The sequence below is a fragment of the Electrophorus electricus genome, chromosome 21 (assembly GCF_041902795.1).
Source record: "Electrophorus electricus isolate QZ-2024a chromosome 21, ASM4190279v1, whole genome shotgun sequence".
Lineage (NCBI taxonomy): Eukaryota > Metazoa > Chordata > Actinopteri > Gymnotiformes > Gymnotidae > Electrophorus > Electrophorus electricus.
The window spans coordinates 10,555,642-10,699,820 of NC_137517.1; the positions used below are offsets into that span (position 1 = coordinate 10,555,642).

Sequence of the window (144,179 nt, forward strand, 5' to 3'; positions counted from 1 at the left end):
CTAACACTCCCCTACCACCTCCTGTTTTACTCTTTTGTATCCAAGATCTCAAGCACTGGACGAGCATAAACTTCTTAAATCTCAAATCTGATAAAATGGAAATTCTACTTATTGGCCTGAAGTCCAAAATCTCAAATTTCTCCAATTTTAAATTAAATCTCAGTGTTTTAATCAGTTCCTCATCCACGGTTATGAACCTTGGTTCACTTTTTGATTCTTCTCTCTCTTTTGAACCCCACATAAAGTCACTGGTCAAAAATGCCTTTTTTCACCTCTGTAATATTGCTAGGCTTAGGCCCATGCTCTCCACACACCCTGGTTCACGCCTTCGTCACCTCCTGTCTTAACTACTGTAACTCTCTTTGTTGGCACCCCTAACAAAACAGCAGGGGAGAGAATCAGCAGTGAGAATCCTCCTTCATATAAGGCCCCATCCTTCATATAATCCCCATCACCCCTAGTCTACATCAGTTACACTGGCTCCCCATCCCTGGATTCATTCAATTCAAAATCCTCCTCCTTACATCCAAAGCTCTGCACGGGCATGCACCTCCCTACCTGGCTGAACTCCTACACTCTTACTGTCCCACACGTACACTTCAGTCCTCTGATGCAGGTCTCCTTTCCATCCCCAAGTTTAGATTGGTCTCTGTAGGAGCCAGATCCTTTAGTGTCATGGCCCCGAAATTATGGAATATTTTACCTCAATCATTCCATCTCTGCTCTTCACTTTCCTCTTTCAAGTCTCATCTTAAAACATATCTCTTTTCTCAACATTTTTCATAACTTTTCTTCCTATTCATATTTGTTAATTCATGTATTGTGTAAATTATTGTATTTTTTCTCTCTCCATCATTGTAAAGCAAACTTGAGTCTGTGAAAGGTGCTATATAAATTAAATATTATTATTATTATTATTATTATTATTATTTAGCTATACTGGTCACCTAGGTAAAACAGCATGGCATAGTAACATAGCCACCACTCCTTACTCAGCAGAAGGAGGCCTGCACCAGCATATTTCTGATCAAATTTGTATATCATTTTATTAAAATTCAAAATTATTAATGTTATTATACTGCAATGCTTATAATTTTTACATTATTAGCTCTATAATCATAGTATTTTAGTTTGTAATGTATAGCCCCAGTGCATAACCAGAACACTTATTTTTAAATGAATACATTTTATGAAAAAGCTATCCAAATATTTGGTCAGTCTAATCAGAACACATAAAATGTTTGATGTATTAGTTCTTATATAGTTTAAATATGGTAAGCTGGTAAGGAAATACATTCTCTCCTTTTTTAATACATTTTTTACATATGCACTTTTGACCACAATAACTTCTATTTGTGACTGGTGTAACACTTTCCAAAGGCCAACTATACTATTAATGTTTATACTATTTATTTAACAGAAGTGCAGAAATGTCTGTATTTAATAATATTTATATTGAATTATATTCAATAATATTATAATACCAGTATAAACAAGGTCACATCCTGTGTCTTCTATAATCTTCTATTTTGATACAGTCAAAGAGTCATTGGTCACCTAGTATTACTGTATGTGTCCAGAACACCAGACACATACTACACTAAGCTCAGAAGTTCACGTTGCACTTTTTTCACAAGTTCTGTGTTAAATTACTATTACGTAAAATAAAAATTTTAAAAAAGTAAAATAATACATTTGTGCCAAGACTATATTACTTCTGTTATGGTTCTGTTTTGAGAGCATTGCACCTCCTTGTAATAGAATATGTTCCTAATGCCAGTAAAAAAAAAAAATAAAAAAAAAATAAAAGTTTCTGGAACCTATTTTATAGCTATTGTAATTTATGCAGATTTTCATTTTAGACAAGCAATGATTTGCTTGATTATTTAAACTTGCTGTCAATAATTTATTTACTTATGAAATAATTTTTGGGTAGGAAAAATGATTAGAAAATACAGCTAGCTTTGCTCATGCAGAATGATTTTATTACAAAAATTGTTTAATACAAATAAATAGACAATAACAATTATTTGTCTATATGTATCTATCTTTAAATATTGTAATATTTATGCAATTGTGTTTTGGCAGTTTATTATTCATTCTCTTTATATAAATGTGTTTTAGAGCAGTTTCATGTTCTCATCCACAAATTAACCAAAATAAAAACACTTACACACAATGCACATAAACACAATGCTTCTTTATTTACTTTAACCACAGACTTGACTTTACAACCTGGTATTTCAAAGAGAAAATAAATGCAAATAAAGATGAGATACAAAATAAATAATCCCTTATGGAAAATAAATGTACAATAAAGACCCATTATTAGCTTCCAGTTAGCCTGGAACCAATCAATGCTCAAAGAGAGAGAGAGAGAGAAGAATGTGAGTCTTATCCACTTAAACACATATCTTCAACACTGTTCCTCTTTAGTTTCGCCAGCTCCTGGTGACCTAGTAAACGATATTGGAAAGTGACCCTATTCACAAACTTTCCGCTGGACACCATCCTCACCACAGTGTTATCACAGCCTACCTTTAGCTGAACTGATGGAGGAATATGTACACACAAACACACACACACACACACACACACACACACACACACACACACACACACACACATTAAGGGTCTGGACATGGAAAATAGAACATAATATATATAGTTAATATATATAAAATCTTAATATACAGACACAAAAAGCACCCACCTGGTCCATTGAAGGAGTAGCAGAGGTCAGCCATTGGGAACATCTTGGAGGTGTCAACCCCATTGCCCCCCAAGAGTTCCACAAAGTCCCTGGCTCCTGCACAGCCATGGATGGAGCGCTGTGATAAAGAGGATAGAGAGGTGGATAGGGAAACCACATCAGTCCCTACCCAGAGTAGAGCATCAAAGGCCAACCTGTTGGTCCACATCCATCCCTGTATAGTTCTATCGCCGCCATAATCTAACAGTTCTTACCCATCTTAATAGGGCCTCCAATAGCATCTGAGCCAACTTCTGTGAACAAGTCTGGTGATTCCTGAGCTAATGAAACACATGGCCAGTTTTGCAGTAAACTCTTAATTGGAGATGATATGAAGAGAAGAGCAGTGAATTCTCCTTCTTAACTTGATCCCTTCAATAATCAGCTTTGGTTGCCATAGGCAGATGGTCTGTAAAAGCTCTATAAGAATTGCATATGCCATAATAATATAAATTTTACAATAACCAACATATATTCCGTGATCTAATTATTTTTACACACTTTTAGGTTGTGGATGGATTACACACATCTCCATAAATAAGTAAAGATATATATAAATACGAATAAAGCTATGTAAGACTTGTACCATAGAACTGAATGGAACAGACTAAACTGAGGAAGATGTTAGATAAGTGACTATAAAAGTGTAAGGTTGGCTCAAACCCAGGTGATGACACGGACAGCCTACAGGGTGAGCAACTGCGCGCTAATGATGGTTGGCCCATGTGCAGAACAGTTAGATCTTGGATCAGGTAAAACAAAAGGAAAAACTAAACACCACGCCAAGCATGGAAAAAGGGAGAATGAAGGATGCCAAGGGAAGAAAGGCAACCCCGATGCACTGGGGAAAGCCAAACTAAAACTTCCCAAACAAAACCAGAAAATGAGGAGGAAATTTAATGGTTAAGGGAAGTCTTGGGAGAGAGACAGACTCGAGAGGGGAAAACTGGAGAGGGGAGGGGACGTGTAAAAACACTGACACCCTCACAGGGAAGAAATGAGGTGTAGCACAAGGGCTCACAGACCTCAATACCTGAAGTTACCAGCTAGGAGGTCAGCTCAAAACTTTAGCAAAGACCCACCGGTCACTGGGCTTTTATAGCTCTAGCCCAGCTGTTGGGCATCAAGCGTGATTAGTAGTGTGGTTGACTCGAGGCCTCTGTCTGGTAGCCGGAGGGGGCCTCGGCTTGGTGCCAACCCTTACAAAAAGGATCCATTAAACTATAATTATATGATGCAGTTGACCAAGGCAAACAATAACAGTGGAAAATGTGGCTAGACCTCGTCTGCTTATGTGGAAGCCTGCCATATCTCACCTTTAAGTCATTATGGTGCCCAAGACTGAGCTCCCCGATCTGGATCTCTACCGGGTAGATGATGGAGTAGCTGCAGTTCCTGTGCTGCTGGGGAATAACCATACTGAACCTGCCCTCTGGAGTCTGAGAGATCACGTTACATGCTGCCAGTTGGGAGCAAAGGAAAGGGAGAGAGAGATGTGTAAGAGAGAAAGACATTCACTAGTGCCTTTAAATGAGCACAAATCTGGCTCATGCTTCCTGATACTCAGGAATGATACTTAGGAATTATACTCCAACTCAATCACTTAGAACTGCCTGAGGAATCGCTGCACTGACTCAGCACCTAAAAGGTTAGTAAAAAAAAGTTTTTTCATTTTCCTAAATCAGAGGTTCTTCATACGATAGGTCATATGACTCCACGGGAACTTGCAGCATAGTGCAATCCTTTATTTTGGGTAACATAATGCTTTAGACTGTTTTTTTTGTTTTTGTTTTTTTTATATTTACATGAACAATCCTATCCAGAACATGTCAAAACTAAGATGAATGATGCTGATGATGTCACATTTGACGTGAACTTACGAAAGGGATTGAAGACTTTGCGGAAGGTGATGGAGAAGCTGCTGCCAGACTGGTGAAGCCGGAAAAACACCATGGCAACATTCTGAGAGGAGCGCACAACTGGATGAGCCTCTCCACTGTCGCAGTAGTCTGAGTATCGCTCGTAGAGAGGAAGGAGGTGGTCCTGTGAGCTAGGAAACTTCTCGCCCTTCATCACCCAGCCATCAAAAACCTGGAACAAGGCAAAATATGATCACTTTGGTTAAACTCAGTTTAACTTGGTTTAATTCAGTTTAATTCAGCTTTGCTAATTGATGGGAACAGTGATAATAATGATGATGATCATTATTATTATTACTCTTATTACTATTATTATTATTACTAAACAGGTATTTTTAATGAAACTTCTATTCTGCAGAGTGTGAAAATGTTTTGATTTTTTTTATTTAGCAGGAATTGCTAAGTGCATATGTGAAACAAATAGAAACCTCTGAACATTACAGAATTGGTCCATGGTGCTGTTGAAATAAGTTTGTTAAGTGAATTAGTTTGGTTTGATTAAACTGGTTTGATCTGATTTATCTTGATGCTTTACAACCGCAGTGAAACTGGAGTTGCATGAAGTGTTTGTGTGTGCATTTACTATTTCTTGAACTCTGTGCGTATTTTCTCTTGTTTGTGTGCATGTGTGTGTGTGTGTGTGTGTGTGTGTGTGTGTGTGTGTGTGTGTGTGTGTGTGTGTGTGTGTACATATATGTACTGGTACTAAAATATTCTTGTCAGTTTTACATCCTCATAATAACAACATATGGTATTTTAAAATATTTATCACCGTGTGTTTATTTTAAATACACATGTACTTCAAACTGATTAATTGTAAGATAAATTCCTTGTGTTTTGCACTGTGCATGTGCTTTTGTATGTACTTTTTATGTGTGTGTATGTGATCCATTGTCTTTAAGTATGCTCTGTATCACTGTGCACAACTTAGACCTCAGTCTCTCATCATAATCTGTCCTAGTCTCTAATAAACACACACACACAGACACACACACACACACAGAGAGAAAGAGAAATTACCAATAATTATATAAATCACCACCCAATGTCCTGGTGAGCAACATATCCCACATCTCTACTAATTATTCCCCCACACTCGATCCAGTAATATGGGATTGTAGAACATTACAAGCTGTGTGAACAGCACAAGCTGTGTGTGTGTGTGTGTGTGTGTGTGTGTGTGTGTGTGTGTGTGTGTGTGTGTGTGTGTGTGTGTGTGTGTGTGTGTGTGTGTGTGTGTGTGTGTATGCCTACCTTTATGAAATCTCCTTCTCTGCAATTGATGTTGATAGAGTCATACTCGATGCTGATGATGTCATTGGGTTCACCAATGAAAAAAACTGCACAGTTTAACTGTGGATGGTCCGCTTTAAACGTGAACTGACCCTCTGCAGCCACCATATCCAAACAACCTGGGGAAGAGAGAATGAGAATTAGATTGAAAAAGAATGAGAATTAAACATTTAAGAATAAAAATAATAACTGCCACATTACAAACTAAATGATATTGATCTATCAATAATCTAAGCATAGTATATTCTTGTATAAGCAAAGTAAAAGAAGCCAAACTGCCAAACTATGTTTACTCTGGTGATGCATATTTAAATTCACAAATTACAAGAAAACACACACATTTTAACATGGACTCCGTGAATTATATATGTTTCATCTACCCTAAAATGCATTTCAGTTAAATACTGAGTCTAAATCCTCATCCAACCTTCATTAGTGTCAACAAGTCAATTTCGGATACAGATCTCAGTGTTATGCGGACAGGATTCTGTTTCATCACTTACGTAACGGTCTCCGGTAAACGTACTCCTCCGGTAACTCTCGCTTTAATTCAGAATTTAGGAGAGCAAATAATCCTTCTGAGCTGATTTCGTTTTCCTGAAAAAGGTTATAAAGAATTCTGTGAAACTCCTCTCGTATCAAAATTGGCTTAGATAATATAAACTACGGTTCTTAAATTGAATTTTGACTTTAGTTTATGTTTTTCGTGTTTAAGATATTATGAAAAAAAATATATGATGGTGTTTAACAAACAGTCTATGTCATGAAAAATTATTTTGCACACAGTCATTTAATATCTCAGAATTTAAATTGATTAATGACAAAACTATTATAACGTAAGCTGCTTTGTGCTCTAAGATATTGTCACTTTGCGGCTTGTCCCTTGAGAACGACACTAAACTTAAGGCTTGAGCCGAGTCTGCACTGACTCCCTCACCTGTGCGTCTAGATACCGGCTCTGTCCCCGGAGCGCCGTCACACTCAAAAGGAGAAAACACAACTGAGCGCGCGAATTGCACGACATCTCCGCCCTGTCCGGATTTAGTTCAGTAAATGGAAAATACCGAGCTCTCGCTCCAACCTCGCTTTTATATCAGTACCCACCCCACCCCTCGTTTCATGGAAGAGGAGGAAAAAAATTACGGTAAAGATCAATTGATATAGCTCCAGGCACTAGGGGTCGTGACGAAGCGGAGTTACAACCCCTGCTCGAGCGCCTGTCACAAAGCCGTCTGACAGATGCCTCGCGGCTTAAAGCTCCACTAAGAACCCAACGTTGAGCCCAAATCATTCGCTTCAAACACATATTATGGCATTAGAATATATCTAAACTCTGTGTAAGGGAATTTACATATGCTCTTAATTCAAACGATACATACATTAAAAAAATTTATGTTTTCGCTGATGCAACTCATTAATGCACTCATTTTAGAGAACTATTACTATTAATATTCTCAATTACTATTAATTACTATTCTCGTCTGAATATCAGACTACTCTTTATAAGATTTTATATAGGTAGGTGCAATAACTATTTATTGTACTGTCAATGAATTGTCATTTTCTGATATAACTTATACTGGTACACAACAGACACACTTTTTCGACCCATGGTAATTTTGAAAAAAAAAAAAATTAATTACTGGGATTTCATCCCATCATTAGTATTACATTTGTGGGGGATGACCTTTCTGTATTCATTATATCTCATTAAATCCAAGCACATTTTAATTTATTTAAATCCACTGTATTTGTATACCTGTTTGTAGCTATTCAACTGATTGTGTTTGCTGCTGTTTGACCCTGAAATAATTACTAGTCATCTTCATACTTATTCGTCCACTGCACATTCATCCAAGGGTCAAGATTTAAGATTTGAGGAAACTGACATAAACTTCCAACCTTGATGGTGCGCGCGCATGCATGTGTGTGTGAGTTTGCAGTATAAGGGTGGGGAGCTGGGGTATTTGCCACCAAAGACAATCTCCTCAAATCCTCCATGCCTATATATGTGGCGTTATGAGACTGCTATTGCCATATTTTGATTACTCTAATGTTAATTTAATTGTAAACATAAAAAATACATTTAAAACACTATCAGTAATGACAGTCTAATAAGTCATATCGTTCTGTTGTCTGCTGAAGACCACATATGACATTTCCAGTCTTTCGCTCTTCCAGTCTTTCGCTCTTCCACTGTTCCACACTGAACCTCCAACATCCACAGCTTGCCTTTCCACACGAGGAGGGGCTTTAGTGTCTTTGTTTGTGCTTCAACTTTCTGCTGCATATACTTGGACTTTGCATGACTTAAGTCAGTTTTAAACATCACATCATTTGTGCTTTCTTTCTAGGAAATACTTCATAAACAAACTTATTAAACTATTAATGCTTCTGCTGGGTGGGGGATAGGAAGAAGAAAAACCCACACATTACAATGTCTCTTTGCCTCCCTTTTGTTTATTTAGCATTATATTTTAAGTCACTTCATAATGCATCATCCAACCTAACTGAACAAAATGGTTTAAACCTTCCTGTAATGTGGGCCTACAAAACTCATGTGTTTGAATATAGAAATTACACTGAAAAACAATCAATTTAAAACTTCTTCTCACTTAAACACTTTTTAAAAATAATTTCTAGATAAACTGACCTCAGCAGATGACCTTAACAGGGTTTTTGTTTTTGTTTTACTTTTTGGTGCTTTCTAGATTAGCTAACATGAACTAGGAAATGGTCAAAAACAGTCATAAAATACTGTGATATACATTGATTAACCACTTCATTTCCCCTACTAGGCTAGTCATATTTGTAAGTTGTAATCCACCACCCCTGACACTCCTATTGCACTCTGAAGTCAGCTGACTGATGTACCACCGGTATGTACCATGTATGCTTTGTCACCCCTAACTGGTTTCTTTCATAAGTGAACTGGTTTTGACCAAAGGGCAGGTTTTAGCAATATTCTTTTAATATACATGTATTTTGTAAATGCACTTGTAAATACTGTATTCAAAAATATATGATTGCAACTAATTTGGTTTTACAAATACAATATACTTACAAAAATATCACATGCCCTTTTTAAAAATAGACCATTCATTAACAAGATTGCTGGAAACAAGGTACAACTGTTCAAAGAACAAGAAAAGTTACTATCAGTCAACAAATTGCTTAAATCACATAACTGACCTAGAAAGGTATAGGTACAGCTATAGAGTTTGTGTGTTTGTCCCAAACATGTAAAATGAGCACTATGAGATGAATTAAGGTTCTTTCTTTCAGCCAGGGTCAAGAGTGTTCTATGCTAGTGTTGCCCTGCAGATCAGTAGGAACCAGTAGGGGGCAATAAGGGGAAGTCCCATGACCACTTCCTGCTCTTCTGTTTCACATCCTCTAAAAAAACAGAGAAATTCTGGATTACAGAATAATTTCATGTCACATTAAGTCAATCTTTTAGCGTATTTTGAAACACACACACACGCACTCCGGCACACACTGACAGGCCAATAGAGACAGAAAAGCAGAAAGGTTAGCTGTCACTCCCACACTCATCACCCTAAACCAGCAGGTGATATCTGCCGACCTGGGGAGTCAGCTGCCTATTGGCAGAACAAATCAAGCTGTGTCAGACAGGCTTACGGCCTGTGTGTGTATGTGTTGTGTGTGTGTGTGTGTGTGTGTGTGTGTGTGTGTGTGTGTGTGTGTGTGTGTGTGTGTGTGTGTGTGTGTGTGTGTGTGTAGCATTAACTAAACAGCACATTTTCATTTGTTTAATTTCTCCATGAGTGAATCTTTTATATGTAAGGTTCAAATAAATATGCTTAACATGTAGTCCTGGGCTGAATTGATGTGACGGGGCATGACAGGTTTTGCTGGGCTGCAGTGATGTGACAGGGCATGACAGGTTTTGCTGGGCTGCAGTGATGTGACAGGGCATGACAGGTAGTGATGTGATAGGGCATGACAGGTTTTGGTGGGCTGCAGTGAGGTGATGGGCCATGACAGGTAGTTAGGTGACGGGGTATGACTCTGCTGCCGCTGAATGATCCTACACCAGTTCTGGTTGAATTCAATTACAAATGTTCATATTTTGACCTTTAATTACCAGCCTGGCTCTGATGGGTAGTGTTCTAGTAGTCACAGTAATTTACTTTGACCTCCATTTGCAGAGTTTCCCCTGCAGCAAGCCTAAATATGAGACTAAGGGCAACAATATAAGAATAACTTGTGTAAGAGAATCTCACATCTTCACACTACCAATATGTGCAATATGTAATCTTCAGGGCGTTCAGGTCTCTGTTAGAAGGGTAACCCACTGAAGTGCTACCTCTGTCATATCTGACTCTGTCATAACATATCAATGACCAGGGCAGTGGTAGCTCAGCGGTTAAGGTACTTGACTTGTAATTGGAAAGTTGCTGGTTTAAGCCCCACAACTGCCAAGTTTCCAATGTTGGGCCCCTAAGCAAGGCCTTTTACCCTCAAGTTGTATTGTCATAACTGTAAGTTGCTTTGGATAAAAGTGGCAGCTAAATGCTGTAATGTTATGACTCAATGGGTATTTTAATAATCTGCTCTACATAATATGAGCTCCTAACTACATATGTGGTCTGAGTTTAAGATCATACTCATTATCTGTCTGTTTAAATCTAACTCCATATACAGTCTGACTGGGTTCATATATTATTATTCAGAGCTTATCATTTAAGATCCTTAAACCATTTTGAACTCTGTTGCCCCCCCCCCCCCCCCCTTCAAATCCAAAGACACAAAGATAGAATTTGGGAACTGATTAGTGACTTAATAGTGAGACAGGCATGCAGGAAAACAGAACGTAAATGGAAGAAGATTAGATGGCAAATCTATTATCAAATTTTTTAAAGAATGTTTGGTCAATTATCAGCAGTCTGTTAAGGAAGCTAGAGCAACATTTTTGTCTGACATATTTTCAGAAAATACACATCCCCAAAGTTTTGCTTAACACTTTAACTGTTGTTACTACCATTATGGAGACAATTGTTGAGACCTGTGAAGAATTTTTATTGACAAAATTGACAATATAAGGTAATTTCATCTCTGGTTCATGATCCCTCTGACTTATCAGTATGTTCAACTTTATTAAACCAATTTGATATTGTGTCACGTTCCCATTTGATTTATTTTTTCTGTGTCTTAGTACTTTATCCATAATAAACAGCTGCCTGGTAAATTATCGAGACTATTCTCCGTACTGGCTCCCAAATGGTGGAAATAATTTCCTCTGGCTGTTGGGACAGCAGAATCTCTTGTTGTCTTAAAACTGAACTGAAACTCTAGTACTTATTGTTTGGTATTGTTTTGTTATTGCACTTTCATTGTCTGATATTGGGCTTATACATGTTTTGCACTTCTAGGTATCAGCACTGATTCCGGAATTTCAACAGTATTCTAGTTCAATGGTATCTTGAACTCTAATCTACTGTACTGGCTAGGGTACATTTTATGAGTAAATGACAAAGCACTTTCATAAGTATCTCTGAATAAGAATGTCTGCTAAATGCAGTAAATATAGATGTAAATGTCAATGAGTATGTCAGGGCTTTGTTTTGGGTCCTGTTCTATTCTCTATGTATGTGTTCCCTCTTGGGTCAGTATTTCAGAAAGCTAACATTTCTTACCACTGTTATGCAGAGGATACGCAGTTCTATCTTCTGCTGAAACCTACTAGCTTGGATAGCTCTTTGCAACACCTCTTTGCCTCAGAGATATTAAATACTGGATGTACAGGAATTAAGTTAAGTGATAAGACAAATACTATTGTTTTTGGTAATGCAAAGTTGACTAAAATGATAGTGATCCAAAAGGACCATTAGCAAATAACACAGTTAGGCAAAAAATCTTAGCATCAACTTTGACTCCACCTTAAAATTTGACAGGCAGGTAAATGCAGTGGTGAGAGAGATGATTTTTTTTTTTTTTCAGCAGAGTCCTTGCAAACATTAAATGTGTTGTATCATATAAGGAGATGGTAATTCATGCTTTTATTTATTTCTTATATTCATTAGTGTAATTACTTTAGTATCTAGTACCTCTCCTCTTCTACTCTCCCTCCACTGGTTACCACAGGAATGGATATTTTAAATACAGCCTAAAAAGTTAATAAGGTGTTTGAGTCTTATTAGGATTGTGAGATCTACTGCTATGTTATGTCTTCTGTGTTCTGTTATGTTTTATTGTTTTTACTTTTAGTGGAATTTCTTGAATTTGTTTTAGAGTACTTTGGTTGACACTTAATATCTTTAAATATACTATATAAATAAAGGTGACTTGACTTGAATAGACTTATTCAGACCCACTAGCTTTAAGATCTAACTCCTTATATAGTCTGACTTGGTTTAACCACTAATTCCTTATACACTTTGACTGGGTTTAAGCTCTAACTACATATACAGTCTAACTACATTTAAGATCTTACTCCTTAAACACTCTGACTGGATTTAAGATCTACATTTAAAAGACATTTACAGCTAAGTGCTGTAATTTAACATGCTCTTATCCATCATGACTTACATATCAGTACCAACACCTTGTTCTACATGCTTAACTTGGTGAACTACAGGAGATCTAACTCCTTACACAGTCAGACTGGGTTTAAGCTCTAACTCCTTACACAGTCAGACTGGGTTTAAGCTCTAACTCCTTACACAGTCAGACTGGGTTTAAGATCAAATTCCTGGAAGAGTCTAACTGGAACCAATCAGCTGCAGCCATATGACACTGTCTTCTCTGGCTAGGGCAGAGCTGTCTTTACCGGCAACGTGTGTGTGTGTGTGTGTGTGTGTGTGTGTGTGTGTGTGTGTGTGTGTGTCTGCGTGTGTGTGTGTGTGTGTGTGTGTGTGTGTGTGTGTGTGTGTGTGTGTGTCTGTGTGTTGAGGACCTGGCTACAATCCTTCTTTCCTTCATTTCATCCCTCTGTCCTGGCTCTCCCATATCCAGTATGACGCACTTGGCATGTTTCAGGCTGTTGTGTAAATCTCTCATCTCCCACTGTGGAAGAACACACACACACACACACACACACACACACACACACACACACACACACACACACACACACACACACACACACACAATGTCCATGTTTTCTTTTCTCTGTCTCCCCCTCTATAGTTTTGGAGATTATGAAATGCCCAGTTGCTCCCATGGCCATGCGATAGACATCATTAGTGCAGAATGTGTGTAAGGGGTGTGTTTGTGCTGCACTGTGCAGCAGGGACATTAAACAGCTCAGTCAACCATGCTTTTGAGAAGAATATCATTACTTTGATACATCTCACACACTCAAGGTAGATGAGATTCCACACTACCCACTACATATCTGCTTCCATTCTGGGGGAAGTAGATGCAGGGTTGGCGCAAGAGAGACAGATAGAGAGACAGAGAAATATTCCCAATCTCTTTTCTTATTTGAGAAAGACTGTGAGGTGCTGCTAGAAGAGATCTGTTTGTCTGCTCTTTATTCCAGAAGCTGGTGAGTGTTAAATTGTGTGTCTGTATGTTTGTATGACACAAAAAGAAAAAAAGAAAAGGAGAGACTGTCTGGGATCACAGGAGCAATGATGAATTGTCTTGTTAAATGTGAGAACACAATGCATATTTTTTAAATACAGCGGGTGAATTAAGTATTGAACACGTCAACAATTTTCTAAGTAAATATATTTTTAAAGGTGCTATTGACATGAAATTCTCACCAGATGTCTGTAATAACCCATCCAGTCCACACATGCAAAGAAATCAAACCATAGATGTCCATAAATTAAGTTATGTGTAATAATAAGAAATAACAAAGGGAAAGAGTTTTGAACACTCTTACTGAAATGTATTTAATACTTCATATAAAAGCTTCAAGACGCCTCCTGTATGGAGTAACTAGTCATGTGCATTGCTCAGGTGTGATTTTGGCCCATTCTTCCACACAAACACACTTCAAATCCTGGAGGTTCCATGGGCTCCTTCTATGAACTCTGAGCTTTAGTTCCTTCCATAGATTTTCAATTGGATTCAGGTCAGGTGATTGGCTGAGTCATTCTAGCAGCTTTATTTTCTTTCTTTGAAACCAATTGAGAGTTTCCTTGGTTCTGTGTTTTACTATCACTGTTTTGCTGAAATGTCCACCCTCATTTCATCTTCATCATCCTGGTAGATGGCCGCAGATTTTTATCAAGAATGTCTCGGTACATTTGTCCATTCATCCTTCCTTCAATTATATAAAGCATGCCAGTGCTGTATGCTGAAAAACAGCCCCACACCAGGATGTTTCCACCTTCAAACTTCACTGTTATGGTGTTTTTGGGGTGATATGCAGTGCCTTTTGACCTCCAAACATGGTGGGTGTTATGGCACCCAAAAAGTTCAATTTTGGTCTCATCTCACCAGACTATATTCTCCCAGTATTTCACAGGCTTGTCTAAATGTTGTTGAGCAAACTTTAAATGTGCTTCAGCAAGCTTTTTCTTTAGCAATGGAGTCTTGCGTGGTGAGCGTGCATACAGGCCATGGAGGTTGAGTGCATTACTTATTGTTTTCTTTTAAACAATTGTACCTGCTGATTCCAGGTCTTTCTGTAGCTCTCCACAGGTGGTCCTTGGCTCTTGCACAACTCCTCAGATAATCATTTTCACTCATCTGTCTGAAATCTTGTGGGGAGCACCTGGTCGTGGTGGGTTTATGGTGAAATATTGTTCTTTCTGCTTCCAGATTATGGCCCCCACAGTGCTCACTGGAACCTTCAGTAGTTTAGAAATTCTTCTGTAACCAAACGCCATCACTATGTTTTGCAACAGTTAGGTTGTGAAGTTCTTGAGAGCGCTCACAGGTTTTACCCATCACAAGATGTTCCTTGTGTGGCACCTTGGTAATTAGACACCTTTTTATAGGCCATCAGCTGAAGCAGCTGATATTAATATGCACTAAGTGGCAGGATTGCTTTCTAATTAATGATAGATTTCAGCTGGTGTCATGACTTTCCATGGCTTTTTGCACCTCTCTTTCTTCACATGTTCAATACTTTTTCCCTGTCATTTCTCATTATTACACATAACTTAATTTATAGACATCTATGGTTTGATTTTTTTTGTATGTGTGGACTGGATGGGTTGTTACCGACATCTAGTGAGAATTTCATGTCAATAGCACCTTTAGAAATATATAATTACTTAGAAAATTGGTGACATGTTATTTCACCTGCTGTATATTGAAAATCCTTGTAATACTACCAGAGCATTCACACGAGTTCTTATCACTGAGTCTGAGAATTGTCTGTTATAGCAAAATAACAATGCAAAAGGGATGAGAAGCTGTGGTTAGTGAAAGTGTAGTAATGATGTAGAGTAGAAACACTCTTCTCTCTCTCTTTCTCTCTCTCTCTCGCTCTCTCACACACACACTTTTCTTATTTTCTTTCGCTCCAAGCAAGCTGTATGTGTGTGTCAAGTGCTGTGTGTTTGAGACAGCATATGCATATGTGTGTGTGCTATATCCAGCTGATTTCAGAGAGTCTACAAGCCAGCGTAATACTTCACACAGCACATCACGCAGTACCACACACACACACACACACACACACACACACACATACACACATACACACCTAAAGACTCCAAAACACTAGGAAGAAGACATAACCTGATACTATTCTGTCATGGTGGCAATGCTTGCTGCTGCTCTTTCGCTTTGTCTTTCTGTGCCCAGTGAATTTGGTTCTGAATAATGCTGTCATTTGCATTCACAAAGGCATTCTGCATTCTTTTAACATTTAACATTATCCTAGAGACATCATTGTCTGTAGAAAGAGCCAATAATCGTCTTTGAGTATGACCTGTTTAGAATTAGATAGGACAGATTTGAGACAAATAGGCCCCCCACCCTCTCTTTGGCAGTCATCTGGGCCAATAATACGATCAAATGCCTGGAACACCACACCAGTCCTATAGCTAAATAGCACTGTGTGTGTGTGTGTGTGTACACACTTCTCATGTACAGTAATTGTTCTTGCAGCTGAGTTGCTTCAGCAGAAGAGTTGATCAATGGTCAGACTCACACACACAGATACACATACAGATATGCGAGCACACTTGCATATACACACACATAGACACACACACACACACACACAAACTTTATTTTGTGAGTACTATGGCTATGGGTCATATCACTCATTACATGCTTCATTAAACGTGTTACAACACTTCAGTTGAGATCCACACAGCGCTGCTTATGTAAGCTTTGTGTGTCTGTGTAAGCGTAGGTGTGGATTTAGTGGTCAGTGGAACTCAGTCATGTGGAATTCACTAATGTGTGAACTCTGTATTAATGAGTGTAACGGACAGTATTTGTGATTAGATACTGTACCTGCAAACAGCTTTGTTTCTGAAATAAAGCCCAGATTATACACAGCACATTTGATTGCGTGTGAGTGTGGTCCCTTTTCTCAGCAATTATTCTAAAGTCTCTTTTATATTAATTGCAATCTATATACTGTGGCTTGTGTGTTAATGCTTTTTAGTCAGAAACTCCCACTCAATAGAACTCAGCATCCTGTAGAGAATGACGTCTTAAGCAACAAGCTACTAACAGCCTCATCGATTCCTTATTGATGAGATCAAACTCTGGAGCTGTATGCAGCCCACAGGAGCAGCAAACTCACAGCAAGAGACTCACAATGAGACTTGCCTGCAAAGGGCAGGTAGAGCTGGAGTTTAGGGTACAGACTAGTGTATGGGGTACAGACTGGTGTTTAGGTAGGCTAACAGCTGGTGTTTGGATACAGACTGGTCTTTAGGTAGGGTAACAGCTGGTGTTTGGGGTACTGACAGTTTTGCTGGGTTTTTATTTAGATCACTGCTTAGTTTTGTGCTTCAGCTCAGCTGCTTTTTAAGAAAGCAGAGCAGACAGCTTTTTGGGACACATGACTGCTGCAGTGGATCGTGAGCCTTCAGACATCTGCAGTTCAGCACACCATGCTTGAGAAGAATTCAGCTGACGTTTGCCATGCAAAATGTTCAGGGCCGGGCCTCATCAAAGGGGTGTGATAAGGCTGTGTTTCCATTCAGAGCAGCACACTGATCTAACTGGTCAGTGTGTCACTAAACACATTTAGTGTTACCTCCGCTGTCCTGAATATAAAAAGGCTTCCAAATGATTAATTCGGCAGATCATCTGATACTGAAGCCATTTATCGTCTGTGTCTCAGCGATGTATTCAGGTATTCATCAAGCATAGAAACAGCTCTGGGTTAAGGACGGACAGAGCCATATTATTCTGATGGCAGTGAAGCTTTTTACTCTATCATCCCTGCATAAGCAAAAGAAAGCAATGTGTGTGTGTGAGAGAGAGAGAGAGAAAGAGACTCATTCTGTTCTTGCTCAATTTTTGTTGGGTTTTTTTTTGTGGTTCCTGAAGCGCCGACGGCCCTGTTTGTGCCTGTCTGTGCTTGTGTGTGTATGCGCATGCGTGAGCATATATGCGCGTGTGTGTGGGGTGTGCATGAGTATGTATACGTGCATGTCTGAATCCGTGTCCTCCCCGCATCACTGAGAAAGGGCCATTGACTAATTTAGATTCTTGGTTTTAATTTCACTCCGAGTTTTGGCTCGAGCTCTCGGCTGTCCTCGGGCGAATCATCTGCTCCATGTAATTTCCCCCATGCGTTCCTGGGGGCCTCCTCTTGCCGGCTGACAAGGCCCTTGGGCCGCCTGGAGATCTGGCCGAGGCACGCCACACCTCCTGCTGCTGCCTCCAGAACATAAAGCCTTTCTCAAGTCAGCAGCCAAAGAAGCAAATCTTCTGCTGCACAACACCAGAAACAGTTCTGTGCTATATGCATTATCTGCACTAACGCATCCATGTCTGAGTTGAATGAGACAAGCCACTCACAAAGCCTCTCTCACTAACACTTCACTTTACACCCTTCTTCTGGATCCTTCTGATGAGGGTACTGCTATGAACTGAAATCCATCTGCTGGCCCAGTCAGGAAGTCTCTAGCCCGTTCACCACTGATCAGTTTCAGACTCCAGGGACCACTGTGGATTGGATTGTTATTTGGGTTCTCAAGACAGCAGCACCACCAACACTGTTTATCATCACAGTATCCCTGAAGGTTTCACAAGTGTCATTGTCACTGCTGGGTCGGTAGTGTTCTGAACGTTAATCTAGCAAAACTACCCAAAAGGATCAAGCCAATGGCAATCCTGGGAGACAGAAACAGACCAGTGACAAAGAGTTGGATGACGGCTAACACAAACTGTGCATAGCTTTCAATTGTACACCTACAAGGTTTTCAATAAATAAATACATAAACACACAGATGAAAGAGCAGCGGTGCAAGTGTTTCTATCTATTAGTGATCAGCAGAGCTAATGTCCCAGTAGCACTGATCTGCAGTGAAACTGTAGAGACAATAAAACCGAACACCCTCTAATCTGACGGCGCCTGCACAGAGGGAAATGTAAGACGCTATCGGCAGATATTGGAGATTTTATCGTGGATTGTATATTTTTCTTCGGGGGAGCTCTAACCAGTGGAGCGTCATCTTTGCCCATAGGGCTGTGAAACTCTCTTCCAAAACTCAGGATAATTTATGTGTAGTGTGTATGCGAACAAACACGTGTAATACTGTCTCTCTGTTCAGTACAGCGCCAAAAAAAAAAAATAAAAAAAATTCCACGTCTACCATTACTATTCTGTATTACTATTATCATTGATGTGCCAGAAATTACACACACAAGCATGTGTATGCATACACATACACAATCATATTAACCCGCTCCGTATGGCTACTGCTTTGATCGTGTGTAAAAGGTCATCATGCATAAATTTCTGTTCTTCAAAACACGAAAACACACGCAGCACACAAACAAGTACGTTCGCATAAACACGATCAAGGACGCACGCGTACACGCAAAGCGGTATGTATAAGCGCCGCGGTGCTGAGTCCACGTGAACGGGAATTATCGTCGGCGAATTCTGACCGGGAGAGCTCAACGGGAGGTCTTCTCCTGTTGTTTCTCGTTTTTCTCGCTACGATAAGCAAGCGTCTGCTCGCCGGGCCGAAAATACAGACTAATTGAATTCTTGAGGCATAGAGAACGGGAGGGGAAGGGACTGTAAGGGCTGGGAAGGGGGCGGGGGTAAAAGAGTGGAATCAGAAACCGTCTGGGTTTTGTTTTCATTAAGTATGTTTTTCATTGCATGTGATTAATGTGTTCGATTTTCCGTGAAAACCAAAAGCTACCTTTATTTCCACACTGTGTGTACACGCTTTCCACAGTGTAGCGCCACTTTGCGACGCTCTGTCGTACGGTACACAACGCTATACTACTGCCACTATATATATAGGGCACTTGTTTAAAAAAAAAAATCGCGTATAACGGGGAGGTTCTCCCGGAGCAGTGTGGCTGGACTATTTTCAGGTTTTTACACACACACCAAGGGTGGAGTGAGTGTATGGTAGCGAAGGACACTGCGGGTTGGTCCAAACCCTTACGAAGAGGCAGAACCAACTCCGCCTGTATCTTTAGTGCCCCCACAGTCATCAAAAAGTTTCTTTCAATTCACACACGTGTGTTACTACGTCAATTTTACACTCGTACACACTTGATTTAAATTCCAATTATACGCTAAGCCCATTTAACACAATAGTATGAGGCAGTGTCAAATTTCACACCCTGCGCTAAGCGCTCCACCACTCTCTTATTACCGCTAGTCTTCACACACTCACTGCGCGCTAGCACCTGACTCATGTGAGCACCATTAACAGCGCTAAGTCCGAAGTAGGTGCTGTCGGACAGATAGACATCTGTCACTCTGGGTCACGACTGTAGGAGCAGAGCAGTTTGAAAGAAAGAAAGTTTGCTAACGCTAAAATTACAAAACAAACAAATAAATTATTATTATTAATAATAATAATAATAATAATAATAATAATAATAATAATAATAATAATAATAATAATAATAATAATAATAATAATGTAATGGAACGTTAAGTATTAACGTTTAATCCCACACAGGCTTTAGGCTCCTCGGTGCTATTTGACTGTTTTCTTGTTGGACCGCAGGAAAAATCTATTAGACCTACGCTTACTTGCTTGAATACTCCATAGTCATCCTGCCTCCTTCTGGTGATAGACAGAATTTAAAGTATGCTGCTTTTGCATATATGTGCTCGAGTCCTACAAGGCCACAGTTTAATGTTCCCTTGGTCTAAACACGACTATCGATTAAGTTTATTATCAAGTCATTGGTAAAGTGTATTGCTTATGAGCCTGCAGAAAGCTCTAAAGCGGTCATTGTGTGGCCCTGCAGATATTGTTTCAGTAAAGTTGTTTTAGATCAACTTTAAGATTACAAGACCACTTTAAATTAGTTGGTTATTCTTCCCATTGCCAGAATCGAGATGTTGATTTAATTACTGAGCCGGAACTGGTTATATATGACAAATAGCTATTTTTGTATACGAGCCATTAATACATTCAATTTCCTTATGACCGAATTGTTAAATGCTACACTGCACATGATTTAGCTAATCGTCTAATTAAATCAGATCCACAATAATGGAGAATATTTGCATGACGATGGTGCTCTAGAATTGGATTTGAAAAAGATTGGTTTACAGATTTTTACACTGTGATTCGTGTTCACACTTAAGGTACATCGAGAAAACTACAGACCGCAGCAACATTGGTACGCGAATGCCTTTCCAAGACAAAAGAGGGCAGTATTTAGATAAATGCGTGGCTTACATTTGGAGGAAATGATGTAAAGGAAGCGATATTAGTTTCGTTTCTTTAATGAAAAATGGCGGCATCGGGCGGAGTGGAATATAAACACATCAAGTTTACTCATTGTAACTCACTTTATGATCAAACAAACTTGTACTCGGGTATGTTTCGAATGCAAGGTGATCATGCGATGTTTATCTTTGATTTACAGGTTAATCCGAAAGCTGAGACGATTTTTAATTGGAACTGTTTTGAACGACAACAGTTAGCGAAAACGGTAAGCGTCTCTGCGCCTTTTTGTAGCTTATCTTAAGATAGCTAATTAGCTAGATCGTACGACTAACAGTAGCTAGATACGACTAACAGTTATAGACAGTTATAGTTTTGCTTTATGTTGAAAGATGTCTGTTAGCTAATGTTAGCAGGCTGGCCTACACGACTCGCTGCGATAGCTACTGGTATAATTTCAGTTTTGCTCGCTAACCTAGCTTGTTAGCTACAGTTGGTATCATTTCAGTTTTTGCTAGCTAAGTAACTTAACTAGGTTAATTAACTACCCAGTGGTCGCTCTAGTGGTACTAAATTTATCTACGATTGTTGTAAACTCGAATTTCACGATTGTAACGTTAAAGTTACTACCTATGTAGTACCTGTTTACTTGGTTTGCTCAGTCAACGTCTTCAGTTAGAGATGTGGATTTCTGAAACTTGGCTTTCTGCTTATTCTGAGTTACCTCTAATTACTCATGGGTTTATTATTGATCACGAAAAACCTTCAGTGCCTTGCCATTAACTTCTCTTAAACGTCAGAACAGCCTTCTTTCAATAATTTAAAGGAATGGTTGGTGGGGTGGATATGCACCATTTTCCACTTACCCCAGTTGTATTTGACCAACCAAGACATTTTTGATATCTGACTAGGCTAGTGTAGCTAAGTATTGGAAGCCATTTCAACCAAAGCCCTTTACAGTTTGTGTTTGAGTACATTGTATTTAAAGCCTAGGTTTAATTTACAGGGTTGTCACTGTTAAAGCAGATGAGTTAATCATTCACCTGTTGTCTGTGTCAGAGGGGGTGTCCTGCAGGATGGCGAGTGGGGTGCATGAGGTCTCCAGCTCCGAGCTGGTGGCTCTGCAGACAGGAGGAAGCTCAGAGTCTGATGCCGAGCTTGTGCAGTGTGGGAGCTCCAGAGCAGAACTATCTGGCTGGAAAGAGGGCAGAGAGGACTGTGGAGCTGATCCTGAGCCAGCCATGGAGTCCAAGCCTGTGCTAGCAGCTGAGTCAGAAAACGCGCGCCGACATGAGGCAGAACGTCTACAGGAGGAGGTGGTGAGGCTTCAGCAGGAACTCCATGTGTGTTTGAGTGAACTGCAGAGAGTGCAGGCCCAGCTCAGCCACAGTGCAAGGCTTCAGAAGAACACAGAGAGCTACAACCAGGACCTTAGACAGCAGGTAACAGCGAGATCTACAACCAGTCATCTAGCCACTGAAAAATAAACACCAAAATCTCATGCCGTGCAAAGCTTGTGTGAATTGTGAGGAACAGTTGTGAAGAGATTATGGTAATGTGTTCCATAATTTGGGGGCCATGACACTGAAAGATGCTCCTAGTGGTGACAAATCAGAATTTTGGGACACATAAAAGACCTGTACCAGAGTACCTAAGTTTTCAGGCAGGGCAGTATGGGTGCAGGAGATCAGCTAAACAGGCTGGTGCTAGACCATGTGAAGACTTGTTGGTTAGCAGGAGGAGTTTAAACTGGATGTAATAATTGATGTGTGTAATATGTGGGTGTGCGACAGTGTCCTGTTTGCTGTGGGTGTAGACGGATAGGTATGTGTGTGTGTATGTGTGTATGTGTGTGTGTGTGTGTGTGTGTGTGTGTGTGTGTGTGTGTGTGTGTGTGTGTGTGTGTGCCGTGCGCTGTAGGTTGAGAAGGGCAATCATGTCTGTATGAATGTGCGTGTATGTTTTCTTCATACAGTAGCTTGAGAAGGGTAGGCGTGTGTGTATGTACTGCATAATTTAGGTGTGGAAGGGTAGTAATGTGTGTGTGTGTGTGTGTGTGTGTGTTTGTGTGCTGCATACTATAGGTTGAGAATCTAAGTGTGGAACTCCATGAGCGGAAGAAGAAAGAAAAGAACCGTGTGGAGAGAGAGACTCAGACTGAGGAGTACACCTGGAGTGAGACAGGTAGTGTCACACTGCTTTCTGCACCCCCCAGCTCCCAGTTTGCAGCTTTATTTATAACCTTGTTTATCAACTGCAGTAGCATTTAGAACACAAGTCACTAACTTTTCCATATTTCTTAATACTTGACAGATTATTATAATTACTACTATGGCAACTACTCTGAAACCACTGCCAATATAACAGCAGAAATGGAGCAGGCTGTTTCCACGGAAGCGCAGGAAACCTCAGAACTCACAGAAGTGTGTCCCATAGCTGCAGTGACCATGGCAGTCAATCTGCCCCAGGCAGAGGAAGTGACAGATGTTGACAACACAGAGGTACTGGTGGTGTGAGCACTGTGCTGTTTATTTTAAATTTCCTTTCAGATCTGATATCACTGTGTTACTAATATACAGTTCTGTGGAATGCTGTATTTTGATTGGTTAGTCAAGGCCTACAGAGATCTGTGGTTTCTGAATAACAGATTGTTGTATATGTACATGTACAATGCAGTCTGTTAATATCAGGCTACTACTGCTGATATTAGTCAGCTAGCTTCACAGTAGTTGTATGTTACATTTTCTGTCAAATTACTTATTTCTTTGGTATGTAGCAGGAAAATGTACAAGCAGCAAGTCATCATTGCTACATAAATCCATCTAAGATGGTACAAGCCACCCTTCTCTGTTTGGCATTTGGCTTTAAAACTTGACAAGTTTTAACAAGCCGTATGAAGTACTGCAAATGTGGTTAGAACCTTCTGGAACCTTCTGTATCAGGTTAACTCTCAGGTCCAAGGGGGCTGTCAAGTCATCAACGTTACCAGTCCTGATTAGGCTGTCTTAAAGCTTCATTTCCTTAAGCAGTGTAGTGTATTACATCATTTGCTTCCCAGGGACTGTATGGGACTGTACCTGGCCTAATGAAGTGTCATGTGCACTGGAGTACATTCTACCCTAGCAGTGCTTCCAGTCTAAAACACAGACAGACAGAGAGACAGGCTCACACTGTGGGCTGTGTGATCAGTGCAGCCAGAATCCAGTGCTGAATTATGCTGTTTTGAGACTGCAGAGTGCGATATTGAAGGTTCTTCCTCTGGTGATATTTCTGGAGATACTAACACATTTCCTTTGCTCTAATTTTAATGTTGTTTTAGTGCAGAGTAGCAAGAAGGTCCAAGTGTTTCACTCAAAATTGTCACATGACATGTTTGTGTGTTTGCTTTATTGGACCTGCAGAATCCTGCTATAACAGTTATACATCTGTGTTACGTGTGTGCGTGTGTGTGCGTGTGTGTGCGTGTGTGTGCGTGTGTGTGCGTGTGCGCGTGTGTGCGCGTGTGCGTGCGTGCGCGTGCGTGCGTGTGCGTGCGTGCGTGTGCGTGCGTGCGTGTGTCAGGCAGGCAATGGTGATGGTGGTTCGTCTATAGCAGACATGCTGAGGGCCACAGCAGAGGAGGCGCTTACTCAGACAGGCTTCGTGTTCGACGAGAGCTCGGGCCTGTACTACGACCATGCCACCGGCTTCTACTACGACACGGTGAGTCCATCTCCAGTCACTTCATCTGCACATTGGGGTCCTTGCAGCAAGAACAGTCATGCAGTGCTGTGCTAGGACAAGCAAAATGGCCAATTACATATGTCATGGGATTAATATAGTCAGTCCAAAGCTATAGAGGAAGTTCTGTGCAGTCGGACAGTGCATCATCCAAATGTGTGTTCTTTAGAAGTCATTGTAGTGTAGTGCTGGGCAATAAATCATTGTAGTGTCGTGCTGGGCAATAAATCGATCTCGTGTCCATAACAATGATAAGCATTTGATATTTTTTTATTCTATAAGCATAGCTGTAATAGTCAATCACACAGCAGAAATAATCATGACAACAGCCAGTTAGTTTTGGCTTGAACATGACTACACACCTATGGCTACACACCTATTTCCTACATATTGTTTGAAGTACCAGCGCTGAAGAAAGCACTGAAAAAAATCTGTGCAAACGAGCGAGTGGCACAAAAGTGAAAGTGAAATTGCAAAGATGAGGAGATTATTGACAACAAAGTTACCACAACAGTGATATGGAAGTGGATTGGATATCTGAAAAGCAATGAAGCACAGACTAAAACGGTCTGCACAGATTAAGACAGTTGCTTGAAAGAGCTCTGTTATAGGAGTTATAGTGTAGTCAGCAGAACAGAAGAGCACTACACAACAATTCACAGACCCAGATTAGGGGCTTTTAGGCCTATAGCACTATGTTTTATGGTAGTTCAATTTATTAGTTTATCTTAAAAGGAATAACCAATGCACATTAACATTTGAGTTAAAACTAACATGAGTGTCTGCTATTTTTTCTCATTTACAAACAAATGTTAAAGGAGACCTATTATGCTATTTTACTACAATAGATTTGCATGTGTGAATGTTCTTCAGTTTTCATCATACTGTATACTGTCTAACACAGTGTTAGAGCTCCTGCGTCCTTAAGCTCCCCTTCCTGACAAGCCCAGTGTGCTCTGATTGGTCAGCTCACCCTCTCTGTTCCCTCCAAGCTTGCCAGTAGGCGGGCAGTACAGCTTGTTTTACAACATTGCATCATCTTGTAGCAAAGGAAAGGTCTGGAATTCTAGTGAAGTGTTTCAGGTGTTTATTTGCAGCTTTGCACACTGTTTGCATGCACAAAAAGCTATACAACACACTAAAGAGAAGGGAAAAACCAGAACAGCATCATGGGTCCCCTTTAAAACATTCTTGGTGAAACAAACGATCGGTCGCATGTTAAGTATTAGCCAAGCATATATTAAAGAACCTGGTGGAAAAAGCAGTTATGCATGCAGCAGGTTGGATTGGAGTCAGATTTTAGCCAATAACCTCACACTCATTAATACTAGTTAGAGAACCAAGGCTGGGTAGCAGGTTAGGCAGTATAAGATAATGTGAGCTTTCATCCTTTTCTAGGTGATTTTGAACAAGCGTTGAAAATGGATCATGTTCAGTGTTTTGCACTTTTATCACCGTCTGTTGCCTTTCTACGTGGGCAGTTAAAAAGAATCAAAAATACAATTAAACAAACCTAATAGACCAGTAAAGGTGTTTTGTGTTATAACAAATAGCACTACCATTTATATCTCTATACCATTCATATCTCTCCAACTAGCTTATATAAAAACATATATGTCCCTATCAAACTTTTGTGCAGTCACACTCCTTTTCTCTACTCAAAACTTTAAATTGTCAGAAATGATCACAAATATATAAATTCATAACTTCTATGGGACAGCACAGTATCACTCCCATATTTAAAATCGACTAGATGTAACACAGTGTGATCTTAACTGGTAAAAATATGCAATAGTTTGTTCTATATGACCAGCATTTCAGAACAGCAGTTAATACAACATAAAACCTTTCACAGAACCAACAAACTCATCAGAGGTGCTCCATATGGGCTTTAACCCCAATATTACCTGCCAACATTACCCAGCCATAAGAGACAATTACATTCTCTGAGTTTTTTCATATCCATAAGTTCTGGTCTGAGGTCATGGGAAAGTCATGGAGATTTCAGGCTTCGGCCGCCCCACTGTAGCTCTACTTACCTTTATCTCTTCATTACTAGCTCCCAGCCACCTACTTTATAATACTTACTGACCGTTTACCAAAATTTTACTACTGAACCAGAAGGACAGAACTCAAATCTTAAAGAATTGGCTCACCCTTCTTATAAATCACATTTTGGACTTTTACTTAAACCACATGCTCATAATGACTGTGCAGTAGCAAGTGGGTCTGGGTTGTCCAATCAAAGAAAGGTGTAGCTTAAGGGTTTAATTTCGCCCAAGCCAGAGTACACCTGATTCCAATTTTTTAATCAGTTCTCCGTGTTGAGCTGACTTGTATCAGATGTCCAGTAACATGGTTAGATTGAAAAACCCCTAACCAGGATGGCTTTTTGTAGAGAAGCATGGACATCCTGGCTATTGAGCACAGAGCACATTGTTGTGATGCGATCCATATAAACTCCCTAGCAACCACATTACTTAAAACCATATGGACCAAACAAATAGAGGGACTACACTGATCCCGTTAAACACATCAAAACACTTAGTAAATGTCAATATATATATTGCACATGTGCATCCAAGAAATGCTTTTTGACTGGCAGTGTATCCAAACCTTTGAGGATAGCTGATGTAAGCCTATTCCTAACTCTGATTCCCGCATGGTATTGTCTGATATTCCCATATAGTTCCACCTAACTTGGAAATAAAAAAAAACAAAATCCAAAATATCTCAACTAAAAGGACCAACAAGATTTTTATTCTTGTAGTTCTGTTCACCCCAGATGCTGTAGCTAATAATAATAAACATTTCAGGGGCTTTAATGTTCCCGGGAACATAGAGTAAGTAAGATTGTGTAAAGGATGATTTAAAAAAAACAAAAACAAACTATATATAAATATGATAAAATACTCCAACAACTATCAAAACCCATTTGCCCAGTCATAATGCTGATGTTCTAATGAGCACAGGTAATTAACATCTCTTTGTCCAAGACTCCCAACATGCTGCACCACTCAAGCAGAACTGTACTTGATGGTGCAAAGTGAGATGAATAAGGATTATTCAGCCCTGTATTTACAAATATTACCAATGCTTCCAGATGATGAGAGATGGAAATCTAAAAGCAAGATGGACTTGTTTGTTTGCTTTTTTTTGCACATGTATTATGTACCCATAAGACAAAACATTAACCTTATTTGAAGTCAATCACAGAATCGTGGTTCCTTGGTGCTTATATAACTGGTGATTTAGTTATGCTGAATTTAAAGTGTCCAGTCGTGGTCCTTTCATTTGCAGAGTAGCCAACTATACTACGATGCCAGCACAGGCATGTACTACTACTATGACCCAGAGAGTGGGAAGTACCAGTTTCACTCCAGAATCGAGCTGCCAGTGGCTCAGCCAGCGCAGGCCGATGGCTTGCCAGACAAGGCTAGCAAGAAGAGGAACAAGAAGACCGTGGAGAGAGGGGCCCAGCTGGAGAGCGGGGTAAGGCACTCGCAGAGTTGAAGCTGATTGGACAAAGCACTTACCAACATATAATTTTGTTTGGATGGAGAAAAGGGTGAACTTTAATGTGATTGGATCTCGATTAGATTTTGAACTGATTTTAATTTGATTTGGGAAAATCCTAATCTCATCACGACAGGCTTTGAACTGAGCCCAGGAGTTGTAGCTTTTTCATTGCTTACCATTAGCATACTGGCAACAGCTGTGTGCTTTGACTTTTTTAAAGGGTTGAGTGAGTGGTTCCTCTTGGGAAATGATCATTATTCTCTGTTAATTTGTGATTTAAAATGGCCAAAGCTGCTGTGGCAGGTTTGAAGCAATTACACTCTGTCTCAGAGAACTGGAACATTCCCTGTATAACTCTGTTCACCAGACATCTCCCTATTCCACCTTGCAGCTCGCTCTCTCATACTTACAGGGACCTGTTTGGTTACTTGGGAACACATACCAACGATTTTGGAGATACACACACACACACACACACACACACACACACACACACACACAGACCGACCAGTCTGGTCACTCAGACATACTAAGTCTGTCACTCATGCTTGTGTTTTCTATTTGGAGGCTGATTTGTGAATTCTGGAGTGTACAGAGAGTAGTAGTGGTATTGAGTGTCATGGTTATTGGACTTGAATATTATAGCTGTAGGGCTTGAATGTAAAGTTCTACACAGCCAGCAGTAACACAGCCAGGTGATCTGATGTACAAGACACCTTACACTGAGATTACAATAGCTGAGGTTACAATAGGTCCAGGTCTCCGAGCTTAATTGCTGTTTGACTCGTTACTGTGGCTATAGGATCAGAATGCAAATATGAGCTATATCCATAGAGTTGGACCTTTTTGGATTTTGTGTTAATCTTAAAGAGTTTGACTGCTTTATTGTTGTAGGATTAGCTCTTCAACATGTTATAGTAATGGGACTTAATTGTTATGGTTGTATAATTTAAATGCTTTGAGTGTTATGGCTGTAGGATTTGAGTGTTTTGGCTTTAGAGCTTCTGTATTGTGGTTTTAGTGTTTGCGTGTTTTTTAGGATATTAGTGTTATGGTTATTGGGTTTGAGTGTTAGGGCTGTAGGATGAGTATGTTCTTGTCCTGACTGCAGAGTCAGAATTTGATCCTGTGCTGTTCTTCTTGCTGTAGGTTGAGGCTCTCACTAACTCTCTGGCAAAGCTGAAGATAGTCCAGTGTAGAAGGAGACCAACACACAGAGGTAGATTTCACCTTCATGTATTTCACTAGATTTCACATACTCCTAAAATGACTAGCTCTTATCAGCACACCAGCATGAATCCAGAGGGTAGACAGGGTCTGGAGCGGCTGAGACTCCAAACTCCAGTTCTCATTCTAGCCTCTGTTTTATGAACTCTGTGTAGTATTTTTGCATTTAATGCATAGTGAATGGCACTTTGGTAATCCGTCATTCCCAGTTACTGTAGGTAAGATAGAGCTGGATAAGAAAATCACTTTAAATGAGGCCCTTCTGAAAGTGTACGTGTGGCTAAGTTCATGACTGATAGTCACCACATGCAGGGCCAAGATAATGGTGCACTCATAGTAGGTAGATTTAAGGGCTTCATGAAGCATTTTTATAGCCTGTGTAACTTCCTAAAAAAACCCGCATAAATCACGTACAAGTTCATGTACAGTATATTTATGTAGATCAGTGATTATGCTGGTGGCTTCATCTGAAGTCAAAATGTCACTGTTGAAGCAGGGACCTTCAAATAAAGGGGTTTTTTTTTTTCTCCAGGGAGTTATTTCTTCTGCAGTCTCCCAAGCAAACTGTTCTGTTTCTTGTTCTCCACACATTTCAACACATGCGTCCACTGTCCGGGAGTGCATCTCAAGAATGCAGATCGTGGTGCAAGCATGATGAAATCTGACATGCATGAGTAGATCTTAATGCAGAACTGGGTGAAACACTGTGTAACTGTGTAGATACTCCTACAGCTAAGGACAAGTGATTGTGCTGTATTTAGACTTACTCTGCGTTTGAGGGCTTCAGCATTTTTCTAGTGTTCTCCAAGTTTTTTTTTTGTGCAGTCGAGCTATGTTTTGGATATGTGACTTAAAAGTAGGGCTAATGAAATGTACTGTTTGAGCACTGTAGGTTGTTAGAGTAGACTGTCTCGCTTTCCTCTGAATTTACAAACTGCCACTCCAAATGGAAACTACAAGCCTCTGATACACCAATATGCAAATCTGCAGCCCACACTCACAAATGGGGAAAGTCCAGAAACAAGTCCTCATTCCTGATTGGCTGAATATCTACTGACTGGCAGGATGGTGGCAGTGTGGGGGATGGGCGCCGAGAGAATCGCGTAGAGCCAGCGAAGGACGAAGCGACTGCACAGAAGCGAGAGCATCGTTCACGGAGCAGGAAGCGCTCGTCTCACTCTGACGATTCCGGGCGACGGCGGAAGAAGAGCAGGAGGCGGAGGCGGAACAGGTCACACTCTGACGACAGACAGCGCAGGAAGAAGAAAAAGAAGAGATCACGTGAGCGCAGAGCGCGGAAGCGACGCTCCAGGGAAGGCAGCGGCCAGAGTGAGCCAGAAGAAGGTGAAATCACAGGCTCAGAGGGAGAGGGAAGTTTGTCATCCACCTCTTCATCATCTTTGGCTTCAACCCTGCCAGCCTCGCCAGCTCCTGAAAGCCCAGACAAAGAAGAACAGACACAGGAAGGTGAGAGAGGGGGAAAATGAAAAGAAAGAAGACCAGACAGTATTGTAGCTGCAGGAAAGGCAAATATGAAAGTACCTGAGGTGTTGAGAACCAAGTAACAGCTCTCAGCTTCAATGGTACAAATTCACAAGTTGTAGCTATCATTAAAAAATGGGCACAGGTTCCTACATGTGTGTTGCCAAGTGGGATGTGCAGTACCCTTCCCCATTCAGTGAGCTAGGTAGAACACTAAAGGTTCACAACCACCTCGGGTTTTGGCCACTAGCCAGTGAACTACTACTTAGTTACCCTAACTGTGTGTGTGTGTGTGTGTGTGTGTGTGTGTGTGTGTGTGTGTGTGTGTGTGTGTGTGTGTGTGTGTGTGTGTGTGTGTGTGTGTGTGTGTGTGTGTGTGTGTGTGTGTGTGTGTGTCACAGAAGCATGGCCTCCATGTGTGAGGGTGACTGTGGTTCGTTCCCCTGTCATGGAGCCCGGAACACTCTTCATCCTTACAGCTGACACTGTGGCGACTATCGGCAGGTCAGTGGCGTGTCCAGCCCAGACCCTCACCTGTACTTTACTTTGTTCTGGTTGGTTGTAAATTTGCTGTTAAGCATGTTTGTTTGTGTGTTTGCAGAGAGAAAGACATGCACCATGCTGTCAGAATTCCAGAGATGGGAGTGAGTAAGGTATGAACTACTGACCTCTTTAAAACGTAGTATTGTGTTTCTCTTTTTATGTTCTCATGTGTATTGAGAGTAAAGTAACTGTTCGTGCTTGTGTGCATTTGTATGCACGCTCATGTGGGTGTGTTTGTGTGTCTGTGTGTGTGTGTTTGTGTGTGCGTACAGTCACATGCAGAGGTTTATTTCGATCAGGATCAGCAATGTTATATGCTGGTGGACCAGGGCAGTCAGAATGGCACAGTCATCAATGGAAACAGAATACTGCAGGTAGCAAACCTCACCCACACGCTGGAACAGCGCAGGTCTCAAGTTCATTAGACTGGTAGCCTGACCAGTGTACCTACCTTTTTTAGTTGTGGAAGGTGATCGGAACTTTTCATTCACTAGTCTCTTTACTAGAAACACCATTCGGTGTATAGCCAGAGTCTGTAGAGTCTATTGATGCCATGCACAGTCTGTTAGCCCTCCTCCAACTCTTTCAATGTGCAATTTCCGACCACAGTTCATATGACAGATCACACCCTGAACCCCCCCCCTCCCAAAGATAAAAAAACAACAATATATTATCATATAAATATGTGATTTAACGGGGAAACTAAAAGATATGACGGAGCCTGAGCATCCATAGCATTAAATCCATCTGCCTAATATGGTAAGAGCCTATCGTGCCAACAATACAGCTCTGACCTGTTGAGCCATGTCCACCATAAGACCTCTGAAGGTGTCCTGTGTAATCAGACACCAAGACATTAGCATTTACATTTTCGGCATTTAGCAGACACTCTTATCCAGAGCAACTTACAAAAGTGCTTTGTCATCTACGCATAGAATGTATCCCAGCCAGTATGGTAGGTTAGAGTTCAAGATATCATTGAACTAGAAACCTGTTGAAATTCAGAGATTAAATATAAACTCTGTATCTGACAAGGGTAAGTGTAATAACAGTATCAAACTATATGTGCTAGCAGCAGATCCTTTAAGTCCTGTAAGTTGTGTGGTGGGGCCTCCATGAATCTTCTATAAGACTTGTTTTTCTAGCACATTCCATAGATGTTTGATTGGATTGAGATCTGGGGAATTTGGAGCCACCAGGTTGACACATTCAACTCTTTTCCATGTTCCTCAGACCATTCCTGAACAATTTTTGCTTTCTTCTCATAGCGCTTCAAGAACTTACTATTCACTTGTTGACCAATTTGTCACACCTCTTGCTTGACAGCTGTCATTGGAATGAGATAATCAGTGTTATTCACTTCACTTTCAGTGTTATGGGTGGTATGAGTGTACATGTGTGTATGTGCATGTACAGCTGGAGTAGTTTAACACCATCCTCCACTATAATGTCAGTATTAATACTCTGTTGAGAATGGTCCAACACACAATCAATATCTGGTTAGAAGGGTTCTTGTGGTCAGAAATTGACGTGATCGAGGATGGCTGATACATTATGCATGACAGCAGATGACCTGCAGTCTGGAACTGTATGTTTGTAAATGCACCTGTAAGATAAGTGTATGTCATAAACGGACGGTGAGTGTAGGTACAAGGTGGGTTTTTCTAATAGTGTTCTTTTTATGACTACGTTGTTTAATTGTACTGTTGTTAACTAAAGCACTCAGTCATATTTAGTTATAGGCTAATAACTATGCTGCAACTCTCTATGCTTGTGCTATGAAAACTGTTTAATAGGCAATGTATTGATATTTATGCATGCAACATTTTCTCCTCATGAGTTGTATGTGTGCATGTTTGCGCGTGTGTGCGGATTTGTGTGTATGTGCAGCCAAAGGTGCGGTGTGACCCTTGGCCTTTGACCCACGGTGATGAAGTGAAGCTGGGGGAGACTGTTTTGTCCTTCCACATTCACTCGGGCAGCAACACCTGTGACGGCTGCGAGCCAGGACAGGTGCGAGCCCACCTGAGCCGCAACCGCCGCGAAGAGAGCGCAGGTGCACATGCTCTTCCTGTCAGGCCCTCTGTGTCCTTTTCTCCAGAGTAAACAGGAACTTTACAAATACCATTGCCAAGAAATCCACCGTTGTTTCCGTATATGTGATTGCTGCGTGGGTGAGAGAGAGAGAGAAATTGCTGAACTGTGTGCGTTTGGCTGATTTTCAGGGTGTGGGAGCAAGGAGGACAAAGAGGTACAGAGGCAGAGAGAGCTCAAGCAGATGAAACTCAAATATGGTCTGAAAGTAAGTCTCCTCTGCGTATTTTACTTCGTCTCTAATGCAGACCTCAGCTCCCCCCAGCCACCCACCCAAATCCAAAATACTCGTATATACAAAGTTAACATTTCCATTTGTTTCTGGAGTCAAGAAGTCAGCCAAGAGCACAGTTCTGCTGTAGGGCCTTAAAGCACCCATTCACTACATTGTAATAGGTGCTAATAACACTTAATTGTAAATTTTGCATTTGCCAGAAATTCAAAACTGAATGGCTGACAGTATTACATAAATCTGGAGAAATGCTACAAAAGGTGGTGTGTGTGTGTGTGTGTGTGTGTGTGTGTGTGTGTGTGTGTGTGTGTGTGTGTGTGTGTGTGTGTGTTATAGAGCAGTGAGTATGAGGACAGCAATGTGTTGCGGAGCGGTAAGTACAAGGACCGGGCAGAGAGCAGGAGGCAGACGATGGGCAGTGAGGGAACCTTCCACAGAGACGATGCACCTGCGTCTGTACATGTGTACGCACACACACAGATAAACTACCAATTTCAATTCCTCACATGATTATATTTCCAGTATGTTGTTCTGAGAGCACAGTTCTGACTCCAAGAGAGAAGCCTACTCCATAATTTCCTAATTTCAGATGCTCTGTTTAGTGAGGCAAGAGTTGTGTGATTTGGATTAGCTCCTAATAGTAGCTTTTTCTAATTGATTGATTATCTTTGGTACAGAACTACATTTTAGACATAATTCTGGACTGGTAGCTCTTGAAAGAAACTATGGCAAGACTTTTAAATGCTTGCACTCAAAACTAGCTACTCTTTTACCCATGTATTATGGAATCTGAGTGAAAGGTGGCAGTGGAAGTGTGTGGGGGTGTGTTGGAGTGCAGCCAGAGCATTTCCTGGACTGCACCTGGCCCTGTTTATGGGCACAACACACAACTTTATTATTATAGATAACTGATTTTAGGAACTGGGTGTCATAAGGGATCAGTTTTTGGTAACGTGATTATAAATTGCTGTCCTTACTACAGTAATTTGGCTGTTGGGCAGGGAGCAGAGATTGGCTGTACCACACTGTCTTTGTGTTTGTATGTGCTTGCGTGTGGGAAGAGCTCAATTTAATCTCTCGGAGTAGTGTACGGGCTATCTTGACTTGGCTGGGGCGAGAATGGTAATCCCAGGTGTCCCGTACAAGTCCAGGTGTCGATCCTGTGACTGATAAGTACCCATGAGCGCGAGTGTGTATGTTAGTACGAATGTATGTAACCTATATTTTGCCACCATTTGCTGCTGTTCTTTTACTTGTTCTTAGACCCCTTATGTTATCGCCGAACTCTTATGGAATGTCTGCCTGTGTGTGTGTGTGTGTGTGTGTAGCGAGATCAGCGAGGAGAATAAGGGCCGGCGGATGCTGGAGAGAATGGGCTGGAAGAGTGGAGAGGGACTAGGCAGAGATGGAGCTGGCATCACAGAGCCCGTAAATACACCAAATACACTCATGCACGTACATTCCAAAGCATTTGCTCATAGGCCATAAATTCACACATGAAAATATTTAAAATATTTGTGTTCCCATTTAACCCCCAGATCGGGCTGAAGGTGCGGCCTGGGCAGTCGGGTTTGGGCTCTGCTACCCCGCTTTCCGTGGAGGAGGCATCTGTGTGTCGCAGCAGGAACCAGCAGAACTGGGAGCGAGCGAGGGAACGCTTCTCACACACGCACGCCCCTGCCACCAAGCCACTGCAAGCCTGGGTCAAAGGGCAACCCGCACAGTGACCTCGGAGTCAGGGATCAACCCCAGGAGAAGCACACAGTTTGGGGGTGGGCTGTCCAGAGAGGTGGGACCTAGAGGAGGACACATCAGTTTATTCAGTGGATTAACCAATCCCATTTAACTGGAGAATGGGACAGACCGTGAAAGACTGACAGTTTGTATATTTTAAATCTGATTAACTAAATGCACAATAAACTGTGCATAAACAGTATTGTTTTTTTCATGTGTTTGAAGAATACAAAATATTACACAATACACAAAATTGTTAATGTCTTAAAGCCAATGTGATGTGAGAAGTGGTTCTCGGTTACTCTTGGATTCAGCTCTGCTCCCCAATCAATTTGTTTTCCCTGCCACACCTGTTTCAGCTAAAGCTAATTAACTGTCCGCTAGGTTGAATGCGGATTGCTAGACTTCAGGGCAGCACTAAATTCTGCCGGGTAGAAAGTGTACTGCAGCGCAGCTGAACGTAGCGGCGTAAGACTGCGGCCTATATCCACCTGCGGAAGGTTATTGTTTCTTGCCTTAAGCACTATATCGGCGAACAGCAGTCGCAGGCCAAAAGTCTCCTCACGTGGGACCGCCGATAAATCTCTCTGTGTTGGTGTTGGGTTGCTCTGGTAGCCCGCTTTGTCGAGGGGTGAACTTGCTGTACGCGTGGACCTGCTGTGTTGCTTTGAGTGTGCGGACATTTCTGCCTCAAGCTCGGACACCCGTTTCCACAGTGTTCATATGTACTTTGCATATAATCGTTTTTATCTATATTCCTGAGGTGTTTACACGTCAGTCGCGGGGGCACAAAAATAGATCGGCGGCGCTAGGACCGCGCGGGCAGACCAAGGCCACCACTGCGCGATACTTGTGGGGGTGAAAAGTTGTGACACAAACTCGGAAAGTTCCTGTTCAGGTTGAGTGCGTCGCTATTCGGGGAGAATGGTGGAGGAAACTCCTGTCGGTGAAGTTTTATTACGCAACTTGTGGAATTGACACTAAAAGCACCACTCGTACCGGGCATTAAAGAAATGAGTATACTCACGGTCACACGAAGTGAGAGCGAGCTATTAAATGGACCCTTGAGAAAGGTAAGATTAGTTATTTATCGACGTTGAAATCAGGTTCGTTCTGTTGATAAAAATCTTGCTTAAAATCGGGTTAATTTGGGGCAACGGACAAGAAACGGCAATTAGACAAATATTGTTTTTAAGAAAGTCGAGCTAAAATTGGTTGACAAATATTTGTATGTACATAAGTCAGTGTCCCATGTTATAAATCGGGTTTCTACTAAGATTATACAAACTCCCGTTATATTTTATATAGGTGTGTAATTTCAAAAAAATCCTGTTCGCACGTGTTTTGGCCCGGCCTTAAAGGATTCTGTTTTTGGAATTAGTCCGTTATTCGGCAGGGAGTTTGCGCCCCCTTACCTGAAGATGAATACCGACCGACCGGCCTCACAGCGCGTCCGCTGCCTGCACGGTGCGGAGTCTAGTGTAGGTTGTTTCCGAGTGTCGATGGGGAAGACAACAGGTCATTACCAGCATCCTGAGGTCATGGAATTTTCTGTCTTCTTTTGGATCTTCATTTAAATGTCCATTCTTTCGCTGTCTATGTTGAATTTCGTTATATAGTTTTAGCTTTTAATATAACGTGAATAATGGCCTGTGTAACACCACTATTAAGAGAGCTACAGCGTAATTAAACTAAACGGAACTGCATCTTTCCGCCAGGGGGCAGTCACGGATGTATGTTTAAATAGGGGAAACGTCGCCTCAGGTCCAGCCGTGATTAGACTGAGTAGCAAGGGTTGATTTTTGTATCACGCTTGACGGTCATCTTGTTGCATTGTAGCCAGAAACAACAGTCCTTGGAACACGACGAAAATATGTCGGTCAAGGGCAAGCAAGCTGCTTCTCAGATGACGGCGTATTTTGGTGGGGGTTTTGGGGGGGGGGCGTGTCCCCATTAATTCCTGTTCACACTACTCGTAGAATATGTTAGATTGGTGGTGCGAGCGGTTTCTTGCCCACAAGTGGAAATGAAACCTACACCAGTGATTTGGCCAGAGTAAAGGCGGCAGAAATACGCAGTTAATCAGGAGAGCCCCTACCGGAGATTCTAAATTAAAGAAAGCTGTGTTTGGTTTTTTTATGTACTTGTTTTAAATACCCCACAAAGACTCTGAGCATAGAAAGTTGTATGCATACAAAAATGAACCGGATTCCTTTTTCCGCGAAAAAAAAAAAACTTGGGCATGTGCGCAGGTCTGTGCCAGTTTCTAATAGGAATTGTACAGGCTAGGTCTTTCACAGTTCTAGAAGTTTACCAGCACTTTACCGATAGCGTGGGATTGGCCGACGTATAAATGCATTTGAGACCTTTCTACAGCTGCATTGTTAAAGGCAGCAGCTGTTCGACCTATAAACGCCTCGAACGCCGAGCTACCAGATCCTGTGTGCAAATATCGAGCTTACTGTCGTGTTTACTGGACTAAAATCATGCTTTAAAACAGGTAAACTGTTAAACGACAGATGTTGAGATTAATACATGGCAGATAGTAATAAGAAAAAAATAATCGTATAACTATACCTTTATTGAATAAAAATATTATGTAGTTTGATTACCTTCCGCACATTGTCATGTTATCCTCAAACGGGGCATCATTTTCCTTGGACAAAATTTCGAGGACAAAAGCTGATCTGCACTTGCAGATCACCGTGGGTTTCGGTCTCGTTCCCAGTGTTCTGCGCTAAAGGCAGGTATTTAATCTGGAGACTATTTCGCTCATTTCGAAAGGCTACACAAATTAGTTTTAGTACGTGCATCGAGAACCTGCCGCAAGTTTATATTCAATGATCTGAAACTAAAACTTTAAGTGTCGATAGTTCATAAAAACGAAACTTCAAGAATATGGTAAATTCTTCGACTTTTATTCAACTTCTGTAGTTTTTGTTCTTTTGGTTTTTTTCTTTGGTTTTGTAAAAGTACTCAACACATCCAGGAGCTATGATTGTGGGAGATGTTTGTTTAAAAACATGTACGGCTGGAACAGGAACTCGATTAAATGAGTTGCCAGTTACTTTATAAGCAGCTTAGTGTGACAATGTATGAAAGTGATTAAATTTCATTTTCCGAAATCTAGGCTACTAATACAGGTGTAAATACAACCTACTTAATCGAGTTAAACTCAGAAACATGTTAGTTTATAGGCCTACTCCCACCTGTGGACAAGATCTTTTCATTAGGCTATCAAATATTTTAAACTCATTTGTTTTGCTTCTCATAAACAGGCTACCTAAGTCTACATCTTATTTCAACATTTACTTTGTGTATTTTGAATCATCTGTTAGTTTTGACATTTTTAATGATGGGGGTAATGTAACCGGAACCATGTGTATATACCCCGCTTAACACGCGCGCACACACACACACACACGGGGATAGTCATTCCTGCATTAATCGGTGCTGTTTGAAAGGGGAGCTGTTCACGTGACCAGAGAGCTCATTACAGACGCCTCCGTGTGTCCAGTGCTGGTGGTGACGGATTCTCCAGCCGACAGACTAATGTATGCTTGTAGCGTGCAGAACCGGCCACACGGACCGGACTGCTCCATGATACCCTTATTACCAGATAGTTACAATGCCTTCGGACCGGATTTATTATAGATGATAGTGTAATGTTTGAACTAGAGCAAGAAGGGTTTCCTTTGGGGGAAAAAAGCTGATTTTTCTTATTGTTTTCCATCTGGGAAATGGCACAACAGCGATTGTGCAGATGTGCGCCGTCTACGCGCATCTTCTGAATGTGAGATACTAGTTGAGTCGCGGGGACTGCACAAGATGTGTATCTCGAGATTGATGAGGTAGATGGAGCATCATCTGAGTTGTTATTGATGTGAGTGAGCGGACCAAGCGGTGGCAGGACAGCTGCAACTGTAGGAATCATCAGCCGATGTGCCGAGGGAGCGGTAGCGTGACAGCGGCCAGGCAGCGGTGGTGGTACCCGGGGACTAGCAGAGACAGCTGGAGGAAACTGTATTATCTGTTCTCTGGCTTTGCCCATTGTGCGCTGCTTCACGGGCACTATGGGTTGCGCTCCCAGCATCCACGTCTCCCAAAGCGGCGTGATCTACTGCCGCGATTCGGACGAGTCGAACTCGCCGCACCAGACTACCACGATCTCTCAGGGCACCGCGACCACCTTGCACGGCCTCTTTATAAAAACTGACGCGGCGGACACTATTCCCTCCGTGATTGCGTACCAGAGCAGGCACACACGGAACAACTCCGAAAGGGAACGCAGGAAAAATAGTGATCACATCTGCATCGAAGCCGAGACCCAAACCAGCCACACCAGCGTTAAGGTTTGTGCCAAGCGCGACCACCGCGATATGCTTGGATTCTTATTGATTCTCGCCGTTTAACCATCATCAGGCTTCAGTATTGGCTTGGAAGCCTTTAACAGTGGCTGGTACCCGTACATTTCAAAGGGGCTGGGTTTACCCCCGCCCCCAAATATAACCCGCCTGTACCTGTGGGTGTATGCTATTTATTTAGACATCCTTCTGCCTTCAGTCCTGTATTCTGCAAAACCCTGCTGGCAGGTTTCAAGGAAGGAAGCAGGCCCAGTCTTGTTATGATCAATATGTTTATGCAATTTTTTTTGTATCAAAATTGCAATGCAAAGTGTGGCTCAAACATGGTGATGTAAAATCAGGTTAGTGCAGAGTTTCCCAGTGGCATCCACATACTATGCACTTTGTTGGCCATGACGGTGTTATCCAAACCCACTGCATGCTGGGAGGACGTGCTAGGAGCTCCACTGCTAATAACTGACACATTTTCTGCGTCTCAGTTGTCAAAGCTCTGTGAGCTATATTCACCAGTAGTTAGTTTGGGCCTAAGTTGTTTAAAATATTAAACAGTTTACTGTAGTTTGGTGTTTTACTCTGAATACATGCCGCCATCACCAAAAGATTGAGACTCTTGGGCTTCCATTGTATGACATTTAAAAGAAAATGAGAAGAAAATGAGGCAAAAAAAAAACAAACCTGTATATACGGCTCAGTCTATACACTGCAGTGGCAGCATCGCTTGTGCGTGTGTGTGTCTGTATGTGAGTGAGTGAGAGAAAAAGAGATGAAAAAGTACTGTCTATGAGTAGATTGCAAGTTTTAAGTTTAATTTTTACTTGTCTTTTAATTGCTTATTTTATTTCTGAATCCACCCATTATTAAAAACCGAAAATAAAGTACTGACCTAAATCTTCTAAGTAAATGTGAGACACACGTTGGCTCTTTTTTTTGTTTTGTTCATATTCTTTTTTTTTTTTTTTTGACTCAGAGTAGTCTCTGTCCCTAGTGGGGGTCAGGCTTTGTGGGTGAGAGAACATGAGTTTGCATATGTCCCTGAAAGAGGTCTGGTTTAAAGCCTGTTTTCATATCCACATCATGAGCTGGGTGTGTGTGTGTGTGTTTACCCCTCTGGCTTAGAGCTCTGCAGGGGGTGAACAATCACATGCAAATAGGATGATAAGACTCAGACTGACCCAACACACACGCAATTTATTATGTGTGTTGTGCCGGGAGTGAGGCGGGAGAGGTCAATGGATCCGCGACTAGCATAATGAATATAAAGAATTTCTGAATAGCCAAGTTTTAAGATGAACTCTACCAGCACAGCCCTACACTGGTTTGCAGCCTAGCAGGCAGCTATGTGGTGACAGGTTCGAACCTTGACTCAGATGCACTCTAAGCAGCCATGAATCACACGAGAAGTGAGTGATTTCATGAGCAGAAAAGCATTGCAGATGCCAAACGGCTGAGCAAAAAGACCTCAGTGCAGGCTTGCAGCATAGGCTTCTACATTTGGGAGAGTCGACATTAAGCATCTTGGGTGACGGTGAGAACTCTTTAAAGGAACATATGGAATTTTTTTGCAATTTTCTATTCAGATACACCCAGAGACAAGCACATGGTAATTGGTTTTTGCACCGAGCAATTTTAGAAGGTTTTCTGAAATAAAAAGACACCTTACCAGTAAAAGGGCATTGTTGAAGTTTTCCACTAGTGGAGAGTGATGGGAAAACCACTCCTGTTAGAGGTGAATTCCCCCCCCCCCCCACGCACACACGTGTCATGGAAGCTGCTGAAGGACTCTATGACAGGTGAGAGATGTCCTCTCCCCATATTCAGCAATTCGGTGACACGCAAGGCCATGACATCGTGGCCCTGTGTCTGTGGTTTCCATGGCAGCTATGCTGTGCTGGGGGGGGGTGACACAGTAACATGTATCACAGTAAAACATATCCCTCACTGACCCTCTGAGAGTGAGGGTGGGACACAGTAGTATGAAATGCACAGTAATATGAAATATACAGTAATGTGAAATATACAGGAATATGATATCTCACACTTGTGCACACACCCAACCTCTCCAGTGGGTGGTTTTTACTGGGATGTTGGTATTGGGTGTTGAATATTACAGGGTCTAGGGACTACAGCCAATCTCGTAGGCTCATGGGCTCTTTTGGATCAGATTCTGGTTCTCTCGCTCTCTGAGAAATGGAAATGAATGTTTGGTTAACAGGCGCATTCTACAGGTGCAGTTTATGTGCTGGTGCTCAACAAAAGTTCAGAAGTCAAAGGTCACTCATTAGTGGTTGTGTTGTTGATGATGCTTTTGAATGTACAACATGACCGCGCACTACAGAGAGAACATTTACACTGTCCTCTGCAGCCTGTGTGTGTGAGGAAAATTGAACTGAGCTGTGTAATAAGGATGGAACATGGCCACCTATATTGGTTGCTATGGTTTCCAGGTGTGTGTGATTGTCTCTGGTATATTGATTTTTAGCAGCATGTTCACATGTGGATGTGTGTGTGTGTGTAAAGAGTGAGTGAGGGAAAATTTTGTATATGTAAGTTTCCCTTTAGCCAAAGCCTGCAGTTTCTCACAAGGGCTTTGTTTGGAGTTGCTGGCCATCTGTGATCATGTGAATTTGGACCCTGCTTTTGGTCCATTTCATTATTTTGTAACCCATCAGCACACACACAGGCTGATGAAGTAATTAATAGTGATGTGTGTCTTAAATTATTGTGAATTCTTTAGATCGCACTCTCTCTCTCTCTCTCTCTCTCTCTCTCTCTCTCTCTCTCTCTCTCTCTCTCTCTCTCCATCTCTCTCTATGGCAGATGTATTATTCAATAGCTATTCAGCATTCATTTGTTGTCAGTTTGTAAATGTTAAATTATCTCTATCTTTGTCATTTATTTACGTCAAGAATGAGAGAAAGACACAACTGGCCGATCCCATTGACCTCTGTGTGTGTGTGTGTGTGTGTGTGTGTGTGTTAGACACATGTATTGTGTCAGTATTATGCATATGTCTATGTCATGATGCAGGCACTCAGGTTATGATAGAAGGAGTACAAGTCTCTGCATGCCAACAGTCCCAGATGAGGTCTCGCACCCATGTGTCCTCTGTGGGTGGATGCAGACATGTGACTGTAGAAGTGCAGGAGCCTCTGTTGACAGAGTAGGGAGCAGGAGTGCTGGTTTTTGGAATGTGTGTAGTTCTGGAGGCAGGTCTGCGTACTCTATTGATATTGTGGCGTGTAGTGTGATTTGTGTCTTGTGTGTTTATTTATGTGAATTTCAAATGTGAAAAATGTATGAAAACCAGAGAAATAAAAAGGTAATCTACCTTGTCAGAATGTGTAAGGCAGTCTTTTTAAAAAAGCACTTTTCCAAAGCCTGCATGTTTCATATATTAAAACTGAAAGGGTAAAAACATTTCTTATGGATCCTGAGAACCAAAAGAATACATTAGGCTTAGGATTCAAAAATTCAAATTCTTTATATAGGCAGTTACATACATATTCACTTAACATATGTATTTCCTTTATGTCTTTAAAATTCATATAAACACCCATTGGGTATGCGTATGTATGGTAGTGTTTATCAAGTATCTGTGTCATGATACTAGAGAGGAAGTCCTCTGCCATTGTTGCCAAGATTTCTGACATTAGAGTCTATCAGTTCTGTGCTGACCTTTGACCTGTGAACCCACTGAACCAGACTTTTATCGGGCTGATGGGGAAGACACTCCATAAGAAGCAGAAAAGCATGCGAGAAACCCACAACACCTACTTCACTGCAGTAGAAACCCAAGGAAACCCCATGATCTACATAGTTTAGTGTCTCATACACCTCATTCAATCAATCTGATCATTATCATGCCCTTTTGTGAGCTGAGATGTGCCTGAGAAGAGAGAGCACCAAAGTGTGTAGTGTAAATGTAGGCCAATGAAAAGCATTCTACTGATTTCTGACAGGGTAGTGACCTGTGCTTGTTAGCTCAACTCACAAATGAGCATCACAGGCAGTGACATCATCACTGACTGATGATCAGGGCTTCATCGAATGTGTGTGCTGGATCTCGTCATTAGCAGTATGTTGGTGTGTCTGAAATAAGTGACGTTGTGTTGTAGTAATGAGCAAAGTGTTTATGTATCTACAGTTGATGTCCGTGTTTCAAATAATGTGTTTGTGCCTGTTGCATATGTCTGAAATGTGAGCATACGAAACCCAAGTATTTTAAAGGACAAACTGCGTAATTTAAGAACATTTCCTGACAGTTTTCCTCCATATTGAGAGACAATCTGAATGGCATTTTTTTCTGATATTTGGTATTGTTTTAATCATACACAGACCTAAATGGCTGTACTGAACTACAGCAAATCTATAGATCTACATTTTACTGATAATATAGTCTTAAGCAAACATATGGGTCATGACATCAGCATGTTGTACCTTTCCACAGAGGGGTGTGGGTGTGGGTGTGTGTTTGTGCCCATATTGGACTCTGTTCCTCAGAACGGTCTATTCCTGGCACATATGCCAAGCCGATCTGCATCAATACAGAGCTCATGCTGCTGCCAGCCCATCTCATCTGGGAGGCTAAATTTAGAAGAGGCTGATTTTATCATGCCCCCTGTGCCGTGTGAAGGGGTGGCTTTGTTTGATGTGTGTGTGTGTGTGTGTGTGTGTGTGTATGAGCATGTGACTGAGCGGTGGCACATAGACAGTGTGCCATAAGCAGGAGGAGTGCATGTGTGTGAACTTTTTTTTAATCTCATTGTAGGGCCAGTATATGCCCATGATGATATGAAGTCAAATTATTTGTATATTTTGTGGATATCATCTTGAGTTTCTTTTTTTTAACTGAGATTTTAATTTAAATTAATAGAACAATGAAATTCATGAGATTTTACTGAGGTTAAGGACAGAGATATGTTTAGATATAGCAATATGTAGATGCAGTAATGAATTCTTCAACTGTATAAGTGTAACCCTCAGTTGCTTGAATTGCACTCAGTCACAGTTGTCGATTTGGACAAAAGCGTCTGTTAAATTCCATATATTTGTAAATGTGCAACACAAAAAAATCTAGGCGCACCGGGAGAGAGAAACAGAGAGGTGTGGCTGTGTGGGGGTTAGGCTTTGAGAAATATGCTCAGAGAATAACATATTTCTAAATGGGGTTTATAGATGTGCTTTTCTTATATATCCCCATGTATACACATGAGTTACTTTACCTGACTTTATGCTATTTAACTTGACTTGCATTTTATGGTATTTAGAATGGTATTGTAAATGCAGGTATTATTCATATGAGTGTCAGTGAAACGCTTGTTTGCAGCATATGCTATCCTATCTTTTTTCAATCTTAGGGAAAGTCTCTTAGAAAGACCACTGAGCTGGGGTCAGGATGGATATAATGTATATACCTGGTTAAGCGATTATTTGAATTTTTAAGAAATGTGCCCATTGAAATATCATATTTATATTATATGTTTTGTGCAAAAACCAAGATAATGAAAGCTAAAGTTTCATTGCTGTCAGTCATACATTCATATTTTACATTTTCATTTGAAGCCACAAACCCAATGACAAACCCAAGTTTGCTTAATATCCTTCATGAAATCACTTCAAAATTTGACAAAAGCTGATATATTCACCACAAAGTTCACAGTACTCACACAAAATTTCAACTATCAGGTATGATGGTAACCCAAAGTCAGGGAAATAAAACATAATTGTAAAAAAACTAATTCCCATTTAGCACATGATGGCACCATTTTTCATTAACATCCAAATGAAGTCATTAGGCTTGGGAAACTGTAGCAATCTTTGATTAAATTAAATATTGGCAAAACTTTAGATTAAATATTTAGGTTTACAGTTATGCAAGTAGTCCAGAACGTGTGAATTCCTATAGGAGTTACCTACCTACCTACAGTTACCTACCTTTTTGATAAGAGAACCAAGAATGCACAAGGAATCAGTATAACTCATTTAGTAACAGATGCTATGTTCACATTACCAGGCTAAAGTTACTCAAATTTTATTTTATTTTTTTGCCTTAACCAAGCCTCCACTACAGATGAAGCATTAACAAGCATTAACTTTAGGATCATGGCTGTTTCTGTTGAATCCACTTTGATTGTTTACCTCCCAGCATGTGACGTGAAGCATTGTTTCGGATTTGAGTCACTTTGGCCACATTCACACAGCAGGTAAAAATGGCCCAAATCTGATTTTCTTACCAAATCTATTTTTTAGGCTGTTCACAATATCTTTTTAATGTGATCTATAGCCAACACGAGTCTGAACAGATTACACTGCTGAACTGACCCTAATAAATTTGAACAGATCACACTGCTAAGCTCACCAGCACGAGTCTGAACAGATCACACTGCTAAACTGACCACATAAGTCTGAACAGATCACACCGCTCATAAATTGACCCGTATGTGCAAAAGAATGATACTTCACGTGGCCTGCACATCCAAAGGAACACAATATCATGTGCTGCAAATTCAGAAACAAACAAACTATCATGAGAATATGTAACAGCTGTGATAAGTGCCTTCTAATTTTGTTTTTACAAAAACATCACTCCTAATGCTTATAAGGTCTGTTACCTCACTATCTCACTGCTGAAATCTTCCCTTGCTGATGTTTCTGTCTTTCATTCCCAGCAGTGTGAAATTATAACTGATGTTTAGCTGGATTGATGTAAAGTCACAGGCATTCCAATCTGGCTGTTCAGACTGAGCCACATTGCCATGTATCAGATATATATCAGACTTTAGTTTTACATATGGAAGTGGGCCAAATCGTAATTGAAAATGTCAAATTCAGTGTGTGTTTTGCTTCCACCCTGCCATCTAAATGAAAATATATGTAGGAAAAGATTGGATTTGCGCCACTTTTACCTGCTGTGTGAACATACCCTAAATTTATCAAGAAGGCATTTAACTTCTGACTAGATGGATGTCTGTGTCTCTGTGGAAGACTCTTATTATATAATACGTAACATATATCTGTTGCATTACACTAGTAAATTTAACTGAATGGCCACTTTATTAGACACCTTCCCTTTCATGATTAGAGCGTCTATGTATGGAAGTAAGACACTTGATACCTGAGGGCAGTATATAATCATGTGAGCAACTTTTCAGTGGATCAGTTTCAGTGTGAATCCACATTAGGAAAATCGAGCGGTCTGATTTGACTTTGAACAAGGCAAGGTCATTGGTGATAGACTAGCCTGAGCCAATATCTCAAAAATGTGAAATGCTGGGTTGAGGGTATGAAGAGCATTCAGAGAATGGAGTGATCTGAGGAATAACATCCAGTGGTGTAAACAACTCATCAATGAAATGGATCAGTGGTGGATGTCAAGAATCATTCTGACGACTAGGTGTACAGTCAAGTAAACTGCTGCTGAATACAACACTGGTGCTCCAAGTAATGTGTCCGAATGCATCTGCACAGATGGAATATAACAACAGATGACCAGTTCGAGTGCCGTTGCTCTCTAAGATTCGAGTGTGCGCAGGAGCTCAACACGTGGATTACTGAGCAGTGGAAAAGCTACGCCTGGTCAGATGAATCCAGATTTCTGTTGCACCACACTGATGGGAGGAACAGAATTTGGCATAAGGGGCATGAGCCCTTCCTGTCAGGTGTCAACAGGCTGCCAGGGATGGAGCAGTAGTGTGGTGAATGTTTTCTTGGCACTTCCTGGGTCCTGCGATACCCGTGGATGGACATTTGGACAGTAGGGCTTACCTAGGCATCATGATTGACCATGTCCATCCCTTCATGGCAGCTGTTCAGCCTATAGTAGAAGGACACTTTCAGCAGGACAGTTCACCTTGCCAAAAGGGTCATATAGTCATGGATTGGCTCCTGGAACATGCCAGATTTCTCTGAGTTTTCCTTGTTTCCCTGGCCTTCACAGTCCCCAGAACTTCTACCTAATCTATAGGATTAACAGGCTGTTCAGAGCCTGTCAGTACCTCCATCTTAATTTGCAGCAACTTTGAGAATTAGTCCTCATGGACCAAGACTCCTGCAGAACGATTTCAACACCTAGTGGAATCTATACCACAATGAACTGTTCTGAAAGCCAAAGGAGGTCTAATGCGCTATATATATATATATATATATATATATATATATATATATATATATATATATATTACTAACAGAAACTATTCCTAAACGTATGCTTCAGTAACCTTAAGTAACCTTGGAACAGTTTAAAGGAATGGGATTAGAATAATAATAAAGGGTTTTTTTTCTCCTCATTCATTCTTTTTTTTCCTTCAGAGGCATTTACAGTGCTCCTCAGGGCAACTTTAGCATGATTTCAGCACGAGTACAGTAAGCCTGCTTTATATTCACACAGGTCTGAGACAGAGGGAGAGGAAAGGAGCTTTGAGGTGCCTCCTGTTTCAGCCGCAAGAATGCCAGCTCAGCAACACACTGGTGTTTTGATTTATTCATTTCCTCCTACATGCAGTCTGGTGCTTGTGTTGCCTTGGAGTTCTACACCACAAACAAACAAATACATTTGGACCATTCTGAAGGTTTCTGTTTGTTTGTGTCTGCGTCTTTGAGAGTGAGGGAAAAGCAAAAGGCATGTGCTATATCTGTTACAAGGTTCGGTTGAGGAGGTTATGTAAAGTGTGTGTGAGTGTGTGTGTGTGTGTGTGTGTGTGTGTGTGTGTGTGTGTGTGAGTGTGTGTGTGTGTGTGTGTGAGTGTGTGTGTGTGTGAGTGTGTGTGTGTGTGTGTGTGTGTGAGTGTGTGTGTGTGTGAGTGTGTGTGTGAGAGTGTGTGTGTATGTGTGTGAGAGTGTGTGTGTGAGTGTGTGTGTGAATGTGTGTGTGTGTGAGCAGCTTGCAGAGATAAGAAGTGATGACTGGGAGAGGTGAGGACATTTTGAGCCAAGCTGTCTGACATCAAAGCCGCAGTCTCGCAAGTGTTCCTTGTGCTTTTTTAAACTGCCCATGATATTATGATGACCTGCTTTCTTGCCTGACAAACAATCTCTTGTGTATGGAATGATTGAACAAAGCTCCTCTAATGCTGAGGCATGTGTGATAACTGGCCTGGTGGTAGGGCAAATCCCAGACAACATGGGATCCCACGTTTAGGTGGCATTTGAGTTCAAGCTGCAGTGGACTAGGTCAGGGGCCAGGCAGGCCGGTGGTATTATTCTTACGGGTCGGCAGTGTGGAAGCCTAAAACAGCAAGAATGGTAAAGGAAGATTACACAGATTAAAGTATTCTTCAGTTTATCTGATCATTTTTCTAACTTCTCTCTCATTGTCTCTCCCTGACTCACTCAGGTATCGGCTACAGAAGAATGTATCGGACCGATGCGGCTCACACAGGAACCCACACAGGTAGAGCCCTTCCACCCTCCTCCTTAAAGGTCGAAATTATGACTACTACTGACTTTCTCATCGCCACCCTGCAGGGAGATACGCCTGCATATGCATGTGAGAGAAAGCATTTGGTTGAAGGCTGAACGCATGCACGGAGGCATGTGTGTAGGGGTGTGGGTGTAAAGGAGTGTGTGTCTGGGGGAGGGTTTCAGGGCAGTAATGTCATTAAAGCTTTCGTTTTCTGAAGTCGTTATTATTAGAACATATTTGAATCCTGTTTAATTAGAATTACCTAGCTGCCTCTGTGTTCTGTAGTATATCATGCTTCCCCATCATCGGGGATCAGTCCACTTCCTGATTCTCATTTGATAGGGTTTAGGAGACCTTACTAATTTTGCAGAAGAGTGAGTGCCTGCGTTTAATCAGTTGAGCTCTCTGGTAATGTACGTGCACACTGGACCCATTCCTGCATTCTCGTAGCTACCAGACCGAAATGGGGCTGCAGCATCTCTGGATCAGTATATGCAAATTGTGATCTCATTAAATGTTGCTGGTCACATCACTATAAGAAGAGTATTGCTACACTGGAGCATGACTGTGAAAATATATTTCAACTTTTTAAAAATGTTCAGTTCAAATTGTTCGCTTCTAATCAAATAGCATGTGTGTGTGGGTGGGTGGGTGGTTGACTGCTGCTTGGTGTTTTGTTTCATTCATTTTATCACTGTGTGTGTACAAATATTACACACACTGGTTCTTTCTCCTACAAATTCAGAAGCATTTTGCTTGCACAGCTGATGAGCGGCCTCTGACTAAAACATTCTGTTTCTCTTGAGACCTTGGGTTCCTCACTGCTATTTTAAGATATATAAAATCAGCCAATCATACAGCATCAGCTCAGTGCATTTAGACATGTAAACATGGTTAAGATGACAAAGTGTTTGAGTGTTTTATGAGTGTTTGTGTGTGTGTATGAATGCCCAATGATGGCTACCCTAATAAAGTTGTCCTAGTGAGAGTGTATGTATGGATGATTGTGTGTCTGCATGTCCAGTGGTGGATGTTGCTCTGTCCTGGGTGTTGTCCTCTCTCCCTCTCTGCACCTGATTCAGTCCCCCAGGGGGCTGAGGTTTCTGGTACGCTGTGTGCAGTTGACTGCTGCTTCTCACTGGTGTGACTGGATATAAAAGCTGTGTGTGTTAATCGTAAAGTGACCTTGGGTTCCACAAAAGCTGCCATATAAATAGAACTTCATTCATTCATTTATAACATCTATAATATTAATTCGTCTTTTCTCTGCAATTTCACTCTGGATTCACTTTCCTCTCTGAAGTCTTCTTGAAGGCAAAAATGACCTTGGATTGTGTTAGAGTCTGAGATGGATCATTTGATACAGGCTTTGATACTGTAGCTGGTCCATTCAAATCTCCAGAGAATTTGAAGGTCTATGAAATATTTACGTAGCAACATTTGATTACATTTTTGAAATGTACCTTATGTTGTTGTTGTTGTTGTTGTTGTTGTTAATGATTTCTGTGAGAGCACTTTAATTCTGAAAGGACATGGTAATAGATATATTTAAATCTTCAATGTAATATATGTAAATCTTCAGTGTAATATATTTAAAGCTTCAGTGTAATATATGTAAATCTTCAGTGTTAGTCCAGTAAGCAGAGGGTTTGGTAAATACTCATAGGCACTGAGCATGACTGCACATCTATACTGTGATATCCAAGTATGTGCTTTGTGTATATTTATCTCTGCATCATTAATGCGTCGAATGTATGTGCTCATTGTGTTGTGTTATTAAACAGAGATCTCATCCTCTGCATGTGGTGTTTTGTGTATACTGAGTTGAATATATGCGCTCAGTGTGTTGTGTTATTGAACAGCAATCTCATCATCTGTATGTGGTGATTGGTGTAACCTGGTGCTATCTGTAGGTGGGTAATGTCAATTGAAAATTAAATGATGATTTTCCTTTGGTTTCTCTGGGTCAGTCATCGAGCTCTGTATATTTTTGTGTTTTCTCTTATCTGGCCCAGAGATTACAGCAAATTGAAATATACTTTGGGGAGACATAATCTCCTTCGTCATTCGTGTGAGGTGTTAGGCTTCTGGGGAGATCTAATGAGGTGAACAGGTCAGACAACTAAACACCTGTCAGTGCTGTTATAAGCAGGATCCTGGATTATCTCCCAGATTTAGACAGATTATTCTGAGCGCGATTGGAATGTCATTACATGGTGTTATGTGTAAGTCGAGTTGTGTAAGCGTAGTAAATAATACCCCTTGCTGCCACCGGGGGTACACAGAAATTTGCAGAGCCGGAGGTCTCTAGCACTGAGAAGCACTCATAAACCAAGAGAAGTGTGTTAGTTAGATACCAAAGCAACAGCACTGGTGATCATCATTTACATCCAACAATATGAACCACTGGCAACCAAGCACTGATACTAACGTTATTAAACAAATCAGGTATTGGCCAGACGTATGTGATATGCACTCTGTCATTTCTTAGCCATTTCTTAGCTCTTCAATGGAAGCTCATTATTCCAGAATGTGATAAACATCAAAACATTGTGCCCATAAATGTAATAATTATGAATGTGCACATTACTGAGTAACGTATTTGTTAAAGGAAATTACCAAGTGTGAAATATGTCATGATTTATTTTTCTGTACTGTTGTATGTCAGTATAAAAGTGGTTAGAGGACTTTTCAAAACAATTTCATACTTTTACATTATTAACAATTTCATGTAGGCTAAACTTTAAACTAGAATAATGCAGTTAAATATGAAATGAATAATAAGGGTGCCTAATTTTAAAAATCCTCAATTTAAACATAAGGAAATAGCTGGCAATTAATTGGCTATTAACAAATATGTCTGCAATTTGGAAGTATTTTACTCTTGATACAACTACTAGTAAATTGTAATATTTGCAAATTTAAAGTTTAGGACATGGAAGTCAACAGCAAAATCTAATACACAGCAAAATCTTTTGTGCCAAATGAATGCATATTGTCTGGCAAATGTGCATCTTCAACCTAACAGTGCTAACTATAGTGGTAAAAAAAACAAACAAACAGCTGAAGAACAAACAAAGCAATAGGCTCTTTCCCACCATACTTATACAATGTATAAGCATTAGTTCTCTTTGTGTACTTTCTGAAACCCGCATATCTTAGGTAATGTTAAAGGAAAAAAATAACACTGACTGCAGAGTGGACCTCCAATTACTTTTCTGTGCAGTGCATGGAAAGCGCTCTTTATCTCAGATGTCAGGAGTCAAGTCACTGTGTTTAAAGTATACAGCCTGTGCCACCATTCAGAATCATGCAATAAAGGCATATTTAATTGTTTGATGGGGTAGGTGAGGTCAGATAAAATACTAAACTGAAAAATGTACTGACAACTGAGCAAAAATCTTTTTGTAAAACAGATACATGTAAGCATATTGTCAGTTCAGGCTAGCTTTGAAGTGGCCAGGCTAATAGCTAGCAATGGAAAACCTTCACAGGAGAGTTTCTGAAGCAGCGCCTTCTATTGTCAAGATGTGCCCAGAAAGGATTTGCTCAGTGTTGTGAGTCTGTCCACACCATTAACAGAGAAATAATTGAAAGCGGTCACTCTCGTCCAATCACCATACAATGTTTGCAACACAGTGCTTGCCGGTAGATCAAAGCACGTAACTGGAATTCTGTTATGACACTTGTGGTGTCCTGTGTAAATTTCATTAAAGCTAACACTTTTAACCATTGGTAGTTTCAGGGTTTTTTGCCTGAATTGAATGCTTATGAAGATGCGCTGTACCAAACAAAGATCTGCTGGTTGAGTCATAAGTGAATTTTGTAATTACCTGTTCCCCAAGATCATTACATTTATGCTGTCCCAACGTTGTACTGTAACTTACTAATGCAGAATGGAAATGGAACCTCGATTTCTTAATGGATGTAACAGCTCCAAGGCTCAGGAAAAGTCACATAGAATATGCATTTGCAAGTAAATGCATTTGAAGTAAAATTGGGACTCCTCCTTAAACATGTAACAGGGTGAAAACTTTTACGATCTCCCCATTACTCAGAAATTGTCTGCTGCAAAGCCACCACATGCATTTCCTTCTGATAAGTGTGCTGAGACCCTGGAAATGTTGCCCAGTGAATTCCGAAAGCTTCATGTCCATGTGTTGTCCAAATTTTGCAGTCACCAAGGCATCCAACCTTTCCAGAGCCATTTTGCAGCACATGTTGATTGTGCCAATTTACCAGCTAGAATTGGCTAAATTATAAATTTTTGACAACCTCAATGATGCATTCAAGTCAAACACTTTTGTCTCCCCCAAGTAAGATCCCCTACTCAATTAAAAAAAAACATGCATACAAAATGGCAACCATTTTTGGGACCATCTGTGAGCAAACTTTTTCAAAGTTGAAACACCTCAAATCTCCAACCAGATCCAGACTCACTGATCCACACCTGCATCACCTATTACCTGTGCAGTTACAAACATGGAATATGTTACTAGCCAAATGTGGGCTCACAGTTTACACTGATTTGTATGATGTAAGATAATAATGCAGACATGTTTATCACCATGAATTACAAATATAATGCTACATAACACAAATAATACATCCATTATGACATAGTAAGTTTTCTGTATTTCTTTCACCCATTGCCTGCGTCCCTGAAAGAATGAAAAACTGAGGTAGACCTTTTGGTTAAAAGTTTTGAAGAGCCCTGGTGTAGAGAAAGAGTTCCACAGTAATGGTGCATATTTGCAAAAAGCTCCTACTGATGAGATGGAAGTGAGGTGTTCAGCTTTCTCTGTGGAAAGTAATCTTGAAGAAGACCAGTGAGGTATAAAGAAGTTCAACCATGATGTGCTTTAAATGTTAGGGCCATATCTTGAAATCTCAGTAATCAAGGTTTGTTATTAACCAGTACATGCGCCAATGTTTCTGTATGAAATGTTGAAATGAATTAATTAAGTCTGGAAATATTTTTAAGATGAAAATAACAGGTATGAGTGAGTGATTTCCATGGACGGAGTACTGTCTAAGATGACACCAAAGCGTGTCGTGTAATGAGGCCCTAAACATGAGAGAATAATTTTAAATAAAATATGAATATTGTACAATTTTGATATACTGGATTTCTAACCAGTCAACTGGACCTCAGTCTTATTAAAGTTCAGGTTCAGGAAGTTATAGGTCATCAAAGTTTTTATCTCTGCTAGATATAATATGAGTTGAAGGTAGAGAAGTCGCTATTGGCAGTGTGCATATGTACAGTTGGGTGTCATCGGCATAAAAATGAAAATCAGTATAAGACCAAAAAGTTTTAAAAGTTTGTAAAATAAACAAAGTTGTGTGGTGCAGCAGCAGCTGCCGTATCTGCTTGTGTTGGCTCAAGCAGAACTGGATGTACTTGATGTGTCTGAGCAGATGGAAAACTGTTGTTAAAAGTTGTATTACCAAGTATTGACAAGTATCGACATAACTGTACACTGTATTTTGTAGGTTTATTTTAGTACTGAGCATTTTCAGTATTTTATTACTGACGTGTATATACGGTATATATTGCAGTATATATACATTTATACATATAAACTTTATAGTGCAAAAGTTGGTCGCAAGTGTATAATAATAAAATGATTTTGAGCAGAGTGAAAATTACAAAGAGACACTTTTTTGTTTGTTTGTTTGTTTGGTCAATAGCCAGGATTGTGCATCTCTACAACCAAGCCACATGATGCCATTACTAATCACAGAGCTAATCCACTTTACCCTGCTCATGTGTTATGACTGCTAACCCACTTTTAATCTACTTTTGATAACAGTAGCATTTTAGTGGGTGATTTTCATGACCAGACAGACAGCACTGATACAGATTATTAAACTCATATTTTATAAAAAGCAAACAGAATGGGAATGAATGGTAAAGTTCAGTTCTGAAAGATGGGGAGGGATGGAGGGAGGGAGAGAGAGAGGTGGTTAAAAAGAGAAAGACATGGGGGAAAGAAAAGAACTGTAAAATGCTCTGTTGAGTGTGAGGGCATTTGCTAGTTTTTATGTTTTTATGCCTTTTTGTCTTCCTTCTAGTTCCTCTAGTACTGTAATGAGCTTGAGGCATCAACGCCTGCAGCTGACTGATCCACACCAGGTGTAGTCAACACACACTAGGGTGGTGGAGAGGCAGACACACACTCTGTTTATGTCTTCTCTAAAACAAAGTCCTAAGGCATTCCTGAAAAAACCTGAAACAGAGTGAGCAGGATAAACAGAGAGGAGGAAAGTCCAAAAGGGAGCAGGAAAGGAGACTTGACTAATTGACTAGGGTTTAAAGCAGATTATGTAGCATGAGGTTAACTGTGGGTGGGTATGAATCTCTTCAGAAACAGCTCCACAGGATGTTTCTGCTTACTGTAGTGAAGGACGGCACCCAGTTGGAGAGAGGGTATGTGTGAGAGAGTGTATAGTGAAGCCATCCTTTCTGTGTGAACACAGTGTAGGGATGCCAGGACACACACACACTCACTCACTCACTCACTCACTCACTCTCTCTCTCATCACACCCACCCCCAACCCCAGGAGTGAGAACATTGCTTCTCACAGTTGGCACACTGTCAGGAGAGTGAGTGAGTGAGTGAGTGAGTGTGTTTATGAATATCCAGATAAAATATTTTTATTTAGTTTACACTCACATTCAGTTGTCAAGGCTCAAGCTTTCTTTAACTTGAACTAAAACACTGAAAACAGCAAACCAAATACAACTCTCCCCACACACTAACACACATGCTAAAAAATCTCTAAATGTGATCCAGGGCCCAGTTTAAGTCCTACTTACATAAATTTCATCCATTATTTATGATCTATGTTTATACTCGTAGTGGGGCCCAGAGGAAGATGGATTCTCCTTTTATGTCTGGCTTTCCTCAAACTCCTTTCCTCATGCTGTCTTTGGGAAGTCTTTCCCTTTCACTGGTACCTTGTTCATTAATGATCTAGGCCCACATTTCTGTCAAGCTGCTTTGAGACAATCTCAATTGTAAATAGTGCCGTATGTAAAATAGTGATTTAAGTTATGCATTTATTATGATGAACTGCAAATGGAGAAAGTGACAAAGGGTGATGCCTGATATCTTTATTAAAATGCTTTAAGTATAATTATAATTATCAATTTTAATAAATTCCATTTCATAAAACGTTCATATTTTGTTATAACAGTTATACTTGCAGGCTTGATATTCACTGAAGACGCCTGTATAATAATCACACAGCCTTTGAGAGTTTGCTCAGACAAAGCAGATTGATTTAGCTCTTGAAGTCATAGTGATATTTTGGTTTATTTATTGCATTCTTTCCTTTCCTTCATTATATCAGATACCATGAATCTAAAATTAGGATAATGTATTGCTGATCTTTGTGTTCTATAATGTCTAAGAATATTTCAGTCTAATCCATTGTTCCTAAATGTCAGTGTGCACAAATAGATAAAGGTTCTAATGTGCTCTTCAGGTCTGCCCCAAAACACCAGTGGATTCCTACTTTGCATGTCATCACCCATATAAACAGATGGATAAACAGATAAAACTGAATGGCCACTGTGGTTAGACCTCCTATGGCCTTCAGAACTGCAGAAGGCCTTCCTTCTGCAAGAGCCTTGGCCCATGCCATCAAGATTGCTGCGCAAAGTTGCCGCAAATAAAGATGGATATGCTAGCATGCTCTGAACATCCCATTCTACCTTGTTCCAGAAATCATGTATAGGATTAAGATCTGGGGATTGTGAAGGCCAGGGAAACAAGAAAAAACTCAATGTCATGTTCATGGAATCAATCCATAACTTTACAATCCTTGTGGCATGGTGAATTGTCCTGGTGAAAGTGTCCTTCTGCTATAAGGTAAACAGCTGCCATGAAAGGAAAAACGTGGTCAGTCATGATGCATAGGTAAGCTCCACTGTCCAAATGTCCGTTCACGGGTATCAAAGGACCCGGGGAGTGCCCCAAAAAAAAAAAAACATTCCCCACACCACTGACATCTGACATCTGAGGATAATGCCTTGTTCGAAGTCACTCAGATTGCTCGATTTTCCCATTATAAAGTGGATTCACCCTGAAACTGATGCACGGAAAAGTTTCTCACCTGATTTTATGATGCACTCCAGGGTCGTGTGACTAATTTCCATGCAGGGAACTTCCAGTCGTGAAAGGGCAGGTGTCTCTAATGAAGTGACCATTGAGTGTATGTATGCATGTAAACACACGATAAGATGTAAAATGTCCTGTGTCACACCATTAGTGTTTCTTTACGGCCCTGCTCACTTCGTGCTAGAAACCTCAGCATCTCGAGCTCTTCACGGTGGTCATTATGCATTCACTTCTCTTTGTCAGTGTTTTGCTGAATTGAGCCCACATCACCTCCAGAAGGCTCAACAGTGAGGTCTGGTATCCCAGCCCCACCCCTCCAAACTCATTTTTATTAAACCAACCTCATACATCTCTTTAGATGCAAGTCCAGACTAAGGCCGGACCCAGCTTCACTAACACTATTCATGCAAACTCAGTGACACAATTTCCTCTCCAATACACTGCCCCATTTGCACAAACATAATCACTTTGTATCACTACTAGACAGAGAGATTAACCCCCATGCGCTTCTTATCAAATAAACCTGTTAATTACATCTCATTATGTCTCCGTGTATGTCGTCCCTGCGAGAAAGTAACCTTACATGCTGAAAAGATCTGCTTCAGCACGCCAACCCCCGCACATCATTTACAGCTAGGCTCTTCACCTTCCTACTGTCCAAGGTTTTGTTAGTTCAGGAATCGCTCGAAGCAAAAGTTTTACGTGATTCATATCCATTGCCCACAACTCTCTCTTTCTACTAGAAATCGCACGATACCAGGTAGCAATCCAATACCGAACATTTGAATGTTGCCCAGTATAAATACTGATCTGAAATGTTTTCATTAAAAATCACTCTGGAGCTGAAGTTTAGTTGTTTGGGGGAAATGTTTTCTGAGAGATGTATTGTATATGCTACTTTACAGTATCACAGCACAGCCCCCTACTCAAAGACTCCTCCCAGTGTTTCCGTGTGTGTGTTTGTTGCCACACCCATCCCATGTGTCCCACCTGGCCATTGTTATGGCCCTTCTTAATGCATGTATTTAAAGTCCTGTTTAGTTGGTAATCTCTGTCGGTGTTTAACCTCCTGTATGCTGTTACCAGCCGTTTTTTAGTGTTGAGAGTCCTGTTTAGGACTTAAGTTCTGTCATGTTTACACGTAGTGTTGTCACTGTTTGTGTTGTGTTTTCAGTTTTTCTTACGTGTTATAATAAAATCTGTGTGTGTGTGTGTGTGTGTGTGTGTGTGTGTGTGTGTGTGTGTGTGTGTGACTCTACAGCCCCCCCCCCCAGACGTCTCCCTGTGTGTGTGTGTGTGTGTGTGTGTGTGTGTGTGTTCGTCTGTATGTCCACGCCATCCCCATGTTTCACACCTGCTCCTCATTTTGTATCGTTGTTGTGCCTGAATATAAGTCTCTTGTTTAAGTGTGGATGTTGACGGTGCTTAACCTTACGTGGGCCTGAGTGCTGCATTCAGTGTTTTTCAGAAATAAACGTATCGTTCTCTTTCCCACGACTTGTCCCCATCCTGCTTAGCCTCCTCTCGTCACAGAGACATGGCTCATCTTTGCGCTGTGCTTCGCCTCCCCAACGTTACATACAGATTTCATGAACATGACAGATAATTATAAATAATTTATTTAAAAACAAAAAACAAAAACACTTTGTTTACAAGGCTAAAGCATTTCATTTTTTTTCCTTCCATTGCCTTACAGTCTATGTCCCTCTTAGTCAGATGATATTTACTGCCTTGGTCATCACCTTCTTGGTCCTCTCCCTCAGCGCACATATGTGCACACACGTTTTCTCTTTCTCTCACTCACTCACTCACTCACTCGCACTCTCTCTCCCTCTAACTATCTATTTCTCAAAATAGGGTACACACAGTTTGGAAAATATTCATACATTTACATTATGTAAATTACACATTTCTATTGCACATTTACATTCTATTGCAGGCCTTTGGATGTAAAAATTATATATATATATATATATATATATATATATATATATATATATATATATATATATATAATATTCTTATTTCTGTGGTAAGATGTACACACTATATGTATTTTGATGCACTTATCACTTTACTTCAGTCCATCTGTAGCACCTAATAATATTTGCTTTATATTGCTATATTATGAATCCTTATCTGTATTGACACTGCTGTAATGCAATATGTATGTTGTTGTTATTCTTAAACTGAGGTACTTGTAGTGTTCAGTGAGCAAAGTATTTCAGTATTTTATGTTCCTTTAATGTCCCTGTTGACATTGTCCATGCTTTAACAATATTCACTCAGTCATTAAAAAAAGCTCATCATTCATCATTTTAAAAAACAAAATTCTTGTTTTCCATAATTTTCTATTAAAGTACAATAACTTTTTCTGCCCTTTAAAATTGCTGACTGTGCTGACCTGTAGGTTATCCAGGATAAATGTATGACATACTATAAAAGTTCAGAGCTGGCTAACCTTGGAAACCAAGGCGAAAACAATGCTATTGTTACGATGGTGTCATAAAAGATCTGCTGTAATTGTGGTAGTCAGTACTGTAACACAACAAATGTTAATGCAGCCAATGGGAATACAACGTTGCACTTGTATGCTTTCAGCATGTCAGTTTTACACCGAGTTCCTGTTGCCATTGTGGAATTTCCATACACTTGTCTCTGCCTTAGTTTGGATTTGTACATGTGGCAGCAACCCGGCATCGGTACGGTTGCTGTATTTCCTCCCATAACTGAGCCTTTTGGAGCCAGGCCTGGTGTGATGGTTACTGCGCCCCCCACAGGTGGCTGTGCAGCAGTGCGACATGGTGGCCTGAAAATTCAGTTTCACATCTGCGCCTGTGTGGAATTTCACAACTGGGCGCTGTGGTTCCCCAGTGCAGCCCAAGATGAAAGAGTGTTGAACTTTCACACACACCATCAACATCATGGCAGTTTCTCTCCTTTTCATTCCCTCTTTCTCTGGATAGTTTCCTCATCACTGTCTGAAAGAGGGATAAATGCTTCTTGTTGCTAGATTCTACCAGTTCATACACCCACCCACACACACACACACACACACATAAACACACACACACACCCACCCACATACACACACACACACACACACACACACACACACATACACATACACACACATACATCCACACACATACACACACACACACCCATACACACACACACACACACACACACACCCGCACACACCCACACACACACATGCGCGCACGCACACACACACATATACACACACACCCATACACACACACCCATACACACACTCACCCACCCACTCACACACACACTCACATACATGCACACACACACACACACACATATACACACACAGACACACACACTCACTCACACACACACACACCCATACACACACACCCACATACACACACAGACACACACACCCACCCACATACACCCACACCCACACACACGCGCACACCCACGCACACACATGCGCGCGCACACACACACACCCATGCACACAGGCGCACACACGTGCCCACACACACACGCACACACATGCACACGCACACACACACAAACTCTTACTTTCTCACTTGCTCATTTCCCTTTTTTTACACAAGCCCAGTCAGGACCCTACAGATGCACACATCCATATCCCCTCACAGAGACACTCACACACACACACAGGCATAGGAACACTGGGAACATGTCCCTACCACTTTCTGAAATGGCTGAAATTGTCTGCATCACTTTTTGAAACTGAACTCTGAAAATATTGTGTATAGCATGTTGTAATACTTTGTATTTAATATAGCTTATTAGCAAAATCAGAAAATGTTCAGTACTTGTATTTTATCTCAGAAGATGCTGAAATAATTAATGCAGAAAAAATAACACTACATGAAAGAAACTATTTTTTTAATCGAAAGAAATAGGAAACAGTTGTACTACAGACGCATTTTAATTAATGGTCCTTGTATTCTTGTATTGCTCAACAGCAACAGGCTTGACAAATGCAGCCATAATACCTTCTGTGAACCTCTTCCTGTCAGTCCAAGTGCTGTGAACCTCTTCCTCTCAGTCGCAGTCCTGTGAACCTCTTCCTCTCAGTCCTAGTGCTAAATTCTTTTTAGTGAACACACATGCCTGAAGACATGATTTGAGGACTTGAAGGGAGCACACATTTGAATATGACACCCAATTTTTTTGTCCCCAGCATTTTTCAAAGTAAAGTTGCACCCATGCATTTACTCACACACTCAGGCACACATGCGCACACACACGTACGCACACACACACACACTCTCACTCACTGAACTGATGATGCAGTGGGATAGTACACAGTATTCTCCAGCAGATTGTTGGTTTTGGGAGGGGGTCAAACATCTCTAGACTGCCATCCCTTGCTCAAGCAGAGGGGAGGGGTGGAGTAGAGTGGATTGAACTTGGTGGAGGAGAGCGCAGATGAGGGTGGGGAAGAAGAGAGGCAGAAAAGCTAATATATTTGTGGGTTTTATCTTCATGTTTGTCCGTCTGACAATTAATGCGTCATTTGCTCTTATTTATACTGTGGGAAAATATGCGGAGATTCCAGAACTTCACTAACTTGCTCTTGGTGTTACTTGCATTGTTGATTCACTTGTGTATTCTTTAACACTTCCTTCAGATATATTTCTGACAAATATGATTTAAAAATAATATATGAATAAGTTTCTGCTTCCAGCCCTACAATTTAGTCCAACCAGGACACAATGGAAACAGCAAACCCTCTTAAGCACTAATATCAGGAGCACACATATCAGGAATAACCAGGGTCTCCTTGTCCTAGAATTAAATTGAGGGTGAATTCAGCCTCCCAAGGTCATGAGAAGGACAGGTTTGTTGAGACTGCTCTTGGTTTGGTTGCGGTTCTGGCTGTTGCCATCTGAGAGTTTGGCAACTGCCTTAGAGTGGAGGCCAGATCTGCTCTGCTCATTGTTCCTGGGTGATCCACCTCACCCAGGTCTGAAGCAGTCTCAGAATGCCAGCAACTACAACTACTCAACAACTATAACCACCCTCCACTTTGTTCAGATCAAACTCTAGACTGTCTCCATGGGTTCTAGGACACCATACATTCTGTACATTCTTTGGAACTGTTCTGGGGTTCTAGAATGCCCTACATACTGTGTAGGTTCGGGACAGTGGTTAAGGTACTTCACTAGTAATCTGAAGGTTGCCAGTTCAAGCCCCATCACTGTCAGGTTGCCACTGTTGCCCCTTAATGATCAGTTGCTCAAGTTGTGTTTAGTCGGGATTGTAAATCGCTCTGGACAAAAGTGTCAGTCAAGTCAAATGTATATATTTAGCACTTTTTACAACAGATGTTGCCACAAAGCAGCTTGACAAATGTCCGAGTCCAAACAGTGGCAAGTAAAAACTCGGACCTTAGAAAGTGTTCGACCTATCTCGGAACTAGAAGTACAAGCTCTGCCTTAGGGGAAGTTAGCAAGCCCTCAACTCCAGCACTACAGCCCTTGCAGCAGAGCAAATGGGTGACATTACGGCAGAATAGCCGAGCTTTGGCTCGCCCACAGGAGCACCACACATTCCCAATACGCCTGTCCAACAGGTTTGCCCCACTCAGTGAAGCACCTGCTGAGAAGTCTGTTGAAAGAGCTCTGGTTATAAAGGACTCTATTTTGCGACACATAAATGAGCTAGGCAGGCATTTAGGGACACCAGCAGCAGTAGTTAGCTGTATACCAGGAGCCAGGGCGCCAGACATTGCAGGAAATTTTAAGGTCTTAGGCAAGCATAGGTTTTCTAAGATAGTTATTCACACTAACGATATATGCCTTTGCCAATCAGAGATTACTAAAAATAATATTGAAGAGGTGTGTCAATTAGCGAAGGTGATGTCTGATGCTGTAGTATGCTCTGGTCCAATCCCAATGCGGCACAACAATATAACGTACAGCCAGTTATCTTCACTGAACTGCTGGATGTTCATGTGGTGCTCACAAAACAATACAGGGTTTATAGATGATTAAAACACATTCAAGAGGAAGCCTGGCCTTTTAGGTCAGGACGGTATCCATCCTCTCAGGGTGGTATCCATCCTACCATAGTCTTATAACAGACCTAATTAACCTATGACAATCCAGAGCAGAGGCCATGCAGCAGACAAAGAGGCTAAACCAACCATCTGCTGGTCGCTACGTGACATCACTCAAGGTTCATCTTATTGAAACTCCTAAATTGTATTAAAGTAACTAATTTACAGAACACTGCCTGTGCATTTCAGCTAAAGCTGGGCTTACTAAATGTTAGATCCCTAACATCTAAGTGAAATCCTAACATCATAGATTTAATGTACTTTGCCTAACAGAAACCTGGATCAAGTCAAATGAGTACATAGTTTTTAATGAAGAATGTCCTTCTGGCTATGTCTAACTGACCATGGAAGCAGCATTGCAGTTATTTATACTGACACATTGGGCATAAAACAGAAAGCTGGTTATGATATGAGTCCTTTGAAATAATTTTTACTAACATAAATGATGTAGCCAGTGATAAGCCCACCCAGCTTCTTGCACTAAATGGCATCTACAGGCAACCAGGACCCTATTCAGAATGTATTAATGAATTTGCAGATTTCCTCTCTAATCTAGTCACTCCAGTAGAAAGAGCCATTATTGTTAGTGATTTCAATATTCACTTTGATAGGTACTTTAGTTCTATATTAGAATCAGATGGCTTCACCCAATGTATAAGAGAACCAGACACACTGTTGGACATACAGTTGACACAGTACTGTCATACGGTGTAGACAGAGAGAACGTAGTTATACTTCCCCAGTCAGATGCCATCTCAGACCATTCCCTCATTTTATTTGAACTACATATGAGCCGCAATATAGTAACCTCGCCTCACTATCGTACCAGATGCACGATCACGTCAGCTACTGCACTAGATTTAGTGTGAATCTCCCAGACTTATCATTTGCAACTAGGATTCCCTAAAACTTTAAGGAACTTGATCAATTAACTGAATGCTTAGAATCAATATTCCTCTGTACACTCAATGATGTTGCTCCACTTAAGAATAAAAAAAATTAGGAACAAAAAATTATTACCTTGGTATAATGGTCACATTCAAAATTTAAAGAAAAACACTCAAAAAATAGAACATAAATGGTGTCATACTAAGCTTGTAGTCTTCCAGCTTGCATGGAAGGAGAGCCTTCTCACGAGCATGTGCACAGCATCAGGACCTCCAGACAAGAACCTCCAGAAAACCCGGAGACTAGACATTAATTGCTTACTTTTTTCATTTTGCTATTAATGATTTATTTTTCTCTTAAAATTGTTACTGTTGTGGTGACCTTTGTCAGCCAAAGGAGGACTGACTGTACAGAGGGGTTTTCTGCAGTAGATTTTCTTATTCTTGTTTTTTTTTGTTTTTTTTTATTGATTTTCTTATTCTTGGTACTAGTAAAGAGCCTGCACCTTTTGATCTAAGCAGATGTGTTGGCAAATGCTATTAATGTGAATGTTAATGTGACTGTTCTGGGTTTCTAGAATACCATACATATTGTGCAGGTTCTGGAAGTGTTCTGTGGTTCTAGAATATCAGACATGCTGTGTAGCTTCTGAAACAGTTCTGGGGTTCTAGGACCTGGATGGTGGACCGTGCAGTTTATTCTAGCCTACCATTCTGAGCTCCAGCTACACAACAATCATTTTCAAGTTTAGTTGTTTTCTTGAGCAGATATGGAAGTGTGTGTGTGGAAGATGGTTTTTTTTTTCTGTTCACATCAGTCTTCCTGCAGGGAACTAAGCAGACATTCTTGTTGACAGTGTGCGTGTGTGCCTGTGTATCTGACATGGGCATTTTGACTCTCATGTATCCCAATATGCCAATATTCAATTCAAACTCATTCCACACAATTATTACTGCCAAATATACAGTGGGTGAAATATAAGTATTGAGCACGTCACCAATTTAAGTAAATATATTTCTAAAGGTGCTATTGACATGAAATTCTCACTGTCTGTAACAACCCATCCAATCCACACATGCAAAGAAATCAAACCATAGATGTCCATTAATTAAGTTATGTGTACTAATGAGAAATAACACAGGGAAAGAGTATTGAATACGCTTACTGAAATTTATTTTTACGTTGGTGATGGCAGCTTCAAGACACCTCCTGTATGGAGTAACTAGTCGTGTGCATTGCCCAGGTGTGATTTTGGCCCATTCTTCCACACAAACACTCTTCAAATCCTGAAGGTTCCCTGGGCTCCTACTATGAACTCTGAGCTTTAGTTCCTTCCACAGATTTTCAATTGGATTCAGGTCAGGTGATTGGCTGGGCCATTCTTGCAGCTTTATTTTCTTTCTCTGAAACCAGTTGAGAGTTTCCTTGGCTGTGTGTTTGGGATCATTGTCTTGCTGAAATGTCCACCCTCGTTTCATCATCATTCTGGTAGATGGCAGCAGATTTTTATCAAGAATGTCTCGGTATATTTGTCCATTCATCCTTCCTTCAATTATATGAAGCGTGCCAGTGCTGTATGCTGAAAAACAGCCCCACACCATGATGTTCCCACCTCCAAACTTCACTGTTGTTATGGTGTTTTTGGGGTGATATGCAGTGCCTTTTGACCTCCAAACATGGTGTGTTTTATGGCATCCAAAGAGTTCAGTTTTGGTCTCATCTCACCAGACTATATTCTCCCAGTATTTCACAGGCTTGTCTAAATGTTGTTGAGCAAACTTTAAATGCGATTCAACATGCTTTTTCTTCAGCAATGGAGTCTTGCGTGAGCGTGCATACAGGCCATGGAGGATGAGTGCATTACTTATTGTTTTCTTTTAAAAAATTGTACCTGCTGATTCCAGGTCTTTCTGTAGCTCTCCACAGGTGGTCCTTGGCTCTTGCACAACTCCTCAGATAATCATTTTCACTCATCTGTCTGAAATCTTGTGGGGAGCACCTGGTCGTGGTGGGTTTATGGTGAAATATTGTTCTTTCCGCTTCCGGATTATGGCCCACAGTGCTCACTGGAACCTTCAGTAGTTTAGAAATTCTTCTGTAACCAAACGCCATCACTATGTTAAGCAACAATAAGGTTGTGAAGTTATTGAGAGCACTCACAGGTTTTACCGATCATGAGATGTTTTTTGTATGGCACCTTGGTAATTAGACACCTTTTTATAGAACCAGTTGATATTAATTTGCACTAAGTGGCAGGATTGCTTTCTAATTAATGATGGATTTCAGCTGGTGTTATGACTTTCCATGGCTTTTTGCACCATACTGTTCAATACTTTTCCCTGTGTCATTTCTCATTATTACACATAATTTATGGACATCTATGGTTTGATTTATTTGCATGTGTAGATTGGATGGGTTGTTACTGACATCTGGTGAGAATTTCATGTCAATAGCACCTTTAGAAATATATTTACTTAGAAAATTGGTGACATGCTCAATACTTATTTCACCCACTGTATTTGAATGTACATAGGTTGAGAAAGAGTAGTAATGTACCAGTTGTTCCTGGAAAATGTTAAGCTCATTTATAAAAACTCTTACATCGCTGGAAAAAAGCAGTACTGTATGAAAGCTCTCCTTCACACCACTTTCTTCTTTAGACTCAGTATGTATCATAAGCAAGAAAGCATCACATATATTAAATAGCATTATAACATTACAACATGTAAAGTACATTTTTGTGTATGCATGTCTCCATTCTGTGGTGGCTGTATGTGAATGCAGGTGTTGCTGGTGTTTGCTAAGGAGGATGGGCAGAGTGATGCGTTTTGGTGGGCATGTGACCGCGCTGGATTCAGGTGCAATATTGCCCGTACACCTGAGTCTGCTGTTCAGTGCTTCCTGGACAAACACCACGAGATCATCATCATTGATGCAAGACACTCACGCCATTTGGAGGCTGAATCAGTGTGCCGGTGAGACATGCGTGCACGTATGTGTGTGCACGCACACACACACACACACACACACACACACACACACACACACACACACACACACACAGAGAGAGAGAGAGAGCCAGACAGACCAACCTGGGCAATTCATGGATCATGATTATATCCACACAAAGATTATCCACATAAAACATCAAGTATCTTTGCCCTAGACACATTGAAAATGGATTTCAATCCAGTCACTGCAACCACTTCAAGAGGTGCTCTGATTTTGGTGTAAATGCATCCGTCTCAGCTATATTTTTTTTCAACAAAAGCCCCTCCCAGCACATTACATCATCTGATGAAAACATTCAGGATCCACCCAAAAGCAGAAATGTTGGTGTCTGCCTCTAACTTTAAGAGTATTAAAAACACCACACTGAATTATGAGCTACAAAGTTATTGTTTAAAAGTATAGTTTAAAGTTATTGCTCTATATGGCAATTATTGTGGCTAAATATAGATGCAGTTCTCTAAGTGTAAATTCATGTGGTTAAAGTCTTATCAAGATATCAGTGCAGATATAAGGTGCATGACATGACCAGGTATGAATGGCTCATGTCAGATACAGTGTGCTAAAGCACTGAGATGATGAATATTTAAAATGTTATCTAATGTTCTTACACACACACACAAATACATGCATGCTTTCCTTTTAAGATGTAGGCATTCTGTTGATGAATCTGTTATCCGTCAAAACTGCACACAAATTGAGCAGAAAAAAACAACAGCTTTTTATAGCCCACACACATTGACACAGACTCCTGTTCACTCTACACACATCCACACACAAATAAATACCCGTCAAATAAATACACTCGGATTCACAATGATGTTTCAGTGGCTTGGCATGCAATGGATTGACAAAGTGCTGCCAAACTCTGTGTGTGTGTGAGTGTGTGTGTGTGTGTGTGTGTGTGTGTGTGTGTGTGTGTGTGTGTGTGAGTGTGAGTGTGTGTGTGTGTGTGTGTGTGTGTGTGTGTGTGTGTGTGAGTGTGTGTGTGTGTGTGTGTGTGTGTGTGTGTGTGTGTGTGTGTGTGTGTGTCTAAGTAAGCAAATTCAAGTGCATGTGAACAAATGTTCTTCTCTCTGATGTGATCATGACATCATCTCTACCCTTCATGTTTAAAGTATATCTGCCTTGAAAGCCTTTTCAACCTACCACTGTTTCCATTGCACACAGACATTAAAAGTAAACCATACAGAGATTATTAACACACTTGTGTATGTATGCTTACATAATAACATATTCCAGTGGCTAAGATGATGAATATTTGTGTGTTTGTACATTTTTTTACATCTAGACATTAGACCAGCTGTTGATACGTGTGGGTTTCAAATGCATGTTTCAAAGAGGCACACTCCTGTCACAATGCTTGCTCTCATTTTGTTTGGACTAGTTTGGTTTTGCTGTGGTGTTTGTATTATGCTTTTGCTTTGTGTGGGGTTTTGTTCTTGTTTTGTTTTGGGTTTTTTACTGTGTTTTTGTTCTGTGCAGGTTGATCCAAGCCACCAAGCCCTCAGAACACGTTGTTATGCTAGCTGTGGTACCACAGATGTAAGAATTACCCTGCCGTCCCACGTCACTCAAATTCCAGCCCTCCAAATCTGCCTCCACCCTGTCTCTACCTCTCAGCTAACTTGTATTTTACTGAACTGTATCTTTTCTCTCTCTCTCTCTGGCAGCCCCCCAGACCAGGAGGAGACATCTGTATTGCCCCTTCTCTGTTCTGGTTTCTCCAGGGTGAGTGCTCCCCCTTAAGCGAAGTACCACAGAGCCATGATTGGTCAGGGAGTGGGGGAAAGGCAGTCAGGGATTGGCTATGCAGACGGGGGATGAGTTAAAGTGACGCAAGTGGTTAGTAAGGCACAATAGAGGACTGATCATAGGCTCTCTTATTTTCCAAGCTTGTGCAAGCTACCCGACATTGTGCTAATTAAATCTTTAACTTTCAATCTAACTGTCCAGCACCATAAATGTTCTCACATGCTATGAGACCTCAGAAAATGATAGTCATCACTAGTATAGTCACGAGTCAGCCTCCTTCATCATGTTAGCCTGATGAAGCTGTTTACTACTATCTGAGAGAGCAGCTTGTAAGGCTGGAGCTCAGCACGTAGACTGGTCTGGACAAGTGACAACTGTGTCTGAGTTCTGCAGGATATGAGAGGAAGAGGGAATGTGAGAGGTAGTGAGGATCTGATTTGATCTTGTTGGGTCTGATCTTTTGGGAGAAATTATTCTGATCTGCAGAGCCTTTTTCCAGGGATGTTACCCCGATTACATTCTGAAATGTCTCACTAGCTGCTTTATTAGCAAATAATTGTTTCCATATAGAAGAGATAAAACCGCTCTTGAAAAACTACCCAGAGAGTCTGATCTACAGAGGAACACACAGGTGGCTATGCACAACTAACTTACAGAAATTACCTGGAAATTATGTCAGAAAGGATCTTAGTTTTTTGTATTATACGTATAACTGTGAAAACCCATAACCTCCCTGCAGCTGCTGTTCCTTGATAACAGTGTAGTCTCTAACTTCTGTTCTCTCTTCCTGCACTCTCCTCCTCCATCTTTCTTCCTCTGTGTATTTTCTGACCTGTTCCCCTCTTTCTCTCTTTCTCAGAGGTTTATCGAGAACACAAGTGTGTTGGCCTGCTATAATGAGCTAATACAGCTTGAGCATGGGGAGGTCCGCTCCCAGTTCAAACTCAGGTAGTCCCCTAAACATGACCTTTTGACCTTCCCCAACGTTTGTCATTTGTAAAGAATGCAGTTTTTTTTACATACATTTCTGATTCTCTCTTTTTTGTGTGTTTGTGTGTGTGTGTGTGTGTGTGTGTGTGTGTGTGTGTGTGTGTGTGTGTTACAGAGCCTGTAACTCTATCTTCACAGCATTAGAACATTGCCAGGAAGCTGTAGAGATCACTAGTGAGGATCATGTCATACAGGTGGGCTATGGGGTCTAACCCTTCCAGATGGTCTAGCCTACCGTTTGTAGCAAACTGAGCAACACTTACTCAGTTTACTGACAACATGGAGGTTGTGTTTACCTTAAGCTTGTCTTTGTATTCATGTCTGTATTTTAGTATGTAAACCCTGCATTTGAACGTATGATGGGCTACCATAAGGGGGAGCTGATTGGTAAAGAGCTCACAGAGCTACCCAAGAGTGAAAAGAACCGTGCCGACTTGCTGGAGTCCATCAACACCTGCATCAAGAAGGGAAAGGTCAGCCTGTCGAGAAGCAACATCCAACAACAGCTAACAAGTTACAGCACACATCCACCATTGGCTAGCAAGTTACAGCACACATCCACCATTGGCTAGCAAGTTACAGCACACATCCACCAATGGCTAGCAAGTTACAGCACACATCCACCAATGGCCAGCAAGTTACAGCACACATCCACCAATGGCCAGCAAGTTACAGCACACATCCACCAATGGCTAGCAAGTTACAGCACACATCCACCAATGGCCAGCAAGTTACAGCACACATCCACCAATGGCCAGCAAGTTACAGCACACATCCACCAATGGCTAGCAAGTTACAGCACACATCCACCAATGGCTAGCAAGTTACAGCACACATCCACCAATGGCTAGCAGGTTAGAGCACACATCCACCAATGGCCAGCAAGTTACACCACACATCCAACAATGGCCAGCAAGTTACAGCACACATCCACCAGTTCCAAGTCAGTCAGCTGTTACCACCCACCAAACTCACATCTTACTTGTAGTTGCATAATATGCAGCAACGCGTAGCCACATGCACATACTATACATCAACATGCTGATGAACTTAACGAATATTTAGCACAACAATCAGTGGGTGTTTCTAACTAATACATGGGGCTGTGTGTGTAGGAATGGCAGGGGATTTATTACGCTAGGAGGAAGTCAGGAGACAGCATCCAGCAGCATGTCAAAATCACCCCTGTGATTGGCCAGGGAGGGTGAGTCACATGACTTCTGGCTTTTTGCCACCTCTGACTGTGATGTACCTGTATCTGACAGCCTAATTCCTGTCTCACCTTAAAGAAAGATCCGCCATTTTGTGGCCATCAAGCGGCCACACCACGACAGCAACAGACAGGTGAGCTTACTCAAGTTACCCGCAGGTGTGTCGGAGCAATGTCCGTCTGAAAAGCACTTGCATCTGCCATTTTCATCATGCTACCACAGGCTTTGCCTCTCACAGAACTGTAATCGATATCGAAGGATTATCACACCAGTCTGCTGTACGTGTTGATATTTTCATTTCAACTCAGCAAGCCTCTTCATAGTGTGTCAGAATGTTGGTGCTAATGTTAAAACCCAAAAATCCATTTTAGCTGCACACATATCACATTTCGCTGCCTTCTCCAAGAAAGGGGACTGCTGATGATGTCGCACACGGCTTGTGTGCATTCAGTTCTGTAAGCTTTGGCACCGGCAAGCAAGTGCAGCTGAGATGCTCTTAGCAGACTGGCAGCCTGCTGGGGGCTGATCCAGGAACTGCTCTCAGCCACCTCACAGTTTACTCTGACCTGTTCTGTGTGGATTTCTTAGCCTATTGCAGGCTGAACTTCACAGGTCATTCTGAGCTGTTCTGTGTGGGTTCTGATGGTAAGTGGAAGTACTGATCAAAGCAGACCATATAGTCAGGATCTAGGGCCTCCTTCATTTGAGTAGTTGAATCTATTTTACTCCACATCTTAACCTCATTCTATTATAGCTTTCCCTCAGTCTTTCTGTGTCTGTGTGTATCTGTTTGTGTGTGTGGGTGTGTGTGAATGTATGAAATATATTTGAGGTGATCAAAAGAATACTTTATTATGGACTTCATATTTCTAAGATTATAAACCAACATCTGTTCATTTTAAAGATTCTTCAGCTTGGTCTTTGGGACATGCGCAGCCTGAAAATCAATTTACTTTCATTACATTCCAGCCTGATATAACAGAGGCATCGTCCTAGTGAGGCTTTGAAAGCCACAGCAGTGATTAAATACCCACTGGCAGCAGTCTATTGTAAAATATCAGAGTAATTGCATCCTCTCACCCAGCTTAGCACTTTAATATTAGTGTAGCTGTTCCAGAATGTGAAACAGTGTGTTTTAATAAGGTACGCAGAAGCCATTGGCTGGAGTGATTTCCAGGGCTGCAGGTGTGCAAGTGGCCTCCTGAAACTGAAGTTTCTTCCTGTACAGCCATTTTCAGGAATTCATTTATTTGCGAAGGTCCAGTCATCATTACCTAGCAATACCTACAGAATTCATATAGGAAAAATCAACTGTTTCACCTGAAAATTTGACTGTTTGTTAGCTGTGATCTAAAATAAGAATCAAAATGTATGCAATTCAAAGGACTAAAACTTGAATTCAAATCTCAAATGTAAAAGGTAAAGAGACTATTTCACAAATGGCATTTCTTTCTTCATATATTCATATTTATTCATATTAATGCATATTTTAATATAGCTGCAAGGCTTTTTGACTTGCCCTCTGACAACAAAAACAGTTCCACCTAAAGTTGCTGTCCAGTCCAGTTGGGTCAGTGTTCACTGGTTATCTCTGATGCAGCTTGTCTAATCTGATCTCACATGATTTCACTAAACACGTTGAAATGGGAGAGTTATTGGCTGCATAATTCTATCTGGTTTGGCAAAACTGACCTTTAGGGTCTTTATTGAATAGTGAGAGGGAGCAGGGTTTGATGAGCAGTCCAGAGTCCTAGGCTTGGTGATTCTGAATTCTGATTAGTTGTGCTGAATACATCTGGATTGTGATTGGATGCTTATAGGTTTTTGATGTATATTTATTGGATGAGAGAGTGCGCAGGCTGCGACAGAAGACGGGTGCGTGCGCATGTGTGCTCTTTGTGTCTTTGATCTTTTGTGTTAAATTCAAAGGTTAGTGCTCCTCTAAACACCCAGTCCTCTCCTCCTTTCTCCCAATTCCCATAAGAAAAAAAGTAATTCAACTAGTCATTCCAATATAAAACTGCTTTGGCCGTGCATGCCAAGTTAACACGTCCAAACTTTTTGTGTGGTTATCTTTGGAACCAGTTCAGGAGAAACTGGCTCAAAAGGTGTGACGTCCTGTTGAACGTAGCGGACGGCACTTATGTTGAGCTCCTCAGGTCTGCTGTGTACAGAAGCAAGTAAATGAGAGTCCAGTGTGACTTTAGCTTTGTTTAGATTGCATTAGTTAGCTTTGAGTGTGTTCTGCCATGTTTGGTTTGGCAAAGGTTTAAGGGCTGACAATGATGGTGGGCAGCAGGGGTCAGTCCCACTGCTGGGTTTTAGCTTCATGACCATAAATTGTAGCAGTGCTTTGGTACTGCCTGTTCAGCTGAACTGTGGCTTGAGAGGTGTGTGTGTGTGGGTGTGGGTGTGTGCGTGTGTGTGTGCATTTGTGCATGTGTCTGTTTGTATTGTTTAAATCCCACCGTTGCCTGTGTTTGCAGGTCCATAAGATCAGTAGAGATGAAAGATGCTGTGGAGAAAATATACAGTCAGGTATGAACATGTCCTCCCACACACACACCCTAGCCAGTTATAGTTCACATTAATCAACATGGTCTCTGTTGTCCTCAATTGCTGTTTGTGAATTGCTGTCCAGGAATATGATGTCTGAATCTTTGTGCCTGAAATATATTCCTATTGGCATGATTTTCTGTGAACAGATGTGTTTACAAGAGTATGAACATCAACAGATGCAATGCTATACTGATTAATTCACATAAAAATGCATATAAGAAGATAAGCATCAGATGGCTCACATGCAGAATTTGCTTAGTGTGTTACCAAGTTATTGATAATTGTATTTTTAATTTGTCGATTGTATCAGATATCATCAATATCTATTGTCATGAAGGGGTCTTTCAGAAGCACATTCCAAATGAAGCATTAGGAAAGATTTCTCCGAATTACTTGCAGGTCGTGGCAAACTGAGCTTTTAACTCACACCAGAGATCACCACAGTGTCTGTTTTCACTTTGATTGTGAGTGGGAATTTTAGTAACCTGCTCATCATTTCTATTTTTTTTGGAAGCCTGCAATTACAGAACTTTAGAGTTTCCCCATTTTTGCCTCCTATTGTAACAGGAGTCATTTTTGTCTGGTAGAAGCTTTAACTGTTTATTTGTGAACACACACCAGGTTTCCATTCAAATGTTTTCCAAATGTTGTGCACACTTCTGAAAAGTCAGCGTATTAAAATAAGAATGAAGTCATGTTTCCATTCATCAGGGTTATTTGAAAAACCTTGGGATGATGTAGGATCATTGCGGGTAAAATATTCAAAGTGCATGTCAGTCTTTGCCTTGTGGTACCCGAGACTCTCAGCGGAGAGATGTAGCCCTGTATTTGCTTTTGGTAGAATATTGTTACCGTCATATTGTCTGGTGGAATGGAATCACATGACTCTTGGACCCATATGTCGTTAATTCACAAAACTCCTCTATTCCCCATTTTCCCATTTGGCTTCATCAACATTGCAGCATTTCATGCAAAATTTTAATCTTTTTTGCAATATTCAGGTGTTATTATTATTATTTCTGTCTTTTCCATTCAGATTTTTACGACACATTTTTAAAATTTACATAAAAGAGGTGGATGGAAAATGTGAAGGGCTTAATAGTTAAAGGACATGTGACTTGTAACAAGTAACACGGTGAATTGGTGATTGAGAAGTCACTATGCATGGCGTCTGCTTGTAGTTGATTGCCTAAAAGCATGAAGCCCGTTGTTCATCACTCACCCACACACACACACCTTTTTAAAAATATATTTTTTCCTTTTATTGGAGTAAACATATGACTCACATTATTGTGATGAAAATTCAATATTAGGTGCAGCCAGTTCACTGAGATTACCATTGACTGGGGTATAAAACTGAAGGAGAGGTATTGTTTTTCCATTGGCTATATGATCATATGTGAGCACTGGATATATGATCATATTATTTATATATATATATATATATATATATATATATATATATATATATATATATATATATATATATATATATATAAAATCTCCCTTTTTTATGGCATTTATCTGAAGCTTTTATCCAAAGCGACTTACAATTATGACTTAAAATTATGAGTGCAATTTGATCAATTGAGGGCTGAGGGTCTTGCTCAGGGGTCTTTATGTCATACATCTCACGTATGCCTCATTATCACCATGCATATTAAGTTCTGTAGTTTGCTATTTTGCAAATGACATTTCTCAACAGAGCCAGAGAGTATGTCTCAGTGTCTGAGTCAGACGACCTCAGTATGGTTATAAAGCACCCTGCACCAGTGAAGCAGCACTGGGTTAGAATTCGAATTCGAATGGATATTCTAGACCCTGTGTGTGAGTGATGGTGAGCAGGGGTGGTGTCCCAGTTTTAGATACAGATACAGATTTAGATCACAGTTTTTATTTGGTGTTTGGAAAAGTGAATTGTGCTGCCCCATCCTGTGTTTCCATCTGTTGCAACAGACTATGAATGCTCATGTGACACAAGAACACACCCCAACATGCACACATGAGGACAGAAATACACAGAAGAACATAGCCATGCTGTGCCACAGCTGACAGAATAACGCACCGCTTCGCACGCACATACATGTACATGCTCCTGCAAAAAGAATGCAAGAATCGCTAAATGTGCACGCACCCTCATGTGTGACTACACTGATCAATGTGACGCTGAGAATAATGAGTTTTGGTGCGGCTCTTTGTACAGGGTGTTGAAGAAGGCTTATTCAATGATGCTTGTCTTTGTGTGTGTGTGCACTCATTATCTATCCTGGATTTCTACCCAGAATGCAACTCCCTGCGTCATAAGGACCGGAGAAAAGAGTCAGCGGACGTCAGGTCAATCAGCTCACGTAGCAGTGATGGTGAGTGTATACCTGTTTGCATGTCTGTGTCCGCACACACAGGGAGGGCGAGGAAAAATTGTTAATAGCAGTGAAAATTATGTGAGAAAGTGTGTGTGTGTGTGTGTGTGTGCGTGAGTCAGGCTGCAGGCGAGGCTTTGTGTGAGTAGAGGGGGAGTTCTCAGTGACGTGGTGAGCAGTAATGACATCAGCACTCCCACTGCTTCAGTGTACTCTGACGCAAATACAGCTATTTAAAGACGTGCTTCCCCCATTATACTCTCTCTCTCTCTCTCTCTCTCTCTCTCTCTCTCTCTCTCTCTCTCTCTCTCTCTCTCTCTGTTTTTCGATTCCAATTCCAATAGTGGGATGAATGTTGAAAGTTACATTATTGCCAAAGCAAATGAATATAAATCATAAGAACAAAATGGAACAGGAAGTGAAACAGAACAGTAGAAAATATATCATTTACAAAATTGTTAACAGTCATTAAAAAACAATATTAACCATCCAAACCACTGGTGGAAGGGTCTGTCCCATACACTGAGGTCTTGCCTCTGTTCCGTTGTTCTGCACCGTTCATCTTCATTGGCTTATATTGGCTACATCTTGAAACTCTTGAAACAAATTTTCTCAAAGAGTGATTTTACAGTTGATTGATATTTGAGGTACTCTGTCAAACGTGCAGCTCTGTCTCCACCACTCCCAGGAGGCAGAGAGCAGAGTCTGTGCTGATTGGACAGCCAGCGCTGCCTATGGCAGCCAGATTCTCAGGCCATGTTATGTGCCCTTTGATGGCTGTTAGTTGCAGTTTGATTGGGTTGGCTTTTTTGCCAAAGTGTGTAATCATCCTAACCCTGACCCTTATGTCTGGTGAAGGGTTGCATGTTTCCAGAATTTTAATGCCCCTTTTTTAATATTCAGAATGTTTCTGGAATGTTATTTTATGCCTGATTAGTAAAAAGCATTTTTAAAGTCCTCATCCTTGATTATCCATGAGAGGGAGGAGACTAAAAATATGGTGTAATGTTCGATTATTTGGTTGGAGGCCAGTTTGATTTTTGCGTCGTTATCTAGGAAGTTTATCATTCTTGTTTTCAAAGTGTGCTAGAAGACCCAGGTTAGTGCTGACCCACATGCCTTTGTAACTTTGCGTCCAATTTATTGGCAATTTTGATTGAAGGAGCTATTGATTATATGTGGCAATAGCACATATTTAAAAACAAACCTGAAAGGTTTTAGAAAATCTGGCATGAATTTAGGTGAACTGTATTTTAACCGGATGATGTGAATTGTTGTGGAATCGGTACAGAGCTGCGAAATTTGCCTGAAGCAAAGAGGACCTTTTTGGAAAACTGAAGCGGCTGTGATCTCTCTCACTGCGAGATCGCTCAGATACTTTCCATCCCACGAAAAGAACACGTACAATCAGACCGCAATCACACCCGGTTAACAGTTGTTTGTTAAACACGTGATGACGATCGTTAAACGTTCTCTAAGCATGCTGTCGCTTAAAACAAACAGAATTCTCAAGTATTTTTCTTAAAGACTTAGCGGGCATAGAGCCGGAAATAGCACGGAGCTGAGCGATTACGAGATGGCTCGGGTGGAGAGCGGAAAGTGCAGCTTTCATATTCCAATTTTAACAGTTCATTTAAGTAGCCATCTGTGTCATTGGCTGGGTTTTTTTCGAGGACACTGATTTGTTTTCTCTCTTGTGCTCTTTTAGTTATTGGAAAATCGATTTAGTTTTAACTATCTTTAACTGTGGAGTTTGGCTTTTAATTTTTCAATTAAGTTCTGTTGCTCTCCATTTGTAGATGGATCTTAAATCTTTCCCTATATCTCTTTTTAATTGTTAGGTGATCATGATTTTACATTGTTCAGTTGTCCCAGAATGCAGTACTGATTTCTTTTAAATAATTAGCTTGACACCGTATCCATTTGTAATTTTTTGGTTTTATTGCATGTTTTTTGCAGCGTAGTTATGTGGTATTCTGTATTTTAGTGGGGGGGGAGGTTCTTGTTTTTTTACATCCTGACCTTTGACAAATCCTGAAGCATTTAGGCTAGTATAGTGCCTTTCCTTTCACATAATGTGTGCATGCATGCGTTACCTGCTGTAGCCTTCCCGCGGCCTGAGAGTCGTGAATGCGATCGGCGTGGAGCGAGGGCCAGAAAAAAAGAGTAAATGTTTTCTTATTGTTTCGGAAATATCACATGAAGTAAAACTAGATAAAGGCACTTTTCTGTATTTCTGTGCATTTCCAACCCAGTAACTCACAGCAACCCTTTAATTCCAATGAGAGAGCAGGTTATAAAACCTGACCCTAAACTGACATGTCTAATGATGTAATGTGATTACTTTTTCCTTTGTGACTTGAGAGAAGAAATGACTCTATTGTAACAGATTAGTATTTGGAGTAGCTACCCCAAACGCTGGTGGTATAGTAGATGGTGGATGGTAGATGTTGAACATTGATCATTAATCATTGCCCAGGTTCAATTAGGAGTCAAAGCAAAAATGATTCACACTGGTCTGGGGCAGAGCTGTGCTACCTGACTTCATATCAAACCTGTGTCCACGCAGTGAGACCCATAACTGTGCTGAACAATGCCTCTGGAAGCTAGGTGGGAGTGTCATGTAGTGGTCTTGAGTGTCAACAAAGTGAATATAACTGTGATTAAAGCTCTTTGTGAAGAAACCATTATATTTGAGAGGAATAACAGCCCCAGAAACATTGAGTGAAATTGAATGAGAAGAGAATAAAATTAATGAATTAATTAAAATAGAAATAGACGGATTTAACCAAGGGCTGTTGTGGGGAGATGATGATGATGTTGATGATGATAATGATGACTGTTATTATTATTATTATTACTAGGATATAGGTGATTAGTACATTTGAATGTATTCTTCTCTCTCACTGCAGCTCCCAGTCTGCAAACCCGGAGGTATTCGTCCATGGCACGGATACATTCCATGACAATAGAGGCTCCCATCACTAAGGTTGGTTGGTACACAAATACATACAGATGGAATTCTTACAGTGACTGACTAATATGGTAGCATGCACTACGCACGCTGGACCAGTAGCATACTATCGCCCAGTATGACTGTGTGTGTATAAAGGGTTTGTAATCAGTCATATTTTGCAGTTGTGGTTAATTAATTAATAGTAGTTATATGTGTGTGTATAATAGGGAGGTAATTGCAAACTGGTAGTTTGGGGTTTTTTTTTGTGCCTGTGTGTGTTTTAGTCTTATGAGGCAGGATATTGGGGAGTATGAATAAGTCGGTCTTCCTTGGGTCCTTTAGGAGCAGAAGTATAGAGGGATGTTTTATTTGCAGGGTGATCAGAGGCTGGTTACCGAGACTCAATCAGACACAACCTATTCTTGTCTTATTCAGACTAATGTGCCATAGGCACAGTACAAGGATCAAGATGATGATGATGATGATGGCTTGCACACAGAGAACAGTGTATGTGTGTGTATGTGTATGTGTAAGAAAGAATGCACATTCGTGTGTGTTAGTTTTACGAAATGAAAAATATTATTTATTTAAAGGTTTCTTTTTTATCCAAATTCTGATGTGTCAATGTGTTTGTGGGGTTTGGGGTTTAATCATGCTTCAGAATAAAGAACAAAAGACTCTGTAATGATGAGCAGTTAAACTTTTAACACTGTTGCCCTAGTAAATCTATTCAATGTGATTTAGTTTTAATAATGTTAAACTCGACTTGGTTTAGTCTGAATAATGTAATTAAAAAATTCAGCCCTCTCAATCCTTCTCTCTCTCTTTTTCTCTCTCTCTCTCTCTCTCTCTCTCTCTCTCTCTCTCTCTCTCTCTTTCTCTTTCTTTTGCTGTAGGTAATAAACATCATAAACGCAGCACAAGAGAATAGCCCAGTAACAGTTGCTGAGGCCTTGGAACGGGTATTGGAGATTCTGCGCACTACAGAGCTGTACTCCCCTCAGCTGGGCTCCAAGGAAGATGACCCTCATACCAACGACCTTGTGGGAGGACTGATGAGCGTGAGTGTGTGTGTGTGTGTGTGTGTGTATGTGTGTGTGTTTGTATGTCTGTGGGTCTGTGTGTTTGTATGTCTGTGGGTCTGTGTGTGTTTGTATGTCTGTGGGTCTGTGTGTGTTTGTATGTCTGTGGGTCTGTGTGTGTCCATAGGGATGATTAGGCAGTTTTCTTTTTTTTCCTAAATGTTGTGGTTTATGGTCATGTTCTGGTCAGTCTGTTGTCGGTATACTTTTCACACAGTTTTTGTTCTGATGTACACATACAATCTAGCCAAACAAACATGACTCTTGCATTCAGCATGAACCCTGTCTGAAACATCCTATTTGTTTGGTGAGTTTGAGGTGTGCACCCGTACTGCTTCTGTATTAGTTTGAACACATTCAGAAGTTCTTTTACAGCAGACGCGCACCAACACTTGCTGTTTCCCAAGGGCTGTGACTCACTGCAGTAATCCACATGTATAGAGATGAAACGTTCCCGCAGTGACAACAGTGATGGAGCTGAGCTATACAGTAACCTGCTCCATGGAAATAAAATATCTGTAAATCAACAACAAGGATCACGGTTTTCCCACATTGTTTAATTTAAAACAACTACTGTTCTAAACGTTCAAATACTAATGAAGAGTAAAAAAAAATTAATAAATGTTTAATTCTCAATGTTTGTTTTAATGCTGCTGAGTAACACTATAGCCCAGGCTAACGTTTCTGTTTTAATTATGAGTCTGGATTGTGTGACATAGCAAGAATAGAAACTGGGAGGAAACTGGTTTGCCATGCAGCAAGCAGCGAAAAAAAGAACCAAAGCCTACTTTTGCGCTTGCCACAAATATTACCGCTTCAGTACTGCATACCACACGTGCCGTGTAGAAGATGATCACACTGGTAGGAGCTGACGATGCGGAGCATCTCGGTGAAACAGGCCATCCCCCTTTTCCAACCACGCAGACGAGCCTCCAGAAAGCAGTAGCCAAAATTATTTGTAAAACCATAACTTATTTATTCAATGTAAAATATGGTTATGCACAGTTTCTGGTCATTTTCATTTCTCTCTTCATTCGATAAAAGTGCACACAGTGTGCTACGTAAAAAGATTCCACCCCTCAGCATAGGATGAGTAGCCCGTCTCCAAGGAAACATGCAGCTCATTAACAAGAGCCAGTCAGTTTGATACATTCAGCAGATCTACTTACTACTTGTTATAGCCTGCAGTAGTGTTACTCAGTTGGGACTACTGAGGAGATACTGGAGATTTAAATTTGATCATTTTGTTCTCATTTTACTAGATTTTTCATTTTGATAAATTTAGGTAAATGTATAGAGTTTTGGTCATTGTGATTTGGGGAAGTATTTTTGTTACTTTAACAGAACAATCTATTCAGTTTTATTTATTTAAAGATTACTTTAAAATGCTTTCATGTTACTATTTTTATATTTACATTTTTGGCATTTAGTAGTTGCTCTTATCCAGAGCAACTGTGTCCTAGCCAGTACAGTAGGTTAGAGTTCAAAATACTATTGTATTTCAACAGTATTCTAGCTCAGAGATAAATGCTAATGCCTAGAAGTGTGAAACAAGTATAAGCTCTATATCAGACAACAATTAGTGCAATAACAATATCAAACTATACATGCTAGAGTTTCAGTTACCGCACAGTAGTATGAATTTCATAGGTGCAGAATCAATGGTCATTTAGATATTCCACAAATAGATAAGTTTTCAGTCTGCAAGGGACTCTGGTGTCTAGACAGCCAGTGGAAGCTCATTCCACAATCTGGGAGCCAGGACCGAGAATAGTCTTGATGCGTGTCTTCCATGAGACTTGAAGCATGGTGTTTCAAGCCGAGCCGTACTTGAGGTTTGAAGTACTCGAGGTACAGATTGGGCTTTGTCCACTGTCATCATATATGGAGGGGCTGGTCTATTTTTGGTTTTGTAGGTGAGCATCAAGGTTTTAAATCTGATGCAGCAGCTACTGGAAGCTACTAGATTGAAGACTAGTCATGCTGCCGTGAACTGTATACTGTCTGAAGATCAAAGCACCTTTAAAATAATGTTGTAATATTAAACATTATGTTCATTTAATGTGTTGTATGTAAAAGTTGCATTCTTGTAAATTTTCATACTATAAAAAACATGTAGGCTCACGCAGCATTCATGGCTGCTGGGCTCAAATGCTGGAGATGTGATGAGCGTGTGAGTTTAGGTGACCTTTCCCCCAGTGAACTCTATGCATGGGTCAAAGGTCATTCTCACAGTAAAAATATCTCAAGACATGCTGCAGCTGTACAGTGCGTGAGTACGTGTGTGTGTGTGTGTGTGTGTGTGTGTGTGTGTGTGTGTGTGTGTGTGTGTGTGTGTGTGTAAAAAAACCATTAGCCAAAACCTGAAGGTTCTCACAGGGGCTTTGTTTGGAGTTTCGACTGTGGATTTTGAATTACAGACTTTGTTTTTAATTTCTTAGACACACACAAACACACATGCACAACCATTTAAGCAAGGAATTGTGTTTGAACTTGATTTTGTTTTTAAAAAATGAGTGCTCTCTCTCTATCTCTCTAAATATCTCTTTCCCTCTCCCTCTCCCACTCTCTCTTAGGATGGACTTAGACGTCTCTCTGGAAACGAGTACGTTTTCTCCAAGAGCTCCTTCCAGAGTAAGCTTAAACTCACAGACACATCAGCTGCTGCATGCATTCACAGCATCTGCCTGACAGACATTAGTGTCTTTCCCTTCTTCAGCTTGCTCAGTGACTGGAGCAGGGTGGTATTACCCCTGTTTCATGGTAGCTGGCAGTGGCAAAGGGAGATTCAAATTTACCTTCTTCCTCTCTGGTTTAGAAAGTATAATTCCTTGTGTAACTGCCCAGTGAGTGTGAGATTTGTTAGGAGAGTTTGTGTGAGTGTCCTAATTCAGAAAACATGCATTCTGCTCTGCTTTTTTTGGCTCAGAGACAAAAGTGTATGGCTATTACCCATGTCTGAAACAGCTCTCCCATTTAGCCATAGCAGTACAGTATTTAACTTGAAGGAATAAAGCATTTCATAAGCTTTTTTACTGTAGTTTTGGAATGTGACAGTCTGTTAGCATCTAGCAGTTAGCTTGATGTCACAGCAGATGAACACACTTTGCATTTCTGTAAACTTGAGCGATTGTTTGTTGTTGTTTCTGACCAGGCAATGGGATTAGTGATGTCATATTGGATTGGTGATGTCAAACCCAGAAACAAGTTCTGGCCCATTGTTTTCAAACACTGAGATTCCTTCTATTATTAGAATTCCATTGTTATATCCCATGGTGTTCTATGTACACTGGGGTTTCAGGACACATTAATGAGATAAATGTTCCTTCTTCCCTGGCTAAGAGAACAGATGTTTTGATCTGCATTCCTGATTCCAAAATGTCCTCAAAACACATTAAAGCTACATTAAACATAGTGTTTTCACCTCATACTTTCTGTATCTGTTGCACGGCTAGCAAGGTGACTGGTCTGAGAAGTGGAAGAAGCATTATCCAGTTTTTTTTACATTACGGACCTCAGTTGAACAGTCACAAGCCTTCAGCTTCTTGTTCCCTCATAACATTCTGTGTATGCAAATCTTCATTGCCAATGCTGTTCTGTCTGATTAAAGTACAGTAAGCTATGCTGTATCTGTGCTGACCTATGACCTTTGGTACTTGTAACACGGCAGATATGAGTCAGAGTCAGAGTCAGTTGGCAGTGCCGGTGCCGCTCACGGACGTGCCTGCCTCCATCGCTGAGATCTTGAATGAAGAGGAGCACTGGGACTTCAACATCCTGGAGTTGGAGGCAGCCACACACAAGAGGTGGGGAGCGAGGTGGAAGGTGGGAGAGAGAGCCAGAGGGAGATATAGAGATATATGGGTGGTCAAATTCTTTGTGCCTCCCTCTCTCTCTCTATAAAATGTCTGAGTACCGTTTGAGATCATCAGTGCAAGGCAGTATGATGTCCCTCACGCAGATGTGTGTATGTGTCTCAGGCCACTCACATTTCTGGGCCTGAAGATCTTTGCTAATTTTGGCATGTGCGAGTTCCTGAACTGCTCAGAGGCTACGCTGCGCTCCTGGCTGCAGCTGATGGAGGCTAACTACCACGCCTCCAACTCCTACCACAACTCCACCCATGCCGCCGACGTGCTCCATGCTACTGCCTACTTCCTGCGCAAGGACAAGGTCAAGGTACGACCTTTAAGCACATGCGTGTCCGCATCAGCCTTCCACATGTGAACATGTACACGCACATCCACACAAACCTAGCATTACACATGACTGACTGAATTAATGGAGTTTTGGAGGGAAAGGACTGCACTTAAAACTCCTACCTAATTGCCATTTCCCAGTTTCCCCTCTGATTTCCATGACAAGGTTTTTGCACCCAACCACTCCAGAAACTGTTGATTGGTCTTTTTTAAAGGAAGACTCCACCTCCTGGCTGCCCTGAACACCAGCCCAAGTTCTCTAAGTGTTTAACACCACCCCCATAAGAGTTTTACATTCACTCTTCAAATTATTCACTGAAGAGATTCATTTAAGGCACAGTCTTCATTTGCTAATTACATTTTAATAATTATATTAAAGTATGACTAAACCTTATATTATTGATGCTTTGTCAAGTAATGCGTTGTTCTCATGACATCTACAGTACGCATGACTGTTCTGCTCACTGGAATAAATGACAACATATTGTGGAGTGTGGAATTTTTACCAGGTCCAAAGTCGAAACATAGCCAGTGCGTTCCCACACAGAGGCCATCTGCGCAATCCATTTGCAGCATCCAGTGTGCACTGGTAACACTCTCACGCACTAACAGGAAGCTAGCCTGCAGGCTAGGCAACTTCTCATCACGAGTGTAAACCTCTGGGACTCCACAGCTTCATGAGCAGTGTGGATGGCTGTGCCTTCACTTTTCAGATGTTTACACATGATATGGAGATTTGCTATTTCCTGTATACACCCCACCCCCACCCCCGCCAGCCCTAACCATCATCCTGGAGCTTTGCATCCTGGCAGAGGCTTACATGGGCACATCCTTAGCATAGATGAGGAGGAATTCTTTTTTTTATGACAGTTTTAAATGTTTAGCAATAGGGGTTGTACAAAATGTACATACAGTACAGCTGATTCTGTATGTGTAAAGTAAAATGTACAGTAATTGTGCTACAGTGACGTTCCTGAGATCAAAGTCCCAGAAGCCAAATGAACGCATTCCTTAGTTTGTTTAATTACACTTTATTGTTTAACAGCGGCTATGGTAAACAAGATTAACCAATCAGGACCATCCATTATTTTTTCTATTTATGATCAAAACCTTTAGCCAGCTAGCTGCACTAACAATGGAAGTTCAGTCACATAAATGTAAAAAACTCAGTGACTTCTTAAGTTCTGACAAAGACGTGTATGTCATTGTATCTGCCTTTAAAGAACTGCATTTCTAATGTCTGTTAAATGCGACACAATGAGTGTCAGGAGAAAAGGAAGGCAGGCAGATTAGAGTCACGGAACAGAAAAAAAAGACGTTTAACTGAAAGTAAAACACAAACAACAGGATACAAACGACGAACACCACTCAACAATCACAAGCTTATGAGGAAAGTCTTCGAACAGCACATCCACATTGTATAGACAATGACTGCCAAACAGGTAGACAACACAAGGGTTTAAATACATGCACTAACGAGGCGGGTAAAGAGGGGCGCGTGCACCAGGTAACAGGTTGGACAAACCGTCAACTAGTACTGCTCAGTTCTGCATTGCACTTGACAATTTTAATTTTAAATGATTTTATGTAATTTTTTCTCATCTGACTACACCAATGGTGTACACACACACACACACATATACACACACATACAAAAACACACACAAACATCCGTGAGGCAGCATCTCCTGTGCTACATGTGAATCTATGTGAATGTACTAAGATTAAAGCCCAGGGCAGTGTGAGGTGTGAAGCATTCAGCATTCATGACTGCATTGTTCTCATATCTAGTAACACTAGGGGCAGATGGAAGAATAGTAAGGCTGCTATTAGCATTTCTGAAGCCTTCTGGAGCTGGTGTGCTAGACCTACTGGATATTGCATCAGATGATAGTGATGTCATGTTTGACACAGCATTTGAGTGTGTGTGTGTGTGTGTGTGTGTGTGTGTGTGTGTGTGTGTGTGTGTGTGCTTATACACTTTATGATGCTGCCAATAGAACTATAAAATCGAAGAAAGCATGCAAGCAGCTGAACTGATTCTGTTTGCACACCCACAGGACCAGAGAAAGCAGAGAATGGATCACAATGGGGTGTGAGTCTGTTTGTTGCAGAGCGGAGGCAAGCATTAGAGTGTGTGCATTACAGTTCATGAAAACAGTGACCATCTACAAGCATGTGTGTTGGAGCAGAGGTCCTCACAGCTGTTGAAAGAGCAAGTTTAGGCACTGTTTAATGCCGAGTTTTAATACAGAAAACCAGGGAAGGTCATAAATGCCCTTATATAGTAACTCTGTACATCTACAACACAATAAGGAACTGAATGGAAGCTGAACTAAGCTGCACTCTAGACACCAATGTGAACCACAGGAAATGTCTGAGCTAAAAGAAATGACAGCCGAGGTACAGAAAATGACATCAGATCTGCATGAAGTAATGGCCGAGGTGCACCTTAACCCCTGAGCTGTGTTTCTAGGGCAGCCTGGACCAGCTAGATGAGGTGGCATCCCTGCTGGCGGCGGCCGTGCACGACGTGGACCACCCAGGCCGCACCAACTCCTTCCTGTGCAACGCGGGAAGCGAGCTGGCCATCCTGTACAACGACACGGCCGTGCTAGAGAGTCACCATGCCGCCCTCGCCTTCCAGCTCACTAGCCGAGACAGCAAGAGCAACATCTTCAAGAACATGGAGAGGTGCACACACACTCACGCTTGTATGTTGCATGCAAACACACACACACACACAGACACACACACACACACACACACACACACAGTGTCATCACAGGCAGCCACATACTTTATAGAATGAAAAGGTAGACACACACCTAGCACTTACATACACATACTCTCAGAAAGCACCATCAGAGACAGCCTGTCTTGAAGAGACAGTCTTGAAGAGTCAATCGAGAGGTACACACACACACACACACACACACACACACACAATATTACTTTGATCTTACAGAGACTTGCATAAAATGCAGCCTCATTAAAAAAGGGTTTTTTGTGCATTGTAATGTTTTAACAGCATTCCTCATTTATGCTGTGGTTCAAAGCCAGTGATGCTGCATGTCCGATGATACAGACTGGATCTGTCAGTCAGCAGACACACACAAGAGGATAAAACTTATTTCATATGCTTTCCCCAAAAGCCCTACAATGAAAGGCATCGCTCAGTGGCCATTTAAACTAAAGGATCAAGCCACAATAATAAGATAATTCATCAGGCCTAATTCCTGATGAATTCCTGATTACTCATCTTATTCCTGTGGATTGATCCACTTGACTCTCACGTAAATATCTGAAAGATTCAGTGACTTTTAGAAAGCAGGCAGTACGAACGTTCCATAGAAAAGACAGCATTCCCGAGCCCCAGAATTCACAGCACCACAGTGCTCGTGCAGGAAAGTTGCTGTAAAAAAGTCCGACAGCACCTTGCGTTCCGTGTCAAGCCCTTTCAGGGCTGCAGCCACTCACAACCTGCAGATGAGAGGAAACCCAATAAACAGATTCCTGGACTCTAATGGTTGTTGTTTTTTTTCTTCCCTTGAACAGTTCTTGTTTTGGGTTAGCTCATGCACATGAGTTTGCACCACAAGTTCAGTGGACTGTTTAGGGCACAAGACAGGAAAGCAGATGAGTTGTGGTGTGGTGCCACTATCTCCAGGGCCTGCTTTACATATGTATGGACTTTTAGTTATGACCAGAGAAAGTCATCAAAAGCCAACTGAAGCCCTTCACCACTGACATAGAATGTGGTTTTTCTTCTTCTTCTTCTTCTCCTCTCTTTCTCTCTCTCTTTTTCTCTCTGTCTTCTCTCTCACTTTCCCCCCCCCCCCCACCCCAGGAATCAGTTTCGGACATTGAGGCAGGCTATTATAGACATGGTGCTGGCCACGGAGATGACTCGTCATTTTGAGCACGTGAATAAGTTTGTGAACAGCATCAACAAACCCATGGCCGCAATTGAAGAGTCTAGCTCTAATGTAAGATGTGTGCAAGTGAGAGTGTCTGTCAATGTATAAAGCATGTACGTGTGCACCAGGGGTGGCATATTACCTCGTGTGTGTAATCACATATATGTGTGTATGGGTGCCGTGTGAAAGAGCGACGGCAGTGAGCGCGAGGGTCCAGGAAAAATGAGGAACTCACCAGAAAACCGGCTGCTGATTAAGAGAATGATGATCAAATGCGCAGATGTAGCAAACCCTTGCAGACCCCTGCAGCTTTGCATCGAGTGGGCAGGCCGCATCTCAGAGGAATACTTCGCACAGGTACACGCACTGACAGATACACACACACGGGTTCGCATACAGACATGCACGCAGTTAAGTGTATATGCATATAATGTATGCACACAAAGAAACATCTTTATATATCTGTGCATATTCTAAACCCACTGTTTAATGTGTGTATGTGTGTGTGTGTGTGTGTAATAGACAGATGAGGAGAAGAGACAGGGGCTACCTGTTGTCATGCCTGTGTTTGACCGGAACACCTGCAGCATTCCCAAATCCCAGATCTCCTTCATCGACTACTTCATCACAGACATGTTTGATGCTTGGGATGGTAAACATACACACACACACACACACACACAAAACAAACAAACAAAGCACGAGCAAAAACCTCTGTGGAGCACACACAGCACCATCAAAAACAAGGAGAAGTTCACAGGCAGGTGTCCACTCTTTTGCATGCACAAATACACACCTGCACTTTATCACTCTCTCTCCATCAGTATATGCTGGATCAGTGATTTCTGCAGAAGACCCAGATGATATGATGTCTAGATTCCTTCACATCCCTCCTTACCATTATGTTCTGTTGCTTTGATCTCGATAAAGCACTTAGTCTGGTTTGGCTTTTTATTTCTAAGTTTGATGATTCAAAAAGGCCTACAGCTCTTCTAGAATAAAAGTTAAAATGTCCAGAGTGATTACCTAGATAAGTACTATGTCATAGAGAGAGAGAGAGAGAGAGAGAGAGAGAGAGAGAGAGAGAGAGATGAAGAACAGATAGCAAAGAGATGGGGGGGAAAAGAAAGTGGCAGGAGAGAGAGGGAATGAGTAAGCAGGGATAACGAGTGGAAAAGAAAAAAGAGAAAGAGACGTTCTTTCCCAGGCTTGATCCCTGGAGACTTGTTCACTCTGTTGGCGTAACAGTCCGTTATCAGCAGAGAAGAGTGCTTGACTGTGGGGAGGGCGTTAGTGACACCCACACAAACACACAGGCTGTGAAGGCATTCTGGACAGGCTGTGGCAGGCTTATGGACACGTCTACAGGGTTGTGGATAGATTCTGCGGGGCTTGTGCTGGGGGTGTTTGGGGGCAGGATGGAGGTTCTGTTTCCCACTGAGTTTACCCCCAGAGACAAAGCCTGTTTACAGCTCCTCCGATGATGTCACGGAAAGTTGAAATAACTTTCGGAGTAGGGTAGGGGTTGGGGTGTCTTGAGGCTGTGTGTGTGTGTGTGTGTGTGTGTGTGTGTGTGTGTGTGTGTGTGTGTGTGGTGGGGGGCTGGGGGGTGGGGGGTTGGGTGTGTTTGCGTGTGAAAAAATTAATTTTCAAAAAAATATTTACAGCAGTGAAATGCATTGCACACACCACTACCTTAAAATATTTTTTTTAATATAAAATATATATTTTTAAATTACTGAGTTGTAAATAGTTTAATGTATCTTTGTATTTGAACTAACTGGATTAAGGGACCACAGTAGTTTATATTCCCACTGACAGACTGAGGTAAAAAGTGTTAGGGATGGTCTTGGAGAGAATGGAACGCACATCCTCAGTCTCGGACACACGCTATCTCGGACATGTACGTCAGACATGCTGAAATTTCACAAAGGGGAACTGGTGTGCAGGTTGCCATCAAACTAACTTGTCTCTTGGTTGCTTCTCTAAGAAGGTCAGAAGGCAGCTTGTTATATCAGTCAGAAGGACCCAGCGGTCACATTTTACCCTGAGCTAGCGCTGGAATCCAGCACATCCTGGGCTGGACCACAAGTCATACTGCTATCTTTGTCAGTCCAGCCCCCTTGACACAAAATTAGCATTATTAAACCAAAAAGGTAGTTGGGGAGAAATGTTCTTCAGATGTGAACATTGTGAAAGGAAAATGTTCATTCAGAAAGAATTCAAATGAAAGGGGATATAAAAATGTTATGAGGATATAGTCAATTATTTTGGAATAAAGTATAGGTTTATTAATAAAGTTTTTTTTTCCCATATTTAATTATTGAATAATGAGTACTTTTATGCTTGCCATGAGATGAGAGAATATTCAAAGAAACTCCTCCACACAGAGAGCACATTACTGGTGACCTGTTAATTGCACCTGGTTCAAAGGGACATTGAATTGCTCGTATGATGTGATGAACCTGTAACACAATCATGATGCTTTTTCCCTGCTGTTGCTGGATGTGAGTGGATGATCTTTAAGGTTGCCCTGATGTGCAGCGCTCTCTCGTTTTTACTGTCTGCCTGCTTATTCCTCCTTCTCCGCTCTTTTTTTCTCAGTCTTTCTGTTGTACGTGATGCGTGCAAATAATTGAATTGTTAGTGTGGTGGTAAATGCAGTGGCATCTATACTAATATATAATCTCTTTCTTCCTTTGTTCTCTCTCTCTCTCTCTTTCTCTCTCTCTCTCTCTCAGCATTTGCTGGTCTGCCAGGCTTAATGGAGCACTTGTCGGAGAACTATAAGTACTGGAAGACTCTGGATGAGATGAAATGTAAAAGCCTTCGACCGCCTCCCCCTACCTGACCTTTTCTCCCGACACTGACTTTCCCTGCCCTCCTGAGGTCAAAGGCCAGAGGTCAGGCTGTGGATCTGAATGTAGCGCATCTCCTAATCAACCTCCCCACTGTGATGGTAGAAAGCCAGCTGGACCTTAAAGGTTCCAACCCCAAACACAGGCCAGCAGCCCAGGGCACAACTTGGCAACAGTTACCCTGGCAACACTCCAGCCCTGACGACAATCGCCGCGGTTACAAGGGTACAACATGAATGAAAGACAAAACGCACTTTAGCAGACCTCCTCTAGCTTTCTTACTTCATTTTTTCCCCTTTTCTCATCATTCGCTCTCTCCCTTTGAGATGCCGCTGGACTACATTTTATAAATCATTCTGTAACTGATAGTATATTATGCTTTTATGAATAGGACATCACAGTTGGACTTAACAAACATAAATCGTATATAGAGAGAGATATTATAACACACACTCATGTGTGGGGGATTGGACGATGTACTCAGGAAGCAGGAAGTGTGATGTGTGTGTGACTCTAGTTGGCTTCTGTCCTGAAGCCTGCATGGTCAAAGTGGTCAAAGCAGGCCCCGTTCCTGACCTCTGACCTCAGTGGCAGAGAGGCCAGTCAATGGTGGGCTTGTGACTCCTCAGAGATAGCTGATGTCTGTTACTCCTCAGTGATAGCTGACGTTTGAATTGCCAGTAGATCAGAAGACATTTAACCTGCGCTTTATACCCGAGAATCAAATATTTATTTTTAAATTTAAGCCATTCCTCTCTTACATTTCTATGGAGATTTTAAAAGAATGAGATGATTAGTCTTGCTCCACATGTTGTCAGGATACTGATGAACTTTTCTGTCCATGCTAAGCACACAAGGCCAGGCAGGTGTGTGTGTGTGTGTGTGTTTGTGTGCGTGTGTGTGAGAGGGACGAGTAGCAGGCCTTGTGGCCGGGCCGAGGGTCCTGGGCATCTCTCACACACCAGGGCCAGCGCAATCTTCTGCTTCCAGTCGTCTTTACAGTTCATAGCCTCCTGCGGAGCCCGTGCAATACAGCACCTTCATGGCTTCAAGTTAGGGTGTACCCCAGTTATATTACTCTTGACCCCCAGACTGCCTTCAATTTGGTTTAAAAGATCATTAAGAGTAATGTGGTATCATGCAGAGGGTGTTTATGGGCCTTAAGGGGCCCCTGGTGTCCCAGGGGCCTCTGCCAGCTTCAGGGTCATTTGGCTGATCTTGGCAGCAGCCCACCTTTTCTGGGTCAAGTGTGGATATTGATAAGTCCTGCCCACATGCCACTCACCTGTGGAAGCCCTCTCAGGTCTAAAACACTGAGCTGGGTGTGGAAAGGAAAGACCTTAGTTTTTCCCCAGGGGTGTGTGGACATTGTCGTCAGTCCCCAGGGATGTGTGGACATTGTCGTCAGTCCCCAGGTGTGTGTGGCCATTGTCATCAGTCCCCAGGGGTGTTTGGACATTCTCATCATTTCCCAGGAGTGTGTGGACATTGTCATGAGTCCACAGGGGTGTTTGGACATTCTCATCATTTCCCAGGAGTGTGTGGACATTGTCATGAGTCCACAGGGGTGTTTGGACATTCTCATCATTTCCCAGGAGTGTGTGGACATTGTCATGAGTCCACAGGGGTGTGTGGACATTGTCGTCAGTCCCCAGGAGTGTGTGGACATTTTTATCAGTCCCCAGAAGTGTATGGACATTGTCATCAGTGCCCAGGAGTGTATGGACATTGTCATCAGTGCCCAAGGGTTGTGTTCTGTCTGGGACAAAGGAGCATTCCGGAAGTTTCAATATGATGACAACTTGTTTTTCACGCTCTGTCTCTTACTCTCTCTGCCTCTCTTTCTCCCCAACAGGGCTCCAGGAATGTGTAGAATTAATAATGGAGATATCAAAGATTACTGTAGATGTCTGAGCACTTTCCAGAGATACTGTATTTATGACACTTACTGTATTGCGTGACGCTTGATGGAGTGTGTGCTTGTGTGTGCTTGTGTGTGTGTGTGTGTGTGTGAGAGAGAGAGATAGAGAGAGAAGGGGGGGGGGGCTAGATTGTATTTATTTTTTTCACTCTGAACCTTAGTCTCCATCAGTGATTTGTTTGAAAAATGTCCATTACATTTTCAAAACAGTGTCTCATTAACACAACAGCAAACCAAGAACTAATCGCTGACATCACACTATCCCCAGATAGACAGAGAGAGAGAGAGAGAGTGTGTGTGTGTGTGTGCACGTGAGATACAGAGAGACAAATAGAATTTTAACAACCTGAGCGTTTCTGATTTCTTTCTGTAGTCGCCTCTGCATACATGTAACTTTGAAATGTCCATTTTCTTTTGTTTTTTTCTAATATACCAGTTGTTCTTTCTTGATTAATTGAATGTGATGTGATTGTTAGAATCCAAATGACCCCTCTGGTTCTCCACACTGACATGTGACCCAGAAGCACTGTGAGACCCCAATGGCTCTATAAGAAGATGCCAGAACTGTATTACTTTTTAAGTCTGTCGAGACAAGTTGGCAGTTTTTCATCCAGTTCCCGCCAGTTGTAGCCATATCCCACCATCCCCCCACCCCATGGTAGGTTTCCCCAGTCAACTGTCAGTGTAAAGAGGGTCTGAAAGCTAACATGCTTCCACCATGACAAACAAAGCCAACATCAGCATCTTTAAGAATGACCTCCCATGCACCTCACCACTCTAGAAGGAGAGCACTGTCGTTCTCATATATGTGATACATCAAAGGTTCCCAGGTGCTGGGGATGCATCTCTGTGCATTCTCTGATGCTCTTAGCACACCTGATTCAGCATATGAAGGGCTGTCAAGCTACTGCAAAGTTACCTCATGTGTAAAGATGCCTAATGTGTAAAGTTACCCAATGGGTTGAATCGAGAATGTAGAGCAGGCAGAACAAAAATAAACCCAGCACATAGTTTTAAGGACAGGAGGTTTGCTGTCTTAGATGATTGTATTTTGTATTACAGTAGAGAGCAGCATTCCCAGGTATACTCTGGTGAACATTTAAAAATATCTGTGGCAGCAGCCCATCCAGGAAGATGAGCTAACGCACTGCAAACCCAAACACAGGCTCCTTTCCTCCTTTTTTCTCCAGTTTCTCCTGCTTGTTCTGGTTAATACCACAATAAATACATGTGCGTGTACCTGGCAGACATCAGCATAAATATCAGATGGATGGTGTGTTTCACACTTGGATACCAGCTGCTTAGACTCAAGCATTCTGGCATGTGCCATGAATGACTCTTCAGTCTGTGCCACACTGTTACTTCCGAGCAGAAACAGTAGTCAGTAGCAGGTACTTCCAGTTTACGATGGACAGTGTGTAAGTACAGACATGGTAAACTTCGTTTATAAGCTTATGCTTCCATTAAAAGGTGGGGCTTTGTAGGCCAGTAAGATGCATGTGTGACCTTGATCGAATGTTCATTAATTCACCCAGTTGGTGAATATGGCTCCAGAGTCACTCCAGTGCTGAACTCTACTGTTGAAGTCCAATCTCAAGGAGCTCCTCAACTCGGTATGATTCATGACTCAAGTATGACTCGACAAAGAGTCATGACTTGGCTCGGCTACAGAGCCATGGACACGTACATGGTTTAGTTGTTGGTGGTGGCTTTGACTCCTTTGACTTCACCACCAAACAGGCCATTGATACTGCTCGGCTTGGCTGTGTTAGTGGCCATCTTGGCCAGTAGAAACGTGACGTGTGGTATTAGGGTTCACTGTGAGTATGCTTCGACCTCAAAGCTGGACATCCATGATCTCTGTGGCCAAAATGAACTTAATTACAGCTGGGAAAGTTACAGGTCCCCTGTGGCCTTTCAGCCATGGTTGTCATTAAGGACAAGCCCCTTTAAAACAGGGTAGGTCTTGTGTTAGATCAGGTGGCTGTATGGGTAAAAGCCTTACTGTCTCCAGACTCGAATCTGTGTCTCCAAATCATATACAGAGATGCTGGTGATGGCAGGGATTCTCTGAGAGAGGGTAAAAGGGAGAGGTTGTGTACAGAGGGGCTTCCTAAAAGAGGGGTGATAGCCTTTAACAACAGGAAAATCTTCTGTAAAAACTAAGTCAACACCATCTCAGTATGCTTCTCAACCCCTTGTCATTCTCTCTGGAGAGCCTGGCTCCGTGTCCATACCATGCACTACACACCAAGCTTCTACCCTCACCTTTCACCACCATCGCCTGGAAACCTGCCTGGGATTTGACCCAAGAACCTCCTCAACCAGAGGAGGATCCATGATCAACCAGCAAGAATAACACTCTCAAACCTGTAGTTGGTGTGTCAGACAACAGCACCACATAAAAGCAAGATTGAGTTTGACCTTTTGTCCATGACCGTGACTTTGTGGTTGGAATGAAATGGAGATACATAAATTGAACCTGAGATGTTTTATGAACCAAATTAAGGCAAATACAAACTCTTAGGCAAAGCCTGACCCTTTATGGGTTAGAAGAATATTTGATTACCAGAGCCTGTCCACCAACCTATAGGTCTCGCCCATCAGCTACAAGAATGCAGAGGATGAACGCCTCCTCCTTATTAACCCAACTCCCCATCTTTAAAGGGCCCATATCCTACATGTTTTTGTTTTAGATTTTTCTTTTATGTCCACTTACAATGTTTGTGTGGCTTTATGTTCCCAAAACAATCATAATTCATTTTTATACAAACATATTCCAAACTCTTTTTAACCCTAGGAATTAAACAGGCTGTGTCTGTTAATGTGCCTTTAAGACAAATGGAAGATGAATGTGCTCTGTTCTGATTGGCATACCTGAGAACTGCAGCGTACGTGGGTGGGGCTACATTGCTGCAGGCCGAATAAGCAGAAGTATGTAAATGAGTTTGTTCTCATAACATCAGAGGAACAGTGATTTCAAAATGGGCTGTGCACTCTCACAATTGATTCAGCTCACAAAAGGGCTCAACAGTTACTTGACGTGCTGAATAAAGTGTGTAAGAGGAAGCAGAAATGTACTGGATAGGTTTCAAGGATTGACATTGACGAGGACTGCCATAGATGAGCAAGTACTGTTTGTCACAGTCCCTTACAATAACAAACCACCCCCCACTAGGATCAACTCTAGCACCACCATATCATAACCAAACCCCCTACCCCTGCCCCATCCAAAAGGTGTAATTGCTGCAGTAGAACAGAAGAGGAAAATCACTCAAACACAGATTGCCATTACTATGTTTTGTTGTTTTAATACTTAAGTATACCAGATTTTTTGCAGCATATTTCTGTGTGTGATGCAGATGGAATGGTATAAGACAGTGTGAACCATTATCACAGGCCTTCTGTAAAGGCCTTTTTTAATCGGACTCCATTCTAACTGTTGAGGCAATTGTGCACAATTGAGCAAAACCGTGTGCTATTTGAAATGCTTAGAAAATTATTGTTGGATCAGAAAGACAAGAGCTGTTCACTTGTCTCCCTCTAGTGTTCCAATATACAAAATTACACTGTTCCAGGACTTTCACACATCTGCTGATGCCAGAAAAAGAAAATAACTACACTATGCATTACTCTTTTGCGAGATTTCAAGTTAATTTGAACAAAGTGGACAAAAACAATATGGCAAGTCAGGATATTAAAATAGATTCATGAAACGGTCTTTGAGGTGCCTTACTATGTAGCATTCTCTTATTTCCACTCCTGCAGTCTGCTACACACACCTCACTCATTTAGAGTTAACCATGTGCTCTAGGCCCTGCAGGGCAACCTCACACATGTAGTCCAGTTTTACTTACTCTAGGACTGAGCACAAAGTCACAACAGCCAACAGAACAAAGCCATAGAATGTTCCTGAACCAAGGAATGTTTATACAGACTGGAGTAGTAGGTGCAATGCACATGGTCCAAATAACAAGGTGTCTGAGAAAATGGGCCGAGCTTCTAAAAACAGGCAAAAATAGAATTGGATCACAGTGAATTTTGTTTCTCTTGGAAATAATCATATGTCTCGTCCTGTTCCTTTCTCCTGGTCTTTTGGTTTTGGCTGAATATGTGAGTATGTGATTATCAACATTGTTTGTGATTGCAGCTTATTTGAGTGATGGTAGAACCTGCTGTGTTGTGCCACCATACAGATACACTTGGCTTGGATTCTTCTACTACACTTCAGATGCCTTTCTCTCACACACACACACTTTCAGAGTATTCATCAACATTTACCTCATCACTCTCACCCTCTCTCTGTGTGTGTGTGTGTGTGTGTGTGTGTGTGTGTGTGTGTGTGTGTGTGTGTGTGTAAAAATGTCACAAGAGTGGATATACTAATATGCGAAAACTAATGTGTGTAATGCTGTGACATGAGAATTTGTGTGAGGATGAAAATATATTGGAAGACAAAGCCTGCATTTCATAGCTTTAAAGGCTCCAGTGTTCTCTGAAACCTTCCAGGAGTGTACTGGAGAAACCTTAGGAATGTTACCATGGTTACATGTGATTGTTTCCTTTTTATGTTTCAGCAATTCTATCATGACTGACTGTTGCATCGTGGTGACTGTTCATTATTATTAGTAGTAGTAGTAGTAGTAGTAGTAGTAGTAGTATGTATCGGGCAGGACAGATATGTAATGATACTGTAATTTGAATAAGTAAATGGTGTAATTCTAGATGATATTACTATAGATGATATTACTATCATCATCTGACAGGGGCAACCTCACCAGCAGAGGGCGCTTTATCCGACTATTCAGTAGCGAGCGGTGTCTGGATATCGCAGTCTGCTAACAGCTCTTCCTGGTATCAAATCCGTGTTCTTAGTTCACGTCTTCGTTTTTGCTTTTTTTAACGGAATCAAAAGTGGGAGTTGTGCATGTGCGTGTTAAAAGCGTTGTATTTTTCCTTTTGATCTTTACATGCGCTAGCACAACACCTACAGTAGCATTCACGTTCGCATAAATGTACATAAAATATTTTAATACATGAAAACAACAATGAATGAAGTTGAACAATATAAGAATGAAGTCTGTCGACCATTATGGTGTGTGGGTTTTTTTGGAAGGATTTAATGGTTTACTGTCGTATTTTAAAAAAAAATGTTGAAAATATGTTGCTTTTACTGTGCTCTGCTACAGCTATTTTCTTTTCTGTCTGAGTCTATTGTTTCGAATTCAAATTTTAAAAACACAAAAACATTGTACTTGTGAAACAAATTAAAGGAAACATGCACAGTAAACCGTTTTCCCATGTGCTCCTCCCAAAGCAAGCTTTAATGGCAGTTTACACTGGTAATAAAAATAAAAGCTTAAAATAAATGTTAAAGTAAAATATTACTTTTAAAATATTGGGAAAATGCAAATGTTTAATCACACATTGATTCTTCATTTCCTCACCAATTTATACCAACACATCAATAATTCATTTGAGCGCACAATTATGTGTATCCATTTAACTAGAAATTAAAAGTTTATATAAAATATTTTACAAATCATGCTTAAGAACACATATACCACACTTTCCAATTTCAAAATACTGGACTTTGTTAATAAACTTGAGTGTTATAGAGAGGTAAACACTGATTATGTATAAGGCATGAGTGTCTCACTGAATTCATGACCAGAGTATCAGTACCACCACAGAGTTGCAGTGACCCTGGACCATCTCGGACTAACAGCACTGACCATGGACCATGTCATGGTTACAGCACTGACCTTAGTCCACCTCAGAGTAACAGAGCCAACCAAAGACATTTGGTATTCAAGGCTTGTGAATGACCACACTTAAAGCAAAGGCTTCATGTAGATTGTCTCTACAGTTACAGAGAGTATGTGAGGCAATATCCATGCTCTTATTCACCAAGATTTAAACAGCACTGAGTGCCAACATTAAAGCGAGCCACAAGGCATTGTGTGGTATTTTTCCACTGTTGTTAATAGGATACATGTTTTTCACTCTGGAGGAGTGTTTTAAGTTTTTTGGGGTTTTTTTTGTTTTTTATAATAAAATACCAAAGCACCTCATGTCTTGCTGCACTTTGGAAATCAGCTTCATGCTTACTTGTCCCTCCAGGAGACAGACGGGCGTGATAGGCATTCCAGGAGGGCTGGCGGGCGAGCTCACAATCCTCCGCTCTGCTCCAGCTTTTGGAAGAGCGCCAGGCTGCGCAGCTGTGACTCCCTCTTGCCATCCTTCCACACGATGAGCAGATGATCCGCTGAGCAGGTGACCAGACCCTTCACCCCGAAACTCACAAACATCTGGGTGCAAAAGCAAACGCAGTGGCTTAGTGCACGTGACCTGGCTTTGACCTTAGTGTCCCCAACCCAAGTCTAGGAAGGAATCTCCAGTGCCGGCCCTGGAGGAAAATGCTCCCTGCTGCTCTGCTCCAGATCCAGCTCAGTAGCCAATGATTAAGCCCTTCACAAACCCCTTCAAATTTATATGAGCAGGGGGGAAAAAAATAAAGTGAGCAGAACATCCTGTCTCCATGACTACGACTGAGAACCACCTGCAGGAACTGTCTGTCTAACCCTTTATAAAAACTCAAGAGCTTTTCTGTGCAGTGCTGGAATGCAGCAATTGTGTGTGTGTGTGTGTTACAACTTAAACACACTGCCACACAATGGTTTTGTACACTCATTTCTTTAAAGCCCAAACCCACCATTTCTCCAGGCGCCAAAGCCCTGAGTGCTGGGCCAGGGCTGAACTGCCTACTAAGCTGCTTAGTAGCAGATCATTGGTGGACATTGCATCATACATTGACAGTCTCCCTCACACTGGCAACAGTGTTGATTACACAGACAATTCACAAGGATACCCTGACACACGTCCAACTGATCAATGCCTAGTACTCTGCATGCCATTTTTGACACAGATCGGCACAAGCAGATGGATAACAGCACCCAAATAAAATAGTCAAAAACAGCAACAGAGTGAAAGTCTGAACTAAATTAAAAACAAACAGAACTTGCAGACAGTTAAGCCTGCTTTAAGAATGACATTGACATTTAGGGTCACACAACACAACACAACATTTTTCTCTTACAATATTTTGGCATGGCAATGTGTCCAGCATACCTGCACTGCTCCAGAGTGACCAATCAAATCACCGATAAGCTCCAAGGAACGGAGTCCAGGAACTTCCAGAAGCTTCTTTGTAGGAGCACCAGCCTGTTTCCCAGATCTCCCAAAAGTGCCAAACATTCCAAAAAAACCTAGGGAAAGAATGAACGAGAGAGGGAAGGACAGAGACAGAAAGAAAGAAAGAAAGAAAGAAAGAAAGAAAGAAACACACACAGTTTTGTCTGTACCACCACTATTATAGGAGAAAGAGCTGAACTTAGGTTTGAGACATCCACTGGCCTGGTCAGGTTAGTCCTGACCGACCAGAGTCTCTTTCTAGGAGTTTAGAATGTGCTGGCTGTGTGCAACAGGACATTCTCTGCCAACAAAACAGAACAAAGTAATTTGTCTCAATCAAAACCCACTGAGATGCCATATTTTACTTCAGCTACTCTGAATCACACGAATGAATAAGTCAATACCTCATAACATAACAGATAGTTAGTACAGACACAGCCATTTCAGGATTTTCAATGCAGTTAATGTCTGGAAAAAAACAGCTGGGTAAAAGTGTGCAATATATTAAGCAGGACTTAATTCTCAGGCTGATTGATAAAGAATATTAGCTTTAATCTCCCTTCCATCTGTGTGCATGCATGTGTTTTTTTTAACAATCTCAGTGAGGCTAAAGACAGGTTAAAGAGAGAAAACCCAAAGGGAAGAAAGAGGCGTGTCCTGCTCACCTGTGGAGGCGGGCTCTGCAGCTAGAGGGAGGTCCTGTAACTCCCAGATCCTAATACTGCCATCCTCAGAGCACGACATCACCCGCCTTCAAGGCACACACACGTAGTGTATTACACAATACATTTCAAACAATCTCACACGTTCATAAGGTTCCATAGTAGTGGTCAAGCAATTAATCAGTCAGTCAATTAAATGCCAATATCAGCATAAGCCAAAAGGCTTTTATTTTTTTAACTTTTTTAAACAAAAGTTTATTTTTTTGATTACCTCTGGACATTTATTTAGCTGATGCATTTTTATTTTTTTTAAAAAGGGAACCGCAGAGAGAACGCAGCTCTACTTAAGCAGAGACAACAAAGACAACAGTTTTAATAAACGTTCATTCAAGCTCCTCAATTTTGTGTCTCATTTGTAATTATTGAAAGACGACTGTATAAGATGGAAATAGCATCCCAGCAACATGACATCGGCATTATACATCAGCCATTAGTCTCCCTGCTCTCTAAACATAAGCATCGGCCAACCTCAACTCCACAGCAAACTGATAAAACTACTGATCTCTGCTAATATGAAAATGATCTGCTAAAATGATCGCATTCTCACATTCACTTTGACACAATTTCATTTTCACTTTGATACACTTTCCCCTCCATATTTACTTTGACATCAGGGAAATAAAGTCAAAATGTTGACTAAAGTAGTTCACAGCAAAAAACTTTAGTGTTAAAACAGTTATGGAGTAAAATAGTGATGCACTTTACTGACTGTATGCAAATGAATATCTCTTTAAAAAAAAGCAAACAGCAAACAATTAGCATACAATTTTTCTACAGAAATACACCAGCACACATTTTCATGCGCACATGTTCCCACAGGCACTCACTCAAACACACACACACACGCACGCACACACACACACATGCGTGCGCATGGCACACACATACCCATTGTCCAGTAGCTCTGTATGCAGAATGTCAGAGTCATGGGCGACCTTCCTATAAGCCACAATGCTCTTCATCACTGCATTATACACATACAAACCACTACCGACTGCTGCAGTGATAAGCTGAGTGAGAGGAGCAGAGGTTAAAATAGTTTAATCAGAAGATGATTTAAAATCAAAACTTGGATTAAAAAACAAACATTGAAAACTTTCATCTACAGACACTATGATACTATGATGAAGCCATGAACTACTGGACTCCTGAAAATTTCATTCAAATTAGACTAAATAAAGTTAAATCCAAACAACAAAAACAAACCAAAAAAACCAACATTGAGGGTTGTTAAGAATGCTGGCTCACCTCTCCATCTGAGTACATGTGCTGAATGGACATCTCACTTTGCTTCTGCTGGCCAATTCTAACCTCCGATTGGCCATCTCCTGCTGGCTCCTCCCACAAAATGTGCTCATAGGCCTGAATTGTCCAATTAACTGTATCCCAGAGAATGAGCTCTCCAATGTGAGAACCACTAGCAAACAGTTCATCTAGGAACCATGAAGAGAAGATTTATACCAAGCCTTTAACAATCAGCTCATTTCAACACAAAGATATCAGTCAACTGTTCAGCAAAACCTCATGTAAGGCCACACAAACTTGCACCTTCTTCCTCTATAGTGCTATGTGTCAGACATACTAGAAGCAAATCTTAGTTCTGCAGGATGGTTTAGTAAGAGTGTGTGTGTGTGTGTGTGTGTGTGTGTGTGTAGCAGGGCAGACTCACTGTTGATGTTGATTAGCGATCGGATTGTATCCTGATGGTCAGCAAGGTGGTGAATGGCCAGGATTGACATCTCCGCTTCAGAGAGGTTTAACTTAAAAATCACTAAATCAACAACCCAAGATACATTAGACTCCTTACATACAACCAACATACAGAGCCAAACAGCCGTGACTGATTCACTGAGTGGCTGTTGTCTTAGCTTGCTAAACTGAGTGACCAAGTCATACTGCTGCTGTTCTTCAGGGCTTTTAAGAGTGAGCTGGAAGTATTAGTCAATAATTTGTGGATGAAGGTCCCCTTTAAGAATATGTGAACGCAAATGTCATCGTCACTTACTGATCTCTTTGTCCATGGAAGCAGCGACGCAGTTTTTGGGCAAGTCCACCATTGCAGTGATACCTATACAGGCAGAAAAATTTTCAGGGAGTTTAGTTTTGTAGACTGTAGCATTTCCCATGTTATTGCTTTTTGTAAGTGACTGAAATGTGTGCGTGAGTGTGTGCGTGTACCTGCATCTCTGTGATGCACAGTTTTACACTTCAGCTGAAAGTCTCGGTTCCACACACAGAGCTCATTACCGCCTGAGAGCCACACATCCAAATGATCCAGCACCAACAAACACTAAAAGAAACACACACACACAATGAAGCACCAATGCACAGGACATTTGTGAAAGAGAGAACAGTTAGTGTAAACATACACACACAGTCATATGCATGGAGAAAACCACATTAACATCTCTACTGTGAGTGCTGCTTCCTGTCTGAGGCTCACAGATCAGACACCTACAGGTCTGACACTATACCTGCAGAGCACACACTGTATTTTTCTCATAGGCAAAATCAGACACTGTTCTGCAAATCATACAGTATTATCTTAAGAGTGTGGCTCAATGTGTTTGCTCAAATGACACCACATCACGCAGTAAGCCCAAACAGCTCATAGAATCATGTTCACTGTAAAAAGGGAAATATGCCACACAACACATTTTACATTAAAAACTTCCACATGGAAGGTATGAATGAGCAGCACGTATGCAGTATAGAAAAATATGGTTTTGTTTACTGTTTGCTTCAACAGAAGAATATAGGTCAGACTGTGACACCTTAAAAAAGGAGGGTAGATCAGACAGTTCCACCTTAACAGGAGTGTACACAATCCACTATCAGAGAGTATTACCTTAACAGATGAGTGTAGATCAGACACAGTTTGCAATCTGTTTCCACTGTCTGGGTCCCACAACTACACCAGTATCAAGGTTAATATATTATCCACCACAGAAAGTGCAGTATGAGACACGTGTGTGTTTGCACGTGTGTGTGTGTGTGTGTAAGGATACACTCAGCGTGCGGTCGGATGATGCTGTTATAAGTGCTGTGTGAGGTCTTTCTCCTTTGATGAAAGTGTAAGTTGTCATAGCCGTAATCTGTTGAGTGTGACCTCGTAACTCCACCAACCGCTCTCCAGTCTGAAACAGAGTCACACAAAACACCCACACAGAACAATGAACACACTACACATGCTAATCTCTGACCTCAGAATTTGTCTTGTGCTATGTACGTTGGTGCAATCTCTCTAATCTGGCATGCCTTATTCAAACACTCACATTTATGTCATTTGGCACAAACTCTTATCTACTGTGACTAACATTTATCAGTATGACATGCATCGCCTTGTAGTTGAACCTACGACCTTGATGTTACTAGCACCATGCCCTAATGGCTGTAAACATACACATGCTTTTGCAGGTGAGGGTGCAGCAGCGTGTGTTGGGCACAGGACCTACAGTGCCTCCAAGTAGTATTCAACCCTCTGCAAATTTATACATTTGGAGTTAACTTAGCACTGTGAAATCTGGACTGTAGATGGGCCTGGACATGTGAAATGCACTGCAGCAAAAAAAGAATCTTATTTCTCTGTTTTTTGTTTTGTTTTTTTTAATTTTGCAAAGTCTACCAGAGGGTCAATTATTATTCAACCCCTCAAATCTCAAATCTGTTTGGTTCCCTCAAGTATTAAGAAGTAATTGAGGTATTAAGAACAATGAGCTTCACATGCTGGGATTAATTTTCTGTTTTTTCCTGCCTTTTCTGACTATAAAAGCCCCTCCCCAAACAAGTGAACAGCACTCATACACAGTCAACATGGGAAAGACTAAGCAGTATTCCAAGGCCATCAGAGACAAAATTGTGGAGGGTCACAAAGCTGGCATGGAATACAAAACCCTTACCAAGGAGTTGGGCCTACATTTCTCCACCGCTGGGAGCATCATCCAGAAGTGGATGGCTTATGGAACTACTGTTAACCTTCCACGGCCTGGACATCCTTTCAAAGTTTCCTCCTGTGCTGAAGCCAGGCTTGTCCGAACGGTCAAGGCTGACCCAAGGACAACAAGTAGGGTGCTCCAGGAAGATCTCATGGCGGTGGGGACATTGGTTTCAATAAAAACCATAAGTAACGTACTCCACCGCAATGGTCCTCAAAAAGGTACCTTTTTTACTTTCAAAGCGTCATGTCAAGGCCCGTCTAAAGTTTGCTCATGATCACTTGGAGGACTCTGAGGCAGACTGGTTCAAGGTTCTCTGGTCTGATGAGACCGAGATCGAGGTCTTTGATGCCGACCACACCCGGGGCGTTTGGCGAGAGGATGGCACTGCATATGACCCCAAGAATACCATCCCTACAGTCAAGCATGGTGGTGGCAACATCATGCTGTGGGGCTGCTTCTCAGCCAAGAGGCCCAGCCATCTCGTCCGCATCCATGGGGAGATGGATAGCACAGCTTACCTGGAGAGTTTGGCCAAAAACCTCTGCTCCTCCATCATTTCATCTTCCAACAGGACAACGACCCCAAGCACACGGTCAAGAAAACCAAGGCCTGGTTTAAGAAGGAAAAGACCAAGGTGTTGCAGTGGCCTAGTCAGTCTCCTGACCTTAACCCAATTGGAAACTAGTGGAACGAGCTCAAGATCAAAGTCCACAAGAGATGCCCAAAGAGCCTAGACAACTTGGAGAAGATCTGCATGGAGGAGTGGGCCAAAATTACTCCAGCGACCTGTGCTGGCCTAATCAGGTCTTATAAAAAATGATTAATAGCTGTAATTGCAAACAAGGGTTATTCCACAAAATATTAAACCTAGGGGTTGATTAATAATTGACCCTAATTTTTATGTTTAAAATGTATTATAATTTAATTGAGCAACTCGTACTTTTTGTTTGTAATATTTAGGCATCTGTTAATAAATGCTACTCTTGTTCAAAGTTGGAAGGCTCTAAATTATTTACAACTTGTTGAATTTGCAAAATCTGCAAGAGATTCAATACTACTTGGAAGCACTGTATATATACACACACACACACACACACACACACACACACACCTCAACGTTCCACACAAGCACCATCCCATCATCCCCAGCAGATGCAAACCTGAAAAAAAATAAACAGAACAATCACGGATTAAAACTTGACCTTAACTCACTTCATATTCAGAAGTTGTTTTTTCCCCCATCTTAGAGAGTGTTACTAAAAGCATGTGCACACCATTTTTTGTCATAATGGCTGACACAGGGTCAGTCAGGTGTCCTAGAATTGAAGGTCTGTAGCATCCAGTTCTGGTTGATGGAGATCAAGCTTCCCATTACAACCAGACCACTCACACACAAACACACTCAGAAACCATTATAACTAGGCTGTGGGAGTAGGGTTAATACGTAGGCTTTGGGGGAGGGTGAGTGCAAAGGTGAAAGGTGTTATGTGAAGAACAGAGGCTACCAGGTTGGTTCATTCCCTCTCTCCTGCGCACTCACTCACTCACAGACGCTAAAGCTCTCTCGGGCTCTGATGATTAAGCTCTTGTCACGCTCTGTAAGTTTGCTTTTGGAGAGGATCTAGCTCGCGCTTTACCTGTCAATCACAGGGTCGACTGGGCAGGCTCCGGTGAGTGAGTGAGTGGGTGAGAGAGAGAGAGAGAGAGAGAGAGAGAGAGAGAGGATTGCTTACCTGAAGTCATCAATCTGCACCAGAAATCGAACAATGTCAAAATGTCCTTTCAGCACCTGCAACTCCGTGAAACAGTTTTTCGGTTGTTCCTCGCCGATGCACAGCGCCGCGCTCTTCTGCAGACGCGGAGTGAACACAACGGACACACGAATCAGAGCCGCGGAGAGACTTCAATCAGCAGCCGAGATTGCTGAGCTGCCCGCTGTTGGCTTGGCTGGGTCAGGGAGGCTTCCCCGTACCTACAGCCATCCAGGTACTTCAGTCTTAAGCGTAGCCAAAGGACTGAAGCTTCAAGCTATAAGTATAACGATGTCTCTCCCTTTTTTATCTAAAAAAAAAAAAAAAAAGCCAAGAGGAGCAAAATGTCTTCTCGCTTGGAAATGTATCCAGACGATTTGTACTCACCTCGATCGTGCCTTGCGACCCGCGCCCGCCCATGATCCATCGCAGCATGTCTGTCGTTTCTACCTGCACTATTCTGAAGTTAGACGCGAACACAGCGCCGAGCCAGATGAACAACAGCAAAATGGGTCGATTTCCCCCAAAATTCCCAACACGGTCATTCAGTGAGCTGCGTTTATCTGACTTATGCCAAAAAGATAACTGGTCGGCCTCCGATTTTCGAAGGCTGTGGAGCTTATGACATCTGAAACACAGTATCACCCTGTAAACAAGAGCTAGCTACACACCTACCAACGGTCAGCGGTGGCTTTTGTTAAATTTCGTTGATTTATCAGTACAGTGTACATTAGGATATGGAAAACATATTTTAAAATGTTCGTGTACACAGATGTTTGTAATATTAGCCACAGTCTAGTTTACGTTTTCCTATAAGATGCTCATCACAACAATCTTCACGCATTCATGTGACTAAACTACGGAAGCTCCTAAAGGACAATTGTGTGCAGGCCATGTTTGAGAAACGCTAACTCTTATGGCAGGTTGTAGTTTTCTTAGATTTCTTATTTATTACTAGCATTTTACATTTCGAAATGGATCTTAATCCAAATTGCCGTTTTATAAAAGCAGTAACTATATCACGCAACAAATATCTAACCTTTTTAAAATATTTTAACTAATTAGTCGCAACACGTTGAATAAACGAATTTGCTATCATATGTTTTCGCGTTATGTTTCTTTTTGAATAATTATGTTGCTAAATCAACCAATATCACATATAATTCCTAGACCACAAAATATCGCGTTATTTTGTCACCTTAGCGCGACACATATGAGCACTAGATGGCAGTCTACATCAACCCAGCAGAAACGGTTTCAGAGAGCTTTCCGTTTGAATTCGAATACATCATGCTTGCATTCACAATTACTTTAATCATACTGAGCAGTTAGCTACAAAATCAGTGACTTAAGTCAGAAGTCATTGTAGACCTACTATAACATGTGTCCTTTGCGCTCTCTCTCTCTCTCTCTCTCTCTCTCTCTCTCTCTCTCTCTCTCTCACTTTCTGTCTCTCTCTCTCTCTCTCTCTCTCTCTCTCTCTCTCTCTCTCTCTCTCTCTCTGAGAATGGAGAGAGTGATGGCATGTGTAAGGAGCAGAGTAACTATTTGTGGATTACTGTCACACTCCCACAGGCCCCTCTAAACACACACACACACACACACACACACACACACACAGAGGGAGAGAGAAAGAAGAGTGTGTGAGAGGTATGACCTTCATGGCATGGCAGACGGAGCTCCGGTGCTGATTTCTGATTTAGTGTCGATGTGCTGTGCTTGTCACGCCACCGAGGTGCTTTCCACACCGTAATACAGAAGCTCAAGGGCAGATGGAGAGAGCGAGACAGAGCGAGACAGAGCGAGAGAGAGAGAGAGAGAGCACTGTGTGTCTTAGAAATATGACCAAAGGTATCATTCCAAACAAGTGAGTAGCATCAGATGGCAGAATGATAATTGTACAGCACAGAAAGCTGGCTGCTGTAAGCACTGCTAGAACACAATGTCAAACATGAACAATGAAATGAATCCCCATACAAAAAGTCAATGATGAGAGAGAGAGAGAGAGAGAGAGAGAGAGAGAAGTGAATATAGATGGGGGGATATGGATTTTTTGATGTTGCTGGATTTAACCTCTAATCTGTAGTGGAGTTGCTGTGGCATTAGATGAGAGTTTTACCTTAATTCAGCAGGACTAAGGGTGCACTTGGAGATACATAGCTTTAGCTTGTTGTATTTACATAGACTCAAAGTAGAGCATAAGTGTGTGTATGGGACACACATTGGCACACAGTAACTAAGGGAGAGTGTGTCTATGTTGCTGTGATCTATTAAAGTCCTTTCTGCGGTTCTCAGACATACAAATGGATTATTCCACACTACACATTAATGTCTGTGATTGAGTAAATCAATAAAGCAAAGTAATCGATATTACTCAACTGTGCCCACCTTATGTAAAGAAAAACCCTTAAAAGACACACACACACACACACACACACACACACTTAAAAATTGAATTTGCTGTTCTAAAGTGTGTTTAAAGCAGGGGGTTTGGGTGTGTGTACTGTAAAACTGTAATTTTTATTAGTCATATCAGTTGTGACTGAGACTCACATACACTTGCTTATGTTTTAATTACACATTTACTCATGGTGATCGCACACATACACACAGGCACACACATCTTAATACAGCATTACACTGGGCAAAGTAAATTCATACACATAAAACTATCATAGATCAAATGTGGATAGAAATCTGTTAAAATGCATTATATGGCGCATAAATATTACAAGCATAATATTAAGTCTTATAAATACTGATTCTTATATAAACAGATGAGGTCCAGATCTTCTGGGAAAAGATATCTCTGAGATCTGCTACAGTTGCCGCGGCAACTGCAAATATTTTACATCAGCTTTATTTGCATTTTGAAATTCATGGTTTGTACTTGGGAAAAACGAGACACAGTCTGCATGTGTGTATCTGTGTGTGTGTGTGTGTGTGTGTGTGTGTGTGTGTGTTTGTGTGTGTGTGTGTGTGTGTGTGTATCTGTGTGTGTGTGTGTGTGTGTGTGTATCTGTGTGTGTGTGTGTGTGTGTGTGTTTGTGTATCTGTGTGTGTGTGTGTGTGTGTTTGTGTATCTGTGTGTGTGTGTGTATCTGTGTATCTGTGTGTGTGTGTGTGTGTGTGTGTGTGTATCTGTGTGTGTGTGTGTGTGTGTGTGTGTGTGTGTGTATCTGTGTGTGTGTGTGTGTGTGTATCTGTGTGTTTGTGTGTGTGTTTGTGTGTGTGTGTGTGTGTGTGTATCTGTGTGTGTGTGTGTGTGTGTGTGTGTGTGTGTGCATTCATGACCAAAAACAGAGGAGAATAGGGTGTCGTTCTAATGAAGGTGAAGGGAGTGTGTTTCTAGCAAAGTCCTTCTCACTCGATGCTTAATGTCTCAGTATTACCCCAAGCATTTTCCATAACTGGTCAGCAATCTGTGAAACAGTGTTACCCGTGGAAACTGTTTAATTTGTGTTGTACACACATGTGGGTTGTATATGACAACAAAGTCGACTGTAACTTTAAACTAATGCGCCCTAAAGTGCTCATTGGTTCATTCTGGCTTTTTAAACCAGTGAACAAATGAATTAATAAATTAATGAAAACTTCAGCATGTCTTAGAAGCATGGCAACACAAAGATATGATGACTAAGGTGGCTGAGAGAGTATCACATGGAGCCGTCTCAGAAACTGATCTAGAGCTGATTACATAAATGCCTTTACTGTGTGTGTATGCTGCCCTGTCAGTAGGAATTAAACACTAACAAGCCAGTTTGGTCTGAAACTAAAATTGACCACTAGAGCTTAGTATAACTTGACTTTTTATCACATGAGGTTTTGAGGTGATAGCACCAAGAAGTAAGATAAAGGATAAGGCAAGACACTGAGAGAACATTTTAATATAGTTTGGGATAATGTACGGCAGTATGCATTGTATTGATTAACGCACACACATGCATATATATATAGAGAGAGAGAGATAAAGGCATAGCTATCCAAGAGCACGCACACACACAGGCCTGGCAAATTAATGAGTTCTCATTCATAACCTGGACGGAGAGAGGCGAATTCACCCTTCAGCGCGCTATTGACTGATTTCATTTATTCGGGGAGATGAATTGGAGGTAAGCGGCGCCACCTCCCGCGCGCCGCGCGCCGCTGCACTGCATTGTGGGAGAAGCGAAGTGAGGCGTGGCGGGTCAGCGTTCGTCTCCCTCGTCAGCGCGTGACAAATTAGCTAACGAGGAGCGGCCCTCGCATTTCCACAAACTAATTAACCCGGCAGGTACTGAGACAAATTATAATATTTATGTAATATCATCTCACATCTGTTTTCAAGGAGCGCGCAAAAAGCGGTCTTTATCCGAATACCTCATCTGATCCCCGTTTCGCTCCTAAACACGGGGTCTGTAAACACTAACACTCCTCACCAGGGTTTTTCTTTTAAACGTCTTTTAAACGTGTTGCAAATATTGTGTATGAGGACAGGGGGGAACTGTTACCTCTATACTGCCAGCAACCATGTAACAGCTGATACTAGGCCTATATACATGAATAAACGCATGGAAACCGCATACGCATGTTCGTGGCTAATGTGTCTTCATAGTTTTGAATAATATATATGAAATATAATCTTGTATGCAGTGTGCATCGTCGCTATTTTTTGTGTGGTCCACTGTTTCACACATAGGAGGTACTAATGTGTTTTTGGTTTTTTATTGCTTTAATTTGCGTATTCTCTTAGAGTGAGATTCGCTTTCTGATTCTGTGGTGAGGCTACATTAATGACAGTGATATGATTTGTTTGGTCAAAATATATAAGATTAAACGTCTCTTAGAGGTCGACCAAAGCTTTTATGGAATGCTTTTTCGAACCACCTCAACCCTTCTCCGTATACTAGAATACTATTAAAGTTTCAGTCAGGAATATTCTAACCCGCTCCTTCTCTGGACTAACACTCAGTTTTCTAAGCGTGAACGCTGTGATAATTCCCATTGTGACATGGTTATCGTTATCATGGGTTATCGTTATTTGCAGCCTTTATTATAGAGTAGTTGTACTCTGAATTGGCCAGTTGGCTTGTGCCGTTCCTTCAGAATCTCATCCAGGATTCTTGGGCCAGGGATATCTGAGCGGATTCATACTGTTCTGAAGGCGAACGAAAGCTAATTGTCTACTGTAACATGTTCATGCTATATTGTAAAGCTGGTATACGAGGTTCGAGGATACAAGTCTGATAGATAAAAGCCCCACAACACAGGAATGGTATTTAGATGCCACCATGTATCACCATGGTCTGTTAAAATGGGTTTGTTTCTTGAGTGTAATAGCAGAAGAGATGCAAATAGTAAATATCTTTCTATAGTCAGTCTTTCAGAGTTGACCAGAGAACCAGTGTCACACTATTCCAACAGATATATATTTCAAGCATTTGGAATGCGCCTAATTTGCTTTCATCCTATTATCACTGTGTATGAAAGCAAATTCTGCCCATCTACATATATATTTATGACATAGCATGTATTATTATTATTATTATTATTATTATTATTATTATTATTATTATTATTATTATTATTATTATACTCAAATATTCAGACAGTATATAGCAGCTAATATAAAAATAACGTTAAAATAATAATTAACTAATATAAAAAAAAACTATATAAAAAAAACTAGAAACTATAGTTTTTTAATTCACTCCCTGCTATTATGATCTATGACAGTGCTGGATATTACTAGAATTACTAGTGCTCTGCAATCAGTTAGAATTATTGTTCATACTAATACTTAATAATGATTGTTCTTATTAGTAGTCTACTTAACAATTATTCCATAATTTATTTGAGTGAATGTTTCTCTTTCATTTCTAACGGGAATGTAGGTTACTATATGGTGCACCGTACGAAAATGACCACATAAATGTCTCGTAAAGATTACTCAAAACATGGAGATAAGATTTACACTGAGATTTTCCGTACAACCGTAACATACGTCTCTCCTCCGGGTCACGGAAAGAGACGGCGACAGCAGCACCTGTTGTAAACCAGTCCTGGTGCCGAGGCTTGGTTTTTGGACATGACGTCATTGTCATGTGCCAAGAAGCCAACGAGGGAGACACTAAAAGGAAGCGGACAGTCGTGGATCATCTTCCGTCTCAGAAATGGTTGCATCGTCTCCTTTTGGTGTCACTTAAAATCCCTAAGCAATCACTCGGCAGTACTGGCATAACAAAAATCACAGGCCAGTTTCTTCATGTGCGGATGTAATCCCTGTACAAATGCTCGCATATGGTACTACAGATACTCTCATTCTGACAACCTGTAAGTTCCGGGGAAATTAGTAACAGACAGTGAATACAATTTGACGCTGAAATCGCATTTCCATCTTCTTGTAACCGCCAATTTGCGGATAAATGACAAATTAGGCTTCTTGTTCGTAATATGACATGTTGAAAATGATTTTATTTATTATTACATTCAATCGATATAAACATGTTCAGGAAACAAAATTGCTGTCAAGAATAAGTTCAAACATTTAAGAAATTTATATCGGTGATTAAGCACAGACAATAACTTAGAACATATCACAAACCGACCAAATGGGAACAATTCAAGAATGCTTTATCTACACAAAACATCCTATAGAACAGCATATAACATAGTCAGATTTCTTCTCGTTATAAATAATTCCCCATTCGTCTACCTTTGTTGGCACATGCAGTCGACGCCGAGTCCTTGAGGTCTTGTTCACTTTTTTTTGACAAGTTTGCCGTTTACATTTCCACTTCCTTGCTGTAAAAAAACGATTTTTCTTTGTCATCTTTTTTTCTTCTAAATAAAAACTCCCAGGGTAGTATATCGATGCACCGCGCAAACCTGGGGCGCGTGACCATGCCGTGCAGTGCAGTAGCAGTCGTCCTCTCTCGTTCTTAAACGCAAAATCTGTATATAAATAGACACTGATAATAACGAATACATTGCAAATATGCGCATTTTATTCTGCCTCTAATGTTGAAGACAGTTGTGTTCGCTGTAAAATTCAGCATAAATAAATAAATAAATAAATAAATAAATAAATAAATAAGGATTTTGTTTTCAAACTGTATGGAAATGGATGAAATTTCAGTTTTGATTTCTTCGGGTTTGATCCCTTAAATTGCACGTAATTAAGTATCGGTTTTAACTGTCTTTGCTTACGGACATTAGCATCCTGAGACTTCCTGGTGCGCAACTGGGTCAAGGGATCAAAATGATTTGACTGGGAATAGAGGGAAAAGAAAAAACACAACAGTCGACTCACGGGCCCTATTAAGTGAAACTCATAGAGACCGTGTGCTCGAGCGCTTTACGGCGCAGGGAGGCGATGCTCGTCCCTCTCCAGACGTCACTGTCCGGTGAGCTACAGAGCTGAGGCGAACCGGTCACGTTGGTCGGTCCGGAGAGCGAAGCGGGCACCATACCGGGGAACGTGGGCTGGTACAGATGCGACTGTAGACCGGAGCCGTTGGACGACATATTGGAGAGGCTCATGGAATTTGGCGGCGGGCCAGCGCCCAGGCTGCACTGAGACAGTGACTGCGCCATGGCCTGCTGTCGCCCGAGCGCGGGCGGTAACTGCAGCTGAGAGACGCTCGGCATCCCGGCCGCCGCCCAGCGGGTATCGTTAGCGTGGAAAGAGCAGAGGCTGTCACCCATGGCCGCTGCGGCCGCTGCGGCGGAGGGGAACTGCGGTAGGCCGTGGTGCGTGGGCAGCAAGGTGCCTGGGGCGCGGAATACGTTAGTGGTCTTCTTGCGCTTCTTCCATTTGGCGCGTCGGTTTTGAAACCAAACCTTCGGAAAACAATAAGGTGGTGTCAGACACGTAGTGCATCATAGATTAGCTGATAGAGCCCTGTGAGTTATAGAGGCTTTGATTCTAAAGATCACTGTGCATGTTATGACGTTTCATTATTTTAATCTTTGCACACAAACCAACGTAGACAATCTTTTGTTGCTAGCTCACGGCATTATACTCAGAATTATGAAGCTCTGCCATTGGATACAATTTTATATTTTATGCATATGTATCTGATATGTAAACAATTTCAGCACTCTCTGAACCGTTAGATCTTAGGCGAGTAATATGATATTTTGTTTTGCTAGTTATAGGAGCACCGGAATTATCCACCACAGAGTCCATGAACTAATAAATTGATGTAGCTAATGTAGCTATCGGTCGAAAATTGTCACTTTATATACAATTCTGGTGCTGATTTCATTTTATTATGTCTAAGTTGCCCTGCAGCCATAAGAAGCGTCTTCGTGTGATTAGTTAAAATTCGCCACCATTCCCATATAATAGCACTTCTTAAAGCGCACCTTTTCGCTATAATATGAGCACAAGCATGAGAGAGCGCGATGAGGCCTCCGCCAGGCCTGGCTGTGAATGGCACGCAGTGTTTATTTCCCGGGTCCTTGAGGTTTATAGAGATCTCGTCGAACAGCCGCGCGCGGGATGATTAACGAGCACATTTTGGGACAACGAAAAATGGAGGGAGGGGAAAAAAGTGGGGTGTCATATTAGGGCCCGAATCCCACTCGCGCCCCACGCAACCAGCTGTGAAATCCGGCCTCAAACGCATTACACTTCAGAGGAACAAAGAAAATGCAATTTCTCATACCATTAAAAAAGACAGAGCACACTGCGCGCGCAGACCATTAAGACGTGGAACCTGACAGACTTATTTTAGAGAAAGACATGCTAAGAGTGCTGCTGAAACTCAGCCGTTTATTTGAGGGGTACAAAATTATCGAGGCGAAATTACTTTGCGATCATCATTTTGCTAATTCAGTTTTTATGCAAATAAAACAGTAATTCGGCGGCAGACAGGACTGTTAATTATGATGGTTATTATTTCATACTCAACTCAACCAAACCATCTGCATGATTTTCACATTGAGTTTAATCAGCCTACGAACTTATAAATAATTCGGAAATTGGTTAATAATAATGATCTCGGTTTTATTGAACTGTCCTCTTGAAAAGGCTATACATATTTAATGAACTCGATGCATCAGAGGTTTTGCGAGACTGCTGGAATGTAGCGTTCATCTTATTCTACCCTTATTTCGCGGGCTAATTTACCGCGCGTTGGAATGCGACTGACCACCAATCACAGAGGTACTACCAGCCATAATTTTATAAAGTGATTAAGATAGCTATCTGTTCCAACGATTAAGATTGCGGTAATTGAGGTCTAAAATGAATATGACCCAACGAATGCTATAACTCGGGTCACCCTTTGAGTCAAATAGCCTACATGGAATTTATTGCTCATAGAGCTATGCAATTCCCTATACAACTTAGGTTATTTTTTTCTCGAATAAATATAATGAACGATTTTTAAATGATTAAAAAATCTAATAATTGCAGCTATACACAAATAAAAAAATACACAGCCGCCTAAAGTATTTGCTGATTTTAGCAATATTCTTTAAGAAACACAACGCTATGCTGTACATAGTGCATTTACAATTACTATTTTCTCAAAACAAATTAGAATAAAAACATCAGTATTACTTAAACCGAAACCGTCTCTACTTACAGTTAAAAATGACAGTAAAACAAATCTACCGTTTAGGTGAACATTTCTCAGGTTTAGCATGGCGAGATAGCTTTAATCATTTTCTTTATTTTGGGCTGGGTGTTAAAATGTTTTTGTTTGGACCCTTAAAGCGGAGTAGACAGCTTCAGCACCACGGACAGCGTCTATACTGCTCCACTATATTCTCCACTCTTGTTTAACTAATAATTATCTAACCGAATTTGGGGGACACTGATGTGGCTGTGTAAACGGGTAATGGTAAAGATGCTCTGTTTTATCTTTAATGTCTGTTTGTATGGGAGTTCGATGACATTTTCTTGGTATTCCGTCCTTCTGTTTTTTTAATTCTCCATATTTAACGTGATGAGAACAGTATATATTTTGTCCAGTTGAGCCTCCAAAAGCATACTTTGTAAGACTGGCTACATTACAGTATATTCTGTAGTTTTTTCTGTATTTAGTAGACCTACGTTGCCAGTAAAATTACCTTTGTTTTGATAAGGCCTTGCATCAAAAATGGCGTTCAGATGAAAGATATATATGAGTAATATAACCCAGCTTTACGAATTAAGATATAACAGTGCAAGAATGTCAAGATCTACTCATTCATCGTGTTAACAATCGGACAATTTCAGATTTCAACGTTACATTTCAACGTTACATTGATGCCGTGAACAAATTATTTACCTGCACGCGGGATTCCGTCAGGCCGATGCGGAGCGCCAGCTCCTCGCGCATAAAGATGTCCGGATAGTGCGTTTTGGCGAAGCTCCGCTCCAGCTCGTTGAGCTGGGCTGGGGTAAAGCGGGTCCGGTGCCGTTTTTGTTTCTGGGTCTGCTGGCCGCCGGACTGAACGGGGTTTTGCTGTTGTTGCTGCTGTTGTTTGTCTTGTTCTTTGCCGTTTACCGGCACTCCCGGAGGATTGGATCCAACATTGCTGATGTCGTCTCCTGGGAGAAGGGTTGCCCCTTCCACAGCGTCTGAACCCGGGGCGAGTTCTCCGGGGTGCCCGGGGTCAGCTCCCCCGCCGCCTAGCCTACACTTCAGCGCCTCCCTGTGTCCTAGGAGGTCGGCCGTGGCATCCTTCATCCCTGCATACACACACGGTGCCCACGTTTGAAACTAACGTTAAACTAACATTGTCCTGTGTCTGCAAGAGGAAACGGGTTACTGTAACCTGCACAACAGAAGTTGTTAGATTCACAATTTCATTCACGGAAATTATCCGTAGTACATAGTGTAAAATGTCCAGGAAATGTTTACTATTACAATGATGTTATCCACTAACACAGGAAGAGTACAGACGTTTAATTATGCCTTTAAAATAACTAATTCCATTTGATCACATCAATATCTTTGAAAACGCCTAAATCAAATTACTCTGTAATATAATAATAATGATTACTTTTGCAATGAATTAGATCACTTAAATCACATTAGGATAAAACAAGAAACAAATTGTCAATTTTCTCTGCTTGATTTAGAAGAGAAGGACCTCCAGCTTACAGTAGAGTTGCAGACCGGAGTTTGCCGATGATAACTCACCGAGGCGAGCATCCAGCAGGTCGGCGTGCGAAAGCATCGCGCACCGCTCCAGGGCGAAATGCTTTTCCAAAAAAACCTCTATGACTTTAAACTATTTAAAAAATATATATGGCCTAAATGAAAGCAAATTCGGTTTGTGGTTAAAAAGGAGGTTCCTTGCATTATAATGCCCTTTAGAGGAACGGGGAGGCGCTTAATAGTTGAATGAACCCATGAGCTTCTTCAAATAAGAGCCAATCAGCGTTGAAGCCTGGAGATGTCAGCCGCCCCGAGGCCTCACCGAACAGCCACTCAAAGCCGCGAGCCCGTAACCTTCACAAGTTAATTTCTTCTCGTTTCTGACGGAGGATTTTATCTCAACTTCAGAATTCCAACCTGTAAAACGACTCGATCTAGCATCAGTGAAAAACTCCGACCCCTTAAAAAACACTCAGGAGCTCTTTTAATTGAGCATTATTGTGTATTCACTGAGTTTAAAAAAAGCTTTTGGTTAGAAGTGAAATAATAAACTATTGTTATATAAATAGTCCGTCCTCATCATTCCCACGTGTTTCAGAATAATAACTTGATTTTATTACTCTTTAAATCAGTGCCAATTATTGTTAACTCGGGCTCTCCTGATTATTTGATTGCATACGGTCTAAAAAGGCTGGAGATTTATTGCTCTTAATGTAACAAAAGAAGTCCCAAGACAGGAGCGAACTTTCTCAGTTACCTAATGGCGTTTTAATTCAACATCTCCTCTACAACCGACTCGCTGCTTCCCGTTTTTTTCCTCCACTGGCGACACTTTTGTCATTTAATCGTTAGTGATGACCGGGGATAATTTCTGTTTCCTGGTGAAAAGTTCCGGCTCTCGTGTCACACAGCATGTCCAACTCGCGCCTTTTAAAGACGAAGTGAACCTCTTCTAATGGCACTGGTCTGCCGGAGCAGCTAACAACAAAGTTTAGATTAGCAATATATTTCCAACCAGAGTAATTTTCAAGATCATTAGGCTTTTATGTAATTAGTGCCAAATCTATAAGCTTTTTATTGGGATTATTAGTGAGATCAGTATAAATTAGAGCTGATTTAGGGGTGTTTAGACTCGACTGTCACGGCAGGAGGAACTTATTGTAAATGATATGTGAGCAAATTAGGTGCATAATTCGGCGGAAAGTGGAAGCGGAGTGGGTCTGCGCGAGTGCTCGGCGCATTTCCTTGTGATGTGCACAGAAAGTGGAATACCCCCACAAGGCGTGGATCACAGGATAACACGCTGAAATGAATAAATATACGAGTTTGCGTTAAACACGCTAAACTCACAAATTACATTCATCGGATTGATTTTTTTTTTCATCGAAACTGTCCTAAATTAAGGTGATTTATTTCATTCAAAGCGAGCCACCATAAACAGGTCTGCTGGCATAGCCCATCCACGACAAATAAACCATCATTACGCCAATTAGCACAATAGCTTGTCACACGCAGAGCCTCTAAAAATATAAGCAGACACACAGAAATCCCTACAAAAGACACTCTAAGCAGATGCGAGCGGGGAGGTTTACTAAGCTCCTTTATTCGTCGCAGTGAATAGTGGGTTTTCAAGGCGCACAAAGGAGGCGTCCGAGCGAAAAACTTGGGCACTTTGGGCTCTTTTCTCTGAGTGTCCGTGGTTCAATTGGTTCTGCTCTTCTTTTATATGTCGGCAATCTGGTGGCAAGACCAAGAGCCCTATCCTCGGGACGCCGGGTCAGACGCGACTCCTGACACGACGGGGGAACGTATATGCCTTGCAGAACACAAGAACGGGAAGGAGTGTGGATTCAATTTGAAAACAATTGTTCGTCCGCCGTGAACTGATAAGCGAAATGTCAGAGAATGGGGACGAAGCAACGGAGACTACAATGAGCGAGTAATGGAAGATCTCCGGGTCTGTTCTTGTTCCTCTGCCGCTTCTTTTGGGCATAAAAATGTCTGTTGTGTGTTGCGCTCTGAGGGTGGGGTTGAACTGATATAAATGCAGAGAGCAGAACATGGCTCTGTTTTGTTTAACGTGGCTAAAAGTATAATAAATCAGTGCCGAAGTAGTGCAGTGCATATGATGTCTGTGTCGAAGCGCGTCTGAAAGCATTTTGTGTGCAGTATTGTGAGTAATCAGGGTACTGTCGGTGAATCCGAGAAAGAGAAGCCGGAATGTTTCTTGCGTTATGGCGACGGCTACCAATAACGATAATTTTAAATCATTATGTTGTTTAGTCTTCGCCGTGGTGGCTCTGGAGTGCGCCGATGTCGTGTGATTGATAGCGCACTTCATTTTACGACTTTTCAATAGCCCGAGCTTTTTATAGCCATACAAACAAAAGTGAATCACTCCTCGTGAGCCGCCAGGTCATATTTAACCGACTAAAAACGAGACAGACGCTTAACGACGCTTTCAGAGGATACGTGAATCAAGGGATGCTTTCAAAGAGATATCACTCTGCGTGTCAAAACTATCAAATATAAACAAACCGCTTCTTTGCGCAGGCATTGACCCACTCTTAAAATTCCCTAATCTCGCTGATTCTTTTTGTCTTTATTCAGCAGTAAGGGGCGAACGTAAGGATTTTCTGTGGCGGATCAAGTGATTTTTTCCTAATAAATAGGTTTTAGATTGTTGCACACAGGCGGAGCAGGTAGACACCAGCCTTGCTGGGAATACATTGGCTGGCTCTAATGCAATTCATTCTGTCTGTTTACCTCGTGCAAAATGTACAGATTGAATTTCTGTACACCAATACCAGGCCCCGAAACCTGCACGGGAATTACAAGCTTTCTTTGTGAAAAGCAAAGGAAAGAAGAAAAAATTTTTTTAATCCATTTGCAGAAAATTCAGCGCCGTTTCCTGACAAATAGTGGGAAAGAAAGTCCTGGTCTACTGCAGCAAAGGTGGCGATCTCAACACAAAACGAATACTACGGGGACTATAGCCCTAACAACAGCAGCAGCAACAATAACAAAAATAATGATAATAATAATTACACAGAACAAATACGCTCAAATTCATTTCACATACAAAATTATCGTATCTGCTGATAGGTCTCAGCAAGAAAAATAAATACAATAACATGAAACAAATCCTACAGAGATAAAGGTTAATGTCTTACATAAGAATTTCATGTATTTCATATATAGATTTAGAGGGATAGTCATTCTTATTTGTCTTATATTAGCCATTGATTTCTATGTATTTTTAAAAACACGAACTCTGGAACTGGTTGTTTCTAAAGAGTAGCAGCAATGTTGTATTTTAAATCATACTAAGAAGCTGACATAATTTTGGCGTAAGTTTATCTTCTGTATCTGAGTGATCAGATCATAGAATTATCTGTCATGTGAAAAGATATAGAATCAAATAACGTGAAAATGGCAACTTTTAAGATTAGCTGTAAGCTAATAACAAACCACATGAAAGAAACGTTTACTGCAGACTAAGGTTTATTATGCTAAATAATAAACGTGGTAGTATACAAAGGTAAACATAAAATAAAAATAGTAATATATTACCATCACCACCACCAACTACTACTACAAAAAAAACAAACAAAAAAAACCCCCAAAACAATAATATTACTATTACTACTACAAACAACAATAATCTGAACCAATGAATGATGAACCAATGAATACCGTTTTAGTTTCAAAAAGGTAAGAATTAATGATTGTATACTAGCTGTGTGGGAATAACGAAACTGTAATTGACGGTGAATCAGTGGCAGAGCTGAGTCACATCTTTCCCGCGCCAGATAGCGATAACAAGCCTGCATCAATCTTACGCTGCCTATAAATAAAAATAGACAAACAAACAAATTCTCGCCCTGCAAGTTAATGCAGCGCATCTGGGCGGAAAGTAGACATTTTCACGCGCCCTAGAGATGAGGAGTGACTTTTAATAAAATCACATGAAAAAACAAATGTAATTCTGAACACGCTTTGGAGCTGAGAGAATTCCCCTCTCGCTCCCGAATGGGACCGGGAAATTCATCGGGGGTTTGCAGCGGGACCGAAACGGCCTGATGCATGACTGCCACCGCCTCGTGCTTCTCGCTCTCCCAATGCGTTACTGCACCGCAGCGCGAAGGAGAGAGAACATGAGGGATGATTTTTGTTGACACCTCCTTCTACCCAAGTCCTGCAACTGAATGTAATTCGCAAGGCGTCTATATTCACTCAATTAGAGAATTCTAAAGAGAAAATCGATCGTCCATCTGCAGAAATGCCAGTTTAACAAATTAGATTCTTGTTTCGTGCAGGTGATTCGGTGACAGTCGGGGGATTAGAAGTAATAAGTTGTTGTGTTTTAGCTCGTGGGGAAGAAGCGCGCCGCGCGCTAAAGGCGTGCGCTTCATCCATCAGGTGCACCGTCCTCCGTCCGCGCGAACAGGTAGCGCCCACCGCCGCATCTCATGCTTCAATTAGAGGCGCTGCCCTCCGAATGGACTCGATTAGACCGTGATTTATCCGAAAGAAATATAATTATGGTTCCAAATAAAATAATCAGCATTGAAGAGCGATTTCCTTAACGAGATGGAGCGTCTGGGTGTCACGGAGCAGCGGCGCCTCATTAGAGCCGTAATGAGACTTTGGGGTGAAGCCGATAATTATCGAAATCTGTAGAATGAAGACCAAGCCAAATGGAACCCGAATTCATCTGCTTCTGTGACTCCAAACCTGCACCGCACCGGCCATAACCTTAAACTCGCGACACAGAAGCACGGGCGCGCGCCTAAATGAGCTAGAGTTATGTTCGATAAAATCGCAGACATCATTTAGCTGGTGAATTGACACATTAATCAACGATGCTACAATGTTTAACATGAATTACTTTACTCGATATTGGACAGTGAATGGAAAGGGTCTTTATTTTTCCGTATACAGACTTAATAGCGACCCACACAGACTAAAAGGCGGGGGGATCATATACTATTCAAGAGAAACCCTGATTGCGATATTTTAGCGGTCTGCAAATTTTTGCTTTTCAAAACTTGCTCCTGAAATAACACACAGACGAGTTATTTGAACGAAGACACAATAAGTGTTCTAAATGAATGGTTGAAGCGTTTTTGGCGCTGCTGGATAGGTTTCGGCCTATTCCTTTTAGATTTCAACTTGCATTTGTTGTAATATAGAAATACAAACCGAAAGGCCACGAATCAGTCTACTTTTAGATGAATCCGATGTATAAAACGTATTTTCATGCACAACGTACGAATTACCCACGGTGTGTTAAGATACTTTATAGGACTGTCGGTTCACGTAAAGCTCACCAGACCAACACATTCAAACAATCGTCAACGAACCCTGAATTCTTAACGTTGAAATGTCGCTGTTTTACAGAGGAGTGTTTTACAAATGTGAACTGGTGAATTTAGGCCGCATTTTTAGGGCAGATAAGGGCGATTGCGTGCAAGCTACACAAAATCATTTAATGATTTCATCTCACCCTGGAAGGATGTATTTTGTTTACTTTGGAAAGTAACAAAATCATCTCCTGATTTTGTAACTTGAGATCCTATGTACAACAAACCTATTGGCACAGGCAAAAAATATGCCGATCTATTGAAGCGAGGTGGCGCGCGTTTTCAAAGGCTTCGGTGAGCTGAGAGCTTAGTGTCGAGGCCTGGAGGTGAAAGTAAAACGAATCCTCACCCGAGATCGCTTCGACTTGCATGCGCAAATATACGGAGCTTTTTGTTTGCCGTTTTTTTAGTCCAACATGCAGAAAACGTGAGCAGGTACACATCATGTTTCTTGCGGCGCAAGGAACCGGAAAGGATGCATTTTATTTATTTTGGAATCCATATCAATGCGGTTTTAACACACCTTCCATAAAATTGGAATTTAATCAGTTATTACTTATCCAGCTATAAGCTGGGTAAGCATAAGATAAGATAAGCATAGATTTTATATTTAACAGAGTAAATGTAATTCTAATTAAGACAATACTCTTACCTTAACATAGTAATGAAATTATTAAGTGAATCTGTAACCTAAATAAAATTAATAATTGGATAATTACTTTATATTTTGTTTTTTATATATATATATATATATATATATATATATATATATATATATATATATATATATATATATATATATATATATATATTTTTTTTTTTATTATTTTTTTTTTTCTTCTCCAGTACAGCTAACAGGCCACAAATTGAAACAAATCTTATGAAAATGTATAGTAAAGAAAGAGAGTTTATTTCATGTTTGTAAATCTGAACACTCATCAGAATGTTAGCAACAGAGTGGCACATCATTCTGCAAGTTATAAACACATACAAAAAGGAGGAACAGACACATCTGCTTGCATCGACATTTCTTAACAAGTCCTGACAAATGGAATGGACACTTGGGACTCTGTGTGTGTGTGTGTGTGTTTACATCATCCCTCCAATTCAGCAGAGTCTAAAACACTTCTGGCTTCCTTATATTCCTCTGTTTCTCCCAGATCCTCTTCTGTTTCCTGAAACACAAAACACTACTGGTCAGATTTCTGTCATATACATTCAGACATCTCCAAACAAAGGATTCACACTCAAAGTTTCCCCAAGAACACCCAGTGTATTCCAGGTCAGGTCGCTTGGACAGGCCCAGCTCTGCATCCTTCATGCCTCTCTTCAGTCTTAATCCATGTATCTCTAAAGTCCCTTCACACGACTTGGGTCAGACACTGGGGAATGTTGGATGCTGAATGTTGGAAACATTAACTGGAATGCAACAATAACAAGGATTCCCGCAAAGAGCAACACGCTGAATCATTTTCAGTTTACTTCTCACGGCTCCAGGCCCAGCTGGCTTCATACTACAGCCACTGACTGTCTAGACACAGTCAGAGCCCTCAATTGGCTAGTTCAATACATATACCGGTGCAGTGATAATACACTTGTGAACCGTCCCATCCAAAGAGAGCAAAGCCAACTTTCTGGTCCCTTAGAAGTTAGCAATGCTAAACAACATCAGCAACCACATGAATTAATTACAATTTGCTTATATAACCACAATGACACAATTAATCATTAACTGCCAACTGCCACAAGCCTATGCTCAGGGTGAATTTTAAGTATGAAGTAAATAAAAAAATAAAAGAATCAAAAGTACAAGAGCTGAAACTGAGAAGTGCCTACTACACATTAAACCTCTATGGTACAAGTGGGTCTGTGCACTACAACCTTACAAAAGTACAACAACCAAACAATGCTTTTATGAAATGAATGGAAGTAAATGCTGCTTGCTAGTACGTCATCAATTCCTACGATAGTGCTGGCTTAAGTAATGCACAAAAAAATGGAAATCAGAAACGAAGAAGATCTTATTTTAGAAAATAAGAAGTGTAGATTGCAAAAGGTATACTGGACTCTCCTGCTATTCTGCCAAACATTCATCAGCCATGATTGAAAGTGAATTTGCCACCAATTAGCAGAATGCAAATGAAATAATTCTAAATGGACTACTGCTAGTTCCACTCACTGCTGTCCATATTAACATGCTTAGTTAAGTCACTACTTTAAACATCATAATGTGAGTTAGGGGCTGTTAGGAGGAAGAATTGAAACTATTAATAAAATGGACAGCATGGCTACTTTGTTTCATGAAAAATGCATTTATCCATTTTTAAACGCTCTTACAATAACAAAGATGAGATATATTTAAAAGAAATCTCAAAAACGATGATAAAACAAATGAATCGATCTGCTCCTATTATCAAGATTACTTAATAGAATAATAATTGCTTCAGCCTTACCCATATAAAGCATCTCCTGTGTGAAATCAGTTAGACGATATCAAACACCTGCCACCAACACACGGTCACCAAGCAAACCATGTCTATAACTCAGGACTGGACCTTTGCTCCATTAACTGCATCTCTGTATGTCTTGCTTTAAAATGAAATGCTGTGGAGGTCCTTGACCAGACTCAAGAACCTAGTCAAGGTAGTGGCAGCTCAGTGGTTAAGGTACTTGATTTGTAATCAGAAGGTTGCCAGTTCAAACCCCACAACTGCCAAGGTGCCACTGTTGGGTCCCTAAGCAAGATCCTATGTGTCTCAAGATGTATTCAGATATAGTTGGACATTGTTTTGAATAAAAGGGGTCAGTGAAACATAAGGGAAGAACATTCGCAACTGAAAAAGTTTTGAACACACCTTAAATAAGCCGGTGACATGGGATATTTAGATATTTCAAGTCACATCTCTTTATAGATGTCCCAGTAATGAATGAGTGGCAGCACCCATCATAAATAAATCAGTTTATCTTCAGGGAAGAGTGACTTAGGAAATAAAGAATGACATAAGAAATATCAAAACATGAAATGAACTCAAAGGGAATAAAAGCTTGCCTGTGTTTCTATTCTTACACCTCTCACACTGGGCAGATGTGATGCTGGCCAGGAAACATGGAGGTCGCACCAATGCTAATCGATCGCTGATGGTTACTATGGAGGCCACTAGCCATGACAATGCTACTGATGAATCAAAATGATAAGAGTATAACCCTGTGGGAGTCTGTGTTTTTAAACAAATAACCTTAAATAAAGATGTGTCCCAGCCACACGTTTTTGTTTTTTTAAATCACAAATGACATCATTTGGAAACAAATGTCTTTTTTTTTTTAGTGTGATACTGACATATGAAGTGTAATTAAATGATATGGGGTGTTTGTTGTTGCACACGCGTACCTGTGTACCCCTGACTGCTATTTAACACAGCACTGACAAACCATTCTTTCCCCTATCAGTTGAGTTAACCTGCTTCATCCTTGTTCAGATACTGAGTTGGTGGCAAAGACTTGATGCATGTCATTTTCAGACCTCAGCCACTTCACTGGAGCAGTGTGAGAGGCCAGTCTGCCTGTCAATCATTAGACTGGGTGGGTGTATGCAACCAAATGTGCATACATTTCTTCAGGGCTGAGTGGATGTGGTGGTATGTAAACATCTGCAGAAAAAGTAATCCAAATAAAACATCAGAAGTTAATGATGAAATTGAGCTTTTTAAATAAATTATCTTAAAGGGGAAAGAAAAATTTAATTTACACAAATGTTCCACTCACATAAAATGCAGTAAATCAATAAAGACATGTTTATGGTCCAAACACAAATTAGTTGACGCTGGGTAAGCACAGTGTGTGAAAGCAGACACCTTTCTATATGAATTTCTCACTATTTTGATCACTAAAGACTGTTTCAGCTTTTCACTGCTGTTAATTATATATGCGGATAATATAAAATGAAAATGTTATGGTTATATCAATCGAGCATCTTGGTGTTTGATGTGTCCAAGTCAGGTACTGTAGGCCTGTTTGTAATGGGGGTCGAAATGAACCTTAACTATTATAATAGTCATTGATGTCAGTAAATCAGCAGCGTTTTGTAATTTGTGAAGTAAATATAAGTAATATGCTGATGACCATTATATTTATTTATATTGTACAATGTTTTGGGTAGTTATAAACAAAAACACATTCATTTGTGCACACATACCACCCCCCCCACCCCCACTGTATATTACAAACACATACACCCGACTACTACATATTATTACAACATTAATCAAATTCATTTTCACCTTTGATGCTTAAAATTAAAAGGTAAGAGCTAATTCAATTCAAATGAAACTCAGTCCACAACAGCTGGACTACAATCCATCCATTTTCAGTTTGAAACCCAAATGCGCCCAGAGAAATCAATTCAACCAGGTCAGAGAACTTCCCAGTGATTCCTTTTCCTCGTAATTTTGAGTAGCACAAACACCTTCAGAACCGTGGAGAAATTGCATAATTTGAAATACTTGTGACTCTATAACCTATTAGTTTGTGACTGAGCTATATTTGCAGATAACCGTCTATGGCAATGAGTATTGACATTTAGTAAGATCAGTTACATATATACTTTGTCATACCCACCTGAGTTCTGTCACAACCCCACCGCCATATGCCTAAGCACAGTGGTGCGTGCACAAACACACACGCACGCACGCACACCAAAGTGCACACCTAAGAGCGCACACACACTTAAGAAAAGGTACCCGTTTCCTCCACTTGTCATTAAACATGAAGTACCAAAGTGAGACACAGAGAGACAGACAAACAGAGAACGAGAGAGAGACAGAGAGACAGAGAATGAGAGAGAGAGGCAGACACACAGAATAACAGAGAGACAGACAGAATGAGAGAGAGGCAGACAGACACACAGAATAACAGAGAGACAGACAGAGAATGAGAGAGAGACACACAGACAGAATGAGAGAAAGAGGCAGACGGATAGAGAATGAGAGAGAGACAGAGAGACAGGGAGAGGGAGACAGAGAGAAAGGCACAATGATACTGCTCTCTACTTGTCTCACAGACTGCGCACAAGCACACACGCCCACACACACACGCCCACACCTACCTCTCTTTTTAATCAGAGGTCTTTTCAAGCGTTCTGTGGTATTGCAGAAAAGATTTTCCAGACAAGGTTCAAACTGAGCTAGTGAGAGGATTAACTGTGGTATGTAAAAGGTTAATTTACTCAGTCAAACACTGCTAACATGTATGTGTGTGTGTGGAGAACTTAAGGAACAGGAAAGAAATGATAGAAACTAAAGGACAGAGTCTCTGCATTGAGGCGCTTACAGCTCTAAAAATGCCCTTCTTTGGCTTGGACAAAGCTCCACCCACCTTGCACAGAAAAGATGTATTTGGTTTCCACACTCAGAAATATAGGCACATTCACAGTAAAATCACACATTTGTCTTCATGTGTGCCAGAAAATATATGAATTTCTTCACGTGTGCATTCAAAACATGTGTGTGTGTGTGCTGTGCATGTCTGTTGTGCATGAGTGCATGCATGTTGTGTGCGTGTGTGTGTTCTGAGTGGGTGTTTTTCTCACCAGCAGTTGCTGCAGGTCAGTACGAGCCATGGCTAAACGGCGATGACAGTCAGGAATCATCATTCTGGACTCCTGCAGCACCTCCATCTGTCCACACACGCATACATACACACGCGCGCGCGCACACACACACACACACACACACACACACACACACACACACACACACACACACACACACACACACACACACACACACACACACACACACACACACACACACACACAAAAAAACACAAAAACACAAAAAATGGATCTGGTCATAAACAGCATTAAAATACCTAGTATCTAGAACATCAAACAACTTCTGACCAATATCACAGTTCAACTAGAACATCTCTCAATGCAAAATAAAACATATAACCGCAAAGATGCAGGTGGGTGTGTGTGTGCGTGTGTGTGATCCATCAAAAGAGATGCATGAGGGTTACATCCACAATGCTGGTCTCAGTTTGGAGTGAGTACAGTATTGGCTTATCGACCTGTCAAAAAGGACACACACACACACAGACCATAGCTAACCCATCACATACACGGACCATAGCCAAGCTATCACACACACACACACACACACACACACACACACACACACACACACACACACACACACACACACACACACCCCGTAGCAAATCTTGGACACACATTAGCCCCCTCTAGTGCGAGGACGTCTCGGGTAACATCATCAGACACACACATCAAAGCAAAGCTTTCTCTGCATCCACTCCAGATGTGAGATTAGACACACACAGACACAGACACACACACACACACACACACACACACACACAAAACGGGGTAGGAGAAAGCAATACAATTTTTAGTGTTCATGCTACCCAATTCTTAAATTTAAAAAAAAAGAAAGAAAAGATAAAGAAAAAAAGACCATCCTCGTTTTCACTCTACAGGACACTGACAAATTACAAATCGCACACACGTGCACCTCACAACAGCAACCCCTGCCTCTCTGCCACACAGCCAGGGGGAGAAGTGTAAGTGTGCACCTGCACGTTTCTGCACGTGTGTGCATGTGAAGGGAAGACATCCAAGCAATCTCAGAGGTTCTGATCAGCAGCATGTGTTATTACACAAACCTCCTCTGAACTTGCCTACCTGCTTTCATTTTGCATTAAAAACATTATTTCAAAAAATGCAAAAAGATGAAGCAAACAGACCACAGTCTTCATCCCAGTCAAAGAGCTTCACTTTTGATAACGATTTGCACATTTTGCAAGTGAATATGCTGTGGTATTTCCAACAAACGGACTTTTTGTGATCAAAATGCTTTAGGAAATAATACATTTCCTTGAAAACCAGATGTGTAAACATTTTCTTTTGTATGAATAAAAAAAGCAACATTTCCATTAAGTGTTTAATACATGTTGAACATATACACCTGCCTAATATAATGTAGGTCGCCCTCGTGCTGCCAAACAGCCCTGACCTGTCGAGGCATGGACTCCGCAAGAACTCTGAAGGTGTCCTGTGGCATCTCGTGTCAAGACGTTAACATTAAAGCCCTTCAACGAGTCCTTTAATGTTTCAGTGGTTCAACCCTTTGGCACGTTCCTCAAACCAAGCGTGGCTGGACACATTACGCTGCTGTAAGAGGCCACTGCCATTAACTAATATCACTGCCATGGAGAGGCGTACTTGGTCTGCAAAAATGTCTGGTAGGTCGTACATGTCAAAGTAACATCCACATGAATGCCAGGCCTTAAACTTTCCCAGCAGAACATTGCGCATCCCATAGTGCATTGTGGCACCACCTCTTCCTCAGGTAAGCGAGGCACATGCACACGGCCATCTGCATGTCGTAAAAGAAAACGTGATTCATCAGATCAGACCGCCTTCTTCTGTTGCTCCATGGTCCGGTTTTAACGTTGCTTTGTAGGCACTTTTAGTGATACGCAGGGGTTCAGCATGGGCTCCGACCAGTCTGTTATACAGACCCATACACAGCAAGCTGCCATGCACTGTGTGTTCTGACACCTTTCCCTCCATCATAGCCAACATTAACCTCAAATTGTGGCCAAGTAGCTCTTCTGTTGGTTTGCTTCCACTCCCCACGCGATTCCTCACCGGTTGTCCTTCCTTGCATCACCTTGGTAAGTACTAACCGTTACTAGAAACACCCCACAAGACCTGCCGATTTTGGACGTGCTGTCGTGGCTCAGATTTTTACGCTCGCCCCCGCCTTTTCTGCTTCCAACAGTTCAACTTCAAGAACAGATTTGCTGCCGAACATAACCCACCCCTTGACAGATGCCACTGCAACAAGGTAGTCAGTGTTATTCACTTCACTTGTCTTTGGTTTTAATGTTAGGGGTGATTGGTATATGCACACATTTGTTTTCTATGGCATCCCTGACATTTCCGCCACCTGCCGGGAGACAAAAAGGCCAGACTACATACAGAACTTGTGTCTTAAATAAGTCTCCACATCACAGGCCTACAAGAAACTGCCCTTTTAAATGTGCTGTGGTGCATATTTATTTGTTTATTTCTATTGTATATATGCATATTTATTTTCTTTTATTATACGTGAACATGTCTTTCTGCAAATCTTGAAATGTTCTTGTCTTTCTCCTACATTTCCTGTTAAATGTAGAGGTCAAGTTATTCTCTTGAGGTAGAGAGAGGCTGTCGTCTCCTGAGTGCTGTGAGCGCTCCTCTTCCAGCCTGCTCTGCTAATGGGGTTTGTTCTGTTGGTTCGTTGTGCAAACCCCATCACACACCTTGGCATTTATGTGCAACTCTGTTGGCGAAAACTTTTAGTGATGTTTCTAAAATATTACCCATAAATGTTGTTATATCACAAAAATAGTTCAAGTGTTAGATGATTTTCACATAATATCCCTGGGATGTAAATGTAGCTATTGAGTGTTCGGGGTCTCAGAGGCGTGTAACGCACACTACCAACCTACAATCACAGCATGGTCAAACTTGCAAGCCCCATTACTGGTAATATACAAGTGCATGTTTGCATTCACATGGGCTCACCTGCACCCATACATCACGCTGTTTTCATATGACTTACCTCCCAAACTTCATAGGGTTGTACCTATTCTATATAACATCAACATGTGTATTTTATTTTTTTTTGCATATTGGCATCAGCTAGTGAAGATACAGACACTAATTCTACTGTGGCCCTGTAGGTAAATGGGGTTTTAAAATACAAGAATGATTCATGTGAAGTTAGCAACATCTAGATATCAGTCATTGGCTGGGTAGTGTTAACTAGTGAGTGAGTGAGCAGCTATCAATCAGTACTGCAGGATCAGCCAGCTGGAGAAGCAAATTCCAGCGCTCGACAGCAACGTGTAATACATTTGTAACCAAAGTTGTAAATTAAGCAGTGAGTGTTATGTTTTGTAACTGCTGTATAGTTAAACAGATCTAAAAATACATCTAAGATATAATAATATTCAGGCAGTTCATTTATTAACAGACAAGTCAGCCCCATTTATTAAAAAAGTTAAACTAGCTGAATGTTTATATGTCATGTGTCAGATAATGTCTGTTTTGTGGACTGTAACATTCACAGGACAAAGGGTATAAAAAGGGAGTGAAGCACTAGGCTGGTTCCCTGAACCACTCAGCTAGGGTCTGCTAGTAAACATTGTGGAGATTGAAATATCTTAACTGCATTGTTTTACACATTTAACATTAACATTACTGAACATTCTTCAAGTTATATTCAAAAGCACTTCCTATGTTCCTCTACTGTATGCGTGATTAAAAACGCTAGCCTAGTCGAAGGTTTTTCCCCTTGTCTGCTAGTTCAGTTGTCTTTATTTCCAATGTGCCCTTAATTCGCTTGTCTATGAATCTTTATTTCTAGTACTTCTCTGCTCTCTCTATCTTGTCACTTGTGCTTTCCAAACAAGCTCATCTTATAAGCTTATTTATTCTAACCAAACATTACACTCCCTATACCCTTATATGTTTTCAATTATACCAATTCCTGGTTAGATGATTGGACCATTTATGCTACAAAACTCATCAGGAAGGCACAGTTCCCCAATTAATACAAAAGGGCCCATGAAAGACCCACAGTGGTCATATCCTCAATCAGAAGAATCCTAACAAAAAGGGTTTGCAGAGCTAAAGTAAAATTACAGTAAATAGTACTATAAAGAATACAGTAAAGAGTAATTCCACAAGGTTAGGGCACTTAGTGGTGCTGAGGTGGACCTTTGTACACATGTTCACTGCAGCTGAGATTCAGAAGCTTTTAAGTCCACACAACAATGACACAACTGTCACGTGTATAAGCGACCAGCAGCTTTGGTCTACAGCTGGGGCCAAGATGTGTGGATACTAGCATCTGGAAGCAGGTTTAATTTTCTTCTTTACTTTTAATCAGACACCCACTTTCTTACACTTCTGAACTAATACACCAAACCAGAGAACAAACAACTCCAATGCTGAATAAGCTGCTATTCATTAAGCTTTCAAGCAATTTCATTATTTACTTTATATGTAAACATTTTATCAGACGTTATTCCAAACACTTTCTTTATTCTTTTCAAATGGAAAACTCCACTGAATGCATTTTAAAGGGAGTGATAAATCATGATTATTCACAGCACTTACACTGATTAACATTATCAGACATACATAATTGACTCATATTTTTTTCCCTCCACATTTCTTTCCGCTGAGGTTTTAGCTGTGTTGCATTTCTCATTTGCATAGGACGCGTTCCATTTGGCCTAAGGGGCGGAGCCCACAATCAAGATATCTTAGTGACATCATAACCCCCTCCCCCCACACGGTGGGAAAAAATATGTACGCCCCAGTATAAGTGTGCTCATCTTTCTGTCAGCGGGTATTCTGGGGACATGGCGTGGTTGTGTGGCGTGCTGACCTGTTTCTTGATGAGATATTCGTCCCCCGCCTCAGCCTTCAGCCGCTCGATGCGCTCCTCCTGTTGTGCCGCCTCCTTCATGTACAGCACCTCCTCCTTAGCCAGCCTGTAGGGGAGCGCATGGGTGCTTCACTAACCAGCTCATTACAGACATAAATATTTTTTTCGCGTTCAACCGCACAGTTTCTTCTAATGTTACCTAGAGTATACAAGTCACATACTTTAGTAGCACTGCAGTATACCTAGACTGTAGTGTCACTATGGTGAAAAGAGGCCTGACAGACCACACTGTGGCCTCTTGAAGTCACAGGGATTCAGCAGTAGCGCTAAAGTGAGTTATACTGGAATCTCCCAATCCCATGAACAAGGTCCACAGGTGAGCAGTGCATTGCCTAAGGCTGAAACGCCTCCTGTACATCTGTTCATCTCCCTGTGTTCACCCCTGCCTGCTTCCTGTTGCTGCTCTGGGGCTTGTTACACGTCAATCACAGCGAAGATACGCGCTCATTAGCCACAGAGGCACAACACCCACCCTCACCCACATCCACAGCCACTCCCACACAGCAGTGCTTCAGTTACTTCCTTTTCGCTACGCTAATCTGTCTCTTAACTCCATTTATCTGTCACCACACACACACACACTGTACTGCCCCTTGTAGGATTAATTGATCATCAATTTAGCCCCTAATTTGGACTAAGTCAGGTGGCAAATGGGCCACTTTTACTTGATTGTTACTGAAAACGGGCCGCAGGAACATTGATAAATTTTGATTATTTATCAATTACGGCCAAATGAACTAAATGCATTGAATAAATTCGGGCGGTGATGGTCATAATGGAGTTTGAAAATATCACTATTGATAATGATTCCGCCTAATAGTCTTTTTCCGTCTGCCTGCTGCCGCTCGTCCGAATGACACGGCGTCGTGGAATTCATTTTTCATAAAATCAGTCGTGTGTGCGTGTATGTGCGCGCGTGCGTTTGAGTGTGTGTGTGTGTGTGTGTGTGTGTGTGAGGCTCTTCCTCATTAATCAGACACCTTCCATAGGGACATATGTGTGTGCTGCGTGGCTCTGTGAATCTGCCTGCAACCCTCACTTATATTTTACATAAATTACACTGGTTTTAACAGACCTCCATCGACATGCATGGCTCTAATACTCAACATATGCTCAGGTGAGGTGGTCTCGCTAACACAAACACACACACACAGACAGACGCAGACACACACACACACAGGGTGAGCTGGGGAGGGAAAGATGAAAGTGAGGATTGGCGAGACAGACGGACGAATGGGGGGGGCTAAGGCGAAAGGTGTTGAATAATTCCAGTCGAAGTGAAGGACAGGCTAATGAAATCCCGCAGTGCTGATGTTAATTTCTTATTTCTGCCCGGCGACACGGGGCCTCCACATAAGAAGGGCGGGGCCGGGCTGGACTTTTAAATGGGGCTGCCAGCACGGCTTCCCTCACCGTAATGGAAAAAGCATCTCTCTGGAAAATATAGAAAAGAATTAGAGGCGACACACACATTCGCTCTCCTCTAATACTGTAGTTTTGAGGCACCAAGCCCCCGCCAGCACCCAGTGACAAAAGCAAATTACTGTTGTCATTTTATTAAGGGCATCCGCTGAGCTAGCCCTGAAACGGGCGGCTGGATTACAACACACGCGCGCGCGCACACACACACACACACACACACACACAGGTGCATGCACATGCGCATGCGCGCGCACACACACACACTCAGAGGTGCACGTACATGCGCACACACACACACACGCACACACAATCAGTGGTGCACGTACATACACACAAACACACAGACTAAATAAATAAAAATAAGACATGAGGTTTATTTGAGCTTCAAGAAGTGAAGGAAAAAGAAACAGAGAGAGACTGAGAGTGCGTGAGAGAGAAAGAGAGGGATGATGAGAGCAAAAAAGAGAGGAGGCTTCATTTTGACCTGGGGTAAGATTGGCCTACATAGAGGAGAAAGACAGGGTGCGGTGGAAACTCAGCTAGAAGCAGTGACAGTGACAGGACACACGTGTGTACACACACACACACAGACACACAGACACACACACACAGACACACACACACGCACATCTATGCACATTAGTCAACAAGCAATTTATTTTATCTTTAAACATCTTTTTGATTATTTTTATGTTTTACTGTATTAGAAAACTAGAGCATGTAGTATTGCACCAGTCATTATTTGGATAGTTCTGGTCTCAAGTCAACAGGCTTTTCAAGCTGTTAATTAAAAGGACTGTGTGTTGATTTTTAAAACCAGATAACAGATTTTTTGTCAGATATGTGAGGTAAACACATTTATTCTGGCAGTATTAGCTGACAGGGAAGTGCAAGTTTCTATTTTAAAGATTTAATAAACTTGGGCTACCTAGTGAATAGGTGCAAAATGCTTTTAAAATTAGCAATTAAGGAGGCATTAGTTAGCCAACTGGGAGACACGGTCAGTTGTGTTGTGATAACGTCTCCCTTTTGGAAATCAGTGAGTTAAGTTAAACTGTGTTCTGCATTTCCTAACCAACATATTTGGTAGCTGCCTATCCAAACATAAAAGTGCACTAAACCCAGAGAAGTCCAGTTCTGGTGTAGCAGAGGAAAGCAGGCCAATATACTGGAAAAGCAGAAGTGAGCAGTATGAATTTGACATCATTCTTAATCTTAATAAATTAAAGAAAGAAAGAAACAGAATCAATTGTGGAATTTTGAGATTTCACAATAAATATACTTCCCTTAACCTTTCCTAAGTAACTGTAATTAAATAACTGATATGAGTCATTGTGAGGTCAGAGATTTACCCTGGTTCACTGCCTGTAATGTAGTCAGCATAGCGACTGTAAACGTTCATTTCAAATCAAAACTAAAACTATTAATTTGACAATCACTTCATTGTAGGCCCATATATTTGTTTCATGAGAATAATAGTTGCTCTCACTGAGACAGTGTGAAAGGATCCTGCATTTTTACTGTGCAAATAAAATGCCAGTAATTCAAGCGATTGGGCAACATCTACAACCAGCAGTTGTATAACCAGCAGAAATGCTGCCAATAGAATTATCTTAGCATCATAGATTGCTATCCATGAATGAAGTTTTAATTGCCTTGTGAGGCTCTGCTGGTGGTTTAGTTTATTAGTCTTGTCTTTTTAATGAAAGATGGCAAAACACAAAATATCATCCCAGGAAGTTGGCAATTTGACACTACAATAATTTTCATTTGAAATGTGATAATCAATGTGATATTGATATAAACAATTTTTTGATACTGATTTGTTTTAATCAAATCGAATATAAATTTAATATATTGCCTAGCCATAGAACATGCACAAAAAAAATGAAGAAGGCATAGTGAGTTGCTGTTGCAGTATTTGAATGAAGTCTGAATTTAGATTTTAGAAGGTGTAGCAGAGCAGATGAAAATATGAATGTTCCAGCAACCAGAGAGCAAGAGAACAGGAACGTGCAAGCTCTGCAGGCAAGACCATCAACCCAGGCTCTCCTGACAAATGAAGAAATGCAATTCAGCAATACAACAACCAGTAGTGGACAAAATCAATAATGCAACCTGCAGCCAAGGAGGTGCTGCTCCTGTGTGTGTGTGTGTGTGTGTGTGCGCGTGTGTGTGTGTGTGCATGTGCGTGTGCACTGGGGTGCACCTGGCCCCTCTCTGAAGGCCTGGGCCGAGGGAAATCTATAGCAGCTAAAGAGCTGAGAACATAGAGCAGCTGGTGCAGCTCCAATTTGATCAATAGCAACTACTCCATGATAACAGGAGAGCTGGACAACAGGCAGGAGATGCTCTAACAAGAGAGCCAAGCATCTGCCAGCACGTCTGGCCTGTTCATGGACATCTGACATGGCCAGTCCTGCCCGTCGGCGGCAGTGAGCGGATCTACAAAATGGGACGACCGAGTTGGGTACAAACATGTTTGTGTACGGTGTCCTGACAGGACCAGTGGGGTAAATATTAAAACCACTCAGTGAAATCAGATGGTCCCTGTGGGTTCCAGACTACATTCCAAAGCAGCCAAAAGCCAAAGCCTCCGAAATCTGATCCACATCAAACAGCAGTCAGTGCAGAGTCATGGAGGCATGGCCAGGGGCACCAAGGGAGGGGAGTGTTAACAATGATGATCAGGACCAGCATATCTCCTCAGTATGTGCTCTACATTTGCAAGACAAAACAGCTAATGTATGCAAGAGATATGGCAAACAGATTCAAATATATACAACATTATACAATATACAGATTTTTTTTTTTAATACCAGGACAGAGACTGTCTAAATTGATTTAGATAATTCTCTTATGTTTCTGAGTGACTTTGCATACAAAGCTATGGACGAAGGCAATCATTTGTGTTGGCTCCTCTCCAAAGTTGAACAAGCCAGTTTCAAATGTTCATCATTCACTCAAGACCAATAAAAGCCAATGACCTATTACTGTACCTCCAGATTTATACCGTCTCTAAACTTTCTGATAGAACTTTAAATTCACAAAACAATTTATTCACTGTGTTATACTGACAAATGTGTCAATTGCTCTGGATAAGAACGTCTGTCAAATGCTGAACGTGTAAATGTAAAATGCATTTAGTAATTGTCACTACATTCTCACAGTGGCTATAATCTTGAAACACTGGACAACAGTCCACCTTTCAGTGTAAGGCCCTTAAATGTGCAAGATGTCGTTTCTATGTTTGTAGCATCAGTAAATGGACCAAAGAAATTTAGGTAGATAAATCTCAACTATTTAGTACGGATTAGGATTAATTACAATCCCAATCGTCATCCGCACTTTCGCATACCAGAAGAGTTCATCTAATTTACAGATTTCCTGCACCTGACTTTACATGGGATGTTAATGCATCTGATAGCTGGATCTAGACAATAATTAATTTAACCTACTCATCAAGCGAATAGCGTCTGCTTTTATAACCGCTAATTTATGTTGTACACATTAACAGGCACAATGATTTGTGATTTTTTTTTACAGTGTTAACTAACTAGACATCTAGTGTAGGCACCGACGAATTTAGAAACAAAAAGCTAATCATAAGTCATTTTAATAGTAAGTAAGCCTCGGTGAACAGGATGCATAATGCTACCCAACAGTATCCTAACCATTAACCGCTGACTCCGTTATCTAGCTAGCAAGTATTAGCTACATCAATTTAATGAAGACCAAGCGTTTTAGCTAACTTAGCTAGATACCTGTTAATAACCTAACATATTCTAATATAAAAAAAAATATATGCGAAAGAAAGAAAACTAACGGACTGTTGAATACTTCAAGCCACCCTTCTTTGTATGCGAAACGTATGCTAGATCGCTAAAAAAGCACCGTGTGAGATTTTGAACGTTGCCTCTACAAAACTCCCCAAAACAGTGAAGGAGTTGCTCAGCTCTCCGGTATAGCTGCGGCCTTGAGCTAATACAACAAAGGTTTTAAAGATTTGGTCATTCGTACACTTACCGTTTTACAACTCCAGTCTTGATTTTTATCTGTCGTATTCTTGGATCCGACATTACTCAAGTGAGTTAGGAAATGGATAATGAATGAAAGGTTGTAATAAGAGGAAAAAATATTCCACGAGAGTAGCTGGTGGTTGCTAGCTAGCTAGCACAATAAAGCAAGCGTGAGAAAGAAAACTGCGCATGCGCGAATAGGTTGCCTTCTACGTCCTGTATAAAACAGTGACAGTTTCCATAGTAGCCTGATCTTGGATACACAAAAAGATCAAATCAGTTCCAGTCATTTGAATCTTTTCTGTAGGCTAATGAATTGACAGCGAGGTAGTTAAACCATGAAATTCACACAGAAGACTGAAATAGCAGCATTACGTATTTCATCCCCTGAATGTGTTATCCCATTATCGAATTGTTAAAAGTATCCTGAAAAAAACCTAGGCGCGCGCGCACAGACACACAAACACACACACACATACACACACACACACACACACACACACACACACACACACACACACACACACACACACACACGCACATATATATATATATATATATATATAATCTGCTAATACTTTTTTTAATAACCAAGACACTGCTGAAATTAAATTAAATATTAATAAATAGAATGTATTTAGATTTTGAAGGCTAGCTGTAAGATGAAGATAGTTGACCTACTTTGAGTTACTAGTAGGCCAGGTCTGTGGTGGCTTTAGTTTTTAAATATATATCCCTTTATGTAATTCATGGTTACATGAAGCGTCCAAAAATATAGAAATAATTAAAAAGAGGAGGCACACAGCTTATTCAAGCTGTTTCCTATTTATCAAAACAAGTATTAAGATTAGAATAATGTATTGCTGTTAAGAAATGATCCATATGCTTACATGTTAATGGGCCTATTATTAAAGCCCATTTATTATTAATAATAAACAGTAATAATAAAACATAATCGACAACAAGAATAAGAACAACAGCAACAACAACAACAACAACAACAACAACAATAATAATAATAATAATAGGCTAGTATTAGGCCTATTATTAAGCGGTGACATTGCTGTTATTGCTCCGAGCCTAAATGACACCGTGAATGTCTTTTTATGAGCCAATAGACTATGACATTCATAATTCTACCTCCTGAATGGCCTGAAAAGTCAAATGCAGCTCGTGAAGTGCAGTCTACGTTGCATTGTCTACTCTACTTCACTCGCGCCGAAACTGCACTGGACAACAATGGCCACCCCGATTGCCAAAGGTAATGTTTTAGATTGGACCAGGTAAAGTGAGATATGTCGTGCGTGGCAGGAGTTGTCAAACCGCAGACAAGGAGCTAGGAATGATGAATGTCATGGCCGCGAGAGCCCAAGCGCAGAGATATCGGTCCTCCGTCACCCGTTTAACCCAGAACGGCAGCACGTGCAACAGCACCTTCCGGATGAAGACACAGATCCGAGTGATATATGTTCATGGTCTCCAAATCGGTTTATTTGTTGTTATCGATCTTATAAAAGATAAAAAAGTGTAAGGTTCGCTAAATATGGGGTTACCACAAGAACAGGCCTTTGGGTTATTCTCAAAGCATTTTACAAAACAGATTCCTTCCTTAAAGCAAGAGGTCAAACAAAGATTTATCATAGTAAAACGACATTGACTGAACCTATAAAACAGCTACATCTAGGGGAAAAACAAATGTATGGCGAATATTATAGGCTATTATAACCTAGTCTACAACTAAAATTATTGACTGTGTCGGCATATCCATTTAAAGCCAATCAGACAATCTTTAACCTATTAAAGTAGGCTGACTGGCTTTTTAGAGTGTGAACTATTTGCCGTTCTCTGTCAAAATGCATTGCATAGGCTATAAGCCGTTAGAAAATTTTAAACAGAATTTTGAGGAAATATACTGAAAAGAGGTACTTATACACCTGATAGCTGGTATCCGTGTTACGTGTTGTTTAGGCAATATTTCATACGAAGAATGGTAAAGTGAAAAAGTCCGGAGGCGTAAAAATAGTTAGAAGCTTAGAACTGAACCATAGACTTTCTCATCATTTATGTTGTTTACTGAAAATTAATTATTTACTTTGTTTCTGATTGCACAGTGTTTGTTCACAAATTAGCGTGTTTCATATGAAAATGAATCATTATGCTCTTAAATTCTCACTATTTTATGTTCGCTTGGAAACGTTTCCGAGAGGTGGGAGAAAAATGCAGGCTTATTAGATAATTTTTCTCTAATGAAATAAATAAATAAAATCATTCGCCATTAACTCCTGTTTCAGCGAGGCTAAAGAGGTTAGAGGGAGAGAAAAATACTTATTCATTCTCACTGCTACCGGAACGACCTAATGATGTAGGATTTCGGATTTGTCACGCGTTAATGCGATTCATTATAGCCAAAAGTGACTTCAAAAAGCCAAAGATATTACCTTGTCTAATACATTTTTCTTCCCTGCCTCCCTGCGCAGACACACAGATAAGGGGCATTCGTGCTCACATGCCGCTGTGAGATGATGGTCGTAAACCGCAGACATCTTGCATACGAGCCCGTAAAAAGGTTCCCAAAACTAATGCCGCTTTTAAGAAAATCAGACGAGTAGTCTCCCCACACACACCTTTCCCACTCCCTCTCTCTCTCTCTCTCTCTCTCTCTCTCTCTCTCTCTCTCTCTCTCTCTCTCTCTCTCTCTCTCTCTCTTTGTCTGACCGTTGATTATTGGTATTTTCCTAGTTTTCCAAACTAATAAGTGGCACTATCAAGCATTTGGAAGCGCCCAGAGACCGCAGACAAGCTGCTCGGCTTAATTGATATTGAGCGAGTCGCGGGTAGGCGAGAACGGGGCCACTGCTGTCTAATTTGCAGTTTAATCAGCGTTAGTAATGAGAGCGGCTGATTAGCGCTGGGTGGAAATAAAAGAGAGTTACAAGGAACGTCTGTCAGAGTCCGGTGATAATTCAGGACTAATTGTGGTGATTAGAGCAAACTGGATGACTTTGGAGTTTTCTAACGTAGGCTAGTGTGTGTGCTTGTGTGTCCGCGCGTCTGTGTGTATTCTGGCGTTAACAAAAGCCCTTTCCTAATATTCAATTAAACATTTAATAATACAAATTAACATTCAAAAGCATGGAAAATTCTTGTCATATCACAGCGAATTTGATCACCCAAACTCCTTAATCCGATTGAGCTATTTCTACCTCTCACATATTACGCATCCAGAATCATAGATATCTTTTTCACCTTAACAATGGTTCGCTCTCTTTTTAAACAGGTTCGCCGCACACGCATTCGCATAAATGAAAAACTGAACTTGCGTCGTGACCTTATTTCTGCCATTCTTGGTGTTTTAAAATTCACATGAACCTATTGATTTTGAAAGGCTGTGATAGGCTGCACTCCTGAGTTTATATTTCCTTTCACATTGGTATGTTTGTACGATCGTGTGCAAGCAGATTGCAACAGAAATGAGTCTGAATCTTAGAGGCCTTATTATCAAACAAAGCCGCTAATTTATTTTTTTTAAATCGTTGATAGAATCGGTGGTAAGTGAGGGTAGCATGTATTCCTTGAGACGTGCCTGGTTACTCCCGGAATAGTAAATGTAAAATTAGTGAGAATGTGTGTATGAACGCTGTCGGTCAATTAGCGCGCGGGAAGCAGAAAGGGGGCGAGCAAATCTGCTGTATCCTCGCGCACAGGGGGCATCTGCGCGAGGAGCCGAACGTCGCTGGCACCTGCTGCCATTTATCTCGCGCCCTCGCTCTCTCGCTCGCTTCCCACCTCTCTCTCCACTTCAAAAGAAATAAAGTTGGAAATATGACATATACATAACAGACATTTCTAATACCGACCTGCCATCCTCTCAATTCCACACAGACCAGGCCCAGGGAGGGAAAAAAAGATCAGGAACAAATGTGAATTTAGATTTTACATCTGTTTCGGTATGAGAACGAGGCTGCTGAAAATAGAGATCTGAGTGAGAAATATCGCTTTAAAGTAACATATTCAGGAACCGTTAGCCTTAACATATATACATTTCTAAAATTATGAGGCATATCCTTCCCACATGGTCTATGATTCAACATTAAAGCCTTCAAAAGCTCCGTTTCCGTGGTCAACTGCTTAGTCTAAGTCATGACATCCTGATGGGTTCAATGTTTCTCTAATAAGGGCAACTAGAGCACTGTGTTTACGATGCTTTATTCCCGTGGTCCACAGGACCCCCTCTCGCTATCTTACCGGAGTGGTAGGCTACTGTTGCAGAACTGCTGCCTCATGAGCCGATCGATACCTGTCCCAGAGGTTATCCATACGCGCTATTCTAATGTCACAGAGTAGGCCAAATTGATAGTGATAAATATTTGCCGGAAGATTAGGTGAAGGGGAGCGTGTCGCGGAGCGCTCTATTGTAGCCCAGTAACCTCTGGCGGAGCCGCAGCTCTTCGCGCCGGATCAGGCTCATCCATCGCGTGTCAATGGCTGTCTTGTTGAGAGAATCAGTGAGTAAACACGGCGGACAGGGAGGGGGCTAGCACTGATTACTCATACAAATAGACCACAAACTCTCTCTCCGCCAGGCGCCTGCCTACCCCCTGCCTCGCGAGACGCGTTCTCGAACGCTGACAGGGCTCGTGCTCTCAACGGACACCGTCTACGTTGCCCCCCTCCCCCTCCCCCTTTTACCTCCTGCTGTTCCCACTTTGTCCTCCATCAATCACCGCCATTGTGTCCTGGATGTTAGATAGAGTCACTCAATATCCCTTTCTTCATCGGCGCTCTCTGCCGACATGATGCGCTGTGAGGGCCGAAAGACGTTGTCTCCAGACTCTACAAGGGGCCAGGACACTGGGACTGCCCCTGCACCTGACTATACCCTTAACTAAGAGATAGATAGATAGATAGATAGATAGATAGATAGATAGATAGATAGATAGATAGATAGATAGATAGATAGATAGATAGATAGATAGATAGATAGAGAGAGAGAGAGAGAGAGAGAGAGAGAGAGAGAGAGAGAGAATTCACACATATATCACAAGGAAATGATGTGCGTTTCATGTTGTCGAGGAAATATAACATAAGATCAGGGCTTACACGGCCAAAGCATGTGTGTGTGTATGTCTGTGTGGTAGCCTTTTCTAGTCAACACGACAGGAATATACTTTAAGACAACAAAATTACATGGATAGTAGCCCCGAAT

General features: G+C 41.2%; 6 protein-coding genes and 1 pseudogene across 13 annotated transcripts; 3 read left to right on the plus strand and 4 right to left on the minus strand.

The window, feature by feature from the left end:
• Nucleotides 1-2,102: 2,102 nt before the first annotated feature.
• On the minus strand, nucleotides 2,103-7,051 carry crhbp (corticotropin releasing hormone binding protein). Of its 2 annotated transcripts, XM_027019313.3 has the most exons (7): nucleotides 6,902-7,047; nucleotides 6,468-6,561; nucleotides 5,926-6,083; nucleotides 4,633-4,843; nucleotides 4,069-4,211; nucleotides 2,714-2,831; nucleotides 2,103-2,549 (listed from the first exon to the last, which is right to left on the minus strand). In XM_027019313.3, the coding sequence occupies exons 1-7, from the start codon at nucleotides 6,986-6,988 to the stop codon at nucleotides 2,395-2,397; spliced, it is 966 nt and encodes a 321-aa protein (XP_026875114.1). In that variant the 5' UTR covers nucleotides 6,989-7,047; the 3' UTR covers nucleotides 2,103-2,394. The 2 variants fall into 2 exon arrangements, with proteins under 2 accessions (XP_026875114.1, XP_081560513.1); XM_081704387.1 differs by lacking the exons at nucleotides 2,103-2,549; nucleotides 2,714-2,831 and adding an exon at nucleotides 2,921-3,951 and having other exon boundaries at nucleotides 6,902-7,051.
• A 13,739-nt stretch (nucleotides 7,052-20,790) lies between these two features.
• Nucleotides 20,791-35,488, plus strand: aggf1 (angiogenic factor with G patch and FHA domains 1). 2 transcript variants are annotated; one of them, XM_027019318.2, is made up of 16 exons: nucleotides 20,791-20,851; nucleotides 20,938-21,003; nucleotides 21,795-22,177; nucleotides 22,820-22,919; nucleotides 23,049-23,236; nucleotides 24,297-24,437; nucleotides 27,756-27,947; nucleotides 29,124-29,193; nucleotides 31,085-31,187; nucleotides 31,285-31,336; nucleotides 31,499-31,600; nucleotides 33,117-33,282; nucleotides 33,452-33,528; nucleotides 33,889-34,016; nucleotides 34,881-34,980; nucleotides 35,091-35,488. In XM_027019318.2, the coding sequence occupies exons 3-16, from the start codon at nucleotides 21,812-21,814 to the stop codon at nucleotides 35,277-35,279; spliced, it is 1,974 nt and encodes a 657-aa protein (XP_026875119.2). In that variant the 5' UTR covers nucleotides 20,791-20,851; nucleotides 20,938-21,003; nucleotides 21,795-21,811; the 3' UTR covers nucleotides 35,280-35,488. The 2 variants fall into 2 exon arrangements, with proteins under 2 accessions (XP_026875119.2, XP_026875118.2); XM_027019317.2 differs by lacking the exon at nucleotides 29,124-29,193 and adding an exon at nucleotides 30,266-30,668.
• Nucleotides 35,489-35,894: 406 nt separating this feature from the next.
• pde8b (phosphodiesterase 8B) lies at nucleotides 35,895-93,413 on the plus strand. 4 transcript variants are annotated; one of them, XM_035521257.2, is made up of 22 exons: nucleotides 35,895-36,359; nucleotides 48,982-49,038; nucleotides 66,928-67,118; nucleotides 68,638-68,697; nucleotides 68,826-68,883; nucleotides 69,767-69,855; nucleotides 70,013-70,091; nucleotides 70,230-70,370; nucleotides 71,013-71,101; nucleotides 71,187-71,241; nucleotides 73,595-73,646; nucleotides 75,950-76,027; nucleotides 78,940-79,016; nucleotides 79,880-80,044; nucleotides 82,642-82,699; nucleotides 83,736-83,871; nucleotides 84,046-84,244; nucleotides 86,741-86,958; nucleotides 88,115-88,253; nucleotides 88,374-88,541; nucleotides 88,707-88,836; nucleotides 90,926-93,413. In XM_035521257.2, exons 1-22 carry the CDS (start codon nucleotides 36,300-36,302, stop codon nucleotides 91,033-91,035), a joined length of 2,409 nt encoding a protein of 802 aa, XP_035377150.1. In that variant the 5' UTR covers nucleotides 35,895-36,299; the 3' UTR covers nucleotides 91,036-93,413. The 4 variants fall into 4 exon arrangements, with proteins under 4 accessions (XP_035377150.1, XP_081560172.1, XP_035377151.1 ...); XM_035521258.2 differs by lacking the exon at nucleotides 35,895-36,359 and adding an exon at nucleotides 36,385-39,638; XM_081704045.1 differs by lacking the exon at nucleotides 35,895-36,359 and adding an exon at nucleotides 48,480-48,890.
• LOC145652966 (uncharacterized) lies at nucleotides 55,386-63,268 on the plus strand (annotated as a pseudogene).
• A 4,840-nt stretch (nucleotides 93,414-98,253) lies between the features above and the next one.
• On the minus strand, nucleotides 98,254-107,590 carry wdr41 (WD repeat domain 41). Its single transcript, XM_027019319.3, has 13 exons — nucleotides 106,956-107,590; nucleotides 106,551-106,666; nucleotides 105,929-105,977; nucleotides 103,888-104,016; nucleotides 103,728-103,790; nucleotides 103,058-103,169; nucleotides 102,885-102,947; nucleotides 102,549-102,650; nucleotides 102,128-102,312; nucleotides 101,768-101,889; nucleotides 100,823-100,908; nucleotides 100,095-100,231; nucleotides 98,254-99,274 (listed from the first exon to the last, which is right to left on the minus strand). The coding sequence occupies exons 1-13, from the start codon at nucleotides 107,001-107,003 to the stop codon at nucleotides 99,134-99,136; spliced, it is 1,353 nt and encodes a 450-aa protein (XP_026875120.2). The 5' UTR covers nucleotides 107,004-107,590; the 3' UTR covers nucleotides 98,254-99,133.
• Nucleotides 107,591-113,045: 5,455 nt separating this feature from the next.
• On the minus strand, nucleotides 113,046-117,801 carry otpa (orthopedia homeobox a). The gene is made up of 3 exons (XM_027019312.3): nucleotides 117,689-117,801; nucleotides 116,831-117,234; nucleotides 113,046-114,389 (listed from the first exon to the last, which is right to left on the minus strand). Exons 1-3 carry the CDS (start codon nucleotides 117,723-117,725, stop codon nucleotides 113,868-113,870), a joined length of 963 nt encoding a protein of 320 aa, XP_026875113.1. The 5' UTR covers nucleotides 117,726-117,801; the 3' UTR covers nucleotides 113,046-113,867.
• Nucleotides 117,802-123,901: 6,100 nt separating this feature from the next.
• tbca (tubulin cofactor a) lies at nucleotides 123,902-139,163 on the minus strand. Of its 3 annotated transcripts, XR_014119151.1 has the most exons (5): nucleotides 138,981-139,163; nucleotides 133,473-133,578; nucleotides 128,597-128,683; nucleotides 126,401-126,659; nucleotides 124,093-125,992 (listed from the first exon to the last, which is right to left on the minus strand). XR_014119151.1 is itself a non-coding variant. In XM_027019320.3 (4 exons), exons 1-4 carry the CDS (start codon nucleotides 139,031-139,033, stop codon nucleotides 124,107-124,109), a joined length of 327 nt encoding a protein of 108 aa, XP_026875121.2. In that variant the 5' UTR covers nucleotides 139,034-139,159; the 3' UTR covers nucleotides 123,902-124,106. The 3 variants fall into 3 exon arrangements, 2 of the variants coding, with proteins under 2 accessions (XP_026875121.2, XP_081560732.1); XM_027019320.3 differs by lacking the exon at nucleotides 126,401-126,659 and having other exon boundaries at nucleotides 123,902-124,187; nucleotides 138,981-139,159; XM_081704606.1 differs by having other exon boundaries at nucleotides 124,093-126,659.
• Between the last annotated feature and the right edge of the window lie 5,016 nt (nucleotides 139,164-144,179).

Excerpts from the sequence above, each read along its gene's own strand:
- otpa (XM_027019312.3), bottom strand. The coding sequence starts at position 117,725 with ATGCTTTCGCACGCCGACCTGCTGGATGCTCGCCTCG. Across the intron at positions 117,235-117,688 it reads CCTGCTGGATGCTCGCCTCG|GGATGAAGGATGCCACGGCC; the intron begins GTGAGTTATCAT and ends GTGTGTATGCAG. Across the intron at positions 114,390-116,830 it reads TGACGGAATCCCGCGTGCAG|GTTTGGTTTCAAAACCGACG; the intron begins GTAAATAATTTG and ends TGTTTTCCGAAG.
- aggf1 (XM_027019317.2), top strand. The coding sequence starts at position 21,812 with ATGGCGAGTGGGGTGCATGAGGTCTCCAGCTCCGAGCTGGTGGCTCTG. Across the intron at positions 30,669-31,084 it reads AGAAGAACAGACACAGGAAG|AAGCATGGCCTCCATGTGTG; the intron begins GTGAGAGAGGGG and ends TGTGTGTCACAG. Across the intron at positions 34,017-34,880 it reads GCACCTGCGTCTGTACATGT|CGAGATCAGCGAGGAGAATA; the intron begins GTACGCACACAC and ends GTGTGTGTGTAG.
- crhbp (XM_027019313.3), bottom strand. The coding sequence starts at position 6,988 with ATGTCGTGCAATTCGCGCGCTCAGTTGTGTTTTCTCCTTTTGAGTGTG. Across the intron at positions 6,084-6,467 it reads CGTTTACCGGAGACCGTTAC|GTTGTTTGGATATGGTGGCT; the intron begins GTAAGTGATGAA and ends TCTCTTCCCCAG. Across the intron at positions 4,212-4,632 it reads CAAAGTCTTCAATCCCTTTC|CATGTAACGTGATCTCTCAG; the intron begins GTAAGTTCACGT and ends CCCAACTGGCAG.
- wdr41 (XM_027019319.3), bottom strand. The coding sequence starts at position 107,003 with ATGCTGCGATGGATCATGGGCGGGCGCGGGTCGCAAGGCACGATCGAG. Across the intron at positions 101,890-102,127 it reads ACATGTACTCAGATGGAGAG|CTTATCACTGCAGCAGTCGG; the intron begins GTGAGCCAGCAT and ends CCTCTCACTCAG. Across the intron at positions 99,275-100,094 it reads GTCACTCTGGAGCAGTGCAG|ATGTTTGTGAGTTTCGGGGT; the intron begins GTATGCTGGACA and ends TTTTGCACCCAG.
- tbca (XM_081704606.1), bottom strand. The coding sequence starts at position 139,033 with ATGTCGGATCCAAGAATACGACAGATAAAAATCAAGACTGGAGTTGTA. Across the intron at positions 133,579-138,980 it reads AAGACTGGAGTTGTAAAACG|GCTGGCTAAGGAGGAGGTGC; the intron begins GTAAGTGTACGA and ends GCTCCCCTACAG. Across the intron at positions 128,684-133,472 it reads AATATCTCATCAAGAAACAG|ATGGAGGTGCTGCAGGAGTC; the intron begins GTCAGCACGCCA and ends GTGTGTGGACAG.
- pde8b (XM_035521258.2), top strand. The coding sequence starts at position 39,360 with ATGGGTTGCGCTCCCAGCATCCACGTCTCCCAAAGCGGCGTGATCTAC. Across the intron at positions 71,102-71,186 it reads CCTGTGATTGGCCAGGGAGG|AAAGATCCGCCATTTTGTGG; the intron begins GTGAGTCACATG and ends CTCACCTTAAAG. Across the intron at positions 79,017-79,879 it reads TAGAGGCTCCCATCACTAAG|GTAATAAACATCATAAACGC; the intron begins GTTGGTTGGTAC and ends CTTTTGCTGTAG.